Source organism: Erpetoichthys calabaricus, chromosome 4 (genome assembly GCF_900747795.2).
Source record: "Erpetoichthys calabaricus chromosome 4, fErpCal1.3, whole genome shotgun sequence".
Taxonomy (NCBI): domain Eukaryota; kingdom Metazoa; phylum Chordata; class Cladistia; order Polypteriformes; family Polypteridae; genus Erpetoichthys; species Erpetoichthys calabaricus.
In genome coordinates, this window is record NC_041397.2 from 199,210,631 (window position 1) to 199,340,630 (window position 130,000).

The 130,000-nt window shown below is 37.2% G+C and overlaps 1 protein-coding gene across 2 annotated transcripts; it reads right to left on the reverse strand.

Moving 5' to 3' along the window:
* Positions 1-22,342: 22,342 nt before the first annotated feature.
* gucy2f (guanylate cyclase 2F, retinal) lies at positions 22,343-90,263 on the reverse strand. 2 transcript variants are annotated; one of them, XM_028801140.2, is made up of 18 exons: positions 89,483-90,263; positions 86,733-87,034; positions 69,967-70,321; positions 63,678-63,762; positions 62,352-62,448; positions 62,061-62,195; positions 59,378-59,458; positions 54,411-54,587; positions 53,577-53,733; positions 52,835-52,984; positions 48,399-48,547; positions 47,264-47,427; positions 45,786-45,978; positions 45,202-45,376; positions 30,819-30,917; positions 26,804-26,898; positions 25,614-25,699; positions 22,343-22,476 (listed from the first exon to the last, which is right to left on the reverse strand). In XM_028801140.2, exons 1-18 carry the CDS (start codon positions 90,216-90,218, stop codon positions 22,398-22,400), a joined length of 3,315 nt encoding a protein of 1,104 aa, XP_028656973.2. In that variant the 5' UTR covers positions 90,219-90,263; the 3' UTR covers positions 22,343-22,397. The 2 variants fall into 2 exon arrangements, with proteins under 2 accessions (XP_028656973.2, XP_051783037.1); XM_051927077.1 differs by lacking the exon at positions 22,343-22,476 and adding an exon at positions 24,515-24,593.
* Between the last annotated feature and the right edge of the window lie 39,737 nt (positions 90,264-130,000).

Below are 130,000 nucleotides of genomic sequence, written 5' to 3' on the forward strand. Positions count from 1 at the left end.
TTATACACAGCCCTGCTGGATACCTTGGGGGCCACCAGGCGTCGCTGTAAGGGGGCTCGTAGGCTCGCATGTGCCCTATAACCCGGGAGTACGTCACGGTCACGTGACAGGAAGAAACGACGTGCTCCCGGGTTGAAGAAAAGGACTGTTTACCCTGACCCGGAAGGGAAAAGGAACTGTGGACTGTTGAACGGGAACACCTCCGGGTCAGGGTGTATAAAAGGACTCTGGGAAGCCCAGTACACTGAGCTGAGCTGGGAGGAAGGGTGGCAAAGTGTCTGGGAGTGTGGAGGATTGATTATTGATTGTTTATTGCTTTATTATTGAGTATTGTGGAGAGGTGGGTGCTTTGTGCACGTTATTGTCCTAATAAATATTTATATTTGGACTTTTACCTGGTGTCTGGAGTCGAGTCTGAGGGTTCAAGGGGTCACGGAGACCTCTATCTATCACAGTTGGCGTAGTCGGCAGGATTCTCTGTCCGTCAATTTTGGCAGAGGACCTGAATTTAAATAAATTTTACTGTGGGCAGAGAACCCTAAGAGGACAACGTCCAGACACGCAGCAACATCGCCTGAATCTACCTTTACCAGGTCCGTTATGGGGAAGAAGAGAGGTAAGCAGAGGAGCAGCGCCAGCGGAGAAGCTCTTCTCATAATGGCCGACGCTCGGGAGGAGCGTAGGAGCGACCATACGAAGCAGGAGAAGCCTACGGAGGAAGACTGCATCGAGGTATGTGCCGGGGAAATAATTTTGAATTAACTCACTTTGTACCTTGCACATACCTCGGGAAGAATCATCCGGAGGCTCTGCGGGATGCAGACAAGACTCCTGTAAACGGTGGCAAGCTCTCGCTCGAGCCGGTGAGAGAGATGACTGACTTCCGCATGTCGGCAGCCGACAAGGGACACGTGACCCAACCCGAAGCGTTCTGGGAAGGAGGTGGTCCACGTCCCGCTGTTTGCTCCTTCTCCGAAGAAAAAACGGACTTGGACTTTCCAAAAGGGAAGGGGGAGGCGAGCGAAGCACCGCTCAACCCGCAAGAAGGTAAAGAGGGCCGGGATGTAGCTGATCGATCTGTCGACAAATTAATAAAGACGGACGGCAGTTTGCCAAAGAAGGCAACCCAGCCCTCGGACAAAGAAAACTCCAAATCCCAGAAGCCTCCGCGAATCCCGTCAGAGCACGTGCCGACAGCGGACGTGCTCATTGGCTCCCGGCTGGCAGGTAAGGCGAATGCGGAAGTGATCCTGCCTCCGGCCGAATTAAATAACTTTATAGACGTGCGGGAGCTCAAAAAATTGATCGAGCCCGTACGAAGTATTTTCCAGGTGCTGAATGAAATCAAGAGGATCGTCGGAGACCTGGGAGCGACGGCCGAAGCGCCGGTAAAGAAGGTGGATGACTATCTACGGTGACTAGGACGTGAGCGTTCCGTCTTATATGATTTGGCGGTACAGGTTAGTAAAGACGGTACCGTATATAATAATATAGGGACGCAGTGTGAAACGGACCGGTGTTTAATAAGTACCGGGTGCCAAAGCACTGCGTGCCCTACAAGGGATTGTGGTGTGATGACCGAAGGGGCGGAGGAAGCGCCACTTGAACCAGGGCAGCTGAAAAGTGCTGTCTCTTGGAACAATGTGGGGCTGAAGACGCCGCCTCGGGTTAATTTAAAATCAAAGGGTGTTCAGACAGAAAAAGGGCTCTCTTTTACTAATAGAGAGACCCAAACTGTGGAAAAGCCCCAGATTAAAAAGGAGATCCTAAGAGAGAAACGGGAGTCTCCTGATAAAGTGATAAGGGAGTTGTCATTAGTTACTGGAGGGGCGGAGGAAGTGCCAATCAAACCAGGGCAGCTGGAAAGTGCTGTTACCCGGAGTGATGTGGTGCTAATGACGCCGCCTCCTATAATACATAGGACAACGGGCGTGCAAACAGCAAAGAGGCTCTCTCTTCTCCATAGAGAGCCTCACGCTGTGCACAAGCCCCAGAGAAAGCAGGAGATCCCCGAATTAACACATGGGTCTCCTGACATATTAAAGAAACGGGCAGGGAGCAGCAAAGCGGCTGTTAACCCCTCCTTGGCGGAGGAGAAGGTGGAGCTGACCTAATTCCCGAGATGTTTCAGGTCTCGGGAAGAGAGGCCACCAGGAGGACATCGGCGGTGCTACAACTGTCGGCAACCGGGCCACGTGTGGCGAAGTTGTCCCCGGAGGACAGGGGAGCGGTGGGAAAGAAGATACACCGTTCCCCCAAGGTTCGCCGGGGGATCTAGACAACGTAGCCAAGGTCCGGATGATGCGTTCTCCTGGAGGAGGACGTCCCTCGCAGGGCTGGTAGCTTTGCCCCAGTTGGCTTCGCTAAGGGGGGGGAATTGTGGTGGATTGCCGGCTTCTTTCTCCGGCCCTCACCCCCAGGCCGCCAGGAGGTGCTCTCCCAGCAGCGTGGACATGCCCCGAGTTCCAGCAGGGCCTCATGGACTATGTAGTTTTTATACACAGCCCTGCTGGATACCTTGGGGGCCACCAGGCGTCGCTGTAGGGGGGCTCGTAGGCTCGCATGTGCCCTATAACCCGGGAGTACGCCACGGTCACGTGACAGGAAGAAATGACGTGCTCCCGGGTTGAAGAAAAGGACTGTTTACCCTGACCCGGAAGGGAAAAGGAACTGTGGACTGTTGAACGGGAACACCTCCGGGTCAGGGTGTATAAAAGGACTCTGGGAAGTCCAGTACACTGAGCTGAGCTGGGAGGAAGGGTGGCAAAGTGTCTGGGAGTGTGGAGGATTGATTATTGATTGTTTATTGCTTTATTATTGAGTATTGTGGAGAGGTGGGTGCTTTGTGCACGTTATTGTCCTAATAAATATTTATATTTGGACTTTTACCTGGTGTCTGGAGTCGAGTCTGAGGGTTCAAGGGGTCACGGAGACCTCTATCTATCACAATATATATGTTGATATGTGTATATATATATATGTATATATATGTGGATGTGTATATGTATGTATATATATATATATATATATATATATATGTATATGTAGATATGTATATATATGTATATATGTTTATGTATATATATGTTTACATAACCTCTTTAACACACTACTTCTCCGCTGCGAAGCGCGGGTATTTTGCTAGTATATATATATATATATATATATATATATATATATATATATATATATATATATATGTATTCATGGCATTCATAGTCTGAATCACAATCTGATTGTATGGGTGTTTACCTATAAGGTAACGCTTGTGGTTGGTCAGCAAGTCGGCTAACATCCGCCACGATGCCCTCTTTCAGTTGCGAGAAGCAGATCATAGAATGGTTGAAAATAGTTTTACTGTCAAATAATGCAAAGAGTATGCGACATGTGTTTCGCCCTAATTCTGGGCTCATCAGGCATACACACTCACTGCACCCCCCCTCTCAGAGAATCGAACCTCAGATGTCAGCACTAGAGGCGAAGCCTCTAACGTTGTGCCACGGCATGTGGTTCATTCATTTGACAGCATGTAGATCAGGGTAATTACATTCATGGCATTCGTATACATATATAGAAAGAGAGAAAGAGAGAGAAAAATATTTATAAATAATTTTAAATGGTTTGACTGCATAAGCACTCATAACATTTATAATAAGAGTTGTAATGAAAATCAAAGGGTTTTCTATTTCTCTCTCTCGTGCTATATTCACTTTGTTGTGACAACTCATAATATGCAAGTAAAGAAGCCATCTTCGATTGGAATTCTCATCATTATCTATTATTTGGACTAAAAGAAGAATCACTATACTTGGGTTGTATGATTCTTTGTATCACTTTATACTTGCTGTTAATGGTTTTGATGCAAATAAACATACTTTTAAGTAAAAGCTTAAAAGAGTTGATTCTGTCTGTTATTAACATCGAGTTGAGAGCTACTGCAGGTTGCCATTCATTGTCAAACTGCGGTCCATCAAGGGCACTAGAGGATGCTCTTGTGAACCCCTCAATTGGTGTTAAAGTGGATTAAAGTACAGGGGTTAAAGTAAAGACAGCTCCAATTAACACAGTAGCCTGCTGATAGAGGTCCCCAGGGTTAAATACAAGGGGTAGATCATGAACAGTGATACAGGCAAGAGGTTATAAGTAACAGGTACATAATTAGTATAATATTTCTCCCTATTCCCCACAAAAGAAACCTGAGGTTACTTGGTGCCTTTTGTGTTAAGGTGATGTCACAATACGCAAATTCCAGTACTGGGGTATGTCAGACTGGCCAATTGAAAGACAATCTACCAGCACAGTTATGCACACCCATTTTTGTGACAGCTAATAACATGCTACCTGTAGGAAACTTGTGGTGTACAAAGGGTTTTTTCTTCTCTCCATTCCATTGTGGTATGTAAAACACAAGAAGTCGGACAGACAAACTTATATTTGCAAAGTCAAAAATACCCATGTTCCTTATTCTTCATCACTACATTAAACTTTTTATACTTCCGGATGAGCAATTGTTGGTTGTTAGCTCTCACGCACCCAGAGCCCACCAGTACAAATAAGGCCAAAATTAAACCTGTTTGATTTTATCGGAGGAAGTTGCACACTAGATGGAGCGAGTCATTGGGCACATCACATTATACGAGAGACCTCACGGGAGTGCATGGTTGACTGCCTCCGACTCTCTAAATTATGCAAATGAAGGCTACGACTGAAAAAAATTGCTGAAAAATCTTGTTATGTAACCAGCCCGGATCTAGACTGCTAGGGTTGGGAGGGCAATAAGAAATTCTGTGTGGGCACATTTTCACACACTTGACTATACAACAGTGTAACAAGTACCGGCTTGTTACCAAAGAGTGGGGCACATGGATAAAATTATTTTTAATGTTTTACTTTAATATTTTAACTCTGCATTATACTTTCATAGTCATCACTCCGATCAGTAAAGATGTAGTATTATTATTACTATTATTATTTGTGATTTCTCTAAGGTGTTTTAGATAGATAGATAGATAGATAGATAGATAGATAGATAGATAGATAGATAGATAGATAGATAGATAGATAGATAGATAGATAGATAGATAGATAGATAGATAGATAGATAGACACTGCTAATCAAACATGAATTTTGACTTATCTACTGGCAATTGTGGGAGACAAACTCATGAGCTGATAAGAAAATAAGAACAGAACATATAACATCAGAATCAGAATCAGAATCAGCTTTATTGGCCAAGTATATGTACACATACAAGGAATTGGACTCCGGTTTTACCTAGTATTGTCCCTGATGCTGTGAGATTGACTTAAGTGTTCATGAGAGTGATGGCCTAAGGAAAGAAACTGTTCACATGTCTGGTAGTTTTGGCGTACAGTGCTCTGTAGCGCCTACCAGAGGGAAGAAGTTGAAAAAGGTTGTAACCAGGGTGTGATAGGTCTGCAATGATGCTTTCTGCCCGTTTCCTGACTCGAGATCTGTATAAGTCTTGAATGGAGGGCAGATCAACACCAATGATTTTTTCTGCAATCCTGACTGTCCGTTGAAGTCTGTTCCTGTCCTGTTTTGTGGCTGAGCCAAACCAGACTGTGATAGATGAACAGAGAACAGACTGGATTACTGCAGAGTAAAATTGGATGAGCAGCTCCTGAGGCAGGTTGAACTTCCTGAGCTGGCGCAGAAAGTACAACCTCTGCTGGGCCTTTATAACAATTGTGTTTATGTTTAGTTTCCACTTTAGGTCCTGGGAAATTGTGGATCCCAGAAACTTAAAGTTTTCCACAGCAGACACAATGCTGTTGAGTAGTGTGAGAGGGGGCAGCACTGGGGGGCTCCTCCTGAAGTCCACTGTCATCTCCACAGTTTTAAGCTTGTTCAGCTCCAGGTTGTTTTGACCGCACCAGAGGGCCAGCTGTTCGACCTCTCGTCTGTATACAGACTCGTCACTGTCCTTGATGAGGCCAATGACTGTCATATCATCTGCGAACTTCAGGATTTTAACAGACGGGTCTCTTGAGGTGCAGTCATTTGTGTAGAGGGAGAAGAGCAGAGGAGAGAGGACACATCCCTGGGGGGCGCCAGTGCTGACTGTTCGTGTGCTGGATGTGATTTTTCCCAGTCTCACTTGCTGCTTCCTATCTGTCAGGAAGTTTTTGATCCACTGGGAGATGGGAGCTGGTACAGTGAGCCAAGTGAGTTTGGTGTGGAGGACTTCTGGAATGATAGTGTTGAACGCCGAGCTGAAGTCCACAAACAGGATCCTAGCATATGTCCCTGGAGAGTCGAGATGTTGCAGGATGTAGTGCAGTCCCATGTTGATTGCATCATCCACTGACCTGTTTGCTCGGTAAGCAAACTATAGGGGGTCAAGCAGGGGGTCTGTAATGTCCTTCAGGTAGGTCAACACCAGTCTTTCAAAGGATTTCATGACCACAGACGTCAGGGCGACTGGCCTGTAGTCATTTAACCCTGCAATGGAGGTTTTCTTTGGAACCGGGATAATTGTGGAACACTTAAGGCAGGAGGGAACTTCACATAGCTCCAGGGATCTGTTGAAGATCTGTGTAAATATGGGGGCCAGCTGATCAGCACAGACTTTAAGACAGGAGGGTGACACACCATCTGGACCTGGTGCCTTCCTGATCTTCTGTCTCCTGAAGAGCTGACTCACGTCCCCTTCACAGATCCTGAGTGCAGGTATGGTGTCAGTGGGGAGGGGCAGGGGCTTGGTAGTGAGTGCTGGGACTGTATTTAGATTGGCGTGGGTGAGAGGTGTGAAAGAGGGATTATCAAACCTGCAGTAGAACAAATTCAGCTCGTTGGCCAGTTGATGGTTCTCTTCAGTATGGGGGGATGGTTTCCTGTAGTTGGTGATGTCTTTCAAACCTCTCCACACTGATGCAGGGTCGTTGGCTGTAAACCTATTTTCCAGCTATTCAGTGTAGCACCTCTTTGCTACTCTGATCTCCTTTGTCAATGTGTTTCTGGCCTGATTATACAGGATTCTGTCCCCACTTCTGTAGGCCTTCTCCTTAGCCTTACGAAGCTGCCTGAGTTTTGTAGTAAACCAGGGTTTGTTGTTGTTGTATGTGCGAAAAGTTTTCATGGGCACACACATATCCTCACAAAAACTGACGTAGGATGTCACAGTGTCAGTAAGCTCATCCAGGTCTGTCGCTGCAGACTCAAAAACACTCCAATCAGTACAGTCAAAGCAGGCTTGTAGTTCCAGCTTTGCCTCGTTGGTCCATCTCTTCACCGTTTTCACCACAGGCTTTGCAGATCTTAAGTTCTGCCTGTAAGTTGGGAGAAGATGAACCAAACAGTGGTCAGAGAGTCCCAGGGCAGCACGAGGGACAAAGCGATAAGCATCCTTTAATGTAGTGTAGCAGTGGTCCAGTGTGTTTTTGTCCCTGGTAGGACACTTAATATGCTGACTGAATTTTGGCAGTTCTTGCCTGAGGTTTGCTCTGTTAAAATCACCAAGAACAATGAGCAGGGAGTCCGGGTGTTTGTGCTCCATGTTAGTTATCTGGTCAGCCAGGTGTTGTAATGCTTCACTAACACAGGCCTGAGGTGGGATGTAAACACCAACCAGAATAAACGAGGAAAACTCCCGCGGTGAATAGAACGGTTTACAGTCAATGAAAAAAGACTCTAAGTGAGGGCTGCATGTTTTGATTAGTACTGTGACATCTGTACACCAACCTTTGTTTATGTAGAAACAGATTCCGCCTCCTTTCGTTTTCCCCGAGAGCTCCATGACGCGGTCCGCACGGAGAAGTTGGAAGCTCGGCAGGTATAATGCGCTATCGGGGATGTGCTCACCAAGCCAGGTTTCAGTGAAGCACAGGACGGCAGATCTGGAAAAGTCCGTGTTTGTTCTGTTTAACAGTAGCAGTTCGTCCATCTTGTTGGCCAAAGAGTGGACGTTCGCCAGGTGTATTGAAGGGAGCGCAGTTCGAAATCCCCGGTGGCGCAGTTTAACAAGCGCTCCGGCTCGCTTCCCTCGTCGGCGTCTCCTGCTAACTCCGTAAAGGGCGGCTGCTACTCCGACTAAAAGTTCTGTAAAGTATTCTGTTTGAGTGAAAGACGGTGAAAAAATTTCACCAGCGAATTGACTGATGTGTAAGAGTTCCTCTCTGCTGTATGTGATCAGAGGGGGACAGCTTATCACGGAACAAACAAACAAAAACAGAGAATGCACCAAGGAACGAGGCACCGAGGCTGCCATCTGCGGCGCCATGATGATCTCATGAACAGTAATATAGTGGAGTGATACTCCGCAAAGAGAAAAAAAAACATTAAAATTTACCAAACCATAAATAAACTGGCTTTTCAAATAAAGGTGGAAACTTTTTTATTTTATAGTTAAAAACGTAAAAAAAAAAGAAAGCTGCTAATGATCCTGCTGCAACCACTAACTAGTCACTTAAAAGCATCAGTCTTCTGTTTTTTTGGCAAAAACTCTAACAAACTCTTCCATGTCTATGCCTTTTGTTATTAATTTTTCATGAGCCAAGAATCACCAATTTTTTTTTCCTGTCATGTAGCATGGTATGACGGAAAGAGGTCAGGACATGTGACAGTGTAGAGAATAAACTCTCACATGCAGATGAGGATACACCCATCACATGAAGTTTAGAAAATGCTTCCTTATAGACCTGTACATGTTGGCACACAGTTGAAAGGCTTACACAATTGTCAGGGGAGAATTTCTTTAGCAGCATAGCTTTTGCTAGTGGAATTTCATGTTGCAGACTATTGATTGAAGCATCCATATGAGTGAGGAGTGGGGCCAAGAGTGTCAAATTTAGAAAAGAATTTGATTGAGGAAGAAGTCAATTTACAGCTCTCATCAGGTCAAGATTTTTCTTTGAAAATCAATTTTCCTTTTCTTCATTAAGTCTATCCAGAATGTTCAGAAAGGATTTCCTCAAAAATGGGCTGGGAGTGATTAAAGAATCTGAGTCTGACCAAGAGTGGAGAGAACAATGCTGTTTGTAAGCATTTTGGTCATTGTTCTTGTTCTCTTTGCAGTGGGGTTTGATATCTGTTGATATTTAAAATTCATCCCATGAACCGTCTCCTTGGATGTCTTTCAGTACGATGACCTCATCAGCATGACACACATCTATAGACTGGGCTTGCAACAGGGAATTTACAGGCTTCAAGACACTAAGATTTATTTCAAGGAATTTTCCAACCTCAAAATAATGATGTTTCCTCAACTGTACTAGAAGCCCTGCATCCACTGTGATAATAGCCATCATAGCCCCACTGTCTTCGGAAACCTCAGACAAAATGTTCAGGATAGCCTCCTGGTTGTCAACAAGGCATTGTGTCACTTCACATTGACTTTTGTTGCAAATGGCTACACCTAAATTGCATGAACCACAGGTAAATGCAGCTCATGGTTATAAGTAGTGCACATATGGAATGTGTCTACCAAGCTTCTGGTGCAACAATTCCTGCAACCCACCCTTGTTCCCAGTCATGACTGATGCCCCATCATAACATTGGCTGATTATATTATCAGGACTATAACCCTCAGTGGACAGGTTTTTGATTATTTCTGTGGTTATATATTCAGTATCTAGCTGAGTCAAGTCCAGCGAACCAATTAAATGATCCTCTGGAACTGAGTCACACACAAACCATATCACTACTGATAGATTCTCTATGTTGTTACATCTATCTCGAGTCCCATCACTTTTGATACAGAACCCAGGAATGCCTGCCTTTTCATATTTCTCTTTTACTTCAAGCAAAACTAAACTGGCAAAAGTGTCAATAATCTCATTTTGTATGCTTTTTGATGTATACATTGCATTTTGAGGATTTTTTTTACTATTTCAGCAAGTTTGGAATCCTTGGACAATGTACATTCAAATAAATTAATGAAAACACCGGCAGAGATATCTTCATTATCACTTGCACGAGACTGGGTGGATTCAATGCACCCACGAAAAGAAGGCTCATTTACACAGAGAAACTGCACTACTTCTCCTATGCTTTTATTGATATTTTTAACCTGCATTTCTCCCAATAAACACAATATAGTTTTGCCATTTTTTTTCTCTGTATTTCATTTCTGTGCATTTCTTTGCCATATTTAAATGGCATTGATTAGATGCATGCTTTTGGAAACCCGTTTTCTTTCCCAGCACGGCTTTCCAATTAATATATCCTGTCTTGATAAGCACCACATCTCCGTCAGTCATGCCAGTAAACAAAAGTGTGCATCTGGTTTGACCGAGTATTCCAACCACGGTTGTGATTGGTACCAGACATTTGACTAAACATTCATTAAGGAAAGACTTTTAGTATTGGTTGGGATGGCTTGTTTTTATTCAGATCGCGATGATCATTTTTAGCTAAGAGAACTACACTGCTACCTGCACTGTGTTGGTGAGAAATGGGCAGGGAAGGTGTAACATTAGTGCTTGAACGTCCCGCTTGATCTGAAGGCATCAGCCCTGAAGCTTGGATGTTAGAGCTAACAGCAGAAATGCCTGAATTGCTAGTAACAAGCTTTGATTTGGGAACCAAAAATCACTGCATGATGTTTATGGCTTCTTTAAAGAATGCCCAGCACAGACTCTAACCAGGTAATTTTCTTTAAACTGAGCACTAATTCAGCTTTTGTAAATGTGTAATTTTAAATACTTTAATGTTAAATAGTGTCCTAGTGAGCTAGCAAGCCAACTATAATGTTTAAACTTAAAGTTAATATTCTTATTCAACCCAACACTAAAACGAACCACAGCAGCAATAATAGAAATTTTAACAAAAAAACCCCCCACTTTATTAAGAATGCATAAATATTCTCCTCCAAAAAGCAGGCACCCACAAATGCTCCGCAAAATGACATTGGAGGGTCAAGGCAGCATTGTTATTCTGTTCAGTCAAAAAATCAGAAGTTAGGAAATTGTGACAACAGCAGAGGAAATAAATATGATTGGCATTTTCAAATGGCACAGAAGATAGTTGATAGTTTGCCCCTTTCTAGATCCAGCTGTGTTATGTAACATAGCCTTTAGATAACACAATAAAACAGTATCCATTTAAGAATACATGCTTTCTCTCAATTCTTACAAGCATCACACGGAGACTGTTTTCTATTGAACCTTAATTAAAAAGGTCCCTTTCTGAACCTGAACACATTTTAGCTGGTCTGTAGTGTCCTTTGAAGAAAGACTAATAAAGGTTACAGTAAATTGTGGAAAAAGATGTGTTAACAATCATTAATAATGTCCTTAAATATGCTTGAAGAATTCTGCCATAAATACGAAGTTATAAAGGAACTGGATAATATGTCTTTTTGTAGTTACTCAGAGTACATTGATTCTGAGTATTTGCCAAATATTGCACATTTTGAAATCCATTTGGGGCTGCATTAAAAGTTAAAAGAAAAAATAATAAATACATTAGTGCGTATACTTGCCAAAGTAATTAAGATTAGTGATATTTCTGAAATGATCAGAAATAAATCTGATACATCCAAACCAGAATACAATAAAGTATTTAAAATTTTGCCATATTTTAAAATATGTGATTCGCAATTAGTACAATTTTAAATTATGCATTATTTGTAAAATAATAATGAATTTAGGTCTAAATTGACTAATTATAATAGAAAAACATCTTTTTTGCCAATTAGAAAAGTGATGCTCAACCATACTTATGACTGGAAAGTGGGGGTGGCAGCAAATAGTGTCCTTGCACTAGGCACTGCCTTTATTAAGGCTGGCCTTGTTTTAAGAATTAGTATTAAAGCACTATGAGAAAAATCATCTAGTCACACATGATCTTGCATTTAGCTAACATAAGATCAATCGTCTCCAGTGCTTTTTTCTCTTACTTAAATCCAATCTTCACACACCTGCTACTTTGTCCACCTATCTCACAACCCTTATGTCATATCGTATGAAATATTATTGCTCACAGTAAAATTGTTTCTTTCTGTCTTTAATCTCCTCTTGCCCTTTTGTGTTGGGTGTATGTAAAGTACCACAATACACACTGGCAGGATTTACTGTAGTTGAAAGATTATTCTGAAGTGTTTTGGGCATTTCCCCTCATTTGCTTTATTGAAATTTATTTTTTTATTTGGATTTTCTTCTTTTTGTCATGTCTTTGACATTATCCAGCACTAGCATCATGCAGATTTCTACAAATACTTGCTTCTTGCACCATCTCTATTGTATATATCAATTATGTATTTGACACCATCATATTTAAAAGCAAAAAGGTTAGAAATAAATTGCCTACTTTCCATATCTATCTATCTATCTATCTATCTATCTATCTATCTATCTATCTATCTATCTATCTATCTATCTAAATAACTGTCTTTGCATCCAATAAGATGCAAACCATTAATGGTCTTTTAAAATATGAAATTTTGGGAAGCATAATTTTTAATAAATTCATCATTGTAGAAGTGTGCATCACAAATACCTCTAAGTTGCCATGAATGAAACATGCATTAATTTTAGGCCCACATTGTGGAATTTGGTGCATGAACTTATTAAGCAAGAATGTCCTCAGGGAAGAAATCCCTTGCTTTTAACCCATTTGATGCACTGTTATTATTCCCTACACCCTAACGTATTAGTATTTCAGCTAGTTTACAAAGTTCTGTATGATAATAATTATAGTGAAAATCAAAGCTTTGAGTGTCTGAGGAAAATGAAACTGCCTTCAATGTTCAATTCACTTTACTGGAATGTTTTGAAAAAATTGGGAGTGGTCTCCCCTTGACTTTCTCATATTCTCAGATATGGGGATGGATATTTGAGGAGTAAACCGCCAGACAATGATTATATTTTTACATTATCTACATTAAAGAGTAATCAACGACAAATCAAATCAAATTAATAATATATTGAATAATTATTGTAAAAGTAAAGTTGAATAAATCGGACTCTGCAGCTCCATGAATAAAAGGTAAAGTACCACTTCCGGTTAGTGGAAATGGCCCAAAAGTTGATATAAATCTATGTTTTGTACCTAATACTTGTATGCAAAATTTGGCTGACCTAAGTGACGGCGTACTCAAGTTATCGTGTTTACATACAGACAGACAGACAGACAGACAGACAGACGGACATAATTCAAAAAATGGTATTTTCGGACTCAGGGAGGTCTAAAACGTCGAGACTCATCAAAATCTCGAAATAGAATTTTTTGAACGATTACAATACTTTCCCTATACAATACTTCGTATACGAGAAAGTAAAAGGATCACACTATATAAAATGTGTCACTGCGCACATGTATAATGTTTGATATGTATCCATCCAACTTTCTAACTTATTTATCCAGTTCAGTGTTGCGAGGACTTGGAGCCCACTCCGGCGTCTTTGGGCACAGACCTGAAACCAGACCTGGACATGGCTACGCTCCAATTGCCTGGCTAATAACCACTTGTTGACATTTCAATTTGCACGATTTTATGTTATATGATTTTTTTTCATCAAGTGGCACTAAAGAATTAAAATGATAAGAAAATCTATTTTTGACATAAAAGCTGGCTTTAAATTTTAAATGGAAACGTTCAAAAAAGGGTCATTAAATAAAAACATTCTGATGGGGAGGGGTTCAAATTTACTAACATAGTAAAACTATACTGTTAATTTACTTATACAACCAACACAAAGTAAACATAGTATTTAAAATTAGCACTGCAGCATTTTAGAAATAAATTCATTTAAATATATTACCTCGAAGCAATGTAATTAAGAAGAAAACACGTCTTAAGCCACCTCTTGTGCTAAAAGCACCAAACAGTGCCACGCAAACAGCTCTTTGCCGGAGAAAGGCTTCTGCGCATGCGACGTACTTTTTTTCTAGCGGTTTTTCTCTCTCTTTTTTTTTAATTTTACCTCGCACGGCAGATCGGGTAGCGACACGCGCATCTGCCGTGTGCCAGACGTCGCATTTTGATTGGTTGCTGCAAACCCTGATCGCGGCGTTAAATACAAGCTGCTGGAAGCTGGAGGTCAAGTAATCCACGGAGCGAAGGCACAAATCAGTTTCATAATTTTTTTAAACCTTATTTGAAAAAGATTTCCAAGTCACGGTAATGGCAAAATATATTATGCGGACTTACTAAAATAGTATTTGCGTATCTTTATTTTAAGGGGATATAGTTGTGCAAAGTCTAAACAGCGCTATCCTCTCCTATGTCTATTTTTTTCGAAACATAATTAGACAAGTTAAGTTCTTTATTTTGACAGACACCTATTAAAAATGTGTTTTAAATTTAACAATTTTACTAAGTTTGGGGGCTAAGTGTAGTGGAGTGGAATATCATATTTCAAAATTAGAAACATGCGGCATACAGATTAAGGTTAGTCATACAAAGTTATATGAACTGCAGTTAAGGTTAGTCATACAAAGTTAAATGAACTGCAGACAGCCGCCTTGCCATTATAAGTATATATTATAAGTACTGTATATCCGAAATCACCAGTTGTTGCGAACACTTAACAATATTAACTAATAAAGTATCTTCATCAAATTAATATTACACTAATGGTGATAAAACGGTTAACAGAAGGTATATCACACGCACGAATACCATAGGTTAGTAAATGTTCAAGTAATAATTTAATAATAATGAATAATTTAATAATTTAAGTAATTTTACTTTGTACTCTTTTGGTATGTCAGTTAATCCGAAATTAATTTGTTTTAGAATGATACAAACCAGCTTATCTCCGTTTTATAACACTACAGTATATCCATCAGTTTACTGAATGCCACTTGGTGGCAAGGAACGTGTCAATTCAGGATGGAGGGCCAGATATTTGTAAGTCACATTCACTCCGACAGATCAATTGAATTCAACAATCTTATCTTACGCGTATACCTTTGCGGTCCATCCATCCATTATGTTATCCTGAGCAGAGACAGATTCTGGACTGGGGGGATGGGGGGTGAGGGTGGGGTGGGGGTGTATTGGTCTTCGCAGGGTGAACACAAACACGCACCACACTCACACACTAGGACCTGACTTTGGACTGTTGAAGGAAAATGGGGCCACACATGTAGAGAAAAAACAGAGAAAATGTAACTCTGATATAAGGAGATAGTGAAAACCCTACTCAGACGATTTCATATCTGAACTCAGATACTCAGACCTATAAGAATTAACAACTGTTATTCACTGTGCAGTAACCCGATGAAATATCTACAATACCTTTTGCGATTGTGCTATTTCTGTATAAACAGAAATTGCGGGTTTCCTCATAAAACAATGCCAGAATCAATTGCAGAGGGACAGGTAACCATACTCCCAAAATATTAAACAGTTTTACCGTATATTCTTGTTAAACTCCGTCGAATATTCGGAGTCGCTTTTTGCCTTGGTGGAGCCTAATTCGACAGGATCAGGCGTTAGGACATCTGCCAGCCGTGGGCAGGTCTTCACTGCAGGCAGTTGTGCATACTGCCACGCACACTTATTTTGGGGTGGTTAAGAGCTGTTTAATAAAAGGATAAAATCGATGGGGAAAACGTGCAAATTCCACTTCCAAACTGTCCGAATCACCTGGGTGTGAGGAGATGTGACACAGCTGCAGTAGTGTGCCAGAATACTGCAGAAAAATATTTAAGTCTAGCAATAGCAATTAAATAATTATGGCTTACAGTCTTAAAAAATGTATAAAACAAAATGTCTTAATTATAGAAAATACACCATTACTGATGAACAAAACATTGTGTATAACAGAAATCAGCCTTTTAATAAATATAGTATTTAACTGATTGCTTACCATAAATGTTAAAATCTCAAACTTTCCTTGTTAGTGTCACTGTATATAAAGTAAAACACAATCTGTACAAATTCTGTTTATAATCCTTTCAGTCTGTTTTGATTATATCCTTGAGCATATATTCATTTTTCAAAAATAATAAAAAGTAATATTTTTGGGTAAATACTTCTATATATTTACTTATTACTTTACATTTTCTCCAGTCCTATCCATGTAGACCGGTGCATTCCCTTGGTTTGCACATTCTTCTAAAATGGACAGCATGTCTCCGAGGGTCTTCAGATATTTGCCATTTCAACTTCAGGTTGTTGGGTCCTAATGCTAGATCTGTTCTAATCAACATTACACGTTTGGGCCACATGTTTTTAGAAAGCAAGTAGAAAGCATTCCAAGCTCTTACAAAAAAAAAAAGAGACGGCTGAGAGGCTTTCCTAAAGAAAATGTTTCTATGCCATCTTCCGTCTAAAATGAGAATTACAATTTTTTTCTTCTAAATATAAATATATACAGGTAGGTATCTAAGAACAGACATAATTTATTTATTATATAAGGTCGGCACGGTGGCGTGGTTAGCGCTGCTGCCGCACAGATATGGCGTTCTGGAAATGAATCGTCACCTTTTAATTGTCTGTAATTTGTACCTAGATAGATAGATAGATAGATAGATAGATAGATAGATAGATAGATAGATAGATAGATAGATAGATAGATAGATAGATAGATAGATAGATAGATAGATAGATAGATAGATAGATAGATAGATACTTTATTAATCCCAAGGGGAAATTCACATACTCCAGCAGCAGCATACTGATACAAAAAAAAAAACAGTATTAAATTAAAGAGTAATAAAAATGTAGGTAAAAACAGACAATAACTTTGAATAATGTTAACATTTATCCCCGGTGGAATTGAAGAGTCGCATAGTTTGGGGGAGGAACGATCTCCTCAGTCTGTCACTGGAGCAGGACAGTGACAGCAGTCTGTCACTGAAGCTGCTCCTTTGTCTGGAGATGACACTGCTTAGTGGATGCAGTGGATTCTCCATAATTGATAGGAGCCTGCTGAGCGCCCGTCGCTCTGCCATGGATGTCAAACTGTCCAGCTCCATGCCTACATTAGAGCCTGCCTTCCTCACCAGTTTATCCAGGCGTGAGGCGTCCTTCTTCTTTATGCTGCCTCCCCAGCACACCACTGCGTAGAAGAGGGCATGCGCCACAACCGTCTGATAGAACATCTGCAGCATCTTATTGCAGATGTTGAAGGACGCCAGTCTTCAAAGGAAGTATAGCCGGCTCTGTCCTCTCTTGCACAGAGAATCAGTATTGGCAGTCCAGTCCAATTTATCATCCAGCTGCACTCCTAGGTATTTATAGGTCTGTACCCTCTGCACACAGTCACCTCTGATGATCACGGGGTCCAGGAGGGGCCTGGGCCTCCTAAAATCCACCACCAACTCCTTAGTTTTGCTGGTGTTCAGGTGTAAGTGCTAAAAAGAGAAAAAGGGCTCTTTTTGATTTAAGGTAATTTTAGTAGTTGTAATGAACTATATTAATATGTTTGTTCACCTAACGTAATTTTTTGCCTTACTTCAAATTGAAAAACCTTGCTATCGCTTAATGTAACTTCTTCTATTTAGTCTAAAGCAAAAAATCGCTTTGGAGACATTGCTGGCTCCGACCCCTGTGATGTCACGTCCGGGCTCGCACCAATGGCAGAAGATCTACATGAGCCCAACCCCTTTGACTTCACTTCCTGTCTCCCCATTTAAAAGCCTCCACCTTTTCCCTATTCCCTCAGTTCTGTTTGGACTCGGTTTTGTGCACATCAGTGCTGTATTATTTTGAAAAGCAACTTTGCAGCCAGGAAACCAAATTATACGGGTGGCTGCCCCAAACCTTTATATGACTCTGTCTCAAATTTGTGACTATATATATATATATATATATATATATATATATATATATATATATATATATTTATTTATTTATATATATATATATATATATATATATATATATATATATATATATATATATATATATATATATATATATGTATATTTTATGTATACTATATAATGTTATGTAATGTTCAAAATATAAGGTGTATTTAATATATGTATATATAATTATTTCAAATAGATATTTTATGTATAATTTATAAACACTTTTTGTGAAAAGCTTATAAAATATATTGTGTATTTAATATGTATATATATGTAGTTTTTGTGAAATATTTGTTCTGAATATTTACAAAAAAAACATGTTCAAGGAATGACCAAAAATTGATTTTTGTGTTGCAAATATTCAGTAATAAATCTAAGAGTTTTGCTATAGCTGATTCAGTAACATTCACCACCATTAGATCAGTTTAAAAACATGTTTCATGTTTGAAGGCACTGTACAAAATGTAGAACTAATTTTAAAATGAATTTGCTTCCATTGTTTAAAGCAAAACATTGTTGTGGTTTGTTTTATTAAAAACAATTTCACCCTAACAAACAGTGAGTTCAACACCATATAAAGAACATATTTAGTTCAGTCCAATTAAGAATTTAAGTTGGCATTACAGTGAATACAATAATGGACAAAATTTTAATTTGAGTAAATCCATCCATTATCCAACCCGCTATATCCTAACTACAGGGTGATGGGGTCTGCTGGAGCCAATCCCAGCCAACACAGGGCGCAAGGCAGGAAACAAACCCCGGGCAGGGCGCCAGCCCACCACAGTTAATTTGAGTTTTTAAAGAAATTTGGTTTGAGCTAAATACATTTTTTTGCTTTTATTCAAGTTTTTGAAAAGGTTAAAACAAACTCAAATGAATTAAGTTTACTCAAATACTTTTTAAAATTTGAAAGAAATCAATTAAATTGCTTGTTACCTTGTGAAGTAATTTATTTAGGTTGATCCAACAAAACATTTTTTACAGTGTGGTTTGAGTCGCACCATTTAACAAAGTCCTTGATGAGGTTCCTATACTCCTCCTCCTGCCCACTCCTGATGCAGCCCACTATAGCAGTGTCGTCAGCGAACGTTTGCACGTGGCAGGACTCTGAGTTATATGGAAAGTCCGATGTATATAGGCTGAACAGGACCGGAGAAAGTACAGTCCCCTGCGGCACTCCTGGGTCGCTGACCACAATGTCAGACCTGCAGTTCCTGAGATGCAAGACAGTTTCCTACTCCCTGTGTATGTGCTTTTTTTCCTCTCTTGGTACTGTTTTCCAGCCACATTCCCATTTATGTGCATGGTATGTTAATTTGTAATTATTAAGTAACCCATTCTAGAATTAGTTACTGCCTTGCATTCAGAGTGATACCAGAACAGGCATGCAAAAGTTTGTACCATGCTCTGGTCACGCATGTTTTGATTTTAAATAATTTAAATTGAACTCTTGAATAAATTCTCGCGATATGATCTACAGACAGATTTTCAGAGTTTCTGTTATATTAGTTCCGATTGACATAAATGCTGTTTTTTTTTCTTTTCGGAACCAAGACACAAAATGCTAAGTGAATTTAGCAACATGGTATCGCTGATGAAAATTATCCTTCAGTGCTTTGGCTAAGAATAGAGATATTTGGTCTACCCTAGTAGCAGCAGCGTCCTCCTTTGTTATACTCCATGTGAGAACTTGAAAATTATACATATATATACTACTTGTCAAAAGTTTTAGAACACCTCTGTTTTCCCAGTTTTCCTTCAGTTGAAATGCAATGAATGACCAAAGATGGTGAAAATGTAAGCGGTAAACTGCCAGAGGTTTAAATTTAAGGTTTAGGTTACAAATAGGCCTTCTGTAGGGAACAACTAACAGGTTACAGCCTACAGATGTTCTGGAAGCCTTGCAAGTTAAAACCAACAATTTGCATAGGTGTCCCAACCTCTGTTAAATTTATATATCGAAGTCCTTAATAACATTTTCACTGGATAAGCAATATTTATATCAGCTGTCATTAATGGTTTAACTTCATTGTTTCACTTATTCCTACTGAATATGGTAGTTTAATTTACTGAATTTCATCAGTTTGCTGAGTTATCACTGAATTTGGAAAGATCTTGAATGAAATAGCTATACAAAAGTGATGTAGCATTAATTTGACTTACACTTCATCACTGGTGATGGCTAATGTTTGTCATCTTGCACACTGTATGTCTAAATATCTCAAATGTGTAAAGTAGTAGATATGAGATGGTCCCATATTGCCTTAGTAAAATATTGACATTAGTCAGCATCTCCTCCATTTGAGGATTTTTAAGTTTAGTGCCGCCACTCAAAATGTTTTTGTGCCGGTGACATTGCTGCCCAAATCTGAGAGGCACAGCAGTTGAGAACATATCACAATTAATTTACTTAATTGAAAAACAATTAATTTAACTCACTCAAAATACTTGAGGAGGCAATTAGGTAGATAATGAGAAAAAACTTTGCTTTACTTATCAAAAGTGAATTTCTTTAAATCATTGTAACTACTGTAGTTATAAGAATTTCCTTAAATGTGCTGAAAATTGATTTGTCAAAAAAAATTTCTAAATATAGGTGAATGTAACTTTAGGAAAGAATATCAATTTATACTGTTGATATTAAGCAAAAAAAAAGGAAATTAAAAATTGCAAAGTGCATACTTTTAATAATTTAAGAAATTCCTGTGTAATTCAAATTGAACAGAACAAAATACAGCAAAGATTTATATTTTATCAGTAACATTTATTAGTTTTTACCTTAGAAAAATCACATGCATATTTTGCCATTAGATTTGGTAAGTTCTTTTTTTTTTTTACAGAACTCTTATAGCTTATTTTATATGTCTTAGTAAATATATTAGATATTCCACAATCCTTTTCAACTTCATCTTGTACATGAAATTATAATAAAAATCTTACAACATGCATTAAACATGATAATGTCTGTGCAAGTCTGTTTATGAAAACTTGAAAATATTACTTTTTGCATTAACTGTGACTTCTGATATTTCAAAAATCAAACATGGTTGCTGGTAAATTTTAGACGTTTCACATAGAACAGTGGCTAGACAAACTATAGCTAAAAAGTTTTTTATCCAAATAAATACAATTTTATTTTTAAAAATATAATTTAAATTACAGTTCTTTTAGTATTAAAAGATTGTACCATTATGTTACTAGTCTTTGTGTCTTTTAATGAGCTGCTTGCTCTTCAATTTGTAAATAAATGGTTGTCTCATTCAACAACAGAGTATATTCAATGCTTGTGAACATCTTTTTGGAAAAATATATTTTCTTCAAATAGATTATAATTATTTTACAAATGGCACTGTAAGTATGAAACAAACAAACAAACAAACAAATAAATAAATAAATTCCCTTCTTCAAAAAAACTAATTTAAAAATTGAGCCTGGGTTGATTTAAATCATTTTTTGAACGATTCCTTGAGGAATCTCCTGAATACGAAGATTTGGTAAATATTGCCACTTATTGCTGATTGTAGTCTTTTTAATTTCCTGTGTAATTCAGATTGCTTGCATTAAAAAATTCTAATGTTTGAAACAATGAAACTGGTTATTTTGGAATGTTTAAACTACAATATGTTTTTTTAAACTAGAATTTTCTTTATTAACAAATTGAACTTAAAACCCAGTACACTGTGGCCAAGACCGCCCAGAAAAATTTTGTGCTTTTTAAACACATTTGTTAAAAAATATAATTTAGGAAAATCACACTACATTTTAAAATTCAAAGTACATCTATATATATGTCATATGACCTTCTAGTTCAATCTAATTTATTAAATAGCCTTTAAGTTTTGTTTTCTGGTTAATAAGCAAAATATTTTACATTACATTTTATAAGTAGATGCCACTTTCAGCATATGCTTACTGTATATGCATTATTTCATCAGTATGTTTTTATAGCATAATTGCATATTATAAAAAATCTATATTTGTATATTTTGGCAAAAGAAAACATGAAATAAATATAACATATGTTTATTTAAATGTAACGATAACTCAACAACTGAAGTGTATACCATTGGGATTTTTAAGTACTTTTTCTAGAGAATAACAAATATAGTGTTTTAACTGTAATAATGAGCTAAATATGACTTTTATAGTTTCTGTCCCAAATTGACAATATGAATTGGAAGAAAATAAGCATATTTTGTAGCTTTGTTTACTGATTACACTAAAAGGTATTATTAAGTTGAATAGAAAATAGCATTAATTATTTGCTATAGTCTGTTAATGAAATATATAAATACATAAATGATCAAGTTTGGGATAAAAAAATAATCATTCAGGAATTCTAATTAAGGAGAGTAATAGAAGAATTCAATATGCCTCCTGCTTATGCATACCAGGTATCATTAACATTTTAAATTTTAAAAATGTGAAAATTTCACTAAAATAAATATTATTTATAATTATGATCAAAAGAATATTATAGTGTTTGGGAAAATGCAAATTTCTACTTTTACTTTAAAAGTTTTGATATTTTCATATGTAACTATTTCTTTTTTTAACATATGAAATAAGCAAAAAAAAAAAAAAAAGAAGAAGAAGAGGAAGGAGAATAATGTGGAAAAACATGGAGTGAGTTTTATGATTTCACCTTTGGATTCAGAAATTTTCCTTAAATTTTATCCACATTCTTGTTGGCTTTTTTGAAAATGTGTTTAATTTCTCGAGTCACCATATCTTGCCAGTTATCCCTGGAAAAAAAAAATAAAATTGCAATAAATACATGGTTGCAAAACTGTGAACTGCATTTTGTGTGTAACATCTACCTTATTAATTTCCCAGAAATTACATTGCCATGCAGTCTTATAAATTCAGCTTCAAGTTATATCTATGCTGCAAACATTTATTTTGGATACAGAAGAGGACTGAAGCATGAGGTTTTAAATTGTATATCAACAATAATGTCTTATTTACTGCACATGTATCTCAAATGTCTTTATTTTTTACATTTCATACAACATTTTATGATTTTAATGTTTTTACTTAAAATGATGTTTATTTATTACATTTCTAAAGGTAAGGTTAAAAACATTTACAGTCTTTGCCCACATTCTAACTAGTAATTTATAAAGCAAAAATGTATACTCTGAATATTTATCATTAGTAATTTAATTCACTAAGCCATTTTGTTTTTAACTCTTAAAGACCTTGTAGTGGTAATATCAGTTAACCATGAGCTGCACTTTAAAAGCTACAAGGTTTAGAATCTCCGCAGATAAAAATGCATGAATGAGATGGCAGGTTTTCATTTTGGTAAGTATTAAAGGAGCAGAAGCATAATTTCTCATCGTTTGTTCAATTAAGCAAACATAACATGTTTTGTTTGAGGTTTTATGCAAAATTTGTTCCAGATTGGTCAAAGGGTGTAGGATTGCATAGGGAACATAAACACAGACAGACATTCAGACATTTTGTTTTATATATATGTAGATTTATTTACGTGATTGTAAGAATTTAAGCATTGGTAGGTTGTGCTTTGAAATTTGACTACTGTTACATCATTTGCTAAAAAAAAAAAACCCAACATTTTATTAATGTGATTTTAAGGGTGTTTTTCAGACCTATAATTTTAGGTAGAAGTTAATTGTGTGGATAGTATATCATTGTGTTTGCCAACAATCTCCATAGGATATTCTCTAGCATTCCTTAATGTGATATTCTGATCATAGATTTTCTTCAGATTAATTAAATATTTGAACAAGCATCTATTATTAGAAAAAATCAAAGGCTACATCTGCAAATATGATACAGGATTATAAAGGGAGCTGGAAAGAATTACATAATTTCTCTGTGTCATAAAATTAAAAAAAATGGGTTATCAATGAGTATGTATTATTGGAAAACGTTTAACCTGACCTTAATTTAAGTGATTAAGTTTTTCATTCATTTTACATTGCTATGTCACAGAACCTGGACTTAAGATTATCAACTGATGTTTTTGTGTGAAACTTGCATGTTATCTTTTCCAAAGAACATAAGTTTCCTACCACGATCAAAACACACAATGACAATTATAAGCCTGGTGATGACATGTGTTTTTTGAGTCTTTCCATATTATAAAACCAGACAGGGTTGATTTCCACCTTGTACTTGCTACAGGGATAGGATCAGACACAGTTTCACTAGATTTTATAGAAAGAAAAATAGATGAAAAACTTAATTGTTCTTTCTTGATATATTACTCTCAAATACTTACTACTTTATTCAACAGCCAGTATTTTATAGTTCATTTTTGCTTTCTTCACCAAATTTTTACGTACTCTTCATTTTCAGTGATACATTCTCAAAAACATCTTTATATACGCCCTTCTACATGGTGTGTTTTCTATATTGAACATAATTGAGGGAAATATTTTCTACTTAAAATATTGCATATATTATACAATTTTAAGAAATAGGTAGCAATAGGTAAAGAAAGTGAAAGATGACATCCAATATACTGTAATACTGCTTATTGTTTTCATAGTACATTTCATTATAAAAGATTATACTTTCATATGTTAGTTTAACCTTTGACCATAGGGAGTGAGATTTTGCAGGTAATGGAAGCTAAAGGAATTAGTTCAAAGTCAAATAGTAGCAAAGTAGCTTGGGTAATCATTTATTAAATAATAATATAATATCATGCTCTTTTATATACCATTAAAAAAAAAACCCAAGGCAAACAAAATATATACGACACATCACAAAAACACTCCACGACCAACAAGCAGCTACCTCAGAGACTCACAATAATTAATGACTCATTTCATTTATTTTTCTTCTGTATTCTCCTACTTCTTCAAGTTGCAGCCCATGATTACTAACCCTGTAGTGGACACAAAATGCAATGTGCATAAGACACCTTGGGGTTTCATGCAATTTCAGAAATCTGGAAATATGTACTGTGTACAGTTTGCAAATGGACCATTTTTTGATTTGTCAAAAAATCAACTTTAAGATATTATACTGTATATATGGATGTTACGGTGCTACAATAAACGCTTTAGTGCTTGTACAATTCCTTGCTGGGATAAAAATGTTTGAGTCAGTTTTATCTTTTAGCAAACACATTTCAGGCTTGTTGAAAACAGAGAATTAACCAGTGTGACTTTATGTGTCATTCTGTTTGCATATGCCATACAATGGGGCTCGCATCCCAATAAGGGAGAGTCTGAAAATTACACCTTCACCCCACCAGACAGACAAAAGGAGCTAAAAGTGTAGAACAGAATATGGCAACAAATGATAGTGAAGTTAACATATTTGGATTTGAACGAAAAACATATAATACTGTAATTACTCATGTTTGATGTGTGAGTGAGTGTTTTCTTTTTTTTATTTTAGAGTAATCTGCTTGAAATATCACTGGACTAATATGATGTTGCTGGACAATCTATTAAAAGGGAATACAAGGCATTCTACGCTGATGGGATCTCTGAGTATAAATCCTGTTTTTCTGCTATATAGAATCTGGCACAGACTGAAGAAGTGAAAAGAAAGGGTCACCCACACTTAAGGTATATTTACAGGCATGTGTTCAGGTGAGTAAAGCAGTCTTTTTTTCCTAAATTTTTGTCAACAGCAGTTAGTATTATAGTCTTAAAAGGTATCCTGGAAAAGAAGAAATGATTGCTTACTGAATAGTTAACATATACATTTGAATATGTAAATTTTTCCACTTGATTAATAAAGACAGGTCCCATGTAATATACAGTAATTTCCTAGAAAGTAAAATCAGTGAATTACAGAGCATATGCACAAATATATGCATTGGTCTTTACTTTACATAGTATCGATTTACACATTTCTATCAAACAATGCACTGCCTTTTTCTAGTTATACTTACCCTTCTTTAATTTCTGAGGGTACAGGTAAAGGTTTTAAAAAGTTTTCCTTCCCAACAAGCCAGTACGTTTCTTCAATTCCTTTTCCCTAATATGTATAATAAATATATATATTTCATTTAATTATTTCTGAGCATCTTCACACAGAGGAGAATGTATTAATCTTTTATAAAACAAAAGTCAGAACAAACACCTAATTTAGTTATACATATATTAATATTGCACAACAGTATCTCTCTATTATAATAAAAAAATCTTGGAAAGAGAGATGAGATGTGACTTTCTCAGAGAGACACTTTCACGTCCTGTGAGATGAGACTTTGTGCCAAGAGATGTAACCACGCCCAGTGGAAGAAATAAAAGACAAAGAGTAGATGACAAAGTAGAACGTTGTAAAGAATTCAAAAACATTGGTGCGATACACATGCAGAACAGGTTAGAGATAATGGAAATTCAAAATTCTCCAAAAAATTATATTAAAGATCACATTAGCTCAAACAAACAGAAATATTGTTTGGATTTAAACTTTAATTTGGAGACTTGTAGGTCGTCTAATTTTTGTTGCCATCAGAGAAAAGTAGTGTTTCTTCCTAATGAAGAGGCGTATCCGCGAGAATTATAAGATTTGTTGTTTGGTGAAAGTGAAATCCCGCGAGACAAGAGTTTATGCAAAGAGATTTGGAAAAGTCCTGCCCACATCTAGAACATTTACAACCACACACACGGTTCAATCATTTCTCATTTGTGTGAATGCTATTGTCAGACACAGTTCGTGTAGAGAGAAAGAAACAATATTCACTCACGGGCAGTTATACATTGCGTTGTCACAATGTAATTCCAAACACAGAATTAAAGTTCAATGCAATATTGACGAAAAGGTAAAAGCGAAAAGAGATCGAATCTATGGACATAGGTGATATGACAGAAGTATATAGATATTGTTTGGCTTTAAACTTTAAGTCAGAGAATTGTAGATCATCTAATTCATGTTGCCATCATGGAAAAGCAGTGTTTCTTCCCAATGAAGAGGCCTATACGTTAGAATTAAAAGTTTTGTTGTTTAGTGAAAGTGAAATACACATACACAAGCGGCAGAGACGCAAAGTTGCAGGTGTGTAGCGCAGGCATGGGGGTTGGCGAGCAAAGCAAGCTTACCTAGTTTTGAATAAAATGGCAAAAAAAAAATAATAACCTTCAATTCTGTTTTTCCTCTGGTCTCAATCTTGTAGCCTTCATTCAACGAAAGTAGAATAGTTACAGTACTTTGGTTTACGTGAATTCGATAAGCTGTGTAAAGTAAAAAAAAAAAACAATTTAGTACAGCAAATGAAGTACCTCTTGAAAACAAAGATAACTGAAAATCTTAGTTTATACGTTGATCAATTTCTTTTAACTATTTTCCAGTTTTTCACAAACTTCATACTGTGACTTCAGTTTGAAGACTGTAAAATGTGTTTTGAAATGTTCAATACAGTAAGCTGTGATTAGATTATTTATGTAAATAATGATAAACATTTACAAAAAGGCAAAAAAGCTAGCAAATGTCCAAAGTTCATACACATAAAAATGGTGTATAGGACAGTTCATGTTAAATAATGCAACCAACAACAGGGATGCAAAAAAGGTCCTGACAGTACACAATACCAAGTTAATCAGCACATACAGGACATATCTGTATGCAGCAGCCAGTCAGAACAAATTGTATTGCATACAGAGAATGTCAAATAGCTGCATTCACAGAGCATTTCAAAATAATATTTTATATAATTACATTGGTCATCTAATAAGGAGACCTTATTCCAGAGAAAGTGCATGAATAGTATCTGAACCTGGAGTATCTAATGCACTTGGTAAATATACTTCACCTTCAGCTATAGATGAGGTGAAAAACTCTACAAATGCAGTTGTACTAAGCCTTTTAATTGGAGTTGTAAAATTTTCTTGCTTATTATTTGAGAATAAAACAGATAACACTTCAGCTTAGGTACTTCCAATTGTTAATCTATTAGTGACATACTGTTGCACTTTGCAACAACACATTAACAACATTCTTATTTTAATCTTACTAATACAAATCACCAATAAAGTGGTTATATATACACTCACCAGCCACTTTACAAGTTACACCTTGCTAGGATCGGTTTGGACACCCATTTGCCTTCAGGGCTGCTGCTGTAATTCTTTATGGTATAGATTCTGCAAGGTGCTGGAAATATTCCCCAGGGATTTTGGTAAATATTGACATGTTAGCATCAAGCAGTTGCTGCAGATTTGTCAGGTGCATATCCAGGATGAAAATTTCCTGTTCCACCACATCCCAAAGGTGCACTGTTGGAATGAGATTTGGTGACTGAGGAGGCCATTTGAGTACAGTGAACTCATTGATTTGTTCAAGAAAACAGTTTGAGATGATTAGAGCTTTGTAACATGGCGCGTTATCCTTCTGGAAGTAGCCATCAGATGATGAGTACACGGCAGTCATAAAGGGATGTATATGGTCAGCAACAATACTCAAGTAGGCTGTGGCATTTAAATGATGCTGATTTGGTACTAATGGGCCCAAAGTGTGACAAGAAAAGTTCCACACCATTACACCACCACCACCACCAGCCTGAACCGTTGATACAAGGCAGGATGGATCCATGCTTTCATGTTGTTGATGCCAAATTCTGACTATAGCATCCGAATGTTGTAGCAGAGATCAAGACTCATCAGACCAGGCAACATTTTTCCAATCTTCTGTTTTCCAATTTTGGTGTGCCTGTACAAAGTTTAGCCTCAGTTGCCTATTCTTAGCTGACAGGAGTGGCACTCAGTGTGGTCTCCTGCTGCTGTTGCCCATCTGCTTCAAAGTTCCACGTGTTGTGCATTCAGAGATGCTGTTCTGCATTACTTGGTTGTAACAAGAGATTATTTGAATTACTGTTGTGTTTCTATCAGCTCAAACCAGTCTGCCCACTCTCCTCTGACCACTGGCATCAATAAGGCATTTTCGCTCAGAGAACTACTGCTCACTGGGTATTTTCCTTTTTTGGACCATTCTCTGTAAACCCTAGAGATGGTTGTGTGTTAAAATCTCAATAGACGAACAGTTTCCGAAACACTCAGACCAACCCATCTGGCAGTAACCGTACCATTTTCAAAGTCACTTAAACCACCTTTCTTACCCATGCTGATGGTTGGTTTGAACTTCAGCAGGACGCCTCCACAATGTCTACATGCCTAAATGCATTGAGTTGCTGCCATGTGATTTAGATTAACAAGCAGTTGAACAGGTGTAAATAATAAAGTGGCCAGTGAGGTATATATACAATACAGCATGCTAAAATAACTTCACTTTGGAATAGTCTGAGGTGTTTTAAATGGGACATAATATATCCCTCAAAATATTCACAAAGAATTTATCTTTTTAATTAACTTTTTATCAATATTTAGCAAGGCAGACATTTCATGCCCTGAATATTTACTGGAAACAGTTATTCTTTTGAGCTGCTGCTTGATTTAAACAGTGTGATTGGATACTGGGATAAAAATAAGCACTTGAGTGTAACAATAATGAAGCCAGAGAGAAGGTTTGTCAGTTATATGTGAAAGGTCATTTTGGTTGAAAGACTAGAATCTGTCTTGGATTATAATGTAAAAATAGATTATGGCATAATTGGTGGACGAGGTAATGTTTTAACTGCAATACTTGAAGTAAAAGCAGATGGGATAAAAGTGTGCTGTGATAAATTAGTAAAATCCTACAACACGCTATTTGCATGAAGACTTACATTACTCAATTGAAAGAATCCCAATCCATCATCTATAAGCCAAATGGAAATTGATGTTCTATTTTATCTCAAATTGGGAAAAATCAGATTTTGTTTACAAGGATCTGTTCAGACTTTTTGCAGTGTTTAGCAATAACTTATAAATCTAAAGTAAACATGTAGGAGCTGTGCTCTAACTTTTCTTTTTACTTGCTGTTTTATCCTACACAATGAACCATTTTATTAGACTCAGATCTCTGCTTTTCGTGAACTGCTTTTGAAGCATAATGTAGCAGCTGCTATGTTTTTTCATTTGTTTAATTGAGTTGTGTTCTGTTATAATGTTTTCTTTCTAAATAAAAGGAATTAAATTAAAAATATAAGGAAACATCAGGCACATGTTTCATTGAACTCAGTCTGGTGTTTTCACACCAAATGAGCAATCTTAATCATTTAAATTTGCATTTTTTCTCATGAAAATTTACACAATCATGTAACTGTTATGAATTGGCCAGGAAATAATATTCACATTGCAAGCTAGTTATCAAAAGAAGCTAGCTAGTAAAAATCTCTTTGTCAAAATATATTTAGAGAAAAATCCATACTTAAAATCATTATTTTACTGGCGAATTAACTAAAAAGTATGTCTTTATAATGTCCAGTTTGATCTACAATGAAACCATTACTATTATGAACGAGTACAATGTGAGGCACCAATATCTTCAGAAGCATGGCACTTTCAATGAATCTTGACACAAAAAAAAACTGAGACCTTGAAAGCAAGCTACAATTATAGCAGTAAAATAGTCACCTGTTCATTAAATAAAATAAGAACAGGCAAAAAGTATTTCATTAAAAAGGCTACAGTTCATGGATACTGGCTAAGCAGAATAAAGTTTTCACTAATGCAGAAGTATAAAAAGAGTGCTTTATAGACATTTTATCTTGGCTGAGATTATCCAAAGTCAGGTGACAGACAGAGCCAGGCACAATGATCATATATCTCTAGATATTGATGAAGCAATAGAAAACACAGGTGTGGCACAACTATGTGTTTATATCTGATAATTTGAGGCAGCAGAATTCAGACAGGAACAACAGGCACATGCAGAAGAGGGCTGAGGGTGCTTCAGCATCTGCCCCTTCTGCTCTAGGTGCCACTTTCAAGCTTTTTGTTATCTTCACTTTTGAACTGGAGCCCTTTGACTCACCCTACTTCTGAGTATTGACTTTATAATTGAAGCAGCTAATACAGTGTGATTTAATAATCTTGTTAATTGTAAGGTGCAGTACCTTTTTTTAGTAACCACATATAAACTATTTATATAAAATAAAAATTAATAGATTAGAAGATATCACATGTACAATAATAGTAATTCACTATCTTTTTTATTGCTTTAAGCCTTTCACATCTGTGACTAAAAGAGGTTATTGATTTTGAGTATGAGCACTTACGCAATCCAGTGGATTCCATACGTGATGCAGTGTTTACTGTGTCTCCAAAAAGACAATACCTTGGCATTGTGAGACCTACTACTCCAGCTACACAAGATCCTGTTAAAAAATTCAATGAAAATGCAAAAACGTTAATGGAAATGTGCATTGGATACATATTATTTTCATGACCAATAAATACAAATTAAAAAAAAAACTTTTCTATTTTAATTTTATCTAACTAAACAAAACTCTGTAATTTATTGAACATTATGTTCATTATTAGCAAGAATTGCTGAAACAAATGTGATTTGTAATAATAATATTATGATTAATATGATCAAGTCCTTTATAGAATGTAAATATGTAGTAATCCTGCATTTTATTAACAGGATACAGGACAAGTAAGGAATTATTTTGTGGTATAACAATGCAAAGTCTTTATAAAATTGAACAAAAAAAAATAATTATCAATATATTTTGTAAAATCTGGAGGTTACTTTTGACCTATATACAAATGACACCATAGAAGCCAAAATGCCTAAATATAAGAAACTAGCAAAATACCCGCGCTTCGCAGCGGAGAAGTAGTGTGTTAATATATTATATTGCATATATAATATATAATATATATATATATATATATATATATATATAATATATATAATATAATATAATATATATATAATATATATATATCATATATTGCATCCGGCGCCGCCGTGAGTGGCAGCCTTTTCAGCAGCTCAGTGTATGACTGTATATGTATGTGTACTTTTCTACTTTTATTTTTCTATTTTTATTTATTGATCACTTCTACCACTTTATTTTGTGAATTTCCCATCGGGATTAATAAAGTATCTATCTATCTATCTATCTATCTATCTATCTATCTATCTATCTATCTATCTATCTATCTATCTATCTATCTAAAGAGGTTATGAAAAAAAAAGGAAACATTTTAAAAATAACGTAACATGATTGTCAATGTAATTGTGTTGTCATTGTTATAACTGTTGCTGTCTTTTATATATATATATATATATATATATATATATATATATATATATTATATATATAATATACACACACACATAAACATTTATATACATATACATATATATACATATCTACATATACACATCTACATATATATACACACATACATAAACACACACATAAGACTTACTGACTGAAACGGGCTTTCATTGACAATCATGTTACGTTATTTTTAAAATGTTTCCTTTTTTTTTCATAACCTCTTTAACACACTACTTCTCCGCTGCGAAGCGCGGGTATTTTGCTAGTATATATATATATATATATATATACATATACACACATACATGCAGTTTTAATAACACAGAAATCAATATAAACATTAACATCATTATCATATGAGAATATGAAGTAATATATAAGAAGCACATTTCATATAAATATAAATTATTAAACAGTAAAATCTTCTTCTGTAATTTGCTACCGTGGCAATTTGTGTGTCTGTCCAGGATTTTAAATGACCTGTAGCTCGCAAACCGTTTCACCTATACACTTGAAATGTGGTACACATATAGTACGTCACGTCTACTATCCGCTTTATGGGTGATGATTGTTTTACTCTTTTTATCTTTATTTTATTTTATTGTAGAATCAACTCCTATCTGCGCACAGCAGGGCAGCCGTGGGCGGATGCGTATGGTGTATTCACTCCATGTTATCGTGCATTGCGCTGTCAGTGGTATTTTGATAAAAGAATTTGAACAACATATAAGAAGCGTATAAATTATTAAACAGTAAAACATTAACATTTAAGAAGTAAAGTTACATTAAGTACTACTGCAGTGCCTTCGGGTATACCTCATTTTTTGTTTGCCCATTACATGCTTAAATGTATACATTTTTTGGTGCACCTACCCGAGAACACGCGACATATAACCGAGCGTGGGAGAAGCATGGATTTTAAACACGCGTTGAGTTGATCTGCTGGTCTCCCTCGTGGAATAACTGGTAATGTTTGACTAAAATCTACAGCGAGTAAAACGACATTACCTCCTATTTTTTTTTTTTACGATCTCTGAGATCTTGCTTTTTTCGGTTCAAGGCTTCATAAGCTCTTTTATGTTGTATGGTGTACTTATCCCAAACCATCATCTTTGAATGTTGCAAGACTTTCGCCTTGTATGTAGATCGGGGTAATTACATTCATTGCATTCCTAGTCTGAATCACAATGTGATTGTATGGGTGGTTACCTGGCACTGTAGGGTTGCCACCCGTCTTTTAAAATACGGAATGGTGCCGTGTTTGAGAATGAAATTGCGCGTCCCGTTTTGAATCAATACTGGACGGGATTTATCCCGTATTTTTTTTATAATTTTTTTTTTAAAGCAGCGTCTCATGCAAATCATCCCACACGCATTTTATGAAGATGCCTCCTTTCCTACTTTTGATTGGGTAATACTTGATGTCATCGTTACTTTGATTGGTCTTTTTAACTGTCCAGTGAGGAGGGCGTGTGTTTTAAGTAGAGTCTGCAAAGTGTTGGCACTGAGATGTGGCGTCAGCGCCATAGTTGAAGCCCCTAACGTTGCGGTCAGCAAGTCGGCTAACATCCGCCATGTGCCGTCTTTCAGTTGCGAGAAGCAGATCATAGAATGGTTGAAACTGTTGCCCCTAACGTTGCGCCACGGCGTGTGGTTCGTTTATACCTCGTGTCTTCTCATTAAAGTTTTATCTCGCGAATATGTTATTGCAATCCGCAGCGGGAGCGTTTCTATAAACTTAATTTAAACTTACGTTTTACACCGTGCTTTGTTTCCCTTATGAACATGCTTGTATGCTTAAGTCGCTCCGTTCTCAATTGTTTAATTAATTTTTTGGTGTTCGCTGTTTGCGGCTCTTCCTCCATTTCCCCCTACTTCGTTCTTTTATCTCGCGAATATGTTATTGCAATCCTTAACGGGAGCGTTTCAATAAACTGATTGAAAATAGTTTTGCATTTACCTTTTTAGTAAAAGGCGAGCTTTTAAGCCTGAGAAATCACCCCGTAAATGCACACGTTTAATTGCACATGTGTTAATATGTATGGTTACACAGTATTAAAAGACAGTGAACAACGTCAGTTACCTTTGTTCCCGCGTTTGATAAAAGGTGAGCTTTTAAGCCTGAGAAATCACCCCGTAAATGCACACGTTTAATTGCACATGTGTTAATATGTATGCTTACACAGTATTAAAAGACAGTCAAAAATTAACGTCATTTACCTTCGTTCCCGCGTGTGACTCGTGCTGTAAATCTCTTCCTTGTTTTTAGTTCACGTGATTACGTAGGAGGCGTGATGACGCGATACGTGACTCCGCCTCCTCCATTACAGTGTATGGACAAAAAATATGTTCCAGTTATGACCATTACGCTTTGAATTTCGAAATGAAACCTGCCTAACTTTTGTAAGTAAGCTGTAAGGAATGAGCCTGCCAAATTTCAGCCTTCCACCTACACGGGAAGTTGGAGAATTAGTGATGAGTCAGTCAGTGAGTGAGTGAGTCAGTCAGTCAGTCAGTGAGGGCTTTGCCTTTTATTATTATAGATAAAGAAATGTTTATTTACAAAAATAATTATAATTGAAGGGTGCAATATATTAGAGAACTAAACATACACATACATTTAATAAATGCATTAATTTATAAATTAATAAATTAATAATTATAAAACCATATAGCCATTCTGGGTCTTCTTTAACACAAGGTTGTTTCATTTCAGATTTCCTCCTGTTAACACCTCCCTGCGTAGCTCATATTATCCCTTCAGCAGTCTGGCACTCGAAATGATGCTACTGGTCCTAGGTGGCCCTGTCAGGGGCAGATCTATTGCTACCACGTCCATGGGGCTGGCCAAAGTGTGAAATTTAACCTGAAAGTCAGTAATGAATATTTGCTAGATTGGATTTGCTTTTAATAGACTTGCTAATGCCATTAATACATATATTAATAGGATATAGTGGGTTGGACAATGACTGACAGACTGACTGACTCCAATTCAAAACCAGTTACTTTGACAAAAATATGAGCATCATTCAGCTAATGCATTCATCACTCAGACAACTTGTTTGATATAGCTACATGGGTGTCAACCCATATGGTTAACTGGGCCCATGTTAACTTTTTTTTCTTTTTTCCACAGTTTTGAAGGGATATGTCCATTTCAGGCTGTGATACAGGAGTTTTATTCTAATTCAGTTTTGTCACACACTTTGGCAGGTTGACATAAATAATTAGATGTTGTTCTCCTTTTCTAATTTGCTGCATTAATTAATGTGTACAAATGTTATATGTGGGAAGGAGAAGGGGTTGTGAAGGTGAGTGTTTTTGCAAACTGAATTTTGAAAAAAAAAAGTCACTCAGATATCTGCACACCGTATGCATATCCACTGGTACAAGTGGAAAGTTTAACAAATGGAATTTATCAAGTATGTCCTATTACACCTTACCACCTTCTGTTGTTATAAAATTCTTCTTTTACACATAAAAAATAATAATATTGTGGGCCTATCTGTTGCAGGTAAACTATCTTTAATAGTCATTTAGAAAATACTGTACAAGGGGGCTTCGCCCCCTGCTCGCTTCGCTCGCCTACCCCCGGCGTTTTGAACCCGTGCCCGCTGGGCAGCCGTAGTTTCAGACGCGCGTTGTAGGAGCTTGTGTTGTTTTGAACCCGTGCTTGCCCTGCTTCTGTGGTTTGAGACGCACGTTGTAGGCGTATATCCCTCAGTCGAGCTCGTTCGGTTTGAACCCGTGACTGCTTTGCCTCCTTAGTTTCAGACGTTGGGTCGCGTTCGGCATTTTGTACGATCCCAAGCAGCACATTATTCCTAACTTCACTCCGCAGTAGTGCCACGCACAATATGGCAGTGACGCCTGCGCCTTCACTACACAGTAGTGCCACTCACAATATGGCGGCAACGCCTGTGCCTTCCGTATTATGTCGGGTTTTACCATGCTGTTTAGGTGCCTTTGCCTTTCATACTTTCCCACGCCTTCCGACGCGCGATTTAGGTGCCTGCACCTTCCGGGTCTGCCTCCGCTGTGTGGTGTGGACGTTTAACTGTCGTTTTTTCTGCCTTTATATTCTGTATCTCGCTGTGCATGTGTTTCGTGCCTAGGCTTTTTTGAAGCTGTTGCATTCCAGTTTTCATCATCTATAACCTGCTCTCCATGTGTTTGGCCCCGTTCTTTAACCTCTTTATGATGTTTTACTTTGTTTCCTACTCTGTCTTTTATTTCTGTCCTCGCTTTATCCTGCTTGCGGCATGTCAGATGGTTCGTAGTCTCTCCCGTTTCGCTCTGGGGCGAGCGGCTTTATGTGGCGCCTGCGCACGTTCGTAGTCTCTCCCGTTTCACTCTGGGGAGGGGGGCTTTGTGTGGCGCCTGCGCACTATGTTTCCTGCGTCCACGGGCAGGTCCCTGCGTCCATATCCGGTTTACCGTTCTCGGTTAGTAATATGGATAGCTATTTTCCTTTCAAAAGACAGGTTCCAGACTGATAAGTCCATAGAGCTGACTAGTTGCTTCTTAGTGTACTTGGATCTGTGTTATAAAATACTGACCAGTGTGCACTCATTCATGACTCAGGCGCCGCCGAGAGTGGCAGCCTTTTCAGCAGCTCCGTGTACGACTTTATTTTTCTACTTATTTATTTTTACTTATTTATTTTTCTACTTTTATTCTACTCTTTTTTATTGATCACTCCTATCACTTTATTTTATGAGGATTCGTTCCCTGGACACACTTACTTTTTACAACGTGGGCATGGATTTTTACAAGCCGAGGCTCGTCTATTCAAGTACTCAACTTAGAGCGCTGAGTACAAATGCCAGTGCCGGAGTGGTACCCTATTTACCCGACGAGTTAAGAAGGCGGTATCATGGCAGCAGAGCCGGCACTAAGCAAAAAATGAAGCGGCTTGCGAGAAAGTGGCGTTTTAAGCCCTCGGTGCCTTCTGTGATTCTGGGAAATGTGAACTCAATCTCAAATAAGATCGACGAACTGGTTGTGCTGGTGCAAAATGTCAGAACCTACAGAGAATGCAGTTTGTTGTGCTTTTGCGAAACGTGGCTAACTACCACCATCCCAGATGCTAATGTGGAGCTACCCGGGTTTAGCACAGTTAGAGCGGACAGAGATGCAAGTACCTGCGGGAAGCACAAAGGAGGAGGACTCTTCAGGAGGACTCATTTTCTATGTTAATACACGGTGGTGTAACTCTGGACATGTTAATGTCAAAGTCTCCACTTGCTGCAGGGACATCGAACTGTTGGCCGTAAGTTTGCGTCCCTATTACTTGCCCAGAGAGTTTGGACACGTCATTGTTGTTATTGTTTATATTCCTCCTCGGGCGGACGTGGAGACAGCGAGTGACATCATCCATTCTGCTGTTGTTAAGTTACAAACGCAGCACCCTGAGGCGCTTGTGCTAATCGCTGGAGATTTTAACCATGTGACACTGGACAAAACATTACCTGCATTCTCCCAGTATGTGGACTGTAACACCCGGGGAAATAAGACTATTGATTTACTGTATGCAAACGTTAAAGACGCATACAGCACCACCCTGCTGCCTGCGCTTGGTAAAGCAGACCATAACCTGGTTCTGCTTCAGCCTCACTACAAACCTAGAGTGAAGGTCCTACCTACAACTACACGCTCATTCAGGAAGTGGTCCCCTGAGGCAGAGCAGGCTCTTAGAGAATGCTTTGGAACTACAGACTGGGATATCCTGCAGGGATCACATAGTGAGAACATTGAGGAGGTTGTTGACTGCACTACTGACTACATCAACTTCTGTATGGACATTGTAGTTCCAGTAAGAACTGTACACTGCTATGCTAACAACAAGCCATGGATTACAAGTGACATCAAGGGCCTTTTGAACCAGAAGAAAATGGCTTTTAAAAGCGGTGATCAGCATGAGCTCAAGCGCGTGCAGAAGGAACTCAGAGTCCAGCTCAGGGTGGCGAAGGAGCAGTACAGGAGAAAGCTGGAGCAGAAGTTGGAGAATAACAGCATGAAGGAAGTGTGGGATGGGATGAAGATCATCACTGGCTACAGCTCGAAGCGGGGTGCCACCATTGAGAGAGACGTGAAGAGAGCAAACCAAATGAACAACTTCTTCAACAGGTTTGACCACCCCAACCCACTCTCACTCTCACCTCGGAGTACTGCACCCTCCACACATCCTTCTGCTGATACCAGCATAGGAGAGACATCCCCACCCATAATTACAACAGCGCAAGTGAGCAGAGAGCTGAGGAGACTTCGTGCCAGCAAAGCAGCAGGTCCAGATGGAGTATCGCCACGACTGCTGAAGGTCTGTGCATCGGAGCTGGGGGGTCCTCTACAGCGCATCTTCAACCTGAGCCTGGAACAGGGGAGAGTCCCGAGGCTTTGGAAAACATCTTGCATCACCCCAGTCCCAAAGGTATCACTTCCTAGTGAGCTGAATGTGATGAAGACCATGGAGAGGCTGCTGCTTCACCACCTTAGGCCACAGGTTCAACACGCCCTTGACCCTCTGCAGTTTGCATATCAGGAGAAGGTGGGATCGGAGGATGCCATCATCTATATGCTACACCGATCCCTCTCCCACTTAGACAGAGGCAGTGGTGCTGTAAGAATTATGTTTCTAGACTTCTCTAGTGCCTTCAACACAATCCAACCTCTGCTCCTTAGGGACAAGCTGACAGAGATGGGAGTTGATTCATACATGGTGGCATGGATCGTGGACTATCTTAAAGACAGACCTCAGTATGTGCGTCTTGGGATCTGCACGTCTGACATTGTGGTCTGCAACACAGGAGCGCCACAGGGGACTGTACTTTCTCCGGTCCTGTTCAGCCTATATACATCGGACTTCCAATACAACTCGGAGTCCTGCCACGTGCAAAAGTTCGCTGATGACACTGCTATCGTGGGCTGCATCAGGAATGGGCTGGAGGAGGAGTATAGGGACCTAATCAATGACTTTGTTAAATGGAGCAACTCAAACCACCTACAACTGAACACCAGCAAAACCAAGGAGCTGGTGGTGGATTTTAGGAGGCTCAGACCCCTCATGGACCCCATGATCATCAAAGGTGACTGTGTGCAGATGGTGCAGACCTATAAATATCTGGGAGTGCAGCTGGATGATAAATTAGACTGGACTGCCAATACTGATGCTCTGTGCAAGAAAGGACAGAGCCGACTATACTTCCTTAGAAGGCTGGCGTCCTTCAACATCTGCAATAAGATGCTGCAGATGTTCTATCAGACAGTTCTACGCGGTGGTGTGCTGGGGAGGCAGCATTAAGAAGAAAGACACCTCACGCCTGGACAAACTGGTGAGGAAGGCAGGCTCTATTGTTAGCATAGAGCTGGACAGTTTAACATCTGTGGCAGAGCGACGGGCGCTCAGCAGGCTCCTATCAATTATGGAGAATCCACTGCATCCACTAAATGGTATCATCTCCAGACAGAAGAGCAGCTTCAGCGACAGCGACGTTCCTCCCCCAAATTATGCGACTCTTCAATTCCACCCGGGGAGGTAAACGTTAACATTTAACATTATACAAAGTTATTGTCTGTTTTTTTACCTGCATTATTATCAATGTTTAATTTAAATTTGTTTATTGTATCAGTATGCTGCTGCTGGAGAATGTGAATTTCCCATTGGGATTAATAAAGTATCTATCTATCTATCTATCTATCTATCTATCTATCTATCTATCTATCTATCTATCTATCTATCTATCTATCTATCTATCTATCTATCTATCTATCTATCTATCTATCTATCTATCTATCTATCTATCTATCTATCTATCTATCTATCTATCTATCTATCTATCTATCACTTCTCCCTATAAAATAAACGCATTCTGTAATTTCAAATATTCCTGCTAAGAACAAAGTTAAAAAAAAGTGAACATGATTATTAAAGTTCAGAATGAGAGGTGATTTAACAGTGTTAATCTTTTAATTAAATCAGCAGAGCATATGTTTGCTTATTGGTTCTTAAGAAATTTATCAGTATCTGGAAGGGGCTTGTAGCCAGAAAGGAAGGTCTATCTAAGCTTACTGCCTTAGAATTGGATGTGCTAAAGGACTGTCATATAAATATTGACATTTTCAGCGTCTCAGTGTGCTCTGAAATGAAAGCATAGAGAGTAAGATTAGTTTGTTTTGACCACTATTAACCTGTGCTTGAAGCAGTTGTCCTGTGTTGCCTATCATGCAAACTGTTGACTCTCAAAAACTTCTGTTGTGGCTTTGGGTCCGTCAAACCTATTAATGTCAGAATTTTCTCCAGTTTCCAAATTCCGGAAAGACTTTCACTTTAAGGGGTATATATTGATTTGTCTATCTCCCTTTGTTAATTGCCTTTTTCTTGCCATTACAATAGCAATATACTTCTTCCTGCAGGGCAATATTATCCAAATACTTCTTCAGAGGGTGTAGCAACAAAGTTTGTTCCAAAACTGCTTTTATATAGATAGAGGGTTTGGACCATTTCAGATTATTCATAGACTTGAACCGCTTAAATTTCAATAAAAACTAGAAAGATGGGGTTGTTAGAAAACCCTTGACCAGTAGTGTATAACTAATTTGCATAACTCTCAGAAAACATGTTTTCACTTTGTCATTATGGATTATTGAGTGGAGATTAATGGATAAAAATGGCAAACTTAACATGCAAAATAAAGTATGCAGAAAGTGAATCCACTGTATGTATATATATGGAAGGAGAAAAAAATATACATATTGGCTGTTTTTGGCTAATGATTTTAATGTTAAACCATGTTCTACAAGTTTATCTGAGAATATACAAATTTAGAAGCCATGAATTTATGGATTACTGTCTCCAGAGGTTGACACCTATGTAGCTAGCTACTGTATGTGTGTTTGTCACTTAACCCTTTGATCTGAACTGCCATTAAAATTCATCATAAGAACTGATTGTAACAATCCAAACCGCCAAGTGAATGAGCTTTGAATTGAATACCAAACCGATTATAGCCTAGTATAAGGCTTTTAAAATGTACCCATAAGCAACTGGACAAATTTTGAAAGGTAATTGCAACATTTCTACCATTGTCAAACAGAAGAGAAAATGAAAGACATCAAGCAGATTGCATGGTAGGGTGGTCAAAACAACTCTTGAACAGAAAGCTCAAGCTGACAACAAAGATGCCTTTGTTCTTTCCCGTCATGGATTTCATGAGATGGAGAAATGATTCTGAAAGTTCTGCTTTGATATAATAACGAGTTTACAGGCACTACTGTCAATAAAGACTTACTTCTTGAATTAATAAATGTTGTTATTAATTGAAAAAGCACATTTCTCTGATTTTCACACTGTGAGAAATAAGCTACATCAGACAAAAATATTTTTTGAATTAAACAAGGCAAATGAAAAAGAGAATCCCTGATAAAATTTAAGTCTTTGTATCTTTTCAAGGAGATTTTTGTATAAGCTTTTTTCATTTGTGTAAGTTTGTACTTATTTTGCTACTGAGTAGTGTTGGGAATGAACTTCCCAACATTAAAGCTTACAAAAAGTCATCTATGTTTAACTATTATGTATAGCTGTTTGAAAAACATTATTGTGCTCCACATTATGAACCAGTGTACAAAAGCACTGGGCTTATATTAATTTATTAAAAGCTTTACTAAACAGCATGACAACCACCATCTTAAACTACAGTATTTTATGATAATAGGGGGAAAGATTTAGTGGGGAAGATGATTCTTTAAGTAGTTTAGAACCAGTATTGCTGGATGAGTGATGACAGAATGTTCAGATTACTGTTATACAGTAGAAGTCTCATGTATATTGTGGTGTGTGGCCGGCTAAATATTCCTGCCATCACCCCCAGGCCGCCAGGTGGAGCTCTCCCAACAGCGTGGACGTTCCCCGAATTCCAGCAGGGCCTCATGGACTTTGTAGTTTATATGCACAGCCCTGCTGGATACCATGGGGACCACCGGGAGTCGCTGTGGGGAGGCTGCCGGACTCTTATTTGCCCTATAACCCGGAGGTGCGTCATGATCACATGACAAGAGGAAACGACGTGCTTCCGGGTTGAAGAAAGGAGCTTTTTATCCGACCCGGAAGTGTTCATGATCACATGGACAGAAGGGAGAAACATTTCCGGGTCAGGGACTATATAAAGGACTCTGGGAAACCAGTACGCTGAGCTGAGCTGGGAGGAAGGGTGGCAAAGTGTCTGGGAGCGTGGAGGATTGATTACTGTGTTGTTTATTGTTTATATGAGTATTGTGGAGTGTAGGTGCTTTGTGCACTTTAGTAGTGTCCAAATAAATAATTCTTGGACTTTTACCTGGTGTTTAGCGTGGTACCTGAGGGTTCGAGAGGTCGATAAAGGCCTCAACTGTTACAATATCTTTGTGTAAAAAATATATAATATATAAATACACAATTTAAACAGATTGTTATTTTCATGGGAATTGTTACATATGCATAATAGAACTATTTTACATTACAGCGAGTAATTAACCATATTAAAAAATAGTTAAAATGTAATAATTTGAAAGTAAATTATGTTTCATGTTGCGTTAGAGTTATTTGTAGCGTAACATAATTTTGTTCTGTTTGGCTTTGAAATTAACACGCAAATAGTTTTTAAACTTACACTTTTACTGTAAAACTTCAGTAAAAACAATTTTTCAAATTAAGTTTTCATCAATATCTCATTGAATTTTGATTCTGTGTTTGGACTTTTATCGTGACAATGGAATGTATAACTGCCCGTGATTAAATTTCGTTTCTTTCTCTCTTTTAAATAAAACGACTTTTTCGAATGTTTGGCTCTGAGATTTGTTAATTGTCTTTGCAAAAGCTATTCTAATGGGAAACTCTTAACATTTTAATACAAATGACATATCAAGATCTCCTTTGTTGACTAATGTTATCTGCAGAAGATGTACTACATTGCCTTTCTTGGATACATCCTTCTTTCTACAGTAATTCGTGCGGTGGAACACCAGACGGTGTTATCGGTTGTAGATATTCTTCAGGATATTGTAAGTTGATGTTTTCATCTTCTGCACGATCACCACCAACTGTTTCATCATAGTCTATTGATACACATTTAACCAATTTGCAGTGTAACTGATCATCATTTTTGGTGTTAATTCTTTGAACTTCATCGTTTCTCAGTGCTAGGATTGCCCATGTACTCATTTTTTCTGTTGATAACAGTACTGTGTGCGTGGTTGAATACGGTTGAGAGGAGGGTGTGACTTGAACAAATCTCATGGCCAAGGTCTCGTCTCGCGGGACTTGAAAGAATTTCTGGGAAAAAAGTCTTGTCTCGTCCCAGGATTTTTTTATATAATAGAGAGATATTATTTTTCTGTTTTTCTCATACACATAGACTGCCAGAAACATTCTTTGTCACCCCTAACCAATCCTCTGCATGTGTGTGCCACCCTGCCAAAACTCTCTGCCACTCTTTTGCTACCCAACATAAAATTTTGTAAATCTGCCACTGGCAGTCATGAGCTCTACCACACATTTTATCAAGGTAAGTATGGCCAGTATAGATTGTGGCAGGGGGGCAGTAGTAGCTTTATCTTCTGCCAGGTGTTATCCCTATAGGTACTGCCCTCCAGTGTCAGTCTTGTTATTTTTGTGGGGTTTAATAACTGCATATTTCAATTGGCATGAGCATATAGGTTGCCACTGCCAGCTGATTTTTAGTAAGGAAATCTTATATCCCATCTTTTGTCCTGTCTTTTGAATACCTAACCCAGCTGTGTTCTTGTCTTCAGTATACAACATCCACTTATCTATTTGCAAAAACAGAAACTCTTTACCCTAAATGTCTATACAAGTACAAGACAAAACTGGATGGGACATCAGAATTTCAAAGGGTGTACATAAACCCATTAACATCAGGGTATTTCAAGGACACTATTCAACCAAACCACATGTTTTTGACACTTCAGCCAAAATAACCTGGGGCTGGTATGCATGGTATTGTAGCAGTGCAACCTGTTCTTACATCATGCTTATTCTTAAAAAATCACTACCAGATTGTTCAGTAGTTTGACTATGGTAATATCTCATTCACCCTACTAGCATATGAACTACAGTACATGCACATGTGTGTGTATGTGTGTTTGTTTGCAGGTTCTGCAATGGACTGGCATCCTGCGTTGCTCCTGATGTTGCAATGATAGACTATGGCCTACTGTTGTGATGTAAGATTTTACATATAACTTGATAAATATTTTGTATGTCTTTATTGGTAATTTAGGCAAAGCAATGTAATTTAGTGTTATAATAGTGAGTGTTTACCCCCCCCCCCCCTTTAGGAATGGGTCTTTTTGAATTTTATGACAGAGATGGGGGGGATGTGCCCTAAACCAGTTTGGTGAGTGTTTTTCTGCTAAAGTCTTTCAACTCCTGCAAGGAAGCTAAACTGCACCTTAACATATGGTATTGGAAGATGGCAGGTGTTAAGATTGTCTTTGCCCCATTGGTCTGAAGTATGGCTGTTTGGAATTGGCTTCTATCAGAAGCTTTTAAGTACCATGATATCCTATTGGCTGTAGGGTTTGGACAGAGAATCTATAAATCTGCTTGTTCAACCACATTATCTCTCTCTTACTAACCTTTGATCATGAAGAAGCATATCTCTGTTACTAACCTCTGATCATGAAGACCAAACTGATGAACTGAAAGGACAACACAATGGAGACCACAGCTCGGCAGCCATATTTGAACAGGCTTGCAGCCTGTTCTGAAGAAAGCTGAGCACCAATGATGCCTTAACTAGAGACATTTTAAATAATTACAAGTCTGTGTGCCACCCGAAAGTACACATCACCATTTAATCAGGTTGTATGGTTGCCAATATTCAAATGTACTTTGTATATTGTTATTATTTATGAATATTATCAATAATACATTGTTTTATATGTAATTTAACTCCTGCTTGTCTTTTTACTACACCTAATTGCCTGAGGTTATAGATATAGAAGGGAAGGTGGGGATAGGTTATATACTACAGTATAATACCTTATACACAGTGGTAAATCTGCGGGATTAGGCATTCTGACAAAGGCTACTTATTAATAATACACTAGGGGAAAGTAGAGCAATATATTACTCTACCAAGACAAAACACCTACTTAAAGAGGGTTAAGTAGTTTGGAGAAAAGTACTTTGAAAACAATCCACACATAACAGCATACAAATGTGCAAATGTACAGTATATGAAACCTCTCTTGGCACAGCTTATGTTTTGACATTTGTACATTAGAAATCTGAGTTGTGGGGAAATGCTTAAATTTATCTGGCATATGTTTAACCAATAAATATTGTGCAATGCTGATGTTTTCATACCTGAATGCAAACCTATTCGTATCCGTACTGGAACTTCAGGCATGTGTCGCATTTTGAAAGTTCCAACTGAACTGAGAATATCTAAAGACATGTTTGCAATTTCTGCTGCATGTTTGTTTCCATTTCTTTTTGGAAGCCCTGAAGCCACCATATATGCATCTCCTATTGTTTCCACCTATAACAATAAAGCAAGTCTTTTTGAATTCAAAACTACACAATTCACAATTATAATTGATGGAATATATGCTTGTAGAATGACACATGACACATGAATTTAGACTGCACTTATCAGTTTAATTAGGTTCACTGAGCCAATAATTTTTTTAAGCTTGGTTATTGGATTACCTTATACACCTTACACATGGAAGAAGTGACAATTTTTAAGTTTATATGTTATTCATTCTTTATATATAACGTTCCACAAAATTATGTGACTTATTTTATTAAAACAATTTTGCAATATTATAGAAAATCAGAAAGGAAAGAGAAAGTACTTTGTAACTGTACACTCTATTAAAAATGTCTGCATTATAAAAATAATAAGTTCACAACAGGGATTATTTGATTTGTTGAATATGACTTACCTTATATACATCATGGTTGCATAAAACAGCATCAAACAATGTATAAAGATCATTTAAGAGATCAACAACTTCTATAGGTTCGCTAAGAGCTGAAATAGTTGTGAATCCAACAATATCACTGAAATAGATTGTGACTTGGTCAAAGTATTCTGGTTCCACAGTACCTCCAGTTTTAAGTGCTTCAGCAACAGAACTGTAAAATGATATAATTGTATAGTTTAAAATTAACACATACATATCACTTAAATATTCAAAAAATAAAAAGCATGTAATTAGGAATGAATAATGAATATACTAATTCATCCTCTTGTGTGGTGTCAGTCAACACATTTCCTCCATTTTTTCACAAGCATTTCTAATACTACATGCTAACTGGTCATATAGATAGTTCACTGGAAGCAACCGTATATTAACAATTTATTCCTTTAGTGAATTCCTTTATCCAGTTACTAAGCCCACTTGGGGTCTTGGGTAGAATACAGAAACTGACAGTGGATAGTTGCACCACCCACACTCATTTATACTGGACCAAATAAGAGAAACCAATTGACACACATATCTTTTCACTAGGGAAAAACTTGTAAATGATGTCACGTTCATGAAAAGTAAATTAGTTGCTTAGTGATACAGGGTTTACTGTCCAATACAGATCTGTGAGTTGACCTACGTTGGCTTCTTTTGAGAAATTAGTTGTGTATTTTTGCAATTTAAAAGGATTCGAACCATTAAAAGAAGTGTTAGTCAGGGTAATGAGTGTGTTCGCAGAAAAATACTTCACTACAATAAATTATTGAAAATAATACTGTTAAAATTGCAGATCATGTGATATATATTTTAGTTTCAATCAGAATTTGCTTCTACTAATTAAAAAAGTATATAAATATAAAAATGCATAATAATGAATTCTTACATTATTAGACAAACTAAACGTTCCTATTTCAAATGTGCTTACTAATAAAGTTGTTTTACTTAATGCAAAAAATAAATTAAGGTTTAATTAAATTTTATCTATTTAAAAATAACTTAAGTTATGTTAAGTATTTTAATAATCATCCATTCTTTTTTTCTAACATATGTATCCAAGACCTGCAGGGAACCAAGGCCAGTCTTGCCTGCACTAGACACAACCCTGGACTTAGCACCAGTCCATCACAGAGCACACTCATATACATAACCACACTGATTTATACTTGGCTTATTTAAAGTTACAAGAATATCTTTGGGAAGTGTGAGGAAAACTGGAATACCCAGAGGAAAATCCATGTAGAGAAAAAGAGGATATACAACTAGTGATGGGCCTCAATTTGAACCCAACACTTTGAGCCTGTGAGGCAGCAGCATTCAATTCTGACCATTTGTTGTTACCCATGCTGTAATACAGTATAATTATTAAAATTAGTAATTTGCAATAAAGGGGAAAGTGTCTTTCAAAATATTATTATTAGTGATATAGGCAGTTATCACATATTACAACTTACGGTGGAAGCATCTCAGATAGAAGCTTTTCTGTCCTTTGTTTTTCTGCTTCCAGCTCCTCTGTTCTTTCTCTTATCAAATCTTCCAGATTACTAGAGTACTGTTCAAGCATCCTCAGCATTGAGTCTATGATGTTGGTCTTTTTACCCTTGTTTATAGTTTTAAACTAATAACAAAATACCAAAAACAAGAGAACAGGAAAAAAATTAGATATATGTATATCATAATGCCAATTATTGACAAAGTTGGCTTTGGAATTATGAAATTGTTTTAATGAATTTTGCCTTTTTTCATACAGTCCATTAACAAATGTTGATATATATATATATATATATATATATATATATATATATATATATATTCTTATATGTATCTTATATATACTTTTATATATTCTTAGATACCAATAGTTAGATGAGTGAGATAATTTCTAGACATATTATCTTACATTAATTTTCATATTTGCATGCTGAACTGTTTAGTTCCAAATAAGTATTGCTATAATCGCAAGAAATAATAAGTTATACATAAGTCTTTTCTAACTTTTTTATTCACAATTGAAAAAGGTCCCATTCTTTGACTTTTTTTTGACTAAAAGTGGATTTCAGTACTTTTAAAATTACATTTAAACAGTTGTATCTCTAAAGAGCCATATATTTCTCTTTTTTCAATATAGTTATTTCAGATTTTAGAATAGAGGAATTGGGCTGGGACTTTGCATGGGTGTCAGTCTTATTGTCTTTTTCATCTTTGCCACAAATGGGTCAGTGGGAGGGATGAACTGGAATTTTTTTGTCCATAAAATACATTAAGCAGCAGAAGAGGTTCCTTGAATGACTGGACTTAATGATTTGGTTTGAAATGAAGTCTTGTAGATAGATAGATAGATAGATAGATACTTTATTAATAATGCCAGAATGCAGCATAATATAATGTAGCACATCTAAGTCTCACATGTAAGTAGTAATTTTCCAGTAAGTAGATAAGAACAAAGGAAACAGAAAGAGAAAGATACAAATGTATGTACTGCACATAACAAACTGAAAAGCTAAAACAAGTGAACAGGACATTTTTGGTTTATATAGTGTTTTGCTTTTTATTCTTTTTGTAACCTATTCTTATTAAAAAAAAACTCACTTGATCAAATATGTTATCAAAGTCAGGCCTTCTTTCCGGTAGTTCACTCCAACATTGTTTCATTAGCTGAATGCATTCTAGTGGAGCTTGGTCTGGAGCCACTGTTGGACGGCACATAGGTGGAGGTTTCTTCACTTTTCTTATAATCTCTGAAGAAAATAAAAGTCCCTAAGAAATTCTTATTTTATACAGATATCAAAAACATATGAACAGGAAATTTTTGTAGCTATATGTAAAATTATTAAGAGTTTTATTGTGACAGCAAGCATAAGGGTATGCTATTATACTGTATGTTGCCTCTTGATAATGAGAGGTAACCAATCTCCACACAAAGAGATAATCCTTGCACATATTTTTATGAGTCATGATGAATGGATTTACTAAAATGTAATGATGATATATTGTAATAATCCTTGTAATAAGGTATTCTAGTTATATAGGGCTACTTAATAAAGTTGCTTAGCACTTCCTAAAAATTAAGTTAAACCAGGGATTTATAACCTTTGTTTTGACAAAATAATAATGGTGCTGTAAGATGATTCAGTACTAGTATGGGGTGTTTTTTGACAGTTAATACAATATTTTCAGAAGATATACACATACACATATGAGGTTCAGTATTTATGTTCACTGAAGAAATTTTTTTATGATATCATGCTTGGTGGATTTGAACTACAGTGAGCTACAAATGGTGAAACATGAATGAAGCTGGGTAGGCTTTATGTTCTGTGGAAGAAAAAGTGTGCTGCTGGAAGATTACATTTGGGATATTGTAAATATAGTATCAACATAGAGATCTCCAAATGTCAGAATCCTTAGTATTGTTACTAAACTGAATACTCCATAAGTTAAAGAAGGCTGAAATATGTGATTATCATGTAGGACCAATAGATAAAAGATTATCTACCTTAAAATGTGTACTCCAATGGTTTCATATCTTTACTAAACTGGATTGCTGGTAAATTGGTGATAATTAGTGTTGGCCAGAGCAGGGAGCAAAACATTCATAAAGTTTTAGAACAAGATTCCCTTTCCATTTCTAGGTAGTCATTTCAAATTTCATGGATGTCTGCTCATTTCCAGTATTTTATTGCAAATATTTTCAGCCAAGTAATAGGGCTGAACGTTAGGTAGTGTCATGACTCTTTAAACTTAAGATCTTTGTATAGTCACCAATTTAATGCATGGCTGTTTTCATTTTTAGATAAAATGTTATAATTGAGTCTAACATTTCAAAGAAGGATTTACTGATATTATATAGAAGTATGCTTTGATGGAGATATAGGAGCTTTTTGCAGATACAGTACTCCTATGTCCAAATTAACAGTTAATACTAACTTAATACTAACATAAGGATGGGTGGCAATTTTAGACTTTTTTGGAGAGGATTTCCCAATACAGATATTCTAATATTTACATGGTTTTATGGTTCCTCTTAATTTGTGTTATGTGTATAGTGTTTAGTCAGTCAGTCAGTCAGTCATCTTCCAACCCGCTATATCCTAACACAGGGTCACGGGGGTCTGCTGGAGCCAATCCCAGCCAACACAGGACACAAGGAAGGAACAAATACCCGGGCAGAGTGCCAGCCCACCGCAGGTATAGTGTTTATTTTGTATTACAGTAAATGTTTTGTTATGCTACATATACGCTTCATTTATATACAGTAAATTTAAATAAAAAAATCTGTTAAATAAATAAAACTAACCCTCTTTTGATTTTAATTATGTGCATTTGTGACTGTGCACTTTTGCTGGTGCTCTTGTCCTGTGTGCTTTTATTGTGACAGCTTATTACTTATTAGTGTGATTATTATGTTTTGAGCATTTTTCCTTGTATTGCATTTGCATAATATTTACTGTCTTTATTTTTTTCTTTTACCATAGCATAACTGTTTTAAGTTGTGCATTATGACCACATCACCTGGAAGGTATTGAAGTGATGTGATCCTCCTGGTTTCCAAGATTCTGCATTCCTTATTATAAATCATCAGTATTAAGACTGAATGGTGGTAACAGATTCTCACATTATTTTGAATACGTCTTTGGTTTATAAATTAAGCTTGGTAGTTTCAGTTTCTGTTTTGATCTCTTGACTTCTTGACCTCAGCCAACACAGGGAACAAGGCAGGAACAAATCCCGGGCAGGGCACCAGCCCACTGCAGGGCACACACACCCACACACCAAGGACAATTTAAGATCGCCAATGCACCTAACCTGCATGTCTTTGGACTGTAGGAGGAAACCGGAGCACCCAGAGAAAACCCACGCAGACACGTGGAGAACATGCAAACTCCACACAGGTTGGACCCGGGAAGCAAACTTAGGTCTCCGTACTGTGAGGCAGCAGTGCTACAAATGCGCCACTGTGCCACCATCTTTGCATTTTAATTGAATGAAATTAATTATTTTATGGGTGCCCAACAAATTTTTTTGTCACATATGACAAATATTTTAGTGTATTTTTGTATTTTTGAATAAAATCATGTCACTTAAAAATCTCTTTTTTATATATTTATTAGCCATCCCAATGACACACAGTCCTCGGCACAATAAAAAAACCTTGACTTGGTGATTTGACAGAAATGCCATTAACGACAGAGTAGAATTGAACCTATGATCTTAAAGTGAAATGTAACATTAATTCATGTTCGTTTCTCATTTCAGAAAATCCTAACCACGGGGAAACCTTACACATGTGAAATACTGGAAATGTGTGTTTGTCTATTGGAGAATCAAAACTTCAATCTTTCTAAGAGAAGCCCAATACTTTATCCACTGAGCCAATATCACCAAATCAATTAAAAGAGTATTTTGCCAATGTTGTATATATATTATGAAAAATTGGTAAAATTAAAAAAAAAATTAGTTTGTATGACATTGGTCTTAAACCTTTGACCATTTGATTGAACGTCTAATACACTAACCATATGACCAATACTGCTTAACTGTCAGATTTAAGTAATTTGATAAAACTTCAATATCAATTAATCAAAATGTTTTTTTAATTAATTTGTCTACATTGGTCTTGAATCTTTGACTGTTTGATTGAAAGTCCAACTCACTACCCACTTGGCCAACACTGCTAGTTTTTCATATATGTGTGTGTTGGTTAAAGCACTATAAATATTAGTATTCACTAAAAGTATCATATAAGGAAATGAGAAATTTAAATTTGATGTAATTAATGCACAGATCCTGGGTTCAAACTGATTAAATATTGCAGTGTCACTGGAGATCAGCGTGCATGCAATGTTTGAAGAAAATTGGTTCAGTAAAAGTGGGTAAAAATGTATTGCAAAACTTGACCCAGCCATGCTGAACAAAATTGTGTAATAATAATAATAAGAAAAACAGTACTTGAATGACTGAAATGAAAACAAAAAACATTTTATCTAATTTGGATTCAGAAATTAGGGGTCAGAGTGATTGTGCTCCTTAATAAACTGTGTAGTTATTGCCACAGCTTTAGATGTTATACCTGCATTTGCTTATGATCAATCCAAGTTTGGATTTAATATGCAGCTAAAGTCTCCAGCTATTGTGAGATTTTGAGTGCTCAGACTGGAAACTAATCCAATTATACTTTAAGTATTAATGCTCTGTCATTCATATTTAGTAAGCAATTTTTGGTGAAGTAATTCAAATTGATATAGATTCCCCACAACCATAATTTACATTTACTTATTTGGCTGATGCCTTTATCCAAGGTGACTTACAACATTCATGATACAATTGATTACATTTATTTTGGTTTTTCAGTTGGAGCACAGACAAAACAACTGACTTGCTTAGGGTCACACAGTGTCTCTAGTGGGATTTGAATCCACAACCTCAGGGTTTGCAATCTAAAAGCCTTAACCACTACACCATACCTAATGTTCTGCCATAATATATTACCCTTCAACATCAGTGGCTACGAATAGAAATGTTTTGTGAATTGAATTTTCCACATATCTGGTTCCTTGTGAGAATTACAAATTTGATCAAACCAGTCGTCTTTCAGCTGAAAAACTGACCCTTACTTATTAAGTGGATCTCCTGTTAAAGTACTATCTTGGCCTTTAAAGATATGAGATGTGAGAGTACTTTCTTCTCTTAATGTGATTGAGGCCTTTAACATTCCATCTTACAAAGGTTATTTGTTGACAAGAATTTCTGTTCCTGCTTTCTAGGAAACATTTTCAGATTTTAGATGAATGAAAGAGTTTAGAACATAAACCCTTAAATTATAGCTTTATTACAAATTTCACATCAATGCCCATTACTGGTCCATATAACAAGTAAACTAACCAATAAATTACAGAATAAACAGTGGAGTAGGGGGAAGAAATTATTCTGTTTACCTTCTGCTCTTCTGTTATGAGCAACAATACTTGATCAAATTAAAAATACAACTAAATGTTACTGATCTTTTTACTTCTATGAAGATTTACCTTCAGGGGACAGTCCCAACATACAGTAAGGTGAGCCACGGACAACCACTTCTTGTAATATAATTGCAAAACTGTAAACATCTCCTTTGCATGTTCCTTTTCTGGACATATCTGGGTCTCTAAGGAATTCAGGCGCTGTCCAAAAAAGCTCTGAAGCAAGAAATAATATATAACTGAATTCTTTAATACTAATGTAGGTGAGTTTAGAAGTTTTTAATCCATGTATTACTTACTTACAAAACCAAAATTTACTGTAGAAAAATATTCATTGATATTTAATTTTTTTAAGGATATTGCATATGGAAGCATTGATGTCTCAAAGCAATGGGATATCAGAGTCATTTTCTGTCTTCACAGTAGAAGTTGCGTGTTCTTCTTCTGTTGGTGTGTGTTGCCCTTTTGGACTTGGTGAAAGTGAAGTTAACCTGGCTTCATATACGTAATTTCAGAAGATCATAGGTGATGAGAGTTTGTCACAGGGCAATTGTAATCACAACCACTGACAAATTTGACAGCAATATGAAATTGCATATCGAGTTGACTGCATGTCTGTCAATTGCAGAAAAAAACTGGAGTCCACAGAAGGCTCATATGGGGATATAAAAAACCCTTGAAAATTTCAGGCTTTATTTTAACTTAAGACTTACATGCTACAGAAAAAGAATTTTTTCTAAACATCTTTGCTGTACTTGTGGAAAAATGCAAGTAAGATTTTATTTTAATAATAATAATGAACTTTTACCTTCCGCTTTTGGCTGAATACGAGGAACTTTCTGAGTCTCTAACAACTCATTGTAGCCATAGTCTGTGATTTTTAACACAAACCGTCCATCTACCACACAACTGCGTGATTTCAAGCGTCCATGAGGAAAGTCTTTGTGATGAAGGTATTTCATGCCCTGAATGAAACAAAAAATAAAATAACAATCATTGCTAAGACTCTGTACTGTAGCTATGATCATTTTTACATAGCTGCAATATACTGTATGTATATATATATATATACAGTATATATATATATATATATATATATATATATATATACTGTATATATATATATTATATATATATATACAGTATATATATATATATATTATATATATATATATATATATATATATATATATATATATATATATATATATATATATATATGTAAAACACACATTTGTGTACATTAACATGTCTGTAAATTTGTTTGTTAATAGAAGGAACCACCAAATGAGTCTCTGGATATGAAATAATGAAGTATATAATAGTAGGTTTAGGGAATGCCATTTATTATTGACTCCAACATCCATCCATCCATCCATTTTCCAACCCGCTGAATCCGAACACAGGGTCACGGGGGCCAATTTAGAATCGCCAATCCACCTAACCTGCATGTCTTTGGACTGTGGGAGGAAACCGGAGCAGACAGAATGAAAAAAACAAAAGTAGAAATTGTATTTTGGAATTTGGTGGATTATTTTCTTGTATCATATTTTTGTTACAACATTAAAGTTACCTTTGATTTATTCATCAAAGTGCATGTGGAAACAATACTTTAAAATTTATACCTAGATTGGTGATTTACCTTAATCAAGTCTAGTAAAAGTGATGACTTGAACATCCAGTCCAACTTCACATCATCATTTCTAAGCAGATCCTGCAGACTTCCCCTAGAACAATGCTCCGTCACAATAGCAAAAATACCACACTCTGAGAAAAACCCTAGGAAAGGGTTTATGTTTTCATTTCGTAAGTCCTTCATCTGATCATATTCAGGAGAAAATTGACATAAAGAAGACACAGAGGAACATAACAACACATCTATAGAATGGAAAACCAATGGTCATGTATCATAAAACATTAAACGTAGCACAAATGACATAAGGAAAAAGTGCTTTCTTAAAATAATAGCCTATATTGTTAATAGCAGTCTCTAAAAATGAAAAAAGTCACTGATAATTGTGCAATTTGCAGTATTTCTTCCTGAAAAAGGAGGTGCTGTAGTACATTTACCATATAACAAAGGAGCAGTGAAGGTTGGATAAATGCCATAAGAACTCCAAGGGACAGCCAATAACTAAAAACTTAAGCAGTTCTTGGGATATTTTGTACTAGATGCTTATTTCAGTACTTGGGAGCTGCAAGTGAAGATGAGCAATGCTTTTGTGAACATTTTAAGAAAGAGGTTAACAAACTGAAGTAGAATGGAGGCTTTATAGAGAAGCATAAAGGTCACAATAAAAGTTTTGATCTTGACACTAGTAGCAAGCACCAGTACAAGCCAGTACAGAGAATGAAGAAGAAGAAGAGAAATATTATAAATAAAACAAGAGACTGAGAACAGTCCATGTGAGGCAGTATTTGGAATTAGTTGGACAGGCAGCAAAATTTTACCTGCCAGCAGGAAGTTCCAAAAATCAATTAAGCAGAACAAGAGCTTGAACAAGAAGTTGAATAGTACAACTTTGACTGATTTCTCAGGTGATGCTGCTAATCATAGCACAGTTGCATTAGGGCAAATAAGAGGGATTTAGATTCAATTCTGTCCCTTTCTAGAGTCTTATTCACTGGGTATATCAGGTTTTGCTTTCTGTTTTTCTGGCCTAGACTTGCGATTTTGTTATTTAGTTTCACAGTTTTGGATTCTGGATTTTGTTCTTGGTCAGCAAGTTTATAGTTAAGGTTTGGGATTTTGGTCTTTTCCTTCTGGTATGTTCTATATTTTTTCTGTTTTTGACTTTTGGTTTTCAGATTCTATTTCTATTTTTCTACGTGTCCTTGGGCTTAGTTTATTTTATTATTAGAATGTAGTATTCTTCCCTTCCTTTCCTTTATTTGAGTTTCTTCTTCTATTAGCAATATTTATTCATATTTCTTTGTCTTCTTTTAAATTTTGCATTGATAAATTATTAATTAATTAGTCATTTCAGGTTGGATTACATTATGGTATTAAAATTTTTGTTGGACTTGAGATGGGTTTTAAGGTTTTTGCACTTCTCTGTGGGTGGTCCTTAGTAAAATAATTATAGTCAAACACTAATGAGACTTTACAAGGGTGAGCAAAAAAGGAACTCAGCTGAATCACCTCAGCTGAAGCAGGACTGAAGATTATCTTGAAAATGATGATCTAGAAATATAATCAGACTTTGTGGTAAATTATGCAGTTCAAGGTTTCCAACAGAAGCTGAAGAATAATGAAAGTTGCTATTTTTAATCTTTTGTAACTGAGTGCTGTTTGAGGGTTTAGATGCCATAAATGAAGTATACAGAATGGTATATAGGAATAGTGTAATGATTTATGTGAAAAAAGAACAATAACTGATAAATAAACGCTGTTAGAGTAACCAGAAAAATGGTAAATTATTATGAGAAATGAGCTGTAATTTATGGTTATGTGAACAGGAATACATTTGAATGAAGGAACAGATTTAGTTAGAAGATGGTTTGAAGCAGTAAACAATATGTGCAATTAATTTCAAAGAAATTTGCTGCATAACCACTCCACCCCCAATATCCAGAAGTACATAGAGTGAGAGAAAACAGAAGAGTGAACTGCTTCTGTTATGGAGTTCAATGTATAAATCCAGTTTTCTCTATCACTGTTGGAAGATGATGTATGATTCTGTAAAGCATAATTGATGGAATTATTGGAAAGAAAAAGAAGATGAAGGATCAAATAAAAAAAATGGAAATCCACTAGCAAAGAAAGTGTAGTCAGTAGAATGCCAGTTAAAGAGCATGTGGTTTCAGCCCTTTAAACTTAAATAAAGAATTCAAGGTATGCACAAATTTTGATTCATTTCACCTGGAATATCTAAGCTACACTACATAATTATTCATTAAGTTGCTAATGTAACTAAGACACATGATTCATACTATATACTTGCTGTAACTTTTCTAACTAAAAATGTGATTTAAATGATGAGAGGGGCAATTAACAAAACATCTGCACTGAATATTATTTAACCAGAAAAGTAAAAAGCATATTACACCTGGCTGTGTATTAACACTATTTTGACTATTTTTTTGCAGAAAAGAAAAAATGCTGTCCTTATACACATTACATTGTATTGAAATGTTTAATGTTGCATTATTATTATTATTATTATTATTTGCTTTTATTGTTTCAAGAGCACCTTTTGCCTGTGATCTAATGGATACAGAATGTATTGTGCAACTAATGGCTTTTTAATTATATAAGGCAGACACCTAACCTGCTGGTCATTAAACTCATTAAAAAAAGTATTGCAGTATGCATTAACCAAGACTCCATGCTTTTTATTGTAGTCAAAGTGGAAATTGATAAGAGCAGAGAAATTTTAAAGATTAACTAGAAATTACTAGGAAGGCAAAATTTTATTTTTAAGGAAAACCAGAAGTGAAATCTGTAAACAAGAAAAGCCCAGATGTAATCACTTAAGGATACAAATTCAAGATAGATGCTAAGTATAAGCATTAAAAATGCAAGACAGAAGTCTTAAAAATAACTTATGTTTATTCCCAAAAGAATGCTAGTCAATTTGTATTTGTTTTTTTTAAAGAGTCTGAAAGCATGTATGCTGAGTAATGTGTACCATCATTTTATATAATTTCAATGCTGATGAGTCATATGACTGACAACATGGTTTGATAGCAGCATTATATCCACCTTCATGAAAACAAGCAGAAAATGGAGGTGCTTGGAAGTAAGAACAACTACCAGTGGGAGCTGCAGTGACTTCAATAAAATAACAATAAAGTATAATAAAAAAAGTAATTGTTAATTGAGAGATATTCAAGAAAATAGATTATGTTGTTTAGATATACAGATTCTGATGATATGTTTATAAAGCCAGATTTTTAGAAAAATAAACTAACGTGGCAGAAAAATGTTAAAAAGAAAAAAAAGAGTGTAGATTTTTGAATACAACTAGAAAAATTAAAATAAAGGTGAATTATTAATAGTTCTGATTCGTGTTAATGTTTATTGGCATGTTTATGGTACAGAGTACTGTGAAATTCTTACATGCCATTAATTAATACAATAATCTAATTTGAAAACTCTCATTTCAGCTCTAAATTACTAAGTAACTGAATACATTAATATTGTAGCAGATTAACATTTCCATGTAGCAGGAATCACACTCACAATGCAGAATATTTTAGATGAGACTAAAGTCTTGTATTTAATAATGCTGTTAAGAAGTATAACTAAACATGTGGTGACACATTGTCTTCCACACATAACAGAATCACAGTCACAACAATGCAAAGAAAATGGATCAATAACACATTGTATGCTGGAAAAGGTTGAACACAAAAGTGTTTACAAATGACTGCAGATATACAATGTGTATACAAATGAATACAGAGACCTTGTAGAAGGATGTTTGCCCTCCATTATCTGCCTTGTTGGGTACATTCCCTTTTTGTTAACTCTTCGGACAGCATGATTCCCTTTATGCCAATACTACCAACAGAGAAGCATTTTAGAGTCTTGTAGTTTCACTAAACTGCACAATGTGCCATTAATTACATAATATATTCGCATAAAAGGTAATGAAGTAATACACAGTTAACCAGACAAAATGATTATGTAATAATGTATAATAATATAATGTAATAAAACATAAATTTGTATCCATCCATTTTCCAACCCGCTGAATCCGAACACAGGGGTCTGTTGGAGCCAAACCCAGCCAACACAGGGCAGGAACCAATCCTGGGCAGGGTGCCAACCCACCGCAGGACACACACAAACACACCAAGCGCCAATTTAGAATCACCAATCCACCTAACCTGCATGTCTTTGGACTGTGGGAGGAAACCCACGCAGACACAGGGAGAACATGTAAACTCCATGCAGGGAGGACCTGGAAAGTGAACCCGGGTCTCCTAACTGCGAGGCAGCAGCGCTACCACTGCGCCACCATGCCGCCCTAAATTTGTATCAGAAAAGACTTATTTATACAAACCAAGGGGAACTATATTCCTATAACATATTACCATAAATATTACATACAATTACAGAAAAGATGTGCTCTTCTGTGACGGAAGACTGAGGAAACAAACCACTTTAATTTTAAAAACAGAAAATCAGAGCAAAGACCCTATTTGAATTTACAACAAGCTGAATTTTTACAGATAAATAATAAATCACATTTAACTCTAAGATAAGAAAGTTGTAATTAAGAAAATAAAAAAACAAAGTAAATAATTATTGGCAATTAGAAAAGACCTAGACCTCATTTAAAATCTGTTTGAATGACCTATTGCTATACTGATAATTGACCAAATTAGCATGATCAGCTAAAATGTATCCTCCTTTCTATTAATTATGCTCAAATAATGAGTATACTTTTTATTCAATTGTACTACTTTCTCCATATTTATTTTCATATTTTAATGTTATATAATCTTTTAAATTACAAAAGTACCATCCCAAAGAACCTACTTACTCAAACTATGAAATGTATGCTAACATAATCTGCAATATATAGAAGATTAAAGGAGAACTTAATTACAAATTTCTTATTTGACTGCAGGTATAAATGATTTTATTTGCATATTTACCTTTCTTAAAATACTGGTAGAGCTTGGCCTGACATCTCTGAAAGATCCATTTTCAAACTTCTTCAGCCAAACCCAGTCTCCCTGTCAAAAGAACTGCATTACAGAAATGCTTTTTGTATTTTTTAAGAAACTGCATATTTTTCATCTTAAACATTTCAAGAACATCACATATAAATGCAAAATACTGAACATGAACCAAGCAGCCCAAGGTGTATGCCATTTTAGATTATCTGTCCATTTAGTTCCTAAAACACGTTTTTTATTGAAGGACTGTGGGTGGCTAGAGACTATTCTGGCAGGACTGATAGGATACCAATCTGTTACCACTCATATTTATTCACATAACTGTTAGTTTCATGTTAATCGAACATGCACATTTTTTTTGGGAGAAAACATGAGCACCCAAAGAAAACTCCTGGAACCCAGCAGAACACATAATCGAGACATAAAAGACAAGGCCGCAATTCAGACTCAAGTTCAAGAAGCTGAAAGGTGGAAACCACTGTATTAAATTATGAATTTTAGACTACTTGTATGTGTTTTAGAAAGTCATCAAAGATTTATCTCACTATTAGACAGACACATTCAAAAAATATGGGAATGCCATTTTTCCATTTTAAATGCAATAAAAATAGTTTCAACAATATTTGCATGCAGTCATTTGGATATTACTTCCAGAGTTTTACAAGCATTATTTATTTCTATTGTAAGAATGTTGAAAGAAACTTTTTGTTTCTGCTTTGGCATTGCCTTCTTAATAGTGGTTATATGTGAATTGTACAGTCACCATAGGACAACTTAAACACTGATTACAAATATCTTGATTTTGATGCCGTATTGCAAAATTCGTACTTATTCATACTTGTTCAGTAATATATAAAATGGCAATTCTCCTATATACTCACTATAAAGTGACTGTTGCATTCACAAGGAACATTATATATTTTTAACAAACATTTGTTAAACACACAAATACCTTTTCAGTATTTAAGTATATTGCTATGGAAAGTTTTGTTGTTATTTATACTATAATCAAATGTTTATGATTTTTGGTCTTTGAGTGTAGTTACTACAAAATCCTTTTAATAATACTGTATATAGGATTTTGAATTCTAATTATGGCAATTCAGAAAGCTGTGTCTGAAACCCAATTTTCTCCTACAGCCCAACAGCATACAGAGCCAAAATTGGCTAGGTTTGAGCATGTTGTATGAGTGTACTCTGTGATGGACTAGCATTCCATCTAGGAATAGCATTTGCCTGCCACCCAATATTGTGCTAGGATAGGCAACAACTGTAGCAACTCTGTAGTAGGTTAAGATGGTTCAGGAAATGGGTAGTTGGATGGATATTTTTGATATTTCTACCACCCCAGGTCCATGACCAGTAAAAATTTGTGTAGTAATAGATGGAAGAATAATTGCCAGGGTTAACTGTAGCTCCATAACATAACTGACAGAATGAATCAGGTCAGCTTATTTATAAATTTATAATTTATAAGTTGAGCAAGTGAATTGGAGGGTAAGCAGTTTCACATTTTGTTCTGGTATAATTGTCTCACAATACAGCATATTACTGACAGGAAACTATGAATCAGATGTTTTTAGTTCATCTATCAATATTAAGAAATAATTTTAAATGATTAAGTGACCTGAAAAATTAAGGATGAAACAAAAATCACTGTGGCCTTTCCACTTGGCCTTCATATTGTAATTGGTGGTTTTGGAAATAGGTCATTTCTAGCTGTATGTGAACCAGTGAGCGGAGCAGTTGCACCCGAGCTAATGAGGACTGCATGGTTGTTGTGGTTTGCTTTTAATATGCTTGTCTACTTCACATCAGACAAACAAGTTAATGGTGTTTTTATTTTGACAAGTCCATAAAGCGTAAGAATAACTACAGGTATTAACCTTTACATGCTTGATTTATCTCACTTACGGTGGTTATTTTTAAATGGGTTTAATTTAATTTCATATGAGGGGGCTAATTTGTTTTTATTGCCCTATGGCTTATCAAATTATAGCTATGACACTGATTGTAACATATGCTAATTTTACACAGAGTAAGACTAATATTTAAGCATAAAAAGAAAGCATTCAGTCAGGTGCCTTTGAAAAGATTACTAGGCCTATGCAGTCAGCAACTGATAAATATATAAACATTTATTAATTATAGCAAAAATAAATTCCACATTTTTGTCTACTCTAATAAACTTTTTCTTAATGTGCTGCTTTTTCAAAAGTGGTTGAAATTAATTGGTTAAAATTTGTTTTGAGCTTGTTGTTAAAATTGTAACATTTCTTTATGTAGGGGATGGTAACATATGAAGAGCTACACTCATAAATTATGCAACTGTGAAAAAAATTATTTTATTGACTAAAACATAACTATACTACATTTGAGTAAAATACATTATATTTTATTTATTTTATTCCCTAAAATCAATTTGCTGCCAACTGGTTAATGTTTTTTATCTTTTAAACAAAGTCTCATTTTTGATATAATGCTGTCATTATAGTAGTTTATAGATGTAGTTTATAGTAGTAGTATGGTAATCAGTAGTTTATAGATGTCTTTGAATCCTAATCTAGAGCTTTATGAAGGTTGTTAAAAGTATTCCTTTTAAAATAGGGCTGTTTATGTTGATCATAAACATCAAACTTGACATAAATGATGTCTGTACCTCATACACAGCTACATTAGATGTCTCATAGGTTGCAAATGTTATACTTTTCACTGACTGGGAGTGTGCTAATGACTTTACACTCCGTCCTTCAATGATGCTTTTGGTGTCACAGATGTCTTCTAGAGTCAACTTCTAGAACAGGAAATAATAAAAGAGAGATTTCAGAATACTATTATAATATTCACATCTTGTGTAGTGTTACTTTATAAATGCATGATGTTTACAAATCAGTTTTCAGTGATCTGTATGGAATTAAGAAAGACTATATTTTTTAGTTGTAAGACTTACCCTTTTGCTCAATTGTGGGTTTATAAAAGTCAAATCTTCTAAACTCAGAAGGATTTTATTCGGACCTTTAACAAGCTGGATCTGTTGAATGCGACGTCTGGAACAAAAATACTGTTTAAATAGGAGCGAAGGTTGAACCTATTGTGCTATAGTTAGACTGAGTGCTTAGAAATTCAACATTGCTGCTGATTTTTTGCCTTTTATATCTTTTTGTTGCAACTGAGGAATTGTTTTTGATACACAGTATTAGCAGTTCTTCATAAAACAATGTTTTTGCTACCTGATTCAGTTGTTTGAAAAACAATTCCTTTGTTATTAGATTAAATCAGAATTCTGATTATATTTTTCTGAATTTTCTTTTAAGTATTGCTTAATATAAAAAATCATTCATTTTTTCTTAATAATACATAATACCTGTCTAAAATGATTCACCTCCTATAGATTTTCCTGACATATTAATAAACATTTCAGTACTCATTTGAGTCTTCTGTCTCTAGTATCTTGCTACTTGCAGATCTATTAAACAACTAACCATCATACATGCCTTTTTTCATAGTTTATTTGATGTGGATTGAATGATTTATTCACTTTTGCAAAATTAAGGCTCAGAACTGCTAAAGAACAGTTAGTTATGTTTTATGCTGACTGCACATTGAACATATGTGCTAAGTACATTTCTAAAGAAGACCTGAATTTTCCCCCTAGTGGTTAAATCTGAGTTCCTCAAATTCTCATATTGTTAAAACAAGTGCTTTTGTAGAATTTGTTAACTATATACCATCTTACACTTAACAGAACATTAAATATGTATAATACATAAAAATATTTACTCATTTTACTAAAACATTTAATAAAAATACACATTTATTTTAGCATAGTTATTCATTCATTTAATGTCTTATTTCAAATTAAGAGCTTTACAGGTAATGTTCATGTCATACACATGTCCGTGGTCCCTGTCTCAAAAAATAAAAAAATGTTACTTTCATCATACAATATTATTTTTTCAGAAAGCTAAGTCTCTTTTACCTTCCATGTTTCAACTGAATGTGTGTTATTAAGTTAAAAATCAATTGTGAGTATGAAGTTCTGAGAAATATTATTATATTATTATATTATATTATATTATTAAGTTTGCATTTAATATACTGCATACAGACACATACCAGATTAGCATTAATTATGAAGATTCTGCTGTCTCACTATGCATTAGAGTTTACGTGGTAAATAACTATATGCAGGTCAATGATGCCTTTAGACTACAACTATGGTATAACAAATGCACACATATAGGTAACTGCATATTCATATAAATTATATTTTTACCTGATCATAAGAGCTAATCCCACTCCAAAAAGGCCAAGAGATAATATGAGAGCAAATATAAGAATCACAAAGGAGAGCTCCACACCTACAGGTCAAAATTACACAAAATAAGCAAGTTATTTATTATTTAGTAAAACTAGTATTTTCCAATATTGTTTCATTAATATTACAGATATTTCCTAACAACTAAATGCTAAATAATACACAATTTTAATATCCAAATGTTTAATCCGCTTAGAACATTTTTGATTACAGAATATAAAGAAAGATAAACACTTGCCTAGGATTGACACTGCACTGAGTGGACACTATAGTAGAAATATCTTCTTGTTTAATTGATTGGTTAATCATTGACACAATCTTATATGTTAATAGCAGATAGTGGAGGAAAAAAGAACAAAAATAAATATTTAAATAATTTTGCACACAGCATGATAGGGGGTACTTAATATGTTGGCATAAATGTATAAGGAACATTACCCTTCCTATGGTTTTCATACAAGATGATCTCACAGGAGTATGGAGATTAAACGGTTACCCTAAAAACATCCAGTCAACAGAGGTTCTGTGGTGAGGCTGGGACAACTGATATATGGGGAAGGCAGAATCTAATTAATTTCAGTCAACCTACAGTGGAGTACAACAATGTTGCAAAAAGAAGCAATTAAGAAAACACAACATGTCATACCTTGGACCACATAGATTATGTCTGCAGATTATCCCAATTAATTCCAAGCATCTTAGTGAAAAACAATCAAATGAAGTTGTATTGGGCTAAAGAACACACACACTGCAGGACTGAATAACTGGTACACATCCTGCTGATTTGCAGTAATAGGAATACTATGTAATACCATAGGTCTATGCATTAAAACTCCCAGGTATCATCAGTGTATGCTGTTGGTGGCAGTGGAATAGTACTTGTCTGTCATATTACACGGTAAGTCCTTTCATCTATGCAGATTAGTGCTAGAATGTCTGGGATATCTAATTATCATTGTCAATAAGGTGCATCTCTTCATAGCAGCAGTATGCCCATCTAGCCAAATAATGCTCCATTCCAAAATTTCAGAATATTATCTGGAGCATAGCAGTGATTTCATCTTATTGTAGAAGCCACTCCAATCACCAGGGGCCTCATGTATAACGCCGTGCGTAGAACTCACACTATAACATGGTGTAAGCACAAAAGCGGGAATGTTCGTACGCACAGAAAAATCCAGATGCAGGAATCTGTGCGGACGCAAACTTTCACGTTCTTCCACTACATAAATCCCTATCAGCGTGAAAAGTAACACACGTGCACGCGCCTTCTGTCCCGCCCCAACTCCTCCCAGAATTATGTCTCTTTGAATATGCAAATCTATATGAAAAGCACGGGGGAAAATATAAGAATTTCAGTGAATACCAAGTGGAGGCAAAGGAAAAACATACTATTTGTTGGTTTAAACAGTGGTATAATCAACAAAAGAAAGTTGATCCAGTGACATAGTGTCGGAGAAACTCGAAAGCTCAAGTTCACAAAGTTGCACAGTGCCCAAAATAAAAAAGAAGTTGTCACATATCAAAGTCGGCGTGAAAAAGCGACTCGTAGCGGACCGTCTGAGTGTCATATGAAAGCTTATTAGGGTACAGAGAAAAAAAATAGGCACATAGTGGGAAAAAAGCACGAAATGTCAACTTTAATCTCGAAATTTCCACTTTAATCACGTAGTTTATTTTGTCATTAAAGTAGAACATCATAAACTTCATCTTAAAATCGTTTATTTTACTAGTTTCTCAAGTAGCACGTTAAATGCTTTGTTCTGTATTTGATCTTCTATGTGCTCTATGTGTGTGAATCACTACGTGCTTCCGTTCTTTTTCTTTCTCCGACAGGACACAGAATCCATTGCATTCGTGATATTACAGCTCTCTGAATAATTAAAATACTGAGATGTATACGTGATATCTTTTTCATGATGATAGGAATGAAAGTATGTTATTAAACATGGGAACATGGTGGAGCAGTGATTGTTCATATCTCACGCAAGAGGCTTGCTGCGCCATGTGCGACCTTCGATGAAATAATTTATTACAGAAGTACTGTCTCTTTCAAACGTACTAACCTCCAATTCCTGTCCTTACTTTTCTTTCTCCAAATACCCAATCGCCACACAATCAGCTCTGTAATAGACGTTAAGCCATCTGTAAGCTTAGAACGCCGATTCTTCAAAACTTGTAAGGAACATTGAAATATCTTCGTAGTACATGTTTAATTATTCTATCCGTCTATCCTTCCAGTGTTGCGTCAGCACCAGCAATAATACAGCGCAAGGTAGGAGCTATCCGTGAACTAGCTAGCGCTGCGGCACCGTTTCCTCACATGTTTAATTATTAACAATACAGATTATTTAAATAAAGTTAAAGTTTTATCTGTATACTATAAGCAACATATTTTGCTGCACTTCATCTTAAAAATGATATCGTCATCATACGCGCTTTATAAAGTGGCGCAGGTTGTGCAATATTATAACTGTAGTGCAAGTTTACAGTGGGGTAATTGTACTTATAAGTACAAACAGTTCTACAAGGAGCACTTGATGGACTGATTGAGTGCGTTTATAGTTCTTGGGATGAAACAGTTTCTGAAACGCGAGGTCCGTACAGGAAAGGCTTTGACATGTTTTGCCGTGGTTGAGGTAGTGTGTGCTTGAAACTGTATACCGATAATTCTCTTTCCGATCAGCTGCTGCTGTGATTCCCCACTCAGATACAGTGATATAAATACTCCGAGTGGTGCAGTGAGAGTAATATGGAAAAAGATGATCCGCTGTGGCAACCCTTAATGGGAGCAGCTGAAAGAAGAAGAAGATGCAGTGAGCGTAACAATGCTAAAGCAGTTATGGTATTTGGAATACTATGGCTATTCCCTGGACCATTATATTGCTACAGGTTAATTACAATCAGATGCATTACACTAATAAACAATATGCAGTTAATTTCAGTGTATTTATAAAGCCGCGTCAGGAATGTGGGCCTAAGAAAGAAAGGGTGACCACACAGGAACAGTAGCACTGCTTTGACGCTGGGTGCTGCCAGTCTGCAAAACCGAGCGGAGAAATTGCGTACGCCAGGGTATGAGGTACCGTGGAAATGAAATAAGAAAATGTGTTACAGTTATAAATTCTTGCAATCACATAACAGGCACTGATTTAACTAGAATTTTATTACTTTCATTACACAATTTTTAAAGCAAATGTGTAAAAGTAAAGTCCTGAAGTGCAGACATTCCTTCTCTTATAATATTCTATGAATTTCATACAATGCCCTGAATTTTACAATGCCGGCTGATTAAAGATGTGTTTTGCTTTTAAAAATTTTGTTACTTCTGATGTAGAGCCTGTTGATTGAAGAGATCATGAGTAATTAAATTTAAAGAGAAAAAGTCTTTGATACCCAATTATACAAAAATTGCTGTTTCCATCATGTGTCATTAAATGTAATGCATTATTCTGATATGTATTTTGATTATTTTCAAATCACTTTAATGTTCCCATGAAAATACAAAAATCTGCACAAGTAAGGTAACTGAATGTTTATCTTAATTTTTAATAAATATAAGAGAGTTAATTGTAAAATGCTTTATTTTTAATTACCATGTTTCTTTTAGATACTGTAAACAGCACAGAGGTGGAAGAGACAGTGTTGCATGGCTGTGTTGATTGTTTTGTACAGTAAAAACAGCAGATTACTGTCCACAAATGATCAACAAGTGCTCTTTTTCTGCTGGCCTGCTGCACTAGTAATAATTTCATCATTTACTAACTTCATGTTTGTAACTGATCAAGTAGTTAATATATATATAGTAGGTTTATTTATATATTTGAAATGGCATAGTATTAATGTATGTCATGCAGTTTACTTGTTTAACTGATGAATTCATGTGCTCGGTTTTTGGTTTTATTCAAATACAGAAGGGACATGCGGGTGTCATCCTTCTACTTTCCAAATATTACATGTTTATGTGGGTTTAGAGAGTGACATAAAGATAAAGTGTTATTTTTTTGCATTAATGTTATAATTTCTGAGTTAAAAATATCCAATCCAGGAAAACAGATACATTAACAATAGGGTTCTTACTTTGTTCCACATGTTGCCCTATAGCTATATTAAAGCTATTTGCTTACAATTATTTTTCACTTTCAGTCAACTAGTTTTGGAGTTGTGTGAAAAGGAATATTCCAAACACATACTCTGTGTAGTTTGTAGTGATAGCTGAGAAAATTGCTGAATTTCATGTTTCATTGCAGAACTGAGATTACAAAGTTTATGATATATACAATCCAGTTGTGACCAATTTTTAGCAATGGAAAAAAGAAAATATCTCATGTTACTTGTTTCATGTAATCCATATGTCAGCTATTGCTCAAAAGGTGCAGAACGCTTTTATTTTTTGCTAAAATATTGTTAAATAGATACGTACGATAAAATCAGTGTACATCATAAACAGGAAATTCAAGTCACTTGGGATTGCCTTTTTGAAATGAATATTAGCCTCGCCACCTCATTGGTCAAGAGTCTTATGTTAAGATCACTACCTGGTTGTGAGTTGGATCAGATAGTGAGGAAACATGCCAGGCAGACCAGGCAGAACCAAACATATAGTGAGGGTGTGCTAGGAAGTTTTGGCAGATGTTCCCATTCAGGAAATCTTCAATATTGAAATGCAAATTTCTCTTTCATTTCAAGGAAGACTGGAGACACTGAACCAAATGGACCAAAAGACTGCATTGCTGAGGTGGCTATGCAGAGCTGTGGGTGTTAAGGTCATTGGTGAGTGTTGTGACAGCAATCCCTGAAGAAGGAGGCCATTTGAGCTTGGTTAGTGTGTGGAACTCCAGAGGCAGTTGCCAGGTACCTACAATCCAAATGGAGTGCAGCAATTGGAGTTGCAGAAGCAATAACATAAAATGACCTTTGGTTGGCCTCAAAGTGATTCTGACAAACTGTCAAGCAACTTAGTAGGGAGAAGAAGTGCTTTGCCAATGTGGGTTATACCAGGGATGGATTGCTGCTGATCTCACCACGAGATGTAGAGTTGGGTGGTGAAAGGAACACTTTTTGGACCTCCTAAATCCCATTGACAAGCCGTCCTTTAAGGAAGCAGAGTCAGGGGACTCCGAAGGAGGACTCAGCCTTCTTTGTAGCTGACCATGGAGCAATGGAAGAAGGTGGTCTGGTCTGATTTTAATGTTGTGGCTGATTGGTGTATGTCAGTGATAAGTAACTAACTCTGAATGATTTGATTAAGTACCGATCTTGCTAGGTCATATGTTTTGGGATTGATCTATATGAAGAACATTTAGGGGAAACATAGTTTAAAATAGTGCCTATTTGTCAAATAGTATTGGGTCCAATGTTTTCCTAATCTTTTAATGGCATTATTTTGAGTAACACCAGGTGGGATAAGATTATGCATGCAATGATAAACCTGTTGCAATCTCTTAGTTTACATTGTTTGCATATTGCCTTATGTTGCCCAGACAGAAGAGTCCTAACCATCCACTATTGCACAAAGTAAGAGCAATGTTAATGTATGAAATGTCCAGTCCCCCGTCACCTTTCTGTTTTGTTTTTTTTTTTTTAAATACACCCAAGAATACATAATATTTTTGTTAAAATGGCTCTCCAAACTGGGTAGGGGTGAGTTTTAAGTGTTGATTATGTTTTAATTCATCTTAATTTTTTGAAAAGTCCCACTCTTTGTATTTTTCATTGATATGGGTACTACTTATTGTAATGTGATCTTTACAATAAACATCAATAAAACATAAATTAAAAAATAGTATATATAATAGTTTAAATGTCCTTGAGATGTGGGTAGAATCTCAGATATACTAAGATATTTCATGTTGATGCTAGGACTGTAACTCAGCCACAATTTAAACCCAAGTCCATAATGCCATAAATACTAAAATCAACAGCGTCATGCCCAGACCCCAGGAAATTTTAATTGTGGATAAAATCGTTCAATATATAAATGACAATGAAACAAGGATGTATTTAATTGTGGATAATGTCACTCAATACAGAGAAACTACTTAATGTTCACCCACCTTTGTTTAATGTAATTAAATCAGCAGCACAAGATGTCCAAAAACATATGAAATGCATATTTTAAATATGGAAACATTTATAACTTGCTTCTTTGCTACCAACCTTAAGCATTTTCTTTCTTTGGTATAGATACAATACTAAAATAAAAAAACCCTGAAAGAATAGAGGAAATGAATTAACAATACATTACCTCCTGTGCAAATTTTATTTTCATCAAACCAGCATCTGGAGTCAGGGGCAGGAGGTGATCCTCCAGGAAAGTGAATAACTCTGCCCAGAAATCTCACCATGTCTGATGACATATCTATATAATGTGTGCTGTACAGCTGGCTGTGTAGTCCATTTGAATCTAAGATGACATAATTAGTAAGACCATCTCCCCTGCTGTCAGTTTGAATTCTCTGATTAAAGCCATTAAATGTTATATTCCTGGTATATTTAACTAAATTAGTTTCTGTCACTGAGAAGCCATTTGTTCTGGCATTGTTCATAGCTTTTGCCAATAGATAAATTCCATTGTAAATGTTAGCAAAGAGTGGAGAGACCTAGAACAAAAAGTAAACAAACAACCATGTTAAAAAAAAACCTATTAAAATCTATATAGCTTTGAATACTGTAATGTTTACAGTCTAAGTATTTTTAATCAAAATACAAACAGTACACTTTTTCAAAACAAATTCACTCCCTGTTCATTTTCAAAACTTGTTTTTCCAACCAAAAATGTTTGTGGAACGGCAGTCTTCTCTGATAGGAGAAAGGCAGGAACCAATCTTGGATCACACACCTTCCCATCAGAATACACACCATTCACACAGTCATGCCAATCACTGTGCAAATTCAGAGTTAGAATATTACTAGAATATGGATGAGAGGAAAGCAAAGTTGTCCTACAGTTTTAGTGTAGTTTATTATACACATACCTCACCGTACTTTCTTTCCTTTAGAACATTAGAACATTTTTTGTCAAGAACAAGCCATTCAGCCTGAAAAACTTGCCGAACCTATTCACCTAATTTTTTCAAAATAATGTCAAGTTGAGTTTTAAAGGTTCCCAAAATCCTACTGTCCACAGTACTTGGTCACTTTTATTCCATGTGTCTGTAGTTCTTTGTGTGAAGAAAAACTGTCTAACCTTTCTCCAAATAAAGTTAATCTAATCTAATTTTAAGAAGTCTCCATGTATATCCCCATTTTCTTGTTAACAGCTCATTTTGAAGCAGGAATCCACTATACTAATACTCTTCTTAAGTTACACAAATGAAACTGTTGTCTGTACTTTTAAAGTTAGGTGCAATTGAAATTGATATATAGTCTCAGAAAGAGGAATCAAGTCATCATGAGTATGTGTTGCAAATAGTTTTATGTCTATAATAATGTGATTCATTATTTCTTATGCATAATTCTGAAAATTGATTGCTAAGGTACGGCAGAGCATTCTCAAAGGCAACCAAAAATCTGTTCTATTGTGCTCATAAGAATTAGTTTGCTTTGAAATAGCTTTAGTTTTTTTTTTTTGGTCAGGTGCCATCTGACACACTGGTATGAGAAAATGCCCACATATGATATACCATCACATGCGTTTTGGTGTCCAGTTTTGCAAGACATCAAACCTTTTAGGGTTCCACACTATTTTTGGTCATCTAAACCTGAATAACCCTCATTTTAGAGTATTTTTGAATCATATTTTATGCAAGAAATTACACCCTTATGATTAAGAGTTCACCAACAGGTGTCTTTAGAAAAAAATTATCACAAAGGTTTGAAGCTGTCATTCAAACTGAGGGGTTTACCTGATAATTTGATATGACAGGAAAAAATTACTCCTTTTCACAAAACTAGGAATCGGTAATATGGTATATGCCTATAGAGTATTGTTTTATGCCTTTTTGAGGTTGCTGATCGCGAATATGATTATGAATATCATTAAGTAAATCGTTACATTTCTTATAAACACCCCGAATTAGGGCTACACACTCTAATTCGGACTTTCTAAAAACTAACATTGCTTCAGGGCCTTTTATTGAACATTGTTTCCCAGATGTAAATTATTGTCTGTCTTCAGCAGACAACTATGAAATAATCAGTAAAAATTGTCACATTTATTATCACTCACTTTGTTTCACTACACATGATAAAGAAAAAACATATCTGAAAACTGTCATTGCTCCAGTTATTTTAGTGACTAATGACTATACTCTCACTTGAAATGGCACTGCACAAAGCACATAGTGGATGGAGAGAATGAGTTGTGAGTGAAGAGCACAGCACTAGTTGGGTGCTTACTCACAAAGATTTCATAGACACAGCAGATCCAGCAATGTGTGCAAATGCGAGAATAAATGTTCAGGCTTCTTTATGAAACTTTAAGGACCGATGCAAAGTTTTATTTGAATGGACTATAAATGAGGGACTTTTAAGTAGGAAAAATATGATTTGAGTACAACTATATTGAAATGCTGGTGTAAGTACAAAAATGCATATACACATAATCACACATATTGAATCACAAACATGATTTAATAGCAGATGCACGTAAACACAAAGCAAACTGTATATTTCATTATTTTCATAACATAAGTTATTATGTCTGTATTGCCTGTGAAAACATTGCAAGGTAAGCTGCATTTTTTTGTAGATTTCTCCATCTATAATGTACCATCTTGTATGTTATCCTTTCCCCATATAAAACTGTTGTTGGCTGCACACTTTATTTATGTGATGTCCTCTTGAACCTGGGACATTAATAGAAATGTAATGGGCAATGGGGACACACACAGCACAAGATGGTGCAAACAATGCTCAGTGTTTTTTACTTAACAAAGTGTTTATCCATAAAGTAGTCCATCCAATAAATAATCCAAATAAATATTCCAATAAAAACTATGTTCTTAACAGAGGTCAAAATTCCCATAAATTGATTAAAAGCCAAGAGCAAAACAAAGGTCAGGATCTCTCTGTAAAGCACAATATGAGCCTCAGTTCATCTGTCAAAAAACAAAGGCTCCTCTACTCGCTCTAAGATGTCCACCAGTAAGTGCTGTCATCCTTCTGTCTGACTCATGTCCATGTCACAATTCCACAGCACTCTGTGGGAGACACCATGAGGCCTGCTCCCTTCTTTCGCTGCAGCAGGAGTTGCTTGGAGTGGTTGATCACTCCTGCCTTTTGTGCGCTCAGCAAGAGTGACTCTGCCCTGTGAGTGCTCTATCCAGGGCATCATTCCTGACCACTTGCTTCCATTCTGTAGCTCTTCCTTGATCCTGCCTGTACTCTTCTTTCTCTTTAATGTCCAGGCTCTTTATCTCTCTTTTCTTCCTGTTTGATCTTTCTTTCTTAATCTCCCTACTAAGGCTCTTTTTATACCATATTGGGCACAGATGCTTTAATAATGAACCCCTTAACCCCCACTCTGCAAATGAATGAGCAATCAGCCAGTTTCCCCATCAACACCCCGGGGCCGCCCAACCATACTACCATGCATATCTACACAACCCTCCATCCTGAGCATACTGCTTTTAATAGCAACATGCATTATGCCAGAAACCCCGAAATACACTTTGCCATAGCATGCTAATGGCTTGCTGGCATATCAAACACTTACCACACTGCAGTACTGTAAGAATTATGTTTCTAGACTTCTCTAGCGCCTTCAACACAATCCAACTTCTGCTCCTTAGGGACAAGCTGACAGCAGATCTTAAAGACAGACCTCAGTATGTGCGTCTTGGGAACTGCACGTCTGACATTGTGGTCAGCAACACAGGAGCAACACTTTCTCCGGTCCTGTTCAGCCTATATACATCGGACTTCCAATACAATACAATACAACTCCAATACAACTCGGAGTCCTGCCACGTGCTTAAGTTCGGTGACGACACTGCTATCGTGGGCTACATCAGGAGTGAGCAGGAGGAGGAGTATAGGGACCTAATTAAGGACTTTGTTAAATGGTGCGACTCAAACCACCTACACCTGAACACCAGCAAAACCAAGGAGCTGGTGGTGGATTTTAGGAGGCCCAGACCCCTCATGGACCCCGTGATCACCAGAGGTGACTGTGTGCAGAGGGTACAGACCTGCACTCCTGGGAGTGCAGCTGGATGATAAATTAGACTGGACTGCCAATACTGATGCTCTGTGTAAGAAAGGACAGAGCCGGTTACACTTCCTTAGAAGGATGGCGTCCTTCAACATTTGCAATAAGATGCTGCAGATGTTCTATCAGACGGTTGTGGCGAGCGCCCTCTTCTACGCGGTGGTGTGCTGGGGAGGCAGCATTATGAAGAAGGACGCCTCACGCCTGGACAAACTGGTGAGGAAAGGAAGGTTCTATTGTTGGCATGGAGCTGGACAGTTTGACATCCGTGGCAGAGCGACGGGCGCTGAGCAGGCTCCTATCAATTATGGAGAATCCACTGCATCCACTGAACAGTATCATCTCCAGACAGAAGAGCAGCTTTTGCTATGACAAATACATTGTGTGGTGAAATTTGTTCTTCACATAAACTTCCAAAATAACTGAAAAAAAAAAATTGAAAATTGAAAACACTAAAATTAACACAATAACTACAGCTAAATAAAACAGCCTCCTAAAGGAAATAAAATTATGAAATTTACTTAAATGTGAAATTAAAACAATGCAATTAATTGTCTATAAACACAGCCATTAAAATGCTGAAATATTTGTATTGCATAAAAATCTGTATGGGTAGTGTGGGTAAAACAACTGATGGTGCCTTGCAGGGTTCACATCACGTCCATGGCTGTTTCCTGGCATGTGCCCAATGACTATATGAATAAATACTTGTAACATCAATGAAACAAGTCTGAAATTAAATGAATCTATCTATCTATCTATCTATCTATCTATCTATCTATCTATCTATCTATCTATCTATCTATCTATCTATCTATCTATCTATCTATCTATCTATCTATCTATCTATCTATCTATCTATCTATCTATCTATCTATCTATCTATCTATCTATCTACTACATCATACATTATAAATAAGGTCAGATGCAGTATAGCCATTGATGAACAGTCATTCCTCATGGAATATTGATGCCCTTTCAATGCAGGGAATGTCAAACAAACTCAACAAATCTGAAACCAAATTTTGGACAGCTGCTGATATTAATAACAAATATATATATACTAGATATGATTTCATATTTGGAGAAAATCACACTCAATTCCCTGGGAAAGACAATGAGACTAATGATGAGATCCATTAGAGTTTTACAGGGACTGTGAGAAAAATCAATGCTGGCAATATTTTCACATCATTTTGCATGGAAAATAAGGTAATTGCTCAAAAAACAAGCCTGCTCTGTATCAAAGTGTAAACAAAATCACACCTTTTTTTCTTCTTTTGGCTGTGAAGCTATGTAATGTTACATAAAATGATAATAGTTTGAGCTTCTTCTAGAATCTAGAAAACCCATATTCAACAAAAATATCGGGGGGTTCCTTACTAGTAACGGCACTGTGAAAGAAATAGTTTGAGAATCACTCCTGTAAACTAACAGAGCGGGTAGTGGAGGATGTGGAAGAGGAAGAGCTGCACACCAGAATGCCTCTTGGTGTGAGCCTCTGCTCTCTGTTCTGCAGCTGAGAACTGGCTTCTCCTGGCAGACTCTGAGTGTGAAATGCAAGGAATCAGCATTATATACTCAGGGGGCTGTTGAATCCAACATTGGATCCAACATTGCTACAGCTCTGTGATGTCACTGTGGCCTCATAAAGCTTTATGGGGCACTGGGAAAAAGAGTTCACCTAAGCCTGCCACACAGCAAATTGTTAGGGAAAAATTCATCAAACAAGGTCATTGGCAAACCAAGTTAATTCACTGCAAAAAATCATTTGGCAAATTTTGATGATCAACAATAATTAAGGTTAACAGAATTTTATATCTTTTAAGATGCTGTTTCACCATTCGATAATACAGCTACAGTATGTATTTTTATCCATTCATTTGCATTTTGCTTTATCACAAAAAAGTGAATTTGATTAAGCAGTAACTAGGCTAGAGAAAGAAATATTATATTACTAGACATTAAGCCCGTTACAATAACGGGCGCTAGAACAGTAGTCCATAAACATTAGTAGGAACAGTCTATATTAAATAAAAAGGGACCTTTTACCTCATTACATTTTTTCCGTAAAATGCCTGCAATTTTCTCTGACAGTAATATTGGCTTTGCTGTCCTTAATATGCGTTTAATTTTCTGTCACAACAATGGGCAATCAGCAGATTCTCCCCAGCAACTGATGTCATGTGCGTGAAAATAAATCTACTTGTACTTTACACTTTACCGGGCCAAGCTTCTTAATCGCAAATCTGACATCCTCAGAGTGAACACTTGCACAACAATGGGGAAGTTGGTCTCCGCGTCTCAGTACCCGATTGGATTTTTCATGTTTTCTGTTTTAGGTCTTACCTCATTTACGAAAATCTGATTGGATCTGCTGTGCGATATTTTATAGATCCCGTCCTCTCTGTCTTGTGTGATGCGTCAGGCGGCCTTTGAAGCAGTGCACCGTGCCCCGCGCATGCGCACTTCACCAGAAGACACACACACATGGACACCTGGACACACACAGGGATTTTATTAAAGGGGATAGTATATTATATTATATTATATTATATTATATTATATTATATTATATTATATTATATTATATTATATTATATTATATTATATTATATTATATTATACTAGACATTAAGCCCATTACAATAATGGGTGCTAGAACAGTAGTGCATAAACATTAGTAGGAACAGTCTATATTAAATAGCAAGGGGCCATCTATTTTCTGTTACAGTAATACTGGCTTGTATGTGGCTGTAATATGCGTCACTGTATTGTGTGCAGTAATACGTCTCTCCAGCAAGTACTGTGCAGTTCTCCAGCGAGTATTTTAATCTGTGCTGGCGTGCAGCTGATTATTGTATGTGTGATGTCTCCCCAGCAACGGATTTTATGTGCGCGAAAATAAATCTACTTTTAAAAGTCATCCTATTGTAATATCATGAAAATTCGTATATTTAGGAAAACCCCTTCAACGACTGACACTTTACACTTTACCGGGTCAAGTTTGTTAATCGCAAATCTAACATCCTCAAGAGTGAACACTTGCACAACAACAAACATTAATCCCACCTCTTTGGGGAAGCTGGTCTCCGCGTCTCAGTACCCGATTGGATTTTTCATGCGTTATGTTTTAGGTCTTACCTCATTTACCGAAATCCGATTGGATTGGCCGCGCGATATTTTATAGGTCCTGCCCTCTCTGTCTTGTGTGACGCGTCAGGCGGCCTTTGAAGCATTTGCTTTGAAGCATCGCACCGTGCCCCGCGCATGCGCACTTCACCAGAAGACACACACACACGGACACATGGACGCACACAGGGATTCTATTAAAGAGGATTATAAAAGAAAATCTTGGGACGAGACAAGACTATTGCCAAGAGATTGTATCAAGTTGGTAGAGGGGGTCCCACCCTTCTCTCAACCAGTTCCGGTTAATGGCCCATGGCTACGGTCCTCTCAAATCTCATTCGTGTGAATGCTTTTGTCAGACACACTTCTTGCACTCTCAGCTCTTATAAATTTTTAAGTTTTCCTCACTTTAAGTTCCCAATAAAAGAAGACTTATTATGTCAAAATCTTATTGAAGAATTTTATCCTGAAGGGTTGTCAACAGAAGAAATGAGTACACGGGCAATCTTAGCAATGAGAAATGATGAAGTCAAATGAGTTGAAACCTATCAATCGGTTACAGGGCAAATTGGTTAAATGTGAATCAATAGACTATGCTCAAAAAGTTGGTGGTGATGGTGTGGAAGATGAAAACATCAGCTTACAATATCCCGTAAAATATCTACAACATTACCACTGTCCGGTCTTTCACTGAACGAATTACTGTTGAAAGGATGTATCGTAATGTTATTGCATAATTTATGTATGAGTGATGGGCTATGCAATTGGAGAAATTAGTTGTATTGAAAATTCTAACAATTCAAACAATTCTAACATGTTAAATTTTAACAGGCAACAAGAAAACTAATGTAGTACATATTCCGCGGATAACATTAGACACCAACGGAGAGTTTGATATGCCATTCGTATTAAAACGTTTACAGTTTCCCGTTGGAATAGCTTTTGCTATGACAATTACCAAATCACAGAGACAAACATTCGAAAAAGCCGGATTATTTATTAGAGAGAAAGAAACGATATTTACTCACGGGCAGTTATATGTTGCGTTGTCACGATGTAAGTCTAAACAAGGAATCAAATTTCGATGCGATATTGAAGAAAAGTTAATTCCAAATATTGTTTTTACGGAAGTTTTACAGTAAAAGTGTAAGTTTAAAAAGTATTTGCATGTTAATTTCAAAGACAAACAGAACAAAAACGTATAATACAACGAATACCTCTAACAAACATGAAACATAATTTTCTTTCAATATATTATGCTTTACTGTTTTTTACTATGGCTAATTTCTCGCTGTAATGTAAAATAGTTAGTTCTATTACGGTATGCATATGTAACAATTCCCATGAAAATAACAATCTATTTAAATTGTACATCCACTTCCCCATACACGAGCGGCAGAGCGGTGAAGTGACTAATGGCTAGTGCTCGCCCCGGGGTTGGCGCGCGAATTGAGCAGGAGGCAGAGCCCCCTAGTATTCTATTCTATTCTATTCTATTCTATTCTATTCTGGGCGGCATGGTGGCGCAGTGGGTAGCGCTGCTGCCTCGCAGTTAGGAGGCCCGGGTGGTTCACTTCCCGGGTCCTCCCTGCATGGAGTTTGCATGTTCTCCCCGTGTCTGCATGGGTTTCCTCCGGGTACTCTGGTTTCCTCCCACAGTCCAAAGACATGCAGGCTAAATCGATTCTAAATTGTCCCTAATGTGTGCTTGGTGTGTGGGCGTGTGTGTGTGTGTGTGACCAGCGAAATTACTAGAATAGATCAAGAACATGCCAGGTGTCCAAATGAGGCTCTTCATAGAAAAAGGCAGGCTCTGCATTCAGAGCTTAACCTCTTAACAACTAAAGAAACTGAACAACTCATTTTTAAATCAAGACATCATTACTATGAACACGGAGAGAAAGCTAGTAAGCTCTTAGCTCAACAAATCCACAAGCAAGAAGTTCGCAATGCAATCCCAGCAATCATCAACATGAATGGAGTTAAAATCATTGGCGATAAAAATATAATGCACATATTTAGAGACTACTATAAATCCTTATATTCTACTGAGTTTAAAGAAGACAACGCACAAACTAATGTATATCTGGATGCATTACAGATACTACAAATAGATACTCTTAGTGCAGAGTATTTGGATAAACCTCTGGCACTATCAGAATTACTAGATGGTATAAAGTCACTTCAGAGTGGGAAAGCAGCAGGCCCTGATAGCTACCCTGTCGAATTTTATAAGAAATTCTCCACTGAGCTAGTTCCCCTCTTATTAGCAACATTTACAGAAGCTAGAGACAATCAAATTCTACCTCAAACGTTTCGCCAAGCATTAATCACCGTCTTTCCTAAACAAAATAAGGACTTATTACAATGTGCATCATACAGACCAATTTCTGAATAATGATGTTAAGATACTCTCCAAAGTCTTAGCTAGAAGGATGGAGAAAGTGCTGCCTTCCGTAATATCACAAGATCAAACTGGATTTATTAAAGGCCGACACTTAGCTTCCAATCTTCGATTCCTGTTTAATGTAATATATTCACCCGCAAAGTCAAACACCCCAGAGTTATTATTTTCATTGGATGCAGAAAAAGCATTTGATATGATTGAACGGAACTACCTTTTCACTACATTAGAGAAATTTGGGTTTGGATCGAACATTTGTGCATGGATCAAACTACTGTATACCAATCCAGAAGCTTCAGTTTGTATTAACAATATTAATTCAGACTACTTTAAACCAGAATTTGGTACCAGACAAGGATGCCCCTTGTCACCACTACTTTTTGCAATCGCCACTGAGCCTCTGGCAGTTCACTGTCGAAATGCTTATCAGATAAATGGGATTATCAGAGAAGGACTTGAACAGAAAATTTCTCTATATGCAGATGATATGGTACTGTATATATCAGACCCACAAAATACTGTGCCTGCAGTCCTAGCAGAACTTACAGAATTTTCAAACATTTCTGGTCTCAGAATTAATTTGAATAAAAATGTGCTCTTCCTAGTGAATTCTCAAGCATACAATATTAGATTAGACACCTTCCCTTTTATCATTGCAGATCAGTTTAAGTACCTAGGGGTAAACATCACAAGTAGACATAAAGCTCTTTATCAACAAAATTTTGCTGTCTGTATAGAAAAAAAGACTTGCATAGATGGTCATCCCTTCATCTCACTCTAGATGGAAGAATTAACGTTGTTAAGATGAATATCCTTCCTAAGCTTCTCTTTTTATTTCAAAACATTCCAATATACATCAATAAATCATTTTTTAAGCAATTAGATTGAACCATAACCTAATTTATTTGGAACTTAAAACATCCACATATCCAAAGAGCGGCCCTACCAAGACCTAAGGCAGAAGGTGGCATGGCTCTACCTAACTTTCAGTTTTATTACTGGGCAGCAAACATACAAGCTATAAAAATCTGGACATGGACACAAATAGATGAACATACACAGGCTTGGTCCGCAATAGAAATAAAATCCTGCAGTACTTCTTTATATTCTCTGCTTTGTGCCCTGATAAATGCAAGTTATCGCCAATATACTAACAACCCAATTGTGCTTCACTCACTCAGAATATGGAACCAATGTAGGAAGCATTTTAAGATAGAGAATCTTTTATGTGTAGCACCTCTGCACGAGAACCACCTTTTTCAACCCAGTTTATATCAGGGTAAAATCGACCACAAACCCATAGTTAATGATGCTGAAAAAAGCATATTAACTAGTCATTCTTTCATAGACGTCTTTGGTATGTAGGACAACATGAACAAAATATGCAGACACTGTATCTATAAATATAAAATGTAAATATGTGAAACTGCATCTACTGTATTCATAACTAGTTTATATATTCCTCTGATTTATAGGTTTCATCAAAACATAAACTAAATCAATTTAGTTAAATATAAAGTTTGCACAGATGACATGCTTAACTCTATATGACCAGACATAAGGCAAGAACTAGCCCTAGATTCATATATTATATAATATCCACATTTAACTCATATTTTAGCATAGGCATTCCTGCCATTCTTGAAACTGTAGAGGATGATATCATGGTAGTTTGCTCAGAAGCAAAAGTCTGTTATTTATGCAAAATGATTCAATTAGAGATATATTCATCTTTCACTTGACCTGTTTGATCTACTACCAAAGGGGTCAGAACCAACCCTGGGAGCATGTTGCACAAAGAAGGGTTCAGGATTGAACAGAAGATCAATTCATTGCAAGGTACACTTATTTACACGTCCAATTCAGAATTGGCAAATCAACCAAACATGCATGTTTTAGGGATTTGGCATGAAAACCAGAGTATGGGGACAAAAGACACACAGACATGGGCAGAATGTATAAATTCCAGTGAATCAGCTCAAGAGTTGAAACCACGACTCTGCAGCTCTAAGGCAGCAGTGCTAAACAGAGAGTTACTGTGACAAACAGATATTTATCATTAAAAATGTCTAATATTTTAGCATATGTATATACTGTATATTTATAGCATAAAATTCTACAGTTTATAAAATTAGACATTTTGTCCTGATTTATTATATAGACAGATGTCACCTTTATCCAAGGTAACTTACAAGATTGTAATACATTATATGTATTTATCGTTATTTTTGACAGCTGAAACACAGGCATGAAAAGTGACTTGTTTAGGCAACCACCTTGTGGTTTAAAGTAGAGTGCTATACCACATCGCCTACCTGCTGATTCAAACCAGAAATCTTCTTTAAATTCAATGACATCCTTTCATCTACCAAGAAAGAAATATTCCTCAACTATTTTCTTCCTGGACTATCAAGATACATTTTTAAGAGTATATTTAAATATTTCTGCTTCCAGTAAAATGTTTTCATCTAACCCTTTTTAAATGCTCAATGTACTGTTACACCTTATTCTGAATCTGCCAATGTTCTCTTCCAAATTAGTAGACTTAAAGAATGATATAAACTGTATCCCCACAGAATAAAACAATGAAGGTATCATTTAAACCTACCAACCCTATGCTTACTCCAACATATTTACTGTATATCTGGTTCAACCTTCATATCATATAATTTAAGCAATTCTAACAATTCAGAAATAGGAGCTTGTTCTACTCCATAAGCTTACCTATCAGAACAGTACGGTATATACCAAGTGAATAAAATAAAGGTTTATCTCTCTCTTTCTCCAAGATTCAAGATTCTTTATTTGTCACATGCATAGTTATACAGGACAACACACAGTGAAATGCATCCTGATCTGCTTATCAAAACTGTGCAAAGTTAGAAGAATATCAGATTAATAAAAAGTCCTAGACTGAAAGATGACAATATAATAGGACATAGAATAAATAAAGTAAAATTAAGTGAAATAAAGTAAAATAAAGTGTTAGAGTACAATAGTGCGGTGATTTTTGTGCAAAACCAATGTTAGACAGGTGCATAGTGTTAAAGGACAGACCAATTTACTAAACAAGGTTAGGGTAGACGGCATGGTACAATTACAGTCCAGCCTAAGTATGTGGAGGGTCATGGATGAGATGGCATGTTCTGATTTAACAGTCTTTTGGCTTGAGGATAGAAACTCCTTCTGAGTCTCTCTGTCTTGGCCAGGATGCTACAAAACCTTTTACTTGATTTTAACAGATGAAACAGGCTATTGCTGGGATGAGATGAGTCTTTAACTCTCTGAGTCTGGGTCTGGGCTGAAGGAGGGGTTGTGTCACCCACATGCAAATGAGAGGCAGCTTAAGGGCTCAGGTGTTGGTAATTACCAGCTGAACCAGGGGTTGGCCCCATGGCCTTCTCTCTTCCACCCTCTGCAAAATGGAAGACTGACAGCTACTCCGCCACTGATGTCACTTCCATTTTTCACCCTTCTGAATCCATTCTTTCCTGTTGAGTCACCATATAATCCCAGAACCAGCCATCTTGCTCTAGTTCAATTCTGAGTTCCACAACATGCTGTGTGCTTTATTATTGTCTACTATTTTATCATATAGAGTCACCAAGGTGATGCTCAAACTCTTTAACTTTGTTGTGTCTCCTCTTTTACTATATACATTATATATGCAAAGTTGACAGAGTCACTCATCAACAAAAACACTATTTCCTGTTTAGTTATAAAGCTGAAATTTGACAGGATGTTGCATGTAAATCAATAAGTATCTGCTAAGAAAGATAATTTTAATATCAATATTTAGGGGTAAACCAATTTCCCCTCGAAAATTAAAAAAACTAAATACCCCAAAATCTCAATAATGCTTTGACTGATTTTAAATTTGGTGATGTTATAGAAAAAGAAAATTAGGCGACACCTGTTTTTTATTTCTCTGTATTTATCGATAATACAGCTGTAATGAGTGGAGTATTACATAGCACATCCTTTTTTGTCTATTCTATGAAATTGTAAAAAATGGGGTATGCAGATTATGCAATTGAATACCACAAGCAGAACATCCCCACTGTATAACCTGATGCTATAATCACTCAGAAAAATGGGGCTGCTGATGGGTGAAAAAGAGTAGCTAACCCGCACAGGAAAAAGAGACATGATGGATTGCAAACCTCAAAGAAGATGTGTTAAGGAAGTGGCCTCCTTAGATACACACAGTCCTTATTACTCTCTTGCCTTCATCTTACTACTCACTATGCAGTGTAGAACATATCAAAATTCAATTTATACACATACATTCTTATACACACAAACTTCAAAGAACTGCAGGGGGTATTGGGGGGGGTGTGGGGATAGGCGATTAGGGAAATGCTTGGTGTTAAAATATGGGCAATATTATGGAAAATTGGGGTTTCCCCTTCAAGGTCAATATATGCTGTTAAGCTCTGGTTTAAAAAGCACAAGCAGGGAACTGCTGGCACAGCACTGTAGTCCACTTCAAACCCTATGTTCAACACAAGCCAGGAGCGAAAGCATGCTGTTGTCAGTATTAAATGCTTGCACAGCTCACTAAAGGCATTCCTCTTGGACAGAACACAGAGGAGGTGTACATTGTACATAGTGCATGGTATTATTTATTTTCATCTGTTCCTAATGCACAATGATTAAAACATTGAGTTCATTCAATGCAACATTCAAGTGTGCAGTCTGTAAATGTCAGTGCTGTATGTAATAAGTTAAAGGAGATCACAATTAATTGTATATTGCTTTTTATCTAAATCTCTAAAACTTTGTAATGGTTCAAGATTATGAATCAAAGCATTAATTTCAAATGTGACTGAAGCTACCACTTTCACAGGATCTGCTTTGGAGTGAAATTATCTCTATACCAAAAACTACCACTATTCCTATCAATTACCTGTTTGAATTCAAAAGAATACAGTTTCCTTTAAAGTCATGTTTCGCAATGACCATCAACAAAATCCAAGTCACTATGAAAAGCAAGAATTGATCTTTAATAGGAAAGTATTACTCATATGCAATTATATGTAGCATGCTCAAGAGTGAGTGGCACACTGATAGTACTGCTGCCTCACAGCAAGAAGACCAACGATCAACCTTTTGGAACCTCCTGGTTTTGAATTTGCATGCTTTCCCTGTGTCTGAATTGGTATCCACCAGTTTCCTCCCACAGTCCAAAGACTAGACTAATGATGCTAAATTGGATGTGATGTACATGTGTTTTTTTCTCACAGCAATGGGCTGGTGCCTGTCTAGAAACTGTTCCTGCCTTTCGCCCTATTCTAGCCGTATTAGGCTCCCACTCCCCCGTGGCCCTGCTTAAGATTAAGTGGTCTTAGAAAATGGTATGGTATGTTGAAGAGTAAGGTGCTCCAGTGAATAATAGCCCCTGGGTGAATATATATATATATATATATATATATATATATATATATATATATATATATATATATATATATATATATATATATATAGTTAGGTCCATAAATATTTGGCCAGAGACAACTTTTTTCTAATTTTGGTTCTGTACATTACCACAATGAATTTTAAATGAAACAACTCAGTTGCTGTTGAAGTGCAGACTTTCAGCTTTAACTCAGTGGGGTGAACAAAATGATTGCATAAAAATGTGAGGCAACTAAAGCATTTTTTTAACACAATCCCTTCATTTCAGGGGCTCAAAAGTAATTGGACAATTGACTCAAAGGCTTTCATGGGCAGGTGTGGGCAAATCCGTCATTATGTCATTATCAATTAAGCAGATAAAAGGCCTGGAGTTGATCTGAGGTGTGGTGCTTGCATGTGGAAGATTTTGCTGTGAACAGACAACATGCGGTCAAAGGAGCTCTCCATGCAGGTGAAAGAAGCCATCCTTAAGCTGCAAAAACAGAAAAAACCCATCCGAGAAATTGCTACAATATTACGAGTGGCAAAATCTACAGTTTGGTACATTCTGAGAAAGAAAGCAAGCACTGGTGAACTCAGCAACGCAAAAAGACCTGGACGTCCACGGAAGACAACAGTGGTGGATGATCGCAAAATCATTTCCATGGTGAAGAGAAATCCCTTCACAACAGCCAAACAAGTGAACAACACTCTCCAGGGGGTAGGCGTATCGATATCCAAGTCTACCATAAAGAGAAGACTGCATGAAAGTAAATACAGAGGGTGCACTGCAAGGTGCAAGCCACTCATAAGCCTCAAGAATAGAAAGGCTAGATTGGATTTTGCTAAAGAACATCTAAAAAAGCCAGCACAGTTCTGGAAAAATATTCTTTGGACAGATGAAACCAAGGTCAACCTCTACCAGAATGATGGCAAGAAAAAAGTATGGAGAAGGCGTGGAACAGCTCATTATCCAAAGCATAGCACATCATCTGTAAAACACGGTGGAGGCAGTGTGATGGCTTGGGTGTGCATGGCTGCCAGTGGCACTGGGACACTAGTGTCTATTGATGATGTGACACAGGACAGAAGCAGCCGAATGAATTCTGAGGTGTTCAGAGACATACTGTCTGCTCAAATCCAGCTAAATGCAGTCAAATTGATTGGGCAGCATTTCATGATACAGCGGGACAATGACCCAAAACATACAGCCAAAGCAACCCAGGAGTTTATTAAAGCAAAGAAGTGGAAAATTCTTGAATGGCCAAGTCAGTCACCTGATCTTGACTCAATTGAGCATGCATTTCACTTGTTGAAGACTAAACTTCGGACAGAAAGGCCCACAAACAAACAGCAACTGAAAGCCGCTGCAGTAAAGGCCTGGCAGAACATTAAAAAGGAGGAAACCCAGCATCTGGTGATGTCCATGAGTTCAAGACTTCAGGCTGTCATTGCCAGCAAAGTGTTTTCAACAAGTATTACAAATGAACATTTTATTTCCAGTTATTTAATTTGTCCAATTACTTTTGAGCCCCTGAAATGAAGGGGTTGTGTTAAAAAAATGCTTTAGTTGCCTCACATTTTTATGCAATCGTTTTGTTCACCCCACTGAATTAAAGCTGAAAATCTGCACTTCAACAGCATCTGAGTTGTTTCATTTAAAATTCATTGTGGTAATGTACAGAACCAAAATTAGAAAAAAGTTGTCTCTGTCCAAATATTTATGGACCTAACCATATATATATATATATATATATATATATATATATATATATATATATATATATGTATATTGTATTACAGAAAAGTATTCAGTTACTTGGCACAATAATTAAGGTCCATTGTCTCAGGATATTTCCCAGGTGAAGCCAAATAACACAGCTAGTTTTAATAATAAAGAGACGGTTTTAAAATGGATAATTCATACCTGTTCAGGAAGCAGGTCTGTAGTTATTTCACCAAGTTTCTTTGCCTCATTGAATGCTTCAATAAATGACTTTTCCTCAGATTCAACAGTTATTGTCAATACTGAATCATAGGCTTCTCTGACTTTGCTGTTGTTTCCCAATATAAAAAAAGAAGTGTTTTTGTATGGGAGACTGTAGAGCAAAGTATCATAAGGTACAAAGACATATCTCCCGCCAGTCAGTCCCATTTCGTTAGCTTTCTCCAAAAATGCAGCTTGTTGTTCACCTCCAAGCAGTACAGAGTGCATGCACATGATGATCACTGTGGTATAAGTAAACATGGAACAATATTTAATATACTTATTCTGCTGGTAACTCAATTAAACAATCAAACATTGTATAATACCTTTCATGTTCATAAAGTGATTTACATAGCAATTAACAATAACGGTTAGTTTTTTCAGTTTTTAAAAATAGACAAGACAGGATGATGATTAGGGTTTTTTAGTTTTGTAAAATAGGCAGGACAGTTTGGCACATAAAAAAGACAAAATAAAAAAAAACATGAAGCAATATCAGTATTTAAAGAGCTGGATTAGCATTTGGAATTGTTGTTTTAAAATCAGAATATGGGCGCCACAAAGACGAACAGGTATGATTTGCATTGTGTTACATAGTGAAGATTAGAAGATTTCCAGTTGTTCACAGGTTTATGAGGGTCAAAGAGAGAAGAAAAAAAAAGAAAATTAGAGATAAAAAGAGGTTTTATGAATTAATTTTCAGTAATAAAGACATGTTCTTATGATAAAGGCTTGAATGTGTTTTTGATTGAAAAATGAAATATATTGTAGATTACGCAATCAGAATATTTTTTTCAGGGTCTGGGTTTTCTGTTAAAAGGAAATGCTTTTAAATAAAATATGCCTAGTGAGAAATAACTTTTCTGAATGATGTTAAATGCAATATTAATGTGAGTACATAGTTTATACAAATGTGTATAAAGCCTGTGAGTCCAGAGAGAGCTTTATGCTTGCTTCTTTAATTTATTTCTGCAATTAATTTTCTGATGTATTATATGTGAAGTTTAAATAAATATATGTTCAGTTTTTTATTTAAACTGTTTATTGAGTTTCTAAACTACTAATCTAATTTTTAATCTTTGGGTGCTAGCAACTCTCCCTGTAGCACTGAGTGAAAGGCAGGGAAGTACCTACCCAACATGAATGACAGTCCATCTGAGGACACATCACGCACAAACACACATAAAGGGCCAGTTTAGCATAACCTAATCTCCTTATCGTCAGGATGTGAGTGGTATGCACAGTTATGAACAGGAAGAACATGCAAACTGCACAAGGAGTGCTTGAGGACGTTGGAGATGCAAGGCAGCAGTGCTAATCATTGTGTCACCATGCTGCTCATTTAGTGTATTTGTAGTAACTTCTCCACAAAGTATTACTGTTAGACAAGGATTAACTTATTTTGGCTTTCACCAGGATGGAACATACATAGGCTTTTTGAATTAGGGACTTTGTGGCTGAGTAGTATAGACTTACATAATGATACTAAAAAATGTAAGTCAGAAAACAAAAAAAGTTTTTATATGAGTATTTTCATGCACTCCCTGTGTCTAAACTAAGTGTGCTCAATCTTGATCCTGGAGAACTATTGTGACTAAAAGTTTTAATTTTAAACAATGCCTGATTTTAATTGGGCTACTATTTTAGCTAGACATGTATGATTAGTTCAAGTTAATAATAATTAATAATTATAATCAGATTGTTATTTTGTTTATTTTGAAATTATCACCATTTATGAAACAGCTCCTCCTCCCTAGTATTTATTTTTAGTTGTTCCAGTGTGTCTTAGTTGATTTAGGTAAGTTCCACTATATGCTTCACTTGTGGTATACTTTTGTTTCACCCTATAGACCACATTGATAAAAAAATGGAATTGAATTTATTAGGAACTTTGGGTTTTTATGCAAATCTTATAATTAATTATGCACTGTAGCCCTTAAAAATGTGAAATTATTTATTTCATGAAAAAATGTGGCTATTTGTTACAGTGCATGGCAAATTAGAACACATATTCTTTATTCGACCATTTTGCCTGCTTGTCCTTTTAACAGGCGCTAAGAGGAAAGCATACTTCAGCAATGATAAATGTACAAAGATGAGGCCACTTCTAGATAGATGAAGTGGGTAAAAGAATTACAATGTTAATTGTCATGTTATGTGTAGAAGTAAATAAGTTGTGAAAAGAATAAAGAATTTAAAAAGTAATAATACTGAATGAAAGCACTTTGAGAATTACTGTCACCTTTTTGCAAAGAAAAATGTTTAATTCAAAACATTCAGTATTTATATCTAGGTGAATCTGTATTTATATCAGAAGCATGATGGGTGCAGTAACTGATTATTTCAGGGTGCTGGTTCAATCACTATCTGAGTGAAGTTTGCATATCTTCCTTGTGACCATGTTGTGCATATCTGGTACTTGACTTTCCTTTCCTTTTAATTTGATTGCTAACTATAAAAATGTGTAGTGTCAACATATTATGTTTTCTGTGATAAAGTGGCTTTGCATCCGCGGTTGTTTTCCTGTTACAATTCTATAATGGAAGGCACAAGTTTAAATGGATGGATAAACTTAATATGAAAGATCTTGGGCAACACACTCAATATGTTAACATATTTGCTTGAATAATTAATTACTTGATAAATCAAAGTCAAGATTTTAATCAAATATTAGTATTATGTATACCTACTCTTGAGGTTTCCAGCTTCCTTAATTTTTTGAAGGCTTGTCTCTATACCTGTGGGGCCATTGCCCAGTGATGTCACGAGTCCAACAGGCAATCCAAGGATCCTAAGAGAGTCTGCCACCCTTTTGGCTGTATCAATCCATATGTCTTCATTGGATGAAACAATACCAATATTTGCCCAGGTGAAATATTTCATGACGTTAAACAAAACCTTTGTAGGTGAAGGTAATGTCCTTGTAAATACTGGGTAACTCCTCACCGTGTCCAATTCATTACTGATGCAAGTCCAGGAAAAAATGGCTTTGTTCCAGTTCTTGCTCAGAAGAGTTGCAGCATCACAATAACCTGGATTTAAAGGTCCAAGGAATGCTGATACCATATTTTCATATCCCAAAAACATACTAAGTGCCTTTGAAGTTACACAATCTTCTTGGAGCACTACAAAATCTATCTTGTTGCCTAAATCCAAAGACAAATCATTATTTATCCGATCCACTGCTAATTTAGCTGCCAGCTCAGGAAATACTCTGGAGTAAAGGGGGTCACATTTCCAAGGTCCTAGAACTCCAATATTGAAGTTTAAGCATTCCACTTGGTATGGAGAAGTCAGTATTCCAATCAAAATGCAGAGAAAAAATTGCACCTTCCTTACATTTGTTTTCCACTTTAACTTTTTTCTCTTTGAAATGATAGATGATTTCAAAAATAAGCCATTAAGGTAGAGCAGAATTTTACACATTGTCTTCTGAATGTCCAGAGTCTAATATTGAAATTCTACTCTCTATAATCCTGACAAAAGAAAATAACAAAGCATGGTTTTTTGTATGAATACTGTGTATTTTAACTGTCATCCCTAATGACTAAATTTTCTTTTGCACAAATGTAAAAATAATAAACTGACATCTTTTTGGCAACCTGATAGTTTATTACTTTGCTTAAATTTGAATGTCATGAGTACTTTGTGCAATTTCTGCAAAAAGGAGCATAAACATATTTATCTTTTTATCTATATAAAGTACAGGAATACCACCTGAGAGCAGACTGTAGCATATGGATATTCAATGTATACTTGATAGCTTTCAATTTACTGATGTTAACATAATGTAACCCTTAATCCAATAGCTACGATGTGTTATTTCTGAGATGGCATGTAGGAAAGTGCTTCTGAGCAAATAAAACGTTTAGTTTAAATAACCAAACATTATAGCGCATTGTGGATAACAGAAAAAGATAATCAAATTGCATTGATATGTTTAGTTTTGCGAAATAATTAATGTAGTTGTGCAATTCTAAATTAAATAAGTAGAAAAAGGTGGGTCTTAAAATGATCTATTCAGTTTTTTAGTTTGTTTTTTTTTGCAAAAAATGTAACACTTGTGCACAAAACAACGAAACCTCCTTTCGTAAAGGAAATTGAATAATCAAAGTTTAATATTTATCCTTTTAAATATAAACAGATCACAAGACTTAATTTGTACTCGCCCTAATGTAAAATTTCTCGTGAAAATCAAATATTTTAAGATGTTAGAAAACTGCACATTTTGTTTGATTTTGTAGAATGTTCAGTTTAATCCTCAGAACGTGTTTTTACGAAAATTAAAATCATAAATAATAGTAATAATACCTGGTTATATGCAAATACAATTTTAACTAATCCAGATTATCGAAAGCTAAATTCAAATGGGTTTGATGCCCTTTTAAAAGATTTTTTTAATTAATGCCTGCAATCAAATTTACCCTATATGACAATTTTGCAATTTTTTCATTAACCTCTTCTCGTTCTGCTAGAATGTAACGCTGCTGCAAGGATATCAAACTAGAATGAAAAGTAAATGCGAAACTAGAAAACTAACAATAATTTAAGTAAATAACATGTTCCATCTTAAAACGCTAAGCAAATAGCTGCTTAGTTTCATCTTACCAAATATGCTGTCTTCAACTGAACTGTATGTTAAGATTTGTTGTTATCGCTACGTCACGTTAAAACTAGACATCAAGAAAGGCAACTAACTGATTGAGCCTCTCTTCTTTAAAATAGTTTCCTGCATCAAATTTGACTTGAACATGAACTTCATTTTAAGGATGACTCTTCTTTTCCAAATTATTTTCAGTAGCAGAAACTTCTGGTAGAGTAGAAAATTTTTCTCGATCGGCTTTCAACCTCGAATCCCGTGTGTTCTTCGGTGACCTCAGGACTCATTATTCTTCAGGCTCAGGAGGAGTCTGTTGTGCGCCTCTCGTGATAAAATGTGCAGCTCCTTTTCCCCGATGACATCGTCTCCAATCATTTTCAGCACATTGGAGAGCTACTGGTATGTGTTCACCTACGCGACACTGTCACACTCATTTCGCACGATTTTATCACTCATGAACAGGCTTTGGAGATAACGGCAATTTTATTAAACAAATATGTCATTTTTTTAGAAAGGGAAAGTCAGCCGTTTCGACGTTTTAGTGTGATTTTAGTACGATTGACGTTACTGTTACAAAAACTAATCCAGTTTCAACCTCTTGTAAGAGGATTGCCAGACTGTGGGCACATATAAACGACAAGATGATAACAATTTCGACACTTAGTGACAAACCGTCGAAACGCACAGACATAGATAGATAGATAGATAGATAGATAGATAGATAGATAGATAGATAGATAGATAGATAGATAGATAGATAGATAGATAGATAGATAGATAGATAGATAGATAGATAGATAGATAGATAGATTCATTTAATTTCAGACTTGTTTCATTGATGTTACAAGTATTTATTCATATAGTCATTGGGCACATGCCAGGAAACAGCCATGGACGTGATGTGAACCCTGCAAGGCACCATCAGTTGTTTTACCCACACTACCCATACAGATTTTTATGCAATACAAATATTTCAGCATTTTAATGGCTGTGTTTATAGACAATTAATTGCATTGTTTTAATTTCACATTTAAGTAAATTTCATAATTTTATTTCCTTTAGGAGGCTGTTTTATTTAGCTGTAGTTACTGTGTAAAACATATTGTGTTAATTTTAGTGTTTTCAATTTTCAATTTTTTTTTTCAGTTATTTTGGAAGTTTATGTGAAGAACAAATTTCACCACACAATGTATTTGGCTTTTTTAGGTGTATGTAGTCTGTTTCAGTTGACCTATTATTTCCTGAGTTTGAACCTAAACTGGATTAAGTGGGTTTGATAATGGATGGATGTATGGATATTTTTGTTATTGATGAAAAGTTACAAACTTTCTTTTTAATTTTTCACTGAATTCTTCTTTTTTAGTTAGGTGTGATAGTTACTTAGTAGATTAATTATGTGGTTGAGTGGCTAAAGATTTGATCATATTTTCCTCAAAATGTATACCTCTAGTTGAAGTACTTAGTTGAAGTAGATTCCTGGTATGTTACTCATTTGTTTTCATTTAAGTATAAATTATAAGCATCATATGATTGATTTATATAAGAACTTTACTTTCTCTTTCTGGTGTTAACAGAAGGAGTTGCTTTTGCCAGTAATAAAAACTTTAGAATAGTATAAATTATCTATTTTTTGTATCAAATCAAAAGCAAGAAGAGAGATGTTAAGAAAGTGACAGTTCAAGGAACCAAATGAGCAGAGAAATAAAAAAAAAACCTTCTGGCCAATAGATGACAGTTTTGGTCCATACTTGCTGGAGAGCTTGCTTTTTCAGTTTTCTAATTTCCTCCCTCTATGCATTTTCTCTCTGTCTCAGTCTTTCTCTCTCTCTCCATCTCTCTTTCTCTCTCTCTCTCTCTCTCTCTCTTTCTACCTTCCTACAATTGAGTAGGTAAAGTTAATCTCCAACTACTTCAAGTTCATTTCCCTGTTGTAGGGAACTGCTGATTAAATCACAGAGAAAGTTCAGGGCTATGCCACAGATCATGGACCTGATAAGATCCCTGAGCCACCTTATTTGTGTTGTCGTAGTGACCACGTAAAAAACAACCACAATAAGAAGAACAACAACATTTATTTGTATAGCACATTTTTCATACACAGTATGTAGTGCTTTTCAAGATCAAACCAATAGCTACAAATAAAGAAAAGCAAATTTAAAATTAGATAAGAATAATAATGAATAAATAACATGCAAGAAAATAATACACACTTACATAACATAAATATGTAATTAATAAAGAATTAGAGTCCAATGATAAGGTCAGATGGCTGTGAAGACAAAAAGAAAATAACAAAAAAATAAATAAAATCTGCAGGGGATCCAAGGTCAAAAGACTGCCAATCCTTTTGGGGGGGTATGGGGTTGGGGGGTATTCTACCTAACATAAATGTTCTTACGTAGTTCCTTATTGTTTTCTTTTTAGGATTCATGTTAGAGGACTTCACCGAGTGGGTATACATTTTCATTCAAACATCACAGATGACTGCATCCTCCTTTGATCAGGTGGTGGTGGAAAGTGACACCACAGAAGAACCAGGAAAGAAAACAGAGAAAAGTAGAGGTTCATAATGACTGCAGCCTAACCTAGCCTATTACATCCTGTTACCATCTATCACACTGGCCAAATAGCATTGACTTTGTTCCGGTTTGCTATGACCTTTGGAAAGTTCCTTTCTAATCCACTGCCTATAGTTGCAAAGCTGCATGCTAGCAGCTCCTGTGTTTTCTTATTAGCCTGAAATACAGGGTTGTTTAGTTCATCAGTTTAATCTCCTACATGTAGCCTCTAGCCTCACTGAATGACTCACCATCGTAGACAAACAAAACAGCTGTATAGGAAAACTCTTTAAAAAGCTATTTAAAATGTTCAACCAGTTAACGATATGTTTATTTACTTTAGAGGTGTTGGTAGCTGGTGCACATCATGGCAATGCTGGGTGCAGGTTAGGAACCGGTCCTGTATGGGACAAGAGTGAATTGCAGGGTATACCTATGCACATGCACATGTCTGCTCTGACTGGGCCAGTTTAAAGTTAATTATAAACCTAACATGCATATTTCTGTGATGTGGAATTTGAACTAAATTAACCAAAGGAAAAACCACATAGATACTGCAAACTTCATACAGGTTATTCAAGACAACAATTCTGTGCTGTGAAGCAGCAGTGTTGACTACTATGGCAAATGACCGCTCAGTTTACAAAAATGTATTAAATGGAATCTTGGATGTAGATTTAAAATGATGCTCCATTCTTGGTTTTTGTTTATAATTTTATAGCTTTATAGGAGCAATTTGTGGTTAATTATATCCAAAGTGAAACTTAGAGTTTTATGTTGCAAGAAGTCAATGCCATTAATGAAGGAATAAGGATGTTTAATTCCTCTCTGGGTGTATTTTCATTTACTAATTCTGCATGTGTCAGCCTGTCATTTAATTTTCAAATACAATTCTTTGGGGAAAAAAATCACTAGTCATTCCCTGTCACATGTAGACATTTTGTTGAACCAGAAGACATTTTTTAGTCCATGAGTTTGCCATCACAATCATAAACATGCTACAAAGACAGAAATGATACTTGGTACATTCTTCCATGGCATTTAGAGTGTGCAGCTTCCTGAGTAATGCATTTCCCTGCTAAAGAAAATCCAGTACCTTGCACAATGGTGCTTTTTGGTTGGTGTTCATGTGGAAAATAAGTAGCCTTTCACATTCTTAAAGAATAAACTGTGCTTCTCTTAAGTAATGTGAAAGTAAGCCGATTACTTCCATTATGCAGCTATTGAGACCTTAAGGGATAATATTCCCCCAAAAAACTTTAAAAATACCAAAATACATATTTTTAGTAAGCATCACATTTCACATGCAAAACAATTTTAGAATCCATCCAGCTTTATCCTAACTACAGGGTCACGGGGGTGTGCTAATCCCAGCCAACATAGGGTGCAAGGCAGGAAACAAACCCCAGGCAGGGCGCCAGCCCACCACAGGGCATGCACACCAGGGACAATTTAGGATTGCCAATGCACCTAACCTGCATGTCTTTGGACTGTGGAAGGAAACTGGAGTACCCGGAGGAAACCCATACACACACAGGGAGAACATGCAAACTCCACGCGGGGAGGACCCGGGAAGTGAACCTGGGTCTTCTAACTGTGAAGCAGCAGCGCTGCCCACTGCGCCACCATGCCTCCCAATTTTAGAATCCATTTCATTAAAAAGTATATGAAATGAAACTCATTAGAGCACAAATTGTATTAAAATGAATAGATGGCTAGGCACAAACCACAAGCTATGAAATTGATTAACATTCTCTTACTGAGTTCACTTTTTTGTGAAACCATCATAGGATCTCCAATATTGAATATATGTGTCATATTGCAATGCAGTTTACTCAGGGTCATCTCCAGTTGCTCTTCAAAAGAGTAGTTTACCCTCCATAATTTGTTCCGGCCTTATATCTGATGCTATTGACATAGCCTTTGGCTCTTCAAAACTCAGTAATGGACATAATGAATTTGCAAATTTGGTGGATGGATGAAACAAATCTCATCTTTAGAATTTTATATGGTTATAGTTTATATTCAGATATAATAGGAAATTCTTATTTCGGGAACTTTGTGTATCAGTATTCTTTTACCCCTATATATGCATGCACAGTCAAAAGACCATAACCCCTATATTTGGGAACTTGTGATGGATTAGGACCCTGATTAGGGCTGCTTCTTGTCTTCAGCCCAGTGCTGCCGGTATAGACGTTGATATCCTGTGATTCTGAATTGGATTAAGAAAGTTTGAGAATGACAGAGTGACCTAGATTTGGATTTCTAATTCAGTGTAAGCTCTGTTAGAACAGTTCATCGCTCTGCATTATGCTCTTTTACTGGTAGTACTCCAGTTTTCACATAAGTCAGCTCTTCTTTTCTGTATAGCTTATCCATGGGGAGAAAGTTGAGCTCTGCAATGCACAAAGGACATGAGCAGTGTAATTGGACTCTCGCCTGTTCAAATAAAAGGAGCTGCTGTTTAATTAAATTAACACTTAGACCTGGAGGGTATAATTAAAGTAAACAAAGACCACACTTATATCATCTCCCAAATGTTCACAGACACTTCTAAGCTTATTATTTTGTTTGTCACACGTTTTCACCTGAGGTTAGTTTTAAATCCCATGTTTCTCCTAAACATCTCTTGATCCCTTACAATAGATTGTGCTTCTACAGTCATATACCTAATGAAAATGTCAGAAAATGTATATAACTAAAATCATTTAAAAAACAAATAGATAAGAATGAATTAGGAAATTAGGAAATGTAAAGGGAATACAGTTTCAGGCAGAAATTTGGGCACTCCTGGCCAAATTACATATTATGTTGACTTCAACAGCAAATAAACTAAAGCAATGATATTCTTATGAAAATGTTAATGTACAATTGCAATTTATTTGCTGAAGAAATTTTAAAAAATAAAAGTAAATGTAGCATTTGCAAATGTTTGGGAATCCCCTTTAACAAAATTACAGCTTGTAAATGTTTTTGTATCTGATTTGTTGAAATTATGCTTTGTAAATTTTTCTACATTCTTCCTTGCAGATCACTTACAGCTCTGAGATAGTCTTGGATTGTCTTGCATGGACAGCACCTTTAAAATCTACGTACAGATTTGTAATGGTGTTTAGCTCTGGAGACTGGGAGATCCGTTCCAAAAGCTACATCTTGTATTTCTTCAGGTACTTCACAGTAATCTTCAAACTTTGTTTGGAAGGTTTGTTTTATTGAAGAAGCCATCCTTTTTTACCTTCAGTTTCCTGAATGACTGTCTGAAAGTCTCTTTGAGGATTTGTTGACAGGAATCCATCCTTACCTGTACACACACAGTGTTAACACACACAACCTTAAAGCTCTATAGCTCCACCAGTAGTTAATAGCTAACAGTTGGGAAGATGTTCTTTTCTTCAAATGTTGCTCCTTTTGTCTCAAAACAAGCTTGTATGGTTTTCGTCTGACAATTTGATTTTAACTTATTCTGTCTTCTTGGTTTCAAAATGTAAAATCTGCACAGTAGAACTGTGCACTAACACTCTTTTCACAGCCTAATCGATGTGCAGGTCCCTTGAAGTCATATGGGGTTTTTGCCATCTTGTACAGAATACAAACTGTTCTATCTGTCAGTTTTCTTTGTCTTCAAGATGTTGTCTTGATCTCCATGGTTCCCCTTAACTGCCATTTCTTAATGACATTCCGGAATATGGAAATTGCTAGTTGGAAGAGATTTGATTTCCTGTATTAGACCTCCCCTATTTTTTGTCATCAATTAGTTTCTTTTTCAGATCACCAGTCAGTTTTTTATAAGAGCCAATAATGGCTGAGCGTTGCACAATGTTTGAAGAATCAAAGATTTTTTGAATCTCTGGAACTGTCATCAGCAGACAATTTCTAATGACATTTCTTGACCAGACTAACACTAATAGCAACCTAATGAGTTCATCTGAAAGATCACCCAAATGTTTGCAAATACCACATTTCTTTTATTTTTTTATTTTTTCAGTTAATTTTATAAATTGTAAGTGTACATTGATATTTTCATTAAAATTGATTACATTTGTTTGCTGTCAAAGTTGTATTTAGTATTTGTTACTTCAAAGACTTAGCCAGGAGTATCCAAGCTTTTCCATGGAACTGTACTACAGTATATGTATTGTGGTGCCTGGTAATTGTTATTAACCCACCCTTTGGGCTTTCCTACTTTGATTTCTGTCATTTTTGGAATATGTGAATTATTGTAATTGGAATATGTGTTTATTTCCTTATTCACATTAGCATTATTGTAACAGCACTGTTTTATGTTGCTCTCTGCATGGCTGCAGCCATGTTCTTTACCATTGCTATGTCTGTCGCAAGATATTTGAACTTATATCACTTGACGTGTTGTATTATCACTATTGCTTCACAGATGTAGAATCCTGAGTTTGATCGTGGTGTTCTGTCTTTTTGTTTTTTTTCTTGCATCCTCAAATATGTTCTGTTTAAGTTAATAGGCCCACAGTATGCATATGAGTGTGGATGTATGTGTGCAAATGTCCCCTGCATTGGACTGGTGCATTGTCTAGGATATTTCCCTGCCTTGTACTTTGTGCTGCAACAATAGTCTCCAGTTCTCCATGACCCTGGATTGGGTCAAGATAGTTTGAGAACATATGACCGATGGTACAATGTACTGTAGTAATACTTCTGCAGAAATAATCCTGGGTCCATCCAGCTTTCTCAAGTGGATGGAAGTATTGCTGCCTTCCTGAGCTCTCTCTTACCCAGGGTTCTTTCTTTGTGGAAATTCAATAACAACCTCACCTTCTTCACCCATGGTTGCCTTTAACGCTGTTATTTGGTGTTGTGATTAAAAGGGGTGTTGCTTGATACCCCATTTTACCTCTTTGGTGGATTTGAGCTTGAGACTTCTGGTGGTCCTTTTGAAGAATGTTCTAGATTTTATTGCTTTTGGCTTCTTTCTGAGGGAAGTGAAAACTGTAAGGCATCAAGAGCTCTTATGTTCCAATCCAATATTTCTTTCTTTCCTCCCAGAAGTTTTAGTAGATATTGGCAGAGTAAACAGTGTCAAGGAATTTGACCTCCTGGCCTTGCTCACATCATGCATCCCCTATCAATACCAACAGTGTCACAAAAAAATGTACAGTTGTCCACCAACCTAAGATTCACATTTTTTCAATGACTGAGGAAAGTGAAAGTAACTAGAGAAAAAGCCATTTGGACTTAGACAGATTGAGCAAACTATATATAGACAGTACTAAGACCAAGATTTAAATACAAAACTCTAGTGCTGCAAGGTCTCAGCATTATTCACTGTACCACTGTGGTGTTCTGATTAATAATTGATGCATTGAAATTATATAAATAAATGTATTATAGTACATTTTAAAAGTTTGAAGCACTCTAATATTTTGTTGACATTTTTTATTTTATTATTATGCGAATAGGAGATGTATGAAGCAGACAAACCGGAAAACAGTAATTTCAGGACTTATAACAGAGGAGCGCTGCATGAAATACAGTAAGTACTCTAATTTCTCTATATTTGTGTCTTCCTGAGCCACATGCAGAGTTAGAAAAAAAATAATAATAATAATTTATTAAGTATTGTTTAATATGGCACAGTGTCAGCATGGTTGTTGTTCTGCAATGTAGTTTATTATGGAGATCCCAAGTGTCCTGCTGAATAAAGGGTAGAATGTTCCATGACACTGTTGTGATAACTCCCAAGAGGGCTATAGCCTGGGTGATTTACACATTACTATGACATTGGTCCATTGCAAAATGCTAAAGGGAAAAATAACGCTAAAAACTTCATGAGCTTTTTTTCCAACTGATTAAATGATGCCACATTAGAAATCTACATTTAAGAAAACACAAGGACACAAAAGGAGAAATTGTTGAAAATGAGAAGGAAATAGCAAATGAGCTAAACAAATATTTCACTTATGAGTTTGTAAAGGAAGGCCCCATGCAAAAGCAAAAACAAGCTCCAGGTTTACAGATTTTAAAATAGTAGACTCAGATGTGCTTCAAGACCACATGTTGAAAAGTAATAAAACTCCCAGATCTGATGGGATTTTACCAGTTGTTTTGAAAGAAATGAAAGATGTCACGTATGACCCCTTATTTGGCATATCTGAGCAGTCACTTAAAAATTTGAAAATGTTACTCCAGTCTTCAAGAAAGGAGATAAAATGGATACTGGTAATTACAGATCAATCGGTCTTACTTCTGTACCATACAACATTATGAAACCCTCATAAGATATATATTAGAAAACTACCTACACTTATATTAATTTATACTAAATAACAGCCAGCATGGTTTTATAAGAGAAAGAATTTGCCAAACCAATCTTTTGGCTTTTTTTAGTAAGCAACTTCAATAGCAGACAAAAGCAAAACAAATCACATGAATTATGTAGACTTTAAAAATCCTTTGATACAGTCCCACAACAAAAATTACATCTGAAACTAGAAGCTGTAGGCATTGGAATTAGAATACAAAATTGGATCTCAGATTGGTTGTCCAGCAGGAGACAAAGAGTACAGATAAGAGGAGAATGCTCTATGTGGAAATGGGTCATCAGCTGAGACCCTCAGGAGTCTGTCCTTGGACCAATACTTTTTCTGATTTATTTTAATGACATTGATTTCAATTTAGCTTGTAAACTTGTGAAATTCACAGATGAAACTTAAATTGGAGGAATGGCAGACACTGAGGAGACAGCAGAAACAATTCAATAAGGCTTGGACAAGCTTCAGAACTTGGAGAACACTTGAAAAATGCAGTTTAATATAGAAAAGTGCAAAATGATACGCATGGGAAATAGTGTCTTATTCAGGCCCTGGGCTGGTTGATGTCTTGTGCCAGAAGCGTCTGGGGAGATATTTGGCTTCTGGGACCCTGATTTGGACAAAGAAATTATAAAACATATGAATGAATGAGTGAACTAAGGAAAAGCTGATGGAAATACTGTGTGTATGGTTGTATATTTAGAGTCACAATTCATACAACAAGAAAGTTGTTTTATAAAAATACTTGCTTTTAGAGTTTATCCTTATGCTGCAATAGTGAAAATTACAGAAAAAATGTTTGATGTATTGCAGGTGTAATTAAAGATTAGATTGCATTGCAGCTTGGAATCATGTCCTTCAATTAAGAGATGCGTACTTTGGTCTGAAAAGGGCACTTAAGTGTTTCTAAATCCCTTCTGACCTAGAAGTCCAAAGCTGATAATCCACTTAAGACCTATTACATCTCAATACCTTTGTCTTGTCAGCATTTAACATGACACAGTCTGCACAATCTACAGCCTAGACAGCAAAAACAGCTTTGGTCGAATGGAAGGTAGTAACATACTGAATCTTCCAGTTTTTGTGATGGAATCCTGATTTTGGTTTGCAATTAACCACCTTAAGAAGATGGAACAAAGGCTGTATTAACTAGCTGTGTCCAAATGAGTTTCATGCAAATTATTTTTCACATTCTTCTCACAACTGCTTTAATATCAACATGGGGCTTAAGTAGAAAATGCAGTATATTTTGTAATATAAATACATGTATCATTAAGATCTGTGTAGATTATGGTGACTAGGAGGCTACTCTTACTGTTAAACAGAACTATTATACTGTTTAATAGTTCTGTTTAACAGTAAGGGCAGCCTCCTAGTCACCATAATCTACACAGACCTTTTGCCACTACAGAACTTCCAGATGTTGGCACAGTTGGAAAACAGGAAAAGTTGGATATGAAAGGAATGGTCTGGCACAAATATTTCAGTTAAAGTCAAAAGGGAAATCTGTCTGGCAGCAGGATTTGCCTGCTAGATTTTTTCTAGGGTTTTTTTTCAGTTAAGTGAAGGAGCTAATGAAAAATAGTGTGTTCCATTTCAGTATCACAGGAAGACACTTGTAAGGCAAAATCCAGCTTTAGACACAGGACTACACCACTGCAAGACACTCTCTTGCACACATCCACATTTACTCATAATCAATTTTAATTTAAGTCTCCAATTACCCTAACTTACATTTCTTTGAGATGTATAAGGAAAACCAAAATTCCAAGAGAGAAAAAACACTAAGACACATGAAGAACATGCAAGGTCCACACAGGTAGGACTCATGCTAAGTAGTTCAATACATAGCATAAAAATTATCCATCCATCCATCCATCCATTATCCAACCCGCTATAACCTAACTACAGGATCAGGGGGGAGCATAAAAATTATTTCATGAAAATATAGTTTTTCATCAGAATACATTTTTTTGCTCTCTTAGTCTCTCTGATTTGCACTTTTTTGTCATCTTTTTCCCTCTTATTTGTAACCTAAAAATAATGATCTTAGTTTTTTTGGTAGGATGGCAATGTCATGTTGACTTAGCGTTACTTATTTAACATGTTCAAGACTTTAATCCCAAACCTCATCAAAATTTATGTGGAGGCTACTTCTGCATTTGTTTGTTTCCTTAATGTACTCTGCTTTCTACCAACATCACAATTCAATTAATGTTAGGTCAATTTGTGACTGAAATTGTCTCATCAGGAGTGAGTAGGTGTTTAAGTGAGTAGATGTGTTGCATAATAGTGAACCGTGAGCTTAATGCTAATACGGTAGGTTCCAGTTCCCTGCTTCTCAGTAACGGGATAACTAGCTTAAGGAAGAAAATGCATAGCTTTATCCTGTTTGCTGTCAATTGTAATCACTTATTGATAATCACTTATTAATAATCCAGGATAAAATCATATTTAAATTTCTTCAGAAAAAATAGGCAATGGATATGATGTTCAGGTAATGTATTCCAAAAAACAGACTGCTTTTGCTTTTCCTTTACCTCTCTAGTATAGTATTGTTATAAAAAATACAAGATGAGAAGTTATTAGTTCACCATTGATGTCACATTTTATTGGTAAAACCTTCAATCTGTTTAATAATTTTAAGTAAAAGTATGAAAATGAACATGAAGTTTGATATAAAGTGATAAAAAGCCATCAGTTAGGAAAAGTGTACAAAACCTTATCAGAGTATGGCTCTTCCTCTGGGGAGTGTTGCCACAACAATCAAGAAGTGGAATATGCTTCTCACCACACTGCATTTATCTATGTGCATCAAACTCCATGTCCTGACAAGAAAGATACTTGTGAGAGAAGCCATTGAGATGACAGAAATCATTTTGAAAGACCTTCAGAATTCAATAGATAACAGTGGAATAAAGCTGTGTCAGTGAATACAATTCCCAGTCCCCGCTATGAATGTGAATAATTAGCTGATGAAGGGCTCTAGTCATAAAGTGATATTTCTTTTGTAGTACTGTATTGTTGCCTTTTACAGTGATTAATCTGAAAATTGGTTTGATCTAGCCTTCTTTAATCAACAGATGCATTCATCTATTTTCTAAAACAGCTTAATTCAATTTTAGTGTTTGAGGCAGGAAGCCTTTTTGAGTTTATTTCAACTGTGTCAGGTCCAAGACAGTAACCATTCACCTAAAGTATAACCGTCCATTAAAGAGCATAATGATATGCACATCCACACTTCCTCAGATTGGGACAATTTGGATGAGAGAAGAAAACCAAAATATTTGGAGACAAACATGCAAGTATATAGAGAATATAACTACACTGGTATATATTATATATGTATATAATATAATACATTTTAGTGAAATAATAAAAAGGCAATCTTTACTGAGCTATAATTGAAAGAAAAACTTGTGAGTTCTGTCTTGCCATATGAGGGCAGTGTAAGACTGCTTTCAAGATGTAGTGACTGGCCACAATTTTTTGCTCAAAAGAACAGTTTATCTTTTTCACATAATTCTAGTATTTCTCCCTCATAAGACAAATTTTGATATCTGAAATATTAAATTTAACCAGTACAAAAATCTAACCCCTTCTCTTTGACTAAAAAAACAAATCAACTATTTCTGTTTTGATCATGTTATTAGGCAAAATTGCAGTGTGTGAAAGTTTACATTTTTGGCTTGAGTATAATTTTAATGAAAATGTTATGGTGAAAGACATTTTTATTTTTTGATTGCATTTACAAAAAATACAACAGATCTCTGGCAAATTAAATCTATTAAAATAAATGTAAAGATTTAAGGAGTAGATTATAACGGCATTTACCTAAATTCTGATTAAATTATTCTCATACAGTGTTTTCAATAAAGACAGCCTCATAAGGTATGCACAGATCCTGCATTCTCAATTTCACTTGATTCAGTTTGTCACAGATGGCCAGGGTTCTTGTCCACCTGGGACGCCTCTTCATTCTATGGAGCAAGCCTGGTCAGGACCGCACCTCCCCCGGAAAACACTAGATGGCTGCCCCCCTGGGCTGCATCAGGGCCACAGGCATGAGATTTTGGAACTCAAGCCTGTTGGGGACCGTGGCCACCACCAGGGGGCGCTGCAGTGGTTCCTGAGTCCATGTGGGCGGTTCTTCTGCCACACCCGGAAGTGCAGCCAGAAATGGGTCATCAAACACCTGGAGCACTTCAGGGTGTGCTATAAAAGGAGCCAGCAGGCACCACTCTGGGAGCCAGAGTCAGGAGGAGGGAGACGAAGCTTGCAGGAGGAGTGGTGGAGGAGAGAGAAAAATAAGGAAAAAGAATTGTGTTTTGGTGCTTGTGTTTGGGACTGTGTTGCTGTGTTTGTGGAAGACGGGGAGGACGTTTCCCACAAGGAATAAAAAAGAAAATAAAAGTCCTGTGTGCTTTGAACTTGTGTTCTACGTCTGTCTGTGTCAGGGCTGGCCTTTTACACAGTACAGGGTCATGGGGAAGAAGCCTAAGCCAGAATCATTAGGCACAAGATAGAAACTAACCCTGGATTAGACACCAGTTCATTTCAAGGCCAGCTCATTCACAAACTCATATCTGTGCTCACACTTAACAGAATTATAATTATGAATTAACCTAACACTCACATTTTTTTGAATGTAAGAAGGAAATTGATGTTCCCAGGGTAAAAATGCACATCCTTAACACAAGTTAAATATTAAAAAGTAACAGAAACGCTTTAAGTGTATTTTGAGTATTACACTAAGCACAAATATCCAGTTATCTAGAAGGCAAAACAGAGATTCAAAACAAGAGTGTTCAAAATGCAAGAAACTATATAGGTGACATAGAGAGAGAGAGAGAGAAAAGAACAAAAACACTGCCTATGGAGAAAAAATACATCTGAACCATCCACCATGCTTTGAAACAAGAAAACTAAACATTGCACCAGACTAAGCCATTTTGGAAACCTTTCTTTCACAACATTTAAAAAACAACACAGCACAGCAATGTAGTATAGTGTTATGGTCTGATGCCATCTCTGTCATTATCATGTTACAAGCTTTGAACAACTCTGACATGCTTTTTCATGGCCAGGAGAGGCAACTTGAACTACACAGGAATGGCATCAACTGACAAAGTAGGATGCTGAGAAAAAGAATTTGAGCAGGCCATTTACAGAAAGTAAAAAGATTACTGTGGCATCAGTTGGGAATAGTAGCTATCAGACATGTTCTTTATCAAGAATATTCTAATGAACATCTCTAGTCAGGGTACACTATAGCAAAATAATGGATCTTGAGGCTGTATTTACAATAAATGTTGAAACTTATAGCTGGCAGATCATTCCATATCTTAATCTTAGCTGGTAGTAAATATAGTGACTGATATGTGAGATATGCTCAGATTTTCTCATTTTAGTTAAAATTCTTACTACTGCATTTTGGACTAGTTTCAGTCAAGTTAAATCTTTTTTTGATAATCCTGATGATAGATAGATAGATAGATAGATAGATAGATAGATAGATAGATAGATAGATAGATAGATAGATAGATAGATAGATAGATAGATAGATAGATGCAGACGTGGTCTGGACATACACCATAAAGACTAAAAATGAAGAAAATTAATTAAAAATTAAGAAAGAAACCTTCTGACTTGGCTGTCACAGTCATAGAGAGGCATTATGCAGACATTGCTGTTGGTATAAAGGAGCCCCAGTAGCGTTTCATGACACACTTCTGCTGAATAATTCATTGGCTGAAAGTCCTCAGTGTTAGTGTGTCAGAGAGAGGATGTGCAGCATTGTTCATAATGACACTCAGTTTTGTTTTAATCCTCTCCTTCACTACTACCTCCAGGGGTAGTAGCATATTTATTCTGTGAGCCTCTCCTGAAGTAATGTTATTGGACCAGCACACCACAGCATAGAAATTTACAGTGGTCATACAGAGTTGTAGAAGAGGTGAAGGATGTCATTACCCACATTAAAGGAACACAGTCTCCTAAGAAAAAACGAGTTTGCTCTACCCTTTCTTATACAGTCCCTCTGTGCTGAGAGACCAGTCCAGCCTGTAATTCATATGGACCACCAAGTACCTGTAGGGGTGAACCACCTCTACATCCACTCATAGAAAAGTGACTGGGTATAGAAGCTCTTTGCTGTGGCAAGTCAATAACTATTTCCATGATTTTGGTAATGTTAAGTTACAAACAATTCTCTTTGAACCAAGAAACAAAATTCTCCCCTAACTTGTATACTCTGTCTTATCCCCCTTATCAATACAGCCCATAAGTGCAGAATTATCTGATAGGAGTGTGTCGTAATAATCTAGAAAGCTAAAGCAGCATTTTCAGTGATATGAAAGATCTAACTTTTGTGATGTTTCTCAAAACAGCCTTAGTAATATGCTTAATGTGTGATTTGAAGTTTAGATCTAAGTGACACCTAGATCCTTTACTTCTGGTCTTATTTGTAAGGCAATATGGCCATGTCTTTAAGATCCTCACTTTTTATTTTGCTGCCAATAATTACAATTTCTATTCTGTTCTTTTTCAGTTTAAGGAAACTATTACATTTCCATTTGATGATCTAGTAAGAAACTGTGTCTGAGAATTTAGAGCATCACTGTCTTCTGGCACTATCAAAAAATAAATCTGTGTGTGTTGTCTGCATAGCTGTTTTAATTCATCTTATGTTTTGATGTGACAGGCCTAATGGGAGCATGTAGATTAAGAATAAGAAGGGACCCAAAATAAATATTCAGGATTGATATTTGTCTTTTTCCAAATGTAACCAGTAGGCTCCATATATCATGTCAATTTATTGGACTGCTTAGGCTCAGTATAAGAATGTGTTTTTTTGCTTATATTACAAACATTTTACTAAAGGTCTGAAAGTTATTGTATCACAGGTTTCAATAGTGAGGACAGGCATACGCTTGTAGGAAAAAATATTGTGTATTTGATCCCAATACAGTCTCACGAGGAGAGTTTTAGAGTCTGAAAGAACTTCAGTTGCAAACTCACACCTTCTTCTAGAATAGCTAGATAGAACAACTCAGACATTATTACACCAGTTTAATACCATAAGTATTTAATATCAATAAGCAAGAGACATAATAATGCCATCATCTTTTAAGTACTGTGGTGGGCTGGCGACCTGCCCGGGGTTTGTTTCCTGCCTTGCACCCTGTGTTGGCTGGGATTGGCTCCAGCAGACCCCCGTGATCCTGTAGTTAGGATATAGCGGGTTGGATAATGGATGGATGGATGGATCTTTTAAGTATGTCAAATTTCACTTCTCACTTGGCAAAACATTCAATAACTCATGAAGGGTGGGAAAGCTTTCTCAACAAGAATGGTGAAATTTTGACTTCTGCTGGGGTTATTATTGATAAATGGAGGCAGCACTTTGAGGTACTCCTAAATCTGATAGATACACTCTCAGAGGAGGAAGCAGTGGCAGAACATTGGTCTAAGTTTGGTCTATTTTTGTGGGTGAGGTTGGTGAAGCTATTAAAAAGCTCTGTAGTGGCAAGATCACCAGGGGTGGATAAGATGTGACTAGCACCAAAAGCACTAAATGTTGTAAAAGTATATTTGTTGAATATTGTAGAACTATATTGAAGATGCTAATTCATTTCCATTATGTGTGAAAGATGCAGACAATATCTCAAGACACATATAAGAGTATGTGTTTGCAGTTAGCAAGAAAACACACTCCTCATCTTCTCAAAGAAATCATATATTGGAGTACTGGAATGGAGACTGTGTCTACTGTAATTGAAGCACAATATGAAAAATACTATACTCCCTGTGGATGGAAGTTATTATAAGTTCCTTGATGACATTATTGTATTCTTTTAATGGCATACAGAATACCATGTTTATTTTTTTGTTTTCAATTAAATTATTAGTGCATTATATTATATTATCCATCCATCCATTATCCAACCCGCTATATCCTAACTACAGGGTCACGAGGGTCTGCTGGAGCCAATCCCAGTCAATACAGGGCGAAAGGCAGAAAACAAACCCCAGGCATGGTGCCAGCCCATATATTATTTTATATTATATCATACTAGACAAAGAGCCCATTTCGACAAGTAAGATGAAACAGGCACGAGTTTGTGTCAGCAGTGTATGAAGAACAAATGATAAGTAACGAAGAAGTTGTTTTGTAATGATTGTAGTCCGCTTTACTCATTACTGTGCAGGCTTGTACTGTTAGTTGATGAATTTTCCAGGCCTATAGTATAATATTGAATGATGAATGTTCCAGTACAATATGGAATAGTAATAAGTATAAGCACCACAAACCTGATATAGGTGTATTGAATGAATGCATAATTGAATCAGAATGCATAATTAGGCCTCGAGCTGTAATCGAAATCACCTTTCAGGCCTCTAGAGCTTTAATCGAAGTCGCCTTTCTCTTTGAATTTTTGCGGCCATAAATCCGCCGCCTGCCGTGATGTTGGGGTTGGATGTCGGTCTCGTAAGGTTTTTCGGATGTGCGCAGAAGGCGACTGCGCATTCGGCTTCGGACGGACGTGAGTGAGTGAATGAGGAGGCAGGCGAATTATGTATTATATTATATTATATTATATTATATTATATTATATTATATTATATTATATTATATTATATTATATAGATAGATAGATAGATAGATAGATAGATAGATAGATAGATAGATAGATAGATAGATACTTTATTAATCCCAATGGGAAATTCACATTCTTCAGCAGCAGCATATATTATATTATATTATATTATATTATATTATATTATATTATATTATATTATATTATATTATATTATATTATCCATCCATCCATTATCCAACCTGCTATATATCCTAACTACAGGGTCACGGGGTTCTGCTGGAGCCAATCCCAGCCAACACAGGGTGCGAGGCAGGAAACAAACCCTGGGCAGGGGGCCAGGGCACACAAACACACCCACCCACACACCAAGGACAATTTAGAATTGCCAATGCACCTAACCTGCATGTCTTTGGACTGTGGGAGGAAACCAGAGTACCCAGAGGAAACCCACACAGACACGGGGACAACACGCAAACTCCATGCAGGGAGGATCCGGGAAGTGAACCCAGGTCTCCTAACTGCGAGGCAGCAGTGCTACCCACTGCAGCGCCTTATATTATATTATATTATATTATATTATATTATATTATATTATATTATATTATATTATATTATATTATATTATATTATATTATCCATCCATCCATTTTCCAACCCGCTGAATCCGAACACAGGGTCACGGGGGTCTGCTGGAGCCAATCCCAGCCAACACAGGGCACAAGGCAGGAACCAATCCCGGGCAGGGTGCCAACCCACCGCAGGACACACACAAACACACCCACACACCAAGCACACACTAGGGCCAATTTAGAATCGCCAATCCACCTAACCTGCATGTCTTTGGACTGTGGGAGGAAACCGGAGCGCCCAGAGGAAACCCACGCAGACACGGGGAGAACATGCAAACTCCATGCAGGGAGGACCCGGGAAGCGAACCCAGGTCCCCAGGTCTCCCAACTGCGAGGCAGCGGCGCTACCCACTGCGCCACTGTGCCGCCCACATATTATATTATATTATATTATATTATATTATATTATATTATATTATATTATATTATATTATATTATATTATATTATATTATATTATATTATATTATATTATATTAGTAGTAGTTGTAGTTTTAATGGGATGGAAAGAAGAATGACAACTACTAGTCTTGTTAAATAAGGCACAGTTATTATTATTGGTTAATAATTTAACCAACAGGGATATCATAATGGTTAGAGTTGTGTGGCGGATGGCCGGGGCCCTTACCCGGCTGGAACGCCTTGACAATGGAAGGACTGGTGGAGAGAGCTTTTCCAGGACATTATCTCCCCTGGAACATTAGAAGGCAGTTTCCCTGGCTTGAAGCAGGACAGCAGGGGGCACCTGGATGTTTGTGGAGAACTGTTTGGCAGCACTTTCGCCACACCTGGAAGTGCTACCAGAAGAAGGTTGTTGGACACTTAGAGGGCTTCCTTGTGTCATATAAAAGGAACCAGCTGCCACTATTCTGGTAGCCACAGTCAAGAGGAGATGGATGAATCAGAAGTGCTTAGATCCATGGTTCAGTCCCTAGCCCAATTACTCTCTCTGTGGATTTTTAACCTTCTTTTTTTTCCTCAGGTAACCAGATTTGCTCATTCACTCCAACGATGTGAATATTACAAATCTTTCTGTTTCTAAACTGGCCTAGTATGAGCAAATGTTAATCTGTATGTGAGTGTACCCATAGTTGGCCTCTAGTCTAGGGTTAGTTCCTGCCTTTTTTGCAGTGCAGTGGCTCTTTTTGACCCTGTAGTTTTAAAATGAGAAATTGTTGGATGAGTAGATGAATAAATTAGAACTTGAAAGACAGGTGGGTACATACAAAATCTTTAGGTAATTTTGAAGATTATTTTTTTACATTGGATTTTATAACATGTCAGAGGACTCATTTAATGTATTGTCAGCAATTGGCAACTTAATGCCTGAGTTCTAAAAGCCCCACAATTTTCACCTTGTTTAACTGTATACCTCTTACTATGAACTGTCCTATTTGAGGGTCTTTAAACCCCCACAGATCTAGATACAGTACAGGATACTTTCAGAAGTCTTTGAATCGCCAAAGAAGTCCTTGAAGTCTGTGGCAGACACTGGTAAATCTGAATCCTTTTATTGGGTGATGATGAAGAATTCTCTTATGGAGCAAATGAACACACTGTATGCTGTGGAGATCAGCCCGACTACAGACAGACACAGGACACACAGAAGTCCCAAAAATCACACACGTTTAATTTTCTCCTTTGTTCTTTACAGCACTATACAATACACAAATCCCCAACAATGCTCACAGTCTTCTTCTCTGCCGCCTCCACTCCTCTACTGCAAGCTCTGTTCTCTGCATCCCGACTACAGCTCCCTGAATGGAGTGAGGTGGCCCCTTTCATAATTCACCTGGATGTGCTCCTGGTGCTCCCTGATGACCTTACTGCAGCACTTCGTCACACCAGCCATGGGCCGCAACAGGGTTGAGCTTCTAAGATCTGATCCCGTGGCCCCGATGCAAACCAGGGCGGCTGCCCTCTTATGTCCCGTGGGTAGGTATTGTTCCTTTCCTGGTCCTTTCATCCTCCAGGTGTCCCGGCTGGGCAGGAGCTCCAGCCGTCTGCCACAATGCCAATATGCACAGTTACTTTGCTGATCTGTGCAGTCTCTGCACTGTACAGTTTGCCAACAAGACAATGAAACTGTAATTTTGTACCGTAAAGTGGCAGCATTCGGACTGAAAATGGTATGCATAGTTTCCTGCATTAAACTGAATCAAAAAGAAGACTGAAAGAGCCTGCAGAATCTTCTCAACCCAAATAGATCCTGGTTTCTCATTGTTTGTTTGGCAAAAGACATGAGGAAGGGAGTGTTTTCTTTTGTTGTTCTTTTTGTTGTTTTTTAAATTGATTTATTTTTACCCTTATCAGCTTGGTGCTGTGCTGTGCCATGAAGACGATGTTTGCCATGCAGCTATATCTCTGGATGCAACCTCTGTCTTTTGATCCGTTTTTTTCTCTGTATGGTGTAGCCATGGCTAAGCTCTCTGTTGCCTCATGGACAGCTTGGCACCTGGCTCCCATGACTTCCATGGCTATTACACTCTATACCCAAACTGAATATGCATTTACCTATATTTAATAAGCATGCATTTCTGATAGATGATGTAGGCAAAGTCGGTTTTGGAGGGCTGCAGTGCCTGAAGGTTTTTGTTCCAACCCAGTTTCTTAATGACAAATCAATTATTCCTAATAAAGCACTTATTGCTCAAATGACATTTTTCTGCTTTATTTTAGTGGTCTCACTTGTTAAGGTTCCTCACCCTTAATTGCTTATTTCAATCTTAAATAGCTGCATTCAGTGTTTTAATGGCTCCTTATTAGCTATAGGATACAAATGACAAAGGAGCCAGCAGTTCTCCATCTAGCTTGTTTCCATTTACATCTGTGTGGATTCATCATGCACTATTTGGTTTAATGAAACAATTAAGCGAAAAATGTGACAGACTGAAAATTAAATCATTTGGATGACTTCATTGGAAAGGAAAAACATCTACGATATAAGAACATTACATTGCAGATTAACATGTGTGGCAGACGGCCGGGACCCATGCCCCGCCAGAACGCCCCTTTGACACTGCGACCGGGGGAGCAGCCATGGGATGCACACTATGTCAACCTGGAACGCATGGTGGCAGCCCTCCTGGGTTACATCGGGGCCACAGGCGTGGGACTTCAGGGCTCAGATCTGTTGGGCTCTGTGGCCACCACCCAGAGGAGCTGCAGGACTTAACAGAATGCAGCCACACCTGGAAGTGAAGCCTAATTAGGCCAATTACCACCTGGAGCACTTCCAGAATGGGCTATAAAAGGAGCCTGCGGCCACTACTCAGGAAGCCAAAGCCAAAGCCAGGAGTAGGAGTAGGAGTAGGAGTAGGAGTAGGAGTAGGAGTAGGAGTAGGAGTAGGAGTAGGAGTAGGAGTAGGAGTAGGAGTAGGAGTAGGAGTAGGAGTGGTGGTGGTGGTGGTGAAGAAGAAGAAAAGTGTGTTTCATTTTGGTGTTTTTCTTTGCGCTTTCTGGGACTGTGCTGTAGCTGAGGGACATAGGGAAGACGTGATCCCCCAGCGGAAGAAAAATAAAATCTTTATTTTCATTTTCACCTATGCCTCTGGTGTCAGTCTGTGTCGGGTCGACATCTATATAGCACCTTTGCCACACATGACATAAAATTAAATAAGGTCTGAAATTGGCAATCATTGGTTTCTAATTAAATAGTTGGGTTGGAACGAAAACCTGAAGCTACTGTGGCCGTCCAGGACTGACATTGCCTACCCCTGGTGTAAAAGAAACAAACACTTCACACTTTTGGTTAGAAATTTCAAAGTTTATGTTTAACCTGCAGATGAGATTCATACCCAGAGCATGAATGAATTTAACTTTGAGAACGTTACAGTTGGTCTTTATAATTCAACCCAAACCATCCTCTGAGAAATCCTGCATCTATACCCCTCAAGCAAAATAGAAATATTATACATTCATGGCTTTAATTAAAAACATGTCCTGCATCTGTAAAATGCCAGTTTGTAAACCAAGCAGGATGTTTTTTGAAAAGGACAGTAAATACATTGATCTTTGAAAGCTGATGGCACCAAAGCTTGCCTAGCTAAGTTTAAAAAGATTTTACATATAAATCAAAAAAGGACATTGTCACCAATTTTATTTAACTAAGGTTAAGTCTCTGCACAGGCTAAAGGGATACCTGGCAAAGGTGTGATAAAGTCTCACAAATTCTCTTACAATGGATACTCTAGTATGCTGTCTGTGTGGATGCATTTTAGCATCAGCACAATGTTATTTTGAATCTAAAAACTTGTAAGCTCCGTGGTCCTGCATTCATTCCAGAAACCTCAGTGTGTGATGATAATACACTTACTAAAATGATCCAAGTCCAGTAACTTTTGAGTAAACAGACATTTATATGGGTTGTTTGGTTTGAATTGTTTACTGCACAACAAAGCATTTAGGTGAATTTTATAGCTCTTCTAACTCCAATCTGTTGTTAGGTACAGTATTTCCGTATCTCTCTGTCTTCCCCACTTTGTTCTCATCCTTTTTAAATTTTCTTTCATTTTTTATATCCTTTAGCATCAAACCTGTTTTTGCAATGTTTGTTATACTGCTGCATATTGTATAGTATGAATATTTTGTATTTGACAAATTAAATTTGATTTGGTTTATGTAATGCTGTAATAGGTATGGGAATGTGATCTTCCATTTTTTTATTACTTGTGACTGGGATCATATTTTCAATATCACTACTTCTGCATCTTCTGCATTTCACTCATCAACACACCCAGTTTTAATTTGTACATTGTAATCAACCTCCCACAAAAGTTTAACTGTGTGCCTTTCTGATCATCACCTCTGCTTTCTTTGTTCTTCCAAGTCCCTAAGTACAGTATCGTAAGGAAGAGAAATGAAAAGGCTGAAGAATTGGGGTACGACCATGGTAATCCCCATTTAATACCAATTTAAGATTAACACATGAGATCAAAATGAAAGCAATTGAAGACCATCTTGGTCCAGGAGCAAGTTGTCTGTCATAGAAGATTGCATCAGGAACAAAGCTGTGTCTCACTCATATGTAAGTTTGAGACTGAGAGGTCTTAAATATCATACAGGGTGCAAGGTGCAGGACTTCCAAGGTGGAGGAGGGAGTGATAGCCATCTGGTTGTTCGTCTTCCATTCTATGGGCAGAAAGGGAGAAAGAGTTAATGACAGCTCCACCTCTAGCACAGGAATTGCGTTGCTAATCTCTCAGAAGATTTGAGGATGCCCACCACAGAGCACATATGTGACAATATGTTTTTGGCAAGCTGCGTCAGTTATTTCATCTAACCCCTTTATTTATTCTTCAACTCTTCAATACTCCTGGAACTTTAAGCTCTCTCCCTTTCCTCTTTCCAGTAAGACAGGTGAGGGCTGGTTTATACTTTACGCTCAGAATGCGTACGTGCACGCAACATGGCTGCCACGCATTCACAGCATTCATTTGATGCATCCTCTGAGCAGGTCCTCAGAAAATAATGAGATGTAGGCACGAGTTGCAGTACCAGCAAAAAGTCGGGGGGCACACTGTGATAAAGTCGGAACGTGACTTCAGTGTCTCTGTTTACTATCTACATGTGACAGAAAGCCGCTTTGCGGATCCTATAGGATCGATGTGCATGCTTTGATGTTTGATGAATGGTTTGATGTGGTGAAGCAAAATGTCGACATACAAATGCATTCGTGGTGCTTTTATATTCAAGCTTTGCATATTCCCCATCGTAATAACATTTTAAAGGTTTCACATACTGTCTTCTGTGCCATCCTTTATTTTTTTGCACCTTCACAACAGCATCAGAATGTACAGCAGCGTATTTGAGCCACAGAGAAAAAAAAGTTAGGAACATAGTGATAAGATGTATTTTGTGATTAAAATGGAAATTTTGGCTTAAATCTCAAAATGTCCACTTTAATCTCGTAGTTTATTTTGTCATTGAAGTAAATGTCATCTTAAAATTGACCCAGTTGTTAAGTTGTTAATCGCTATGTGCTTCTGGGGCTTCTGCCTGCCTTGACAGCAGCGGCAAGCATCAATCGCTACACAGGACACATTAAATGTATGATATCCCAGCATTCTTCACATTGTGGCATGTGGCCGGGTGCGGCCCTCAATCAGCTGCCTACATAAGGGTCCGCCTCCCGACAATCAAGGCCGGAGTCGGGTGAGGAGGAGGACGAGGTTGGAGAAGGAGGCGGGCGAAGGGAGGCCCTGTGTTTTCAGTGAAGGAACGGCTAGGGGAGAGGCCGAGATTGTGGAGAGACTGTGGGGGGGTGTTTGGTGGCGGTGCACTTGGACATTGTAAACAATAGTGAGTAGATGAATAAACGTGTGGTGATGGACTGCAACGTGTCTGCCTGTCTGTGTCTGGGCTGTACCCTTTTACAACATTTAGAATCCTTAGATTTATACTTGATATCTCTGTCATAATAAAATGTTTTAAAGTATGTATATTACATTTTACACATAAATTGTTAACTTCATTTAAATAATGAATACTATTAATAATTACACATGTGGGGGCGACACGGTGGCGGAGCGGTAGAACAGCTGTCTCGCAGGGAGTCACGTCCCTGGTGTTCCCCGCATGGAGTTTGCATGTTTTCCTGGTAGGTTTCCCCAGTGTGTTCCAGTTTCCTTCCAAAGGTATGCAGGTTTGGGGATTGGGTGATGTTAAAATGATGCTAGTGTGAGTGCTTGTATTCACCTTGTGATGAGCTGATGCCCCATCCAGGGATAATGCTAGCTGGAATGGGCCCATCTCTGGATTAATGGATTTAATCATTAAACATCCTTTTCAGAGATATTGTGGCAGGTTCTGAATTTAACGGGTGTTTCATGCAATTCACAACACAGTGAAGCTGAACATTTTCTCACCGTGATGATATCTCGCACTGCCACCTGGTGGAATCTTCCAGATTTACGTAAAGTATGCACGCAAGTCCATCCATCCATCCATTTTCCAACCCGCTGAATCTGAACACAGGGTCACAGGTGTCCGCTGGAGCCAATCCCAGCCAACACAGGGGTCAAGGCAGGGAACCAATCCAGGGCAGGGGGCCAACCCACCGCAGGACACACACACACAGCCACACACCAAGCACACACAAGGGCCAATTTAGAATTGCCAATTGACCTAACCTGCATGTCTTTGGACTGTGGGAGGAAACCGAAGCACCCGAAGGAAACCCACACGGACACGGGGAGAACACGCAAACTCCATGCAGGGAGGACCCAGGAAGCAAACCCGGGTCTCCTTACTGCGAGGCAGCAGCGCTACCACTGCGCCACCATGCCGCCCATGTGCGCAAGTATAAACAGTAAAACATTTGTGCAGCAGTAGCGTACGCTGGAACACGCGTCACGTTGCATGAAGTATAAACCTGGCCTTAGCCTTAGCGTTTTGCTGGAAATCTCCTCATTCTCTATGCCTCAATTTTTGGAAGTCTTCCTTCTTCAACATTATGGTAATTGAATCATCTCTTGCAAGAATTAAGAGGGCACTCAGCTACAGCGTTGTAAGTTTACAGTCCTATGTGTGACTTATATGATGCCATGAATAGTTGTCTGTGTAGTTTTTTTTTAAAATCCATTGTGTGGTTGTATCTTCTTTTTCTGGGATATTTGGAAATTATTGCCTTTGACATTATTTTGGTTACAATAGGATCTTATTTTATGATATTTTTAATGGATCAATTGTGATTTTCACTACCCTGTATTGGAATACATTCTTTTACTAAAAAAAATTGGATCACAAAAAAGAAAGCCAGTTTCAGTTCTCTATTCTTTACTATGTAAGTCCTCCTATATTCCCTTTTCCGTGGTCTTAGAATCTCACGTTATCCTCACCTCTCCTGAAACACTATCACCCAAAATATTGGATATTCCTTGTGAAACCTGAACTATTAGTTTACTTAATTTATATATGTGGATAGGTTTTATCATACACCTTGGAAGATGTATTTAATTGGCCTTTTCTAAGAACCCTTGGGCCATCTTTGGTCCCTCTTTGCTTTCGGCACCTTTATACATTTGTACTAGTTTTGTTTTGTCCAGTCTGTTATTTTTCTTTCACTTTCTTAAATGTTTTCCGCTACAGTTTGTTCTTTACCACACATTTGTCTTCTCCTAGACCTCTCATGACCCACTCTCTCTGTGAAAAATGAAATTTTATCTGCTTGGTGAAAATAGTTTGCTAAATTGCTCCTTGCTTCCAGGTGGAAACTCTGTGAACTAAAAACATTGAAAAACGGGCTATCCTTATTCCTTACAATTTGATTCACCTAGAGCTGTCTGAGTCGGGAATTAATGAGGCATCCAGTCAGTCCATTTAAAATTGGAATTGTAATGCTTCCTTGGTCAAACCATTTATTAGTAAAAAATGATGATGTAGTGACTCATTATTTGGGCATCATGGTGTATTGTGTTGGCATTGCATCTGTTCCTTGTGGTATGGCACATGATTTAGAATAAGAGGGGGATATAAGGGTTATAAATTACATTTGGGCTTTTTATTTCTTATATATAATCATACCTTGTTGTTACATATTATTAGTTTTGTTATGGTACTAAAATTTGATTGCAAAAAATAACATTTCAAAATGAATTGCTTGCTAGTGTCATAAATTTTAAAAATATATTCTGCAGACTATATACTGAAGTTAAAACATGTTGTGACAGTTGTGCTGAATCAGGCTGCGTCTCTTTAATGTATGTTGCCTGAATATACAGTAGGTGGTGTAAAAAGGAGACACAACAAAGTGAAAGAGTTGGAACATCACCTTATTGACCCCATATAATTTGAATGAATGCACAAAATTCAACACCTAATAATTTGCGGAGATGTCTTTCCAGAAGCGAGTTCGGAACAGAATTGAGAACAAGACGGCTTAGTTCCTAGGTATGGCTATAGTGTGGCTGCCAGGGTCAATCCAGCTTCCCAAACACCCGATACAACACATGTTTGGACACAAGTACAGAAAACAAGAGGATTTATTTGTGTGAAACTCTTCCAACAAGAGTTCCCCAAACCAAAAGTGCTGTTCCAAAGCATCACGCAGCAATACTTTGTCGTCTCTTTTTTCTAAGCCTCTCTCTGCCTCATCCATTCCTCCCAGCATGCTTCATCTCCTCCTTTTTTTCTCCTCCTGACTCTGGCTCCCACAGGAGGTCCTGTCCTGCAGAAGCTTTCCTTCTCCCAGGAGGCTGTCGGTATTGACCGGTCCATGGCTCCATCCTGGAATATAGGAGCAACATGTTGATAGGGAGACACTGCACTGACACCACCTCAAGGTGTCTACTATGTACAGACAGCATCTCCAGCCATGTCTTGGCTGACGACACTGATAGAGCCCGTGACCCGCAAGTCTGGAAGCAGGATGGGAAACCCTTACCTCCTCTCCCACTCAGCTGAGGTAATCTTGTCCCTTTGTATCAGCAGAGCGGAGCCACCCGCCACACATGAGCACACAGGCTCATGTGCCACAATGTTAGGAGACCCAATCTATCTCTTACGGGTCTCCTTTCTGCACTGGGGCACACCAGCAGTCTGGATCTCCCTATGTGATAAAGAGGAATCCTGTACTGTCTGCACCCTTTTCACCTTTTGTGTGACCACCACTGGTTTGGTGGGAGGCTGGACAGCCCAGATGGCTGCACTGACAAGCAGTCCAGAGAAGGCGGCTCTGTAATCAGACAATCAGTCATAACACCCTTGCTGACTGCTGGAATCCCAGCTACTTGTCGGCCCAATCCAGGGTCAATTTGCTTGGTGTTTCCTTTTCATGTAGGGTACTCACCTGTACCTCCAAATCTATCCTGGTGGAATAGTCCTGTGCCAAGCCTCCTTATGTGTTCTTGTGCAGTCTTGAGTGGCACCTTGGTCATCTTCTACAACCCATCAATTGTCTTCCTCAGAAGCTTCATTAACTGCAATAACTTTTCAGCTCCCATACATCCAGGTGACAGTTTGTTATTTCAGCTGGCAGTAGACTCAGGCTTCGGTCCTACCTGTCTGCCAGTCAGGAGTCAGGTGGTATGGGCCTCTCTGGTATATGTTCTGTCAGTTCTCCTGGAGACTCATGGGAGATGGAGTTCCAGGGACGAGATACGCCTCAGTTTATTGGTAGGAATCCCATACATCCTCAGTAACACCTTGGTTTTTCTGGGGGAGGAACTCACTGCTCCCTTCCCCTTTATGGGATCCCATCCATCAGGTAAGAATCTTGCATTTCTTGTGTAAACCTAGAAAGTCACATTGTACCTCTGCTTCTGCCAGGGCCACTTTAGAAAGACTTTAACCATATAAGGCTGAACTGCTCTCAAAGAGTATTGCAATTGTGTGAGCCTGCCTGAAAAAAAACTGAAAGTTTGCTAGAAGGATATAAAGAAATGTGGCAGCTAGTAATAATAACAACAACACTGCTATCACAAAATGCAGATGTGGTACATCCTCAGATATGTTGCTTATGGCATGAGGAAAATGTTACACTGACTTGTAGTGACTTCATTGTATATACTCCATCCATCCATCCATTGTCTCCCGCTTATCCGAGGTCGGGTCGCGGGGGCAGCAGCTTGAGCAGAGATGCCCAGACTTCCCTCTCCCCGGCCACTTCTTCTAGCTCTTCCGGGAGAATCCCAAGGCGTTCCCAGGCCAGTCGAGAGACATAGTCCCTCCAACGTGTCCTGGGTCTTCCCCGGGGCCTCCTCCCGGTTAGACGTGCCTGGAACACCTCACCAGGGAGGCGTCCAGGAGGCATCCTGATCAGATGCCCGAGCCACCTCATCTGACTCCTCTCGATGCGGAGGAGCAGCGGCTCTACTCTGAGTCCCTCCCGGATGACTGAGCTTCTCACCCTATCTTTAAGGGAAAGCCCAGACACCCTGCGGAGGAAACTCATTTCAGCCGCTTGTATTCGCGATCTCGTTCTTTCGGTCACTACCCATAGCTCATGACCATAGGTGAGGGTAGGAACATAGATTGACTGGTAAATTGAGAGCTTCGCCTTGCGGCTCAGCTCCTTTTTCACCATGACAGACTGATGCAGCGCCCGCATTACTGCGGATGCCGCACCGATCCGCCTGTCGATCTCACGCTCCATTCTTCCCTCACTCGTGAACAAGACCCCGAGATACTTGAACTCCTCCACTTGGGGCAGGATCTCGCTACCAACCCTGAGAGGGCACTCCACCCTTTTCCGGCTGAGGACCATGGTCTCGGATTTGGAGGTGCTGATTCTCATCCCAGCCGCTTCACACTCGGCTGCGAACCGATCTAGAGAGAGCTGAAGATCACGGCCTGATGAAGCAAACAGGACAACATCATCTGCAAAAAGCAGTGACCCAATCCTGAGCCCACCAAACCGGACCCCCTCAACGCCCTGGCTGCGCCTAGAAATTCTGTCCATAAAAGTTATGAACAGAATCGGTGACAAAGGGCAGCCCTGGCGGAGTCCAACTCTCACTGGAAACGGGTTCGACTTACTGCCGGCAATGCGGACCAAGCTCTGGCACCGATCGTACAGGGACCGAACAGCCCTTATCAGGGGGGGCCGGTACCCCATACTCTCGGAGTACCCCCCACAGGGTTCCCCGAGGGACACGGTCGAATGCCTTTTCCAAGTCCACAAAACACATGTAGACTGGTTGGGCAAACTCCCATGCACCCTCCAGGACCCTGCTAAGGGTATAGAGCTGGTCCACTGTTCCTCCTGAATCCGAGGCTCGACTATCCGACGGACTCTCCTCTCCAGGACCCCTGAATAGACTTTTCCAGGGAGGCTGAAGAGTGTGATTCCTCTGTAGTTGGAACACACCCTCCGATCCCCCTTCTTAAAGAGGGGGACTACCATCCCGGTCTGCCAATCCAGAGGCACTGTCCCTGATGTCCATGCGATGTTGCAGAGGCGTGTCAACCAAGACAGTCCTACAACATCCAGAGCCTTGAGGAACTCCGGGCGTATCTCATCCACCCCCGGGGCCCTGCCACCAAGGAGTTTTTTGACCACCTCGGTGACCTCAGTCCCAGAGATGGGGGAGCCCACCTCTGAGTCCCCAGGCTCTGCTTCCTCATTGGAAGGCATGTTAATGGGATTGAGGAGGTCTTCGAAGTACTCCCCCCACCGACCCACAACGTCCCGAGTCGAGGTCAGCAGCGCACCATCCCCACCATATACAGTGTTGACACTGCACTGCTTCCCCTTCCTGAGACGCCGGATGGTGGACCAGAATCTCCTCGAAGCAGTCCGAAAGTCGTTCTCCATGGCCTCCCCAAACTCCTCCCACGCCTGAGTTTTTGCCTCCGCTTGGCCTGCCGGTACCTATCAGCTGCCTCCAGGGTCCCACAGGACAAAAGGAACCGGTAGGACTCCTTCTTCAGCTTGACGGCATCCTTCACCGCCGGTGTCCACCAACGGGTTCGGGGATTGCCGCCACGACAGGCACCGACCACCTTACGGCCACAGCTCCGGTCAGCTGCCTCAACAATAGAGGCACGGAACATGGCCCATTTGGACTCAATGTCCCCCACCTCCCTCGGGATGTGGTCAAAGTTCTGCCGGAGGTGGGAGTTGAAGCTACTTCTGACAGGGGGCTCTGCCAGACGTTCCCAGCAGACCCTCACAACACGTTTGGGCCTACCAGGCCTGACCGGCATCCTCCCCCACCATCGAAGCCAACTCACCACCAGGTGGTGATCAGTTGATAGCTCCGCCCCTCTCTTCACCCGAGTGTCCAAGACATGTGGCCGCAAGTCCGACGACACGACCACAAAGTCGATCATCTGAGGCCTAGGGTGTCCTGGTGCCAAGTGCACATACGAACACCCCTATGCTTGAACATGGTGTTCGTTATGGACAACCCGTGATGAGCACAGAAGTCCAATAACAAAACACCGCTCGGGTTCAGATTGGGGGGGCCATTCCTCCCAATCACGCCCTTCCAGGTCTCACTGTCATTGCCCACGTGAGCATTGAAGTCTCCCAGCAGAACGAGGGAGTCCCCCAGAAGGTATGCCCTCTAGCACCCCCTCCAGGGACTCCAAAAAGGGTGGGTACTCTGAACTGCTGTTCGGTGCATACGCACAAACAACAGTTAGGACCCGTCCCCCCCACCCGAAGGCGAAGGGAGGCTACCCTCTCGTCCACCGGGGTAAACCCCAATGTACAGGCTCCAAGTCGGGGGGCAATAAGTATACCCACACCCGCTCGGCGCCTCTCACCGGGGGCAACTCCAGAGTGGTACAGAGTCCAGCCCCCTCTCAAGGAGATTGGTTCCAGAGTCCAAGCTGTGCGTCGAGGTGAGTCCGACTATATCTAGCCGGAACCTCTCAACTTCGCGCACAAGCTCAGGCTCCTTCCCCTTCAGAGAGGTGACATTCCACATCCCAAGAGCCAGCGTCTGTAGCCGAGGATCGGACCGCCAAGGTCCCCGCTTTCGGCCACCACCCAACTCACACTGCACCCGACCTCCTTGGCCCCTCCCATAGGTGGTGAGCCCATGGGAAGGGGGACCCACGTTGCCTCTTCGGGCTGTGCCTGGCCGAGCCCCATGGTCGGGTGCAGTGTGAGTTGTATATACTCATACACATTAATAATTCTGAGAGCTTGTTTAAGAATTATTTTGTAAGCTAAAGCTTTGAGTTGAAACCCACATTAACACAAAAAGAGCGTGCAAACCTTGTACAGAGAACACCTCAACCTAAAATCAAATATGGGGCCCAAGTGTTGTGAGGTGGCACTGCTTAATTACACTATTCATTCAAACAATGTTAATTTGAGACACCATCATTCACAATGAGCATAAATACAAAGAACCTTAAATGTAGGTACAGTACATTGTAAATAAATACAAGGCATTGCACGCACAGAATATATCAACCAATAATATGGGACTGGCTGGTTTATCGATTGTTGCAAATCTTTAGACCAATGATGTCATCAGACACGATTTCTGTTGCACTTAATTATAAGGTATTATATTTCTAAAACATACAATTTTTTACAAAAAGTGACCCTACCAACTTCTGTTTTTGTGGCATTGCTTCAGAATATGTGTGTGCAGTGAAAATGCAAGGTCAGTTTAATTGTTAAAATGATAAAATGAGGAACTACACTGTAAAGTTCTGTATATTACTGATTTGGTTAATATTTGCTTAGTAAGTAAAATGTTCTTGAGATAGCTAATAAATATTTATTGTAAAACTGTACATGTTTATTGCCGAGTTACAGATAAGATGTAAGAAAAAAAATCTTAAAATAAAGTGAAAGTTCTGGGATGTTTGCCAAAGAAGTGATCCGAAACTAATGACAGGATTAAAATTCAACAAATAGTAAACATGAAGTCTGAGGGAATTCTTTTTTCCCATGAACAAATTGTTTCATTTATTTATACAAAAGCTTAAATAAAAAAAGCAAAGACCACTTATCAAAATGGCCAAAGTCCAGCAGCTTTATAGAGTAAATGGATATTTATTTGTCCTGTTGGTTTTCAATAGCTAATTGCACAAGAGAGTACTGAGACATATTTTGTAACGTTTGTGATATGTGGAGGCAGCTACCTAAAGAGAGAAGGTATAAACACAGCCTCATATCATCTGAACCTGTGGTAGTGTATGATTATTGTACAGTGGACACAGAGACTATCGGCTCAAAACAGACATGCTTAGCTTAGAGAAGCATAGACCAAACAGGAAGGAGAGAAACAAAGAAATAAGGGAAGACATGAAATAATGGTAAAAACAGTACAAAGAATCTAAAGAGAAGCAACACAAAGCTGAATACCATTCAAGGGAGAATTAGAAATGATAATCAGCTCCCTGATCAAAGCAAACCCCAGAAATATACATGAGTGGTTTCCTGGTAACAAGAGACACTTCTCAGTTAGGCAGTATAGGTAATGGACTTTTACCTGAAAGGCTTCTATTACACTTGTGAATCTGTCCGACTGGATGACTCTGACTCTATCACTTAAACTGTTTCTGCTTAAATTATAAATGACAAGGGTAAATACTGGTACTATACATCCCTACATTTTTTTTATAAAAAGATGGTATATAAAATCACATTTTTTTTATCAGTGTGATTTAAAATCATGTCTTAACTTCACCAACATTTGTTTTAAAATTGTACATTCAGAAAAGGAGATTCAAAATGGGAAGTCAGTCAAACAAAATAAACAAGGCATCCTTAATGACAAAGAATACCAGTCAAGAATGCAAAAAAAAATATTAATGTTTCTAGCTAACATATTTTTCCTGTAGTTTGCAAATGTTATTTTGTTCACTTTAAGATAAAGTAGCACTAATCTGAATTATACTTTTCTTAATAAGCCGAGTGCACTCACTGGCAAATTACAAAACCATACTATATTAACATATGAAAGCCTACCCTAGTGTGTGTTGTCACACAACAAAGAAAACAACACACTTGTGAATCTAACAGAAATCCTTACAGTCTTCGATCTCTAAGTGTGGCTGTCAGGCCTTTTCTGAAAGCAACTATAAATAGTAATCAGTGTAAATCCATGTAAATCTGTGGCAGGATCATTTTATGTTCTTCTAGAACACTGCCTTTCTTGTGAATCAACCAGATCACTTGAATCTCCACATGATGAAAAATGAGTGTCTTTTGTACCTTGTATATTTTTTTATATATATATATTTTTTTTCTCCCATAATGTTCTTCCAATTTATATTTTGTACTGGTTGGTACTGGTTATAATTCCTGCTTTAAATTTTCTTCTTTCTTGAGATCTAATATTCATCTAATATTCACCTGTTATCCAATTAACAGTGGCCATAAAATCATAACAATGCTAAATGCAACAAACTGATGAGTATTAAACACCTATCTGTCACCCACAGAAAACATTGGGTATATTTAAATTTAAATCATTAAACAGGAAGGTGAAATAAAAAGCCCACTGGGAGACAGAGCTATCATCAGACCTGAAAATTAGATCATTCTTTATTCTATTGTGCAATTTAAGTCCTCCAAAATTGTGTCAAGGGATATGAATTAAATTTAAACCCCATCTGTAATCTTATAAATGTTATTAAATATGATTAAGATGATAGTTTTAATGTGATGCACTGTTGGGGAATTCACTAACCATCTAATTATCCATTCCAGTTCAAACACTGTCTATTCTCTACCATGACTATTAATAAGGCCTAAATTTGATAGTAGTGGATATTGATTTACTTTTCAGATATCTGGCTTCATGTGGCATGCAGGGAACTGTTTATTTGTGTCCTTAACATAACTAAAACTGTAACTTATTAGAAAATGCTGCAGTGATACCTGCTAGACTACATACTGTTGCAAGAACGTTTGGGGTCACTGTCATCCCTTAAACCCAACAGACAGATTCACAGACACAGGGTAAAAGCACAAAGAAGTTTTCTTTAATTATTTCATCTTGCACAGTGCCTTCAAAGCACCAAAGCCACAATAAACACAATTAAATTAATATCAACGCACAATTCTTCTCACCTCCACACCTCCCAGTAAGCTCTGTCACACTCCTCCTGACTCCGGCTCGCCAGTTGGGTCTTCAGCAGTCCTTTATATAGTACCCGATCCGGAAGTGCTGGCAAGTCACGTGGAAGGAAGAACAGAAGCAAATGGAGAACTCAGATTCTTTAGTCAGCCCGGAAGTACTTCGGGGCTCCTGTCCACGTGATCCTTTAGTACTTCTGGGCTATAGGGAAAGTATGACTCCCCCGATCCTTCGACAGCTCCCCCTGGCAGCACCCAACCGAACTCTAAGTCCCAGGATGCCCTGCGGGAACTGGGGCACCGCTATACTCCAGGGGAGCTGCCATCTAGTATCTTGGGAGAGGCAGTGTCCAAAAGTTGCTATCTTCCCCCATCTTTTCCTTCCCGAGTACACCGGTTGAGCTGCTGGCCGTCCATCACACTGTATATTCCATAATTTAACTTGATTTAAAAAGTAAGACCTGTGTACGCATCAGACCTCCAAGGTTTTGTTTCTACAACCCAATGCCAAAACATGAAAACAAGTGGCAATATAATATTTTATCAGTAGTCCAATCTATAAATACTAGTTAAAATTTTTATACTTAATGCAGCATGTGCCAGAAAAAATGTGTTTGTATGTGAAAGGCAATGACTCTGTAATTGTAAAACACCTTTGCTTGGTGTCAAATGTTGTTTGATTGCTGTTATAATTTAATGCTAAGGTGTATTTCAAGTAACAACAAAAGCTATTTCTATAGTTTATTTCTGTACAGAGAACGTAACTCAAAGTACTTTACAAGATATCAAAGAAATAATTGCAATAAAAGAAAAAAAATTAAATCAGACATGAATAATAATAAGTAATAAAAATAAATCAACACAAATTTATATAACATAGAGATTTAATTAGTAGAAAAGTAGAATCCTTATATATAGTCTCACATTCTAAAGTCTCTGAAGATGAATACGAAGATAAGGTTAAATGGCTGGTAAGGCAGACAAAACAAACAAATAAAAAGTTAAGATGGAGAAAAAAAAACTAAATCTGCAGGGGTTCCAGGCTAAAAGACCACCCAGCCACAACTGTGAAAATACATGTTCTTAAGTCATTCATACTTTGGGTGCCCCGAAAGAAGGATGGATAATCCTGGCTGGGATAAAAGAAGGTTTTGTACCCGGCCAGAAGGTCATAATGGAACGGCCAGGAGAATGGGCTTAGCAGGAACCAGAAAACAAACTCTGTCGGTGTCTTTGGGGACTGCTAGAGTGCGCTACCAGGGGAGGACTGCCCTGGTTCCTGCACAAACCCAGAAGTACTCCAGACGAGGAGACTGGAAGCTGTTCCCGGGTTGAATTTGAAAGTCTGCTGCCTCAGTTTTAGGTGTCAGGGTTGGGAGGCAGTGAGCTATGCTCTTGTAGGAGGAAAGGGAATTATGCTTGGTGTGTTTTTTGTTGTTATTCTTATGAAAAAGATGTTGGGGCTCAATAAAAACCCTTTATTGGAGGATAAAGTGTGTTTGGGCTTTATTATGTCTGTGGTTTGGGGCTCAGTGGCACCCCCTTGTGGTTACAACACATACAGTCTCCTCAAGTTGCCACCTGTATCACTTTCTGGTTTGTTCAAGGGCAGAATTTTGTAGGAAATGAGGAGAGATTTAACTTGTTGATTAATTATCAATCTTGCCTTCAGCAATGTCAGTAATTAATTAAATAATTTGGGTCAATCTCCTACTTTATTGACCTTACTTTTCTCTGTAAGTCATTAGACCAATATCAAGGTAACTGAAGCAGAGTTGTTTTTAAGAAACAGAATAACAATTAATTGTTAAAGACAAGGATTACAGAAAAATGATAATTGCATACATATAGTCATCGATTTATGATCTATGTACTTTACAACTGTTTGACTTACGACCGCTGCCACGTCTTGCAGGTGAATGATAGTTTTCACCATGTCAGCTCCATATGCTGCAACTCATTCATCTCAGTCTCAGTTTATTACTTGCAGCGGTTTTGACTAAATTCAGGTACAGTTGTTTTACAATCACAGGAAAAAGGGCAATTTATCTCAACAATGAAGGTAATAAAGCAGTATGAGGGAGGAAAGAAAGTGAATATGATTGCATGTGACTTTAGGTTATCCCATTGTTTACCGCATGCACTGTACTGCTGCGCTCCGGCTTTGAATCTGGTTATCCTCCAAAGCTTCTTCGTTGTGACTTACGATGTTCCACTTCGTATGAACTGCCACTAAGAAGCAATGCATCCACACTGAACTCACTTATCTGGTAATGTTTATTATTAATAGACAGAAATGTTAAAACAGAAAATATATGAGTGCTCAAACACAGCCGGTATAATTCCTCCTAACACAATGAACACTGGCAGAGGCTCACACTGATGACGTAACATAACACAGACAAAGATACGATTTATGAATCTGTTAAAGGTTCCGCACCCATGTGAGCAACTGTAATAATGAAACGATATAATAGAATTTTAAAAAATGACTATACATATGGACTTAAGGGACTTATTGTACGTACTATACCCATCGCCATGTTTGAATACTACTGGCCCGTCTTACGTCCAGATCGACTTACAACCAGTCCTTTGGAACCAAACATGGTCATAAGTCGACGACTATATGTAAACAAGGATAGTGCCACCATTAAGGTGAATTAGGCATTCACCTAGGGTACGGATCATAATTGTGGGGAAAACCCAGCTGCACGGGTTAGCTACCAAACGGTTGGTGCACTCATAAGCTTGGCCTAGGGCACAAAATAACCTAGCACTGGCACTGTCTGTAAATATATGTATATGGTGTTACTGCTTTGCAGTAAGGAGATTGTGGGTTTTTGTACATTGTGACAAGAATACACAGGAGACATCAAAGGTTTGGGGCAGCCACCCGTATAATATGGCCTGGCTGCAAATGGGAAAATTTTTGAAGAGTTGTGTTCAGTACAAAGTCCAAGACAGAACTGATTCAGCTGATGCGAAGAGTGGTGGCTTTAAAGGACAAGATTGGAACTGACGTCATCACAGACGCTGGAACTGGAAGTGACATTGACATGGGCACCAGAACCGGAAGTGATGTCATCATGGGTGGAGAAACCCAAAGGGTCTGGCATGAAATTATCACTATTCAGGCCCGTTAGCTGACTTCCATTTGGTTGTGTGTGACAACATATGTATATATATCTCTCTATTATAATAAAAAAAATCTTGGGACAAGACGAGACTTTTTAGCCTGGGAACGAGACGTGATTTTTTCAGAGAGATACTTTCATGTCCCACGAGACGAGACTTTGTGCCAAGAGATTTAACCACACCCGGGAAAAAGAGCAGGTGACAAAGTAGAACATCGTAAAGAATTCAAAAACGTTGCCACGATACACATGCAGAGCAGGTTACAGATAATGAAAATACTAAAATATGAAACTCTCAAAAAATTATAGTAAAGATCGCATTAGCGCAAACAAACAGAAATCATTACTCTGTCAAATAACAGAACAGCAAAAAGAGATCAAATATATTGTTTGAATTTAAACTTTAAGTTGGAGACTTGTAGATCGTCTAATTCATGTTGCCATCAGGGAAAAATAGTGTTTCTTCCCAATGAAGAGGCGTATCCGTGAGAATTAAAAGATTTGTTGTTTGGTGAAAGTGAAATCCACATAACAGCAGAGACACGAAGTGGCTGGCGTATTGTGCAGGCGGGGGGTGGTTGGCGAGCGAAGCAAGCAGGGGGAAAAGCCCCCTAGTATTGACATATAAGACAGGATGCAACAATGCAAGATAGACAAATATATAACACAGAAGAGGCTGGCTGTTTACTGGTTATTTGGAATTCTAATTTATCTTGTCTTATAGGATGGTGTTCAATGTTGTGTGGAGTTGTTGCTTTATTGCTGCTTCAACAAAAGTTGAAGTGGAGGATTTTTAAGGTGCACTCTTTCTCTTTGATTCTTGATCCTTTGTCTGTGGTGTTCTGTATTTTCCTCAGGCTCTTTGCTGTGTCATCTGCAGCTTCACAGAGAACAGCATTACTCTTTCTG

What these genes read in the sequence shown, in the direction of transcription:
- gucy2f (XM_028801140.2), bottom strand. Translation starts at nt 90,218, where the DNA reads ATGTGTAAAATTCTGCTCTACCTTAATGGCTTATTTTTGAAATCATCT. An exon ending in GGAAGCTGGAAACCTCAAGA is followed by an intron (nt 87,035 to 89,482) that starts GTAGGTATACAT and finishes CTTATACCACAG; the next exon opens with TGATCATCATGTGCATGCAC. An exon ending in ACCCACAATTGAGCAAAAGG is followed by an intron (nt 62,196 to 62,351) that starts GTAAGTCTTACA and finishes TTCCTGTTCTAG; the next exon opens with AAGTTGACTCTAGAAGACAT.